The sequence below is a fragment of the Anomaloglossus baeobatrachus genome, chromosome 4 (genome assembly GCF_048569485.1).
Source record: "Anomaloglossus baeobatrachus isolate aAnoBae1 chromosome 4, aAnoBae1.hap1, whole genome shotgun sequence".
NCBI classification, from domain to species: Eukaryota; Metazoa; Chordata; class Amphibia; order Anura; family Aromobatidae; genus Anomaloglossus; species Anomaloglossus baeobatrachus.
Genome location: NC_134356.1, coordinates 34,942,629 through 35,070,821, shown reverse-complemented (window position 1 = coordinate 35,070,821; position 128,193 = coordinate 34,942,629). Strand labels below are relative to the sequence as shown.

The 128,193-nt window shown below is 48.7% G+C and overlaps 2 protein-coding genes across 3 annotated transcripts in view; both read left to right on the top strand.

Moving 5' to 3' along the window:
- LOC142301146 (hepatitis A virus cellular receptor 2 homolog) overlaps positions 1–8,352 on the top strand; it is a 16,333-nt gene extending 7,981 nt beyond the window's left edge. The window contains exons 3-4 of the mRNA XM_075342171.1: positions 4,197–4,308; positions 6,265–8,352. Of these exons, the coding sequence (XP_075198286.1) occupies positions 4,197–4,308; positions 6,265–6,287 (135 nt within the window). The 3' untranslated portion in view covers positions 6,288–8,352. The remainder of the gene's footprint in view (positions 1–4,196; positions 4,309–6,264) is intronic.
- Positions 8,353–36,622: 28,270 nt separating this feature from the next.
- MATR3 (matrin 3) lies at positions 36,623–114,176 on the top strand. Of its 2 annotated transcripts, XM_075344236.1 has the most exons (15): positions 36,640–36,725; positions 48,084–48,969; positions 54,136–54,197; positions 58,033–58,077; positions 58,212–58,351; positions 58,899–58,972; positions 59,377–59,505; positions 79,224–79,349; positions 79,924–80,094; positions 80,609–80,740; positions 101,946–101,995; positions 104,317–104,677; positions 105,223–105,487; positions 108,613–108,734; positions 110,632–114,176. In XM_075344236.1, exons 2-15 carry the CDS (start codon positions 48,199–48,201, stop codon positions 110,674–110,676), a joined length of 2,493 nt encoding a protein of 830 aa, XP_075200351.1. In that variant the 5' UTR covers positions 36,640–36,725; positions 48,084–48,198; the 3' UTR covers positions 110,677–114,176. The 2 variants fall into 2 exon arrangements, with proteins under 2 accessions (XP_075200353.1, XP_075200351.1); XM_075344238.1 differs by lacking the exon at positions 48,084–48,969 and having other exon boundaries at positions 36,623–36,725.
- The last annotated feature ends 14,017 nt before the right edge of the window (positions 114,177–128,193 follow it).

Genomic DNA, 128,193 nt, shown 5'->3' with positions numbered 1-128,193 from the left:
GATGAGTTTAGGAGGAGGAAGTAGAAGAAGGTGAAGTTAAGCTCAGGCAGAGCTTGAGTGAAGGAGTAAAAGTGACAGTTGTAAAGCCTGAAGCTGGTCCGGGTGTGTGCCCCGGACTGAGAGACAGCAAGGTCAGCAGACGGCGGTGATAGTCCGCAGGGGTGACTGCTTGGAGGTTGCTGGAAGGACCGCGGACGGGTGGTGGCCCGGCGGTTTGGAGCGGTATACGAAGAGCAGTCAGCACCAGGGCAGGGGCCTTTCGGATCCCGGCAAGGCTAGGAGTCGCCATAATTTGCCAAATCCGTCAGTGAAGGGGACGACTGTTTCCCAACAACCAAGTCCCGATTGAAGGCAACAGTCCAACCGTAACAGAGAGACACCGCCAGGGCACCAGTTTCTCAGGGCCAGCGCCTGCGGGCAAAGTAGGGCTCCTCCGGCCCATATCCAAGCCGGGGAGCGGGTTACCGGTGGGAACCCATCGCAACCATCATCATCTTAGGTGCAGGAAAAAGGGACCGTCACTGTCAACTACTGGGGAAAGCAAGTGCAGCCGTCCGTGGGAACCGTCTTTCCAGCCGTGTGTTTTACCGAGATCTGTGTCATCGTCTCAGGCTGAGTGAGTACCACAGTGCCGCAAGGCACAGAGCTGCCCTCGCGTCCCTGCACCCCACCAAGCCCTGCATCACCCACCCCATCACTGGGCCCCCGGGACAACCACCCCCCTACCCACGGAGGGGAGAACTCACAACTTTGCTGCTCCCTGTCACCGCTCCCGGGATCCCCATACAGAGCAGCGGTGGTGTCCACACAATCACCACAACCGTGGGTGGCGTCACGGACAATAAACTATCCCAAAAACACCAATTCCCCTTTTCACTCACGGGCGAGGAGCGCCTCTCGAGTCCCCGGGATCCGGCCCATCGCTCGAGCCACCGAGCAGCAGCAGCAGGCCGCAGTGCCAGCCGGACCCGAGCAGTGGGAGAGCGCGGCGTCCCCTCCTCCGCCCGCGACACATGCCCTTGTGTTCGACTAGCCAATTACCCCTGGTGTGGAGTGGAAACTTGGATTTTGGTGCGTGTGGGTGTTGCTGGCACTGGTGTTCCAGGTCCTGGGGGTAGGCCCAGCATCCTGGTGGGGTTGCAGTACCTAATAGTGCCCTGAGTGGTTCAGGGGCGCTACAGTGAGATATTGGGCGGCGATCTCCACAATTGATTCCTGTTCCCCGAGTAGGATGTGGAGTTTCCTCTCCTCATCCATTGACAGGAAGTTCGGGATATGAGTGAAGAGTTTCTGGAATCTCTTTCTCTCTCTTTTGCTCTCTTTCTAGCTTTCTCTTTCTTTCTCTCTATTTCTCTCTCTCTTTCTGTCTCTCTCTCTCTTTCTCTCTCTCCTTCTCTCACTCTCTTCTCTCTATCTCTTTCTCTCTCTTTCTCTCTCTTCTCTCTCTTTCTCTCTCTTTCTCCCTCTCCTTCTCTCTCTCTCCTTCTCTCACTCTCTTCTCTCTCTCTCTTTCTCTCTTTTCTCTCTCTTTCTCTCTCTTCTCTCTCTCTCTTTTCTCTCTCTTTCTCCCTTCTCTCTCTCTTTCTTTCTCTCTTTCTTTCTCTCTCTCTTTCTCTCTCTTCTCTCCCTCTCTTCCTCTCTCTCTCTTTCTCTCTCTTTCTCTCTCTCTTTCTCACGGCGTGTGTGCAGATCAACGCGATGGGCTTCAAGAAAATGGCTGCGGCGTCCTATCTGTGCACGCGCCACCTCTGCAGCTATTTTCTTGAAGTCGAGCTCATCAACTGCGGCAGATTCAAAGCTCACAGTATCACCGACCCTGCGCCACCACTGTCGCTCCGGTAAGCCAGTTTTGGAGGGGAAAAAAGTGTGTCTTACAAACTGGAAGATATGGTATTTTTTTTATTAAAGATTTGTCTGCAAGCCAGATGCAGTCATCAAAAGAACCACATCTGGCTTGCGACCAATAGGTTACCGACCCCTGGTTTATGTCATTCTTCCAGATGCTTTGTGCACCATCTTCTGGATTTCCCCTTTAGTCAGGCCATGTAGCTTGTTGGCTTGGTCAGCCTGGCTTTGGGTGCTTTGTGTTGAAGGGCTTTATTCTCCAGGTTTTTCCTGGTGTAGCCAGGCTTTGTGATGGTAGGAGCTGGGGCTGCTGTTTTGTAGATGAGCCTTGAATGACAGCACTTTCTTTTGGATTGCAAGATGTAGTGGGAATCTGCCCAGGTCTGCTCGGCAGGTGCTGTTTGTTGTGCTCCGATGGACTTGGAGAAGATGCTTGCAGAACTCTAGGTGGAATATTTCTGTTGGCCCAGAGTCCCACTTTGACCAGTTTGGGTATGAGACTTGCCCCAGACTTCACTGTCATACAGAAGGATTGGGGCAATGATGGTGTCAAAGATTCTTAGCCAGACAGTTACGGGTGTCTTGAGATGGTGCAGACGTCTTCTGATGGCATAGAAGGCTTTCCACGCCTTGTCTTTCAGCAGCTCTATGGCTTACTTAAAGCTCCCTGATTAGCTGAGTTCTAGACCCAGGTAGGTGGACTTGTTGGTTTCTGCTTTCTTTTCTGGAACACCATGATGTTAGTTTTCTTCTATTTGTTGTTGCTCTTTCTTTCTCTATCTCTCTCTTTCTCTTTCTTTATCTCTTTCTTTTTCTCTTTCTTTCCCTCTCTTTCTCTTTCTTTCTCTCTCGCTCTTTTTCTTTCTTTCTCCCTCTTTCTCTCTCTTTATCTCTTTTTCTTTTTCTTTCTCTCTCTTTCTTTCTCTCTCTCCCTCTCTCTTTCCCTCTCTCTTTCCCTCTCTCTCTCTCTTTCTCTCTCTTTCTTTCTCTTTCTCTCTCTTTCTTTCTCTTTCTTTCTCTCTTTCTTTTTCTCTCTCTTTCTCTCTCTCTTTCTCTTTCTTTCTCTTTCTCTCTCTTTCTTTCTCTTTCTTTCTCTCTTTCTTTATCTCTCTCTATTTCTCTCTCTCTTTCTCTCTCTCTCTTTCTTTCTCTCTTTCTCTTTCTTTCTCTTTTTCTTTCTTTCTCTCTTTCTCTTTCTTTCTCTCTCTTTCTCTCATTCTCTCTCTCTCTTTTTCTTTCTCTTTCTTTATCTCTTTTTCTTTCTCTCTCTCTTTCTCGCTCTTTCTCTCTCTCTTTCTTTCTCTTTCTCTCTCTTTCTTTCTCTATTTCTCTCTTTCTCAAATTCTAATTCAAAGTCAAATAGGCTTTATTGGCAGGACCAAAATACAATTAGTGTTGCCAAAGCAGGAGAAATACAGTAAGTGTGGTGGGAGGGGATCAGGGTTATGGGGAGTTGGGGGGCACAATTTGGGCTTTGAAAGTCCATTTAGGGGTCTTAGGTTCCCCTCACCTTATGACATGTGGTGACATATTGGGCGGCGATCTCCACCATTGATTCCTCTTCCCCCAGTAGGAAGCGGAGTTTCATGTCCTCGTCCATGGATGGAAAGTCCGGGGTATGGGTGGTAAATTTCTGGAAGTGGGAGGCCCTCACTGCTGAGTATTTGTCACAGTGCAGCAGGAAGTGCGCCTCGTCCTCCAGAGCCCCCTGCTGGCAGTGCTGGCACAGTCTGTTCTCCCGCGGCTTGTATGTCTGTCGCTGTCGCCCTGTTTCCACCTCTAGGCTGTGGGCACTCAGTCTGTACAGGCTCAGGGTCTGCCTGTCTTTGGGGTGGCGTAACCCTTGCAGATATGGGGCCAGAGTGCAGTCCCTCTGCAGTGACCGGTAGATGGTGAGTTTCTGGGCATTCTCTAATTCACTCTTCCAGTCCTCTATGTATTGCATCTTGCAGCTCTCTTTCGCTATCTCTTTCTTTTTCTCTCTCTCTTTTTCTATGTTTCTTTCTCTGTTTATTTCTTTTTCTCTCTCTCTCTTTCTTTCTCTCTCTTTCTCTTGCTCTCTTTCTTTATCTCTCTCTTTCTTTTTCTCTCTCTTTCTCTCTTTTTCTCTCTCACTCTTTCTTTCTCTCTCTTTTTCTCTCTCTCTCTTTCTCTCTCTTTCTTTATCTCTCTCTTTCTCTCTTTCTCTCTCTTTCTTTATCTCTCTCTTTCTCTCTTTCTCTCTCTTTCTTTATCTCTCTCTTTCTCTCTTTCTTCTCCACTATGGACTGTGTTGTTTTGTCATTTTCTTATCATTTTATTCACTCTCCTGATTCTATTTATTGATCATCCTTCATTCTTTCTGAATACAGGGAGTAACAGATTCACTCATTGTCGGAGGACGGAAAACAACTTCAATTGGAAACATAATTCGGGGGATATTAGTTCTTCTTTTTCCCCTAACGTTCCTTCTTATTTTTAAATGTAAGTCTGATTTCCTTTACACCTGGATTATTATTATATTTATTGGTTAGATGTCGCCCCTGGATCTCCTGCCTGAGGATCCCTGTAGCTTGTCTATCACATAAGATAATACCAGTACTGCAGGAGCAGACAATGGTGGTGAGCTGTTACAGGTTTTACATTGGGACCTCAGCGTCACAGTCCCTGTGGTCAAAAAACCCCAACATTACTTTGACTAATTTAACAATTCACTAGCTCAATTTTCAACTTTGGAAAATATATCTTCCCTAACTCTTCATAGTGTCACGCTGCACTAAGGCCCGGAGTAGTACAGCGGAGTCACCACAAGGTGGCAGCAGAGTAATGTCACACTGTACTAAGGCTGCTTTCACGCATCCGGTTTTTGCCGTCACTCAGGCACAATCCGGCACATTGTGGGAAAAACGCATCCGGTGTTTGCTGCCACCGGATGTGTTTTTTTCCTCTTAGACTTGTATTAGTGCCGGATTCTGCCGCATGGCCTTGCGTTTGATCCGTTTTTTGCCGGCGAAATTTGTCAGTCCGGCTGCCGGAAAGGACGCATAGAGGAACTTTTTTTCCAACGGCAAAAAACCGCAGAGCGCCGGATGCGGCACTGTGCGGCATGGTGTATAATGTAAGTCTATGGGCGCCGGATCCAGCGGCATGCGGTTGTGAGGAAAAGCTGGATCCGTCAAAAAATGGATCCGATGTATCCGGTTTAACACAATCTGCACCGGATCCATTGCATCAGGCACACACCGGATTGTGCCTGACGGCAAAAAACGGATGTGTGAAAGTACCCTAAGATGTGACCCGGAGTAGTACATGTAGTACAGCAAAGTCACCACAAGGTGGCAGTAGAGTAGTCAGAGAGCCGAGTCAGCAACAGGAAGTCAAAACAATGTACGAGGTGTGAGCAAACTCAGAGTCAGAAGCAATCAAAAGGGTCAGCAGCCGAACGGTAATAGTGAAAGCCGAAGGGAGAGAAAGAGCGAAGTCAGGGGCAGAGTGTAAGTCAAGTACCGGGAAGTCCAAACTATAAACAAAGGTATGATAAGCAGGATGGGGCCAGGGGAAGGACAGACAGGCACAGGTTATGCGGGAGATGGTGCACAGCAGGACAGTTTGAGTACCTAAACAGAGCCAACTACACACACTGTGAGACAGAGACTGTCACTCGCGCTGAACCAGAGGTGCAGCACCCAAATTTAGGGTTCCAGAAACCAGAACGAGGCAGGGATAAGTTAACCCCTGACATGACCTGGCCAAAGCTGGGAGATACCACAGTGGCAGATATCAGCCAGGATCATGACACATAGCTATTGTAAAACTTTAATGCTTTGCCTGTGTGAGTGAAATACACTCCTTCTATGCCATTGGAACTCCAAATTAGTAACATTTATTTTAAGAGCGCTTGGGAAATCATTGCAGCACACATGCTTTGTTATGTACTGAAAACTTAAGCTTTATTATATTATTATTATTATTTATTATTATAGCGCCATTTATTCCATGGCGCTGTACAAGTGAAAGGGTATACGTACAACAATCATTAACAGACTGGTACAGGAGGAGAGAGGACCCTGCCCGCGAGGGCTTACAGTCTACAGGGAATGGGTGATGGTACAATAGGTATCATGTGTATATCATGTGACCAATTTATATAGTATCCCAAACAAAGAAATAACTCCTCATATCTATGCACCAAAAACAGCCGTAGGGGTGTGTATAGAAATGTGAAACTTCCCCAACCATTAGCTGAGTCCTATGACATCAATCAGTTATAAGACAAGATGGTTTCTATAAAAACAAAATGGATTGTATTCTCTCACACCCACGCCACATGAAAATGCCCCATAGGGCTGAATATATTTATATTATTTATAAGAATGGCAGGATATTTGGATTGAAAGTCAACTTTAATGTTCTTCTTCTTCCTAATTTCTCTTCATACAGATTGTTCCTTGCTGTCCTACTGATCAGAAGAGACTGGAGATGTATAATGCACTGGATGATGATCATTCAGAGAAAAATGTGAAATAAAATGAACATTTACCACATGTCTGCTTAAAAAGAAAATATTTACAGGGAGACTGGAGATTTGGCGCCTCTTGTATATGAATGAGGTTTTTCGTTGAGCATTTCGACAACATAACGATATTGTCATGATCCATGTCTGGCTCAGCCGTCCTTGAGCCATGGCTGGTATTCCTTCTCTGGGTTACAGGTCTTTTAGGGGTTAATTCATTCTGCCTCGCTCTGGAGTCAGGCTTCTATATCCTGGCGCTGCTTCTCCTGAGTGATATTTCCGGCTCAGCTGTGTTATCGTTCCCGTGAGTGACCTTTATTCTGTCCTGACCCGTCCTGACTCCCGTTTTCCCTCTAACCCGACCTGACCTGTTCTCCCCGGCTTGTCCTTGTCTCCACCTTATCCCCTCTGGTCCCGTGTCCTCCTCTGTTCATCCGTCCCGCTTCCTGACTCCCCGACCTCTTACTGCATCCTTGTTCCTGTCCTCCCCTCCGTCTCCCTCCTCTCCTGTATTCTTGGCTTCCTGGCTCCAGACCCTTGGTATTCACTTGACTACATTTTGCTCATTCCTGTACTAAAGACGAGACCTCCTGTTGCAGACCCGGCTTGCTGACTACTCTACTGCCCTCTACTGGGTTGTCTGCTTACTGCTCTATTAGGTTAGCTTCAGTGCTTTCCTTCGGTGCAGTGTAACATTTGACCAGGCTTGCTTACTGCCCTATCGCCCCCTACATCCCTAGCTTGCTGCAGTGCTCCTGTAACGCCCCTGCAGCCGGGACATTACAGGGTATTGAATATTACCCCCATTTTTCCCGGGCAGGAGAAGTGGAGTCCACAAACACACACTGACAGGAAGGAGTTAATAGCTTTTCAGCATGTAGTTTGAGCCTGCGTGACTCATCCTGTCTCCTAAATCAGCAGGTGGCTTCACACGAGCAGGTCCCCATGACAAACTAAGGGGAGGGGGCCCTGAGCAAGGAGTGAGTACAGTGCAGGGCAGACAGGAAGTTGAACAGAATGACAGAGGCTGCGACAGAGTGCAGACCTCAGGAGAACAGCTCCTGCTGAGGTGATGCAACGAGACCAGGGCTTTTAACATATAGAGGAAGGAGATGGAGCCGGGGACTGGGGATCTTTGAGAATGTTGTACCTGGTGGCGGTTAAGGTGTATGCTACCGGGCAAGAGAGAGAGACAGAGAGGCGGCGAGGCTCCAAGATGCTTTATGCCACGGGGACGGCACTAACGCACACGAAAGAGAGAGACCCCCCAGATCTCCTCACCGGACCCTTCCTCCTACCTGCCCGGGACCGACTAGAGGCTAGAGGTGGTGAGGACCAGCACCTGGGTGCGATGTGGAACGGACTGTGAATAAAGAGAAACTGGAACCCACACTCCGTGACTAGTATGAGAAATGCTACCGCCCGGTGTCCCCGGTGTCCCTGAGGACTGCTGCCCTGGGTCTCGCTAACCTCCAGGGGCTCCCATGCTCCACCCGTGGGGAGTGATTCCATCTGGCTGCCTGTAACACCTGCCCTGGAGAAAGACTGCGCAGCGGCGGCTGAACACCTGGCCGCAGACCACGGGTGGCGCTGCTAGTAACCCCGTCCCCGTCCCATACCATTTCTTGGGGGAGAGCTGCGGCAGAGGAGGCCGAGACCTCAGTGGCCGCTGCGACTGATGGCGTGCTCCCCAGGAACCCCATCACCCTCCTTCCTTCCCCCTTGTCACACCGGATTGACTGTCAGACTTTCCCTTTATTGAAACCCGCCGGGGTCATGGAAGCCGGGTCGGGCGACTCACAGCCTGACCCCGAATACCACCGACCCGGTGACCATGCAATCCTTGCAGGCCCCGACGCGGGCGTTTCACTCCCATAGTACAGCGTGACAGATATGAAGAGCTAATGTTTTCCTCCTAATCCCAAGTGTCGATTCACAGGACTAAACATTCAGAAAAGACCTTTTCACATCTACATAATTATTTACAGTATGTTATTTTCTTGTAAAAAAAAACAAAAAAAACCCAGTGTCTAAGCCTTTTCTTTTAATCATCGATGTTCCCACTGCGACCGTCTCCTGAGGTCAACTATTCCATATAATGACAATGGTAAATTGACAAAATGAGAAATGTTAAGTATTATTTTGATCACTTTATACTGCATGATGGGGGGGAGATTGAAAAATAGAAATTTTGGTGTTTTTTTAATTATTCTTATTTTTGGCTAATGATGAACAAATCTGTAGAAATTCGAATTTTTCATAGTCTCATGAAATGTATTTAACATGTATCAATATTGCATTATTATACTCTATTCTATACGCTATTGTCATGCTGTGACTATCGAGGTTCCACCAGGGATACAAGAACCCTCAGCGAGTACTACAACAAACAAGGATACACTGGGAACACTGCACTAGGGAGAGGTGAGCGGGTATCCTCTTGCGTTCACACGAGGCTGTACCCTGCACTGCCTATAACGGTTCTTTCACCCCTATCACCAATTACATGCCCAGGCCCTTGCTTGCCCGAAACTCACCTTAGCTAGTGTGAAGGCTGGCAAGAGCACTAGTCTCACCATTGCAATAATCTAACACAAGGAAATGAAGACAGACAGTGGGATATAACCAAGCTATAAGGCTGCAGCCAGACACCAAGGCTGCAGGCAACACAGCTCAAAAATCAGCAAAGTTCCAACGGCTCCAAAAAGGTTTCCTCTCTTCAAACATGGAAAGAACAGAATGAATTTTCTATTTCCGGAATCAGGTGAAGGTTCATGTGACTATTTAATGGAGATGGGAGTGGTCACAAACTGCCTGCACATGGGGTGAATAAACCAGGAGCTACTAGCAGGAAAAATTACATGAAACCCTGCTGCAGGTTAATGTGGAGCTCAGATCCCAGAACCATCACAAATGTCACCAGGACGGAAGATACTCATGACAGTTATCTTCAGACCGTATGTGGCACCCCTGTGGCTTTAAGCGTCACAGGGTACTGCACCTCGGCCGAGGTGCGGTATTCATCCCGGATACAGAGGAGGTCATCCCCGGTAAACCACCACAATCCAAACAACACACAGTTGCCCTCCACTGGGACTGGGTTAGGGTAGGTGCAGGGGATGGCCATCATGAGGTATGGAACCTCCTTCCCACTTGTTCAGCAACCCGGGAGGCGGGGCAATCTCCAGGCGAAGTGAGGAGCAACATCACACTTAATCAGTCGGTCTGCACCCAGCAGACAGGGAAGTCAAGTTGGGACCACAGTCCAAGCAACAGCAAACAACAGGAGAGGAAGTGTAGCAAGGGACCCGCAGTCTGTAGCTGGAGGCTCAACCCAGCTTCTTCGGAAGAAGGGGGATCCCAGGGTTCACGGAGAGTGCAGCCGGCACTCGTGACCCATACCACGGCCCAGGAGTTGGGGTGGAGGGAACACCAATAGAAAGGACAGACAGAAGAAACACCGGCCTTGACCTCCAAACTATCCGGGATATGCTGGAGCCCATAATGGCGGAGCTCAGCACTCCAACGGTGGTGACATCTCAGTGAGTAAAGACCTTTGACTGTAACCTCTGTGTCATCCAATCCTACCGCCGCCGTCGCTCTCGCTCTTCGGCGCCATCGGCCACTACTACACCCATCATCCTCCCTGGGGCCTAGCTCTACCTGTGGAGAGCTGTGATAACCGAGCTGCGTCATCATCTGCCCCAGAAGAGAGACTTCCCGCAGTGGCAGCTAATAACTGGCCGCACACCACAGGTGGCATCACAAATAACTACTCCCATCATCCCCATCGTTATTGACACTACCAGGGGTCACGAAACCGGGCCTGGCCATTGTGAAATCCCCAACCCTACACCAGCCCGGTGACGACTAACCCCCAAGATGCCGTGGGTGTGTCACATTATAATTGACATACGTAAAAAAATTATACACATCAGTATACATATATACTCACTCGTCTTGTTCATGACTGTCTTCAGTGACAATGATAGATCTGACTAGACCCTATGATGTCCTGACATGTCAAGAAGTCCATTCACTAGGCTACGTTCGATGTTATGATGTGTCATGAAGCTCATACTTTAATATTACAGTATATGGTACAAATAACGATGTAGATATGAATGCCGAGATGGGGGTGTTTAAAGTCCTGATGAAGACGTTGGAGACTTCGAAACGCGTAGACTCAAACTGCCATTTTTAAATCTCATGATTCCATCTTCTTGGCGGCAACGCAGGTATATACACGCCTTTTCCATTAGATTCAAGATGGGGTGTTGGAACGGCATTTACCTGTCAAAGCTAGCTGCTGTTATAGGCGGATGCCGACTGTATAACACAGCCTGCAGCTGCCCTGGAAGTTGCGATCCTGAGCCTGCTCCATGCACCCACACCCTCCTCATGATGAACTGTTACATTAAGGGGGGGTGTCGCCAGGGGTTAAGGGGATACTCAGAACCGGGCCAAGGGGTCACTTCTGGAAAGGGGATCACGGTGTCGTGACCCGGTCTGTGATCCCTGGTTCCACAATAAAAAGAGGGGTTATGTTCGTGATGCCACCCGTGGAATGTGATCAGAGATGACCACCGCTGCTGCAGAACCTCCTGGGGGTGATGGATAGCAGCTTGAGATGAGACGGCTCCCCACGGGTAGAGCCTTCTCCCCGGGGCAGTGTGATAGTCTATGGGGGGGGGGGGAGTGCAAGACACGAGCACAATAAACAAGCAGACTCATGGTTTTGCAGTTTCTTTGTCCTTTACTGATGATGGTATTTAGCAGAGTACTGTCCACGGAGTCTGTGAAGGGTTCAGGGTTTCTCCCACCCAGCCGGGAGGTTTTGGCTTCCTTATCTGCACTATGTGTCTGTGACCTGCTGCTGTATGAACTAGGCAGCCAGCCCTGTTCTGCTCCCAGGTACCGACCTGACAGGCAACTCGAGTCCTTACTTGTAGTGTTCCTGAACTCTGCGCTTGTTGCTGTGTCTGTGGTACAGGTGAAGAATGTGGAATCTTCACTTCAACTGTGCGCTGTGTAATCTGCACAGCCTCGGATCCGGCATCCGTTCTGTGTGCTCCACTGGGGTGAGTTCAGCAATACTCTCTCTCCCAGGTATGTTATCTACTTTATCTGTCTCCTTTCCTCAGACCCTCAGCTTAGGCCTGGAATTGGTCAGCGGATCCTGAGGTGAGCTAAAGCCAGCTCCAACCTGCAGATCCTCAGTCCTCTGCACTCACTGCACTGAATGACTAAACAAAGTGAAACTGAACTGACCACTTCCTCTCCACACCAGAATATACAGGGAAGCAGCTTGGTGTCTCCCCCTTCTGGCCTGGAGGTCTTGGTGTTGTGTGTGGGGAGTTAACCCTTTGTGTTGTTACTGTGGCAACCCTGGGGTGCCACAGGGGCAGACGGTGTTAATGCTATAAAAGCCTTAGAATGGAGGAAGCATTGGATGCTATATTTTTGCTGACCTTATACCATATGTACATAGAATACAATATAGCCACCATATCTGTACCCATGTGGATACGGTGCAAAATACTGGGAACCGTTGTGTGTATTTGCAGGTGGCAGCCATGAGCACATAATGATCAGAAACACCGCCGGCTGACACCATGTGGTTGGGAGGATAGATTTCCATTGGTTTCTTTGTTTTTGGTCATATTCAATCACACAAGGAATGCCAAATAACCAGCATGGCTGACCTATTGGTAGAAGCCTATTTTTCCTGCCGTTAGTAGCCCTAGTGGGAAGAATGCACAGTCACTAACTCACACTGACGATCTGGGAGACTTGTGGAAAAAGGGGAAACCAAGCAAACGCCCTGAAAAGATGGAAAATCTCACTGTACCACTGAAGCCACTCAAGTCCTCCAAGAATGTTGTGCAGTGGGACACCAAAACAGTCACCAGTCTGTATGGCTAAATTGGTTGTTCACCGCTTCAACTAGTGATTGGCTGCAGCGGTCATTCTCGCAAGGGGCTTGGAGACCAGTGAGGAACCCCACCAATGTGTCACATGGAGATCTTTGCAGGCATTGCCAACTGTCAGGACTACATCAGGATCTGTGGAAACTAGCTTCTCTGATGTCTGTCATCAGACGTGGCAGATGTAGGTGTCGACCCACAGACTTAGGCAGGCTAGCAAGAGTTAATCTCTAGTGGGCTGCTTGTTAATCTTCTTTGATCACATGCTGTAGGGGAGCCAATCACATTTGCTCCCCTCCAATGTATGCTGACTGGACTATTCCATTAATGCCAGCTATAGCTTACCTATACTGGTCTGGTGAGCTGTTGAGATCCAGATTTAATGGTGATTGTAGTACTTCATTATTGTGAGGTGTTGTGATATTAACCTTTGTTGTCTTTTTGTTGCTGCCTTTCTGCTCTTGCTTTTCTACTTAGTCTCTTACTGTTTGTTCCTGCGAGTTTGAAGTGTATCTGAGCTTTGGTTTTCCTCAGTCTGTTGTAATCTGTGTTTCCATCACACTCCTGTCTTTTCCTGGGAAGGGTACCAGATTAGATCTGGTAATGAAAGCAGTAAGGCACGGGACTCCAGCATCTCCACCTTCAGGGCTAATCCGGAGATCAGGGATAGCCTAGGGTCCCCTAGTATGAGTTACATGCTGTTGGGGCACCCACCAACAGCGTGTAAGATGCTCTGTTATACCACACTATCACATCTATACAGTACAGCAATCTGATTTATATAGATTTTGATAGTATCACTATCTTAATCCTCAACTTACAGGCCTCATAGTGGCCATATGGTCTGCCACCATTGATGGTACACCACTGCATGATGCCATCAGACTGGATCACTGAGCGATATCACATGTTATCTCTATAAATAAAAAATGTGTAATTTTAACACTTAAAAAATATTTTTTAATCTGGCCTTTGGAGATTTGCTTCCCCTTTTTACCTCTTTTGCTTCCCCTTTTTTGTTTCCTTTATTTTTACCCTTTTGTTTTTCATCCTGTCCACACGGCATTCCTAACGGGCACAGCTTTGAAGATGGATGTTTTACGCTCGCTGAAGATCCCGGTTCTCATTCCCTACTTTATAGGTGAGTGGTCTTCATTTACGACTGATATTTAGGGGTCATTAAAGGTTTTCAGAACTATATTATTAAGACAGTCAGAAATTTGAGTACAGAATTTATGTAGTGATAATAGTTTCATAGTGTTTAAGGTTCAAGGTAGATTTAGGTCCATCAAGTTCAACCCATAGCCTAACGTTGATCCAGAGGAAGGCAAAAAACCCCATGGGGCAGACAGTAACCTCCACATTAGGGGTAAAAATTCCTTCCCGACTCCATATACTGGAATCAGACTAGTTCTATGGATCAACGCCCCATCACAGAATCTAATACACATAACCAGTAATAATATATTTTTCAAGAAAGGCATCCAGGCCTCTCTTAAATTTTCATAGTGAATAAACCATTACAACATTATGTGGCAGAGTGTTCCATAGTCTCACTGCTCTTACAGTAAAGAATCTTTCCTCTAATGCCCCTTTGGATGCCCCTTTGTCCCTGTTGCAGACTTAGGTGTAAATAGATCATTGTCCCCTCATATAGATCGCCTCTAATCCTTTGTTTTTTCAAGCTGAATAACCCCAAGTTTAATAACCTGCCTTGGTGCATTCCCCTCATTCCTTTAATAACCTTGGTGCTCTTCTCTGCACCCGCTCTAGTTCAGCTCTGTCCTGTCCTATATATCGGAGACCAAAATTGGACACAGTATTCTAAATGCAGTATAGAGGCAAAACTATATTCTTCTCATGACAATCTCGGCCTCTTTTAACGCATCCCATTATTTTATTAGCCTTGGCAGCAGCTGCCTGACACTGGTCAGTAAAATTGAGTTTCAGGTCCACCTATACACCCAAGTCTTATTCAGTGACAGTTCTACCCAGTGTTTTATAATTGAGTACATAAGTATACATGTTATTTCCTCTGCCCAAGTGCATGACCTTACATTATCCACCTTGAACTTTAATTGCCATTTCTCAGCTCAAACCTCCAGCTTACACAAATCCCTCTGCAATATTAAATTATCCTCTTCTGTATTGATTACCTTGCATAGATTAGTATCATCTGCAAATATTGAAATTCTACTCTCAATGCCACCTACAAGATCATTAATAAATATGTTAAAAAGAAGAGGACCCAATACTGACCCCTGTGGTAACTGTGACCCAGTCCGAATGTGTTCCATTAATAATCACCCTTTGTTTCCTATCACTGAGCCAATTCTTAACCCAGTTACACATATTTTCCCCTATTCCCATTATTCTCATTTTATGTGTATCAAACTTTTGTGTGGCACCATATCAAACGCCTTTGAAAAATCCATACAGACAATATCCACTGCATTTTCTTGGTCCAGTCTGGAACTTACCTCCTCATAGAAGCTGATCATATTATTTTGACCGGACCGATCCCTTATAAACACATGATAATACTGGGTCATGAGGTTGTTCATCTTAACATACTCCAAGATGATATCTCTTAGGAAACCCTCAAGGATTTTACCCACAGTAGAGGTTAAACTTACTGGCCTATAATTACCAGGCTCAGATTTTGTCCCCTTTTTGAATTTTGGCACCATATTTGCTATGCGCCAGTCCTGCGGTACCGACCCTGTTATTATGGAGTCTGTGGAGATTAAAAATAATGGTCTGTCTATCACTGTACTTAATTCCTGCAGTACTGGGATACAGTGGAAGCCTAATTTACTAGTTCTTAATTAGGTCATAGAGACATGTTAAAATTTTGATCATGGGTGTCCGGTGGCTTGGATCCCTACTGATCAATCAAAGCACTGACAGAAGAGGGCCACTGTGCAAGAACAATATATGGGTCCTTTGGAGTCCAAGAGCTCATCAAAATGCACAATTACACCTGCTTTGGAGGTAGAAATGGGCCCCCCAACCTCTTAGCCCCAAGTTGGAGCAATGATATGTCTGTCCCTGACTCAAAGGGTAGGGCTCAGGTAAATCTCCTTCAAGACAGACGACAAACTCATAGACGTTCTTTTACACTCATCTTTGGTCTCGGATGAGAGCAGAAGTCGGCTGAGATCTTCTGTCCGTTTGCTTCAAAGTTCAGTAGGGGTCATGTTAAAAAAATAGGGGTCTAAAAAATTTAATTAAGGCCATCTAATATATAAAGCTGTGTGTATGTATGTGTGTATGTGTGTGTATGTATGTATATGTGTATGTATGTGTGTATGTGTGTGTATGTATGTATGTGTGTGTATGCGTGTGTGTGTGTGTGTATGTATGTATGTACGTATGTGTGTGTGTGTGTGTACGTATGCATGTATGTGTGTATCTGTGTGTATGTACTGTATGTATTTGTGTATATATGTGTGTATATGTATATGTGTATGTATGTGTGTATGTGTGTGTGTGTATGTACGTATGTGTGTATTTATATGTGTGTGTGTGTGTGTGTGTGTATATGTATGTGTGTGTGTGTCCGCTAAAGGAATCCGCACCATCACATTTACAACCACAAAATTTTGCACAGACGCCTCATTTGACTCAGGCAACATCATAGACTATGTTTTGAGGGGAAAATTTAACCCCTCGCTTTACAGTTGTTCGCCAAAAAACCTGCTTACATTAAACTCAATGGAGTTGGGAGCTACAGGTCATTAATAGGAGCTGTGATTGGTTGCTATAGGCAACTAAAGACATTGTTAGTGTCACGGTTTCCCCTCCCCGTCCACATGGCTAGGGGGTGGAGCCTTCTTCCGGGCCTCACTTCCGGAGCTGGGATGATTTAAATACTGTCATCTCTGGGGAACCAGCGCCGGCTATAAGCTTAGCACTGCTTTACCTTTGAGTGCTGGTCCCTGTAAGTGTGATCCTGATCCCTTCCCTCTCTGTGCCCTAAGCCTCTGTCTGTGTTCTGTCCCCTTGTCGTTCTGCCATTCCTCTATCCCACCTCCTTCCTTCCCACAATAGCCCCAGTTGTTACCCCCTCTCCTACCACCACACTCGGTTGTTTCCTCTGGTACTGACCTCGGCCTGATCTTGACTCCTCCTCTGCTAGTTCCTCCGGTCTTCCTGCTGCCCATACTGTGTATGACCCGGACCCGCCTGACCATCCCCCGCATGCTCCACAGCTTCAGCTGTCCGACTGATGCTGGCAGACACTGCATCAGCACACACTGGGAGTTCCCCTCCTTGCTCATTCAGCTCCGTGTAGTGTCTTTCCCTGCAGGACTCCAGCTCCCCCTGCTAGCAACTGGACAGTTAGTATAAGAAGCTTATGTGTGAGGTAGAGACACACAGAGAGAGAGACATACAGAAACAGACACACACAAAGACAGACACAGACAGACACACACTGAGACACACAGAGGCAGACACACACTGAGACACACAGAGACAGACACACACAGAGACAGACACACACTGAGACACACAGAGACAGACAGAAGGAATCTTCAACGGTGTGGTTCATAGCGCGGCTGGAAAACCCGTCTTCTTTCATGCCCGTTTTTACAGCAACCACTTCTGACGGGGCCGCAGCTGGAACCAGCTCAGCACTCCCATACGCTGTCATAGGAGTTGTGACTATCACAACCAGACCAGGTGAGTGCATCTCTTCTTTTTCTTACACCCTAAATATCGGGTAAGACCCTATTGCGCCCTTGTTTCCCCCACCACAGATAGAGACAGACAGAGACAGACACACAGACACACACAGAGACAGACACACACTGAGACACAGAGAGACAGACACACAGAGACAGACACACAGAGACAGACACACACAGAGACAGACACACACAGAGACAGACACACACTGAGACACAGAGACAGACAAACACAGAGACAGACACAGAGGCACACAAAGAGACAGACAGAGAGGGAGAGTGAGAGATAGAGAGACAGTTACTATCTCGGGCAACGCCAGGTACTACAGCTACTCTTCTATAAATATAACTTTTGTCCCAATTTTCAATTGTTTTTATCTTTTTAAGATGCAGCTATAACCACTATGGATGGAAATGCGTCTGACACAGTGACGCTGCCCTGTATATTTAACGCCGGAAAAGAGGTGACCGAAATATGCTGGAAAAGAGGGGGCTGCTCGAATTTTATCTGTTCTGATGCAATCTTTAGGCTGCGTGGTAGAAAAGTGACCAACAGGACATCAAATAGATATGAGCTACTGGGAAACATCATAGAGGGGGTTGCGTCCCTGACCATCACCAACCCGACTGTAAAAGATGGAGGAAATTACTGCTGCAGAGTCACAATCCTACGATCATCCAGAGACGTGAGAAGAGAAATCAATCTGCGGACTGTGGAAGGTAAGGAGAAAGTATTTTGTATTGTATGTGTAAATTGTAAAAATGCTTCCTCTTTCCCATTGCATTGCTTATATAGCGCTAACATGTTCGGTAGCACTTTACAGTCATCATTATCACTGTCCCCATTGGGGCTCACAATCTAAATTCCCAATCAGTAGGTCTTTAGAGTGTGGGAGGAAACCCACATAAACACATGGAAAACATATAAATTCCTTGCAGATGTTGGATTTGAGCCCAGGATCCCAGCGCTGAAAACCAACAGTGCTAACCACTGAGCCACCATGGTGCCCAAAAAGAGGAATCCTTGCCTGAAGAGTCATGCACAAAGCAGGTCATAATTATGAAGTCAATATGGAGGTCACATTGCTACTGTCACTGTCGTTTCTCTGCTACAAGAGATTACTGACAGGTTCTGGGTCTGAGAGGGTTAATGTCAGTTTGCTTTCCAGCAGCCTCAGACTCCTGGTCAGGTGTTTCCAGTTGGGACCACTCCCAGTCCCTTTATATACCCTCTGCTTCCTGCAGAGGGTGCCGATTATTCTCAGTCATTTGGATGCTTGGCCTGGAGGTGGAAGGAGCTGGTGCAGCCCTCTCTTGAAGTTGCTTGGTGGCTGCAGTCTTGGGTCTGACTGCAGCAGTTTGTGGTTGTTGTTTTTCCCGTCTTCCTTCCTTCCTTGGTATGTTGTTTCAGTGCAGTGGTGGGACTAGTGATCCTTACGTTCCCATTCACTAGCCAGGACTATTGTAGGGTCACTCAGGGCTTCAGGTTACTGCTCGGCGACAGGTGAGGAACCAGTATAGGGACTGGCTAGGAGGGCAGGGTACAGTGACAAGTAAGTGGATTAGGTGTTCATCTTTCCTTTCCCTAGCACTAAGGCTCACTGTTGTTAAAGTGTCCCTGGTGTACCCCTTGTTTGTCATGGTTTTACCCCTGTTAAGTTGTGTGTTTGGCCTTACACTGAACCTTCAACAGTCCACACCATGACAGATACCCTTATTTCCTGCAGTCCTGGCTGCCCCTAATCTAACATTGACATTGGCAATTTTAGAACATTGTAGTTCACATTATTGATCCTACCAGAGGTGAACATATCATTGGTGCAACCTTTGCGTCCGCACATGGGCCCAAGTGATAAGGGCGCCCAGTTCTACTTCCAAAACAGGTGGAATACTTTATTTTGATGAGCTATTTTACTGAGAACGGCAAATATACTGTTTTCGCACAATAGCCCTTTTCTGTCTATGTCCACCATTGGGTCCCACCCAGAGGTTTCCAATTACAGGTGATGTTGGATGAACTTTACCCTTTTTTCAACCCAGCTCCAAATTTGTTTTCCGATAAATTTGGATAGATCTGGAAAATCAGCGACTATGGGCAAGTATGCGTACGATGTCTCCATAATCTGATGTCCTTTCGACCACAGTTTTCATGTAAAATCAGAGACAATGGCTTTACGGAACATGTCCTTACTAGAGATGAGTGAATCGATTCGAAGTAGAACTTCGAATTCCTAAATATTCGGATTCACCAGGAACCTGAAGTTTTTGTGATTAGATTAGATCATTGGTGACCAAAATGGTGCTGTGCCAACGGTGCCAAAGAGTGGAGATGAACATGGAAGAGACCACCAGAGCCAAAGTCAGGGAGCGAACCGAAAGAAAACAAGGCAAGAAGCTAAGGTGCCAAGATAAATTCTTAGTCTTCCTCACCTCTAAGGTGATTTCTATATATCCAGGGTATTGTATACCAAGATGTGTTAAGGTATACTTACAAATTCTGCTGGAACATCCAGGTGGTCCTTCCCGGAATAAGAGGACACTTCCCAGATTTCTTAAAGGTTTAGCAAATCAACTTGAAACCTCCCTAAGCCAGCTATTTCAGAAGTTTCCTTCCTTCATGGAGTCAGCGAATAGGGTATAGAAGATGGAAAAGGAGGGTGAAAAGGAAGGGGATTGGGCTTAGAAGTGTTTCACCTAAAATAGAGAAATGGCTGTCATGGTTCATGCATGGCTCTGCTGCAGCTGAACTGGTGCATACATCCATTCTCCAGGGTTTTAGGTCCCATGGGAGGGGCTTATTCCATCTTGCCTTGTTCCGGAGGGTGTGCCGTCATATCTTGGCGCTGCTGCCTCCGGGACGCCGCCAGAAATAGTTCCTGCTCTGCAGCGTGCGCAACTGGCTCCCGTGAGTCTGACTCTGATCTGTCCCATCTCTCAGCTGCCTCTTCCTGACCTGTGTTCTCTCTGTACCACTTGTCCTTCCCGTCCTCCTGACCCCAGTTCCGTTCTGTGTCTCCTTAGTCCTGTCTGTCTGACCTGCGGTCCCGTCCCGTGTCTCCACCTCCTCTGTACATACTTTTATTTCCTGGCAATTGATCTTGGTTACTATCCCTCACTTCGGCTTTGTTTTGCCCTTCTGCCTCTGACGTTACTTCCTGGCCTACGACCCCTTGCTTCCACCTGTTAATGTCTTGCTTACTCCCCGGTACTGATGAGACATCCTGGTATTAGACTTTGAATAGCTGACTATTCTTTTGTGTGCTCTTCGCGCTCTTGTGGGTTTTTTGCTAACTGCACCTTGGAGCTGCTTCTTCAACTTGCTTCAGTGTTCCCCACAAGCGGAGCGTTACAATGGCGTTATGCATTTGAAATAGGTAGAACTTGCCAATTTTATAAGGCTCCATGAACATTATTTCTTCTGCTGCTTTAGTAGGACGATATCAGACAGTAGTCATATGATATTCTGAAAAACCCATCCACATTGTGCAGTTTAAAGCAATATTTTAACTCGTGTTTTGGTTTTTTTTAGTACTTTTTGGAAACCACCATAAAAAGTCTACTTTTTTTTTTTCTTGGAAAACCATGAAATAAGGAACTATAAGGCCATGTGTCCACGCTGCGGAAAATGCGCGGATTTTGCCGCGGATTTCTCGCGGAAAAGCCGCGGATTTTCCGAAAATCTGCAGCAGCGGCACTTCCAAGCCATTTCAATGGCATTTTGGAAATGCTGTGTCCATGCTGCGGATTTTTCCGCGGTGGATTTGCCGTGGATTTTGATCCGGAAAAATCTGCAGCATGTCAATTATTGTTGCGGATTTTGATCCGGATTTTGGCTTCAGAATTGGGGAAAAAAAAAAAAAAATCCGCATCAAAATCCGCGGCAATTCCGCGGTAAATCCGCGGTAAATCCGCGGCAAAAAAAGGTGCGGATTTGCCGCGAAAGTCGCGGATTTTTATGCAGAAAAATCCGCAGCAACATTCTACCGTGGACACATAGCCTAATTGTTTCAAAACCACAATCACATACTGTATGGCGTAAAGGACAGTTCCTCATTATATGAAATGGCAGGAATTGTCATTGTCTGTAAATAATATTTGATCTGTTGTGGCGGACCAGAAAAACTTTCAGAATAAATTTTGGTAAATATGGAAACTGTATATTGACTTGGGCAAAGGCTTTCAAACCCACTTGGTGTTTATGTCATGGGAAAAGTCTGCGATGACCAATGACTGGAGGACTCAGTGAACAGAATTCGAGCCGTCAAGGATTGTAGTCCTAAAACGTCAACCGGACTGACTAGTATGACGAACCAGATGACAAACTTATTGGAACAGGATGAAGCTGGCAGGTTGGTGTTCAGCGATGAGGCTACTTTTCACCTAAGTGGGAAGGGCAATCACCACAACGTTAGACTTTGAGGTTCAGAAAACTATGTGCTCTTATTGACTCCATGAGGGACTCACCCAAAGTAAACAGATTTCTTTTTGCCAAGGATAATGGCGCTGGCCATTCCTACTTGGACAAGTTGAAGATGTGCCAAACCCAGTCTATTAAGACTTTGGTGCACCATTACATTTCCATGTAGATGTTTGCCGATACCTGAATGAAACTCTGGCTGGCCTGGAGGAAACGATTCACCAAAGTTGCGTTGGCCTCCCCTATTGTCAGATGTACCCTGCGACTTCTATCTGTGGAGTTAAATCAAAGACTCAAGCTATCTGCCTTTATCCCAAAGAAACAGGATCTGAGCAACCTGCGACAACGCATCCCTAATAACAGTGGATTCCATATCCGATGATTTGCTGACACCCGTCTGGACAAAACTGGACTACCACCTAGACATCAGCAGGTCACCAATTGTCTGTCATGCGATGTTCGACTCTGCACACATCTGCTGGCACGCTGTCATCAGACTCTGTTCACACCACAAATTCTGACAAGCAACCTGAGGCTTCTTTAATCTTCAGCCAGAGCCGGGCATTGGCTGGTTCACTGGTCTTCAGTTCTGCAGGATTTAATTCCTGCAGACTGGTGAACAGGACCTAAGAGCTTAGGTTGTTAATTGCCTCTTGCAGCAGTCTCCTCCCTATTTAAAGCATGGCTTCCTTCCTGCATGTTCCGATGATAACTTCAGCATAAGCTCCAGCAATCCCGGTCTTGGTGATTTTCCTGTTTATGGTGATCCATGCTGCGGTTCTGAGTGGTGTGAGTGTTCCCCAGTTGTGCATTACTTTCCCCCCTTTTCCGTTTTTCCCAGTGTGTTTGAAGTGCTGTGTGTATGAGTTTCCATTCTCCCTTGTCCATGGGGTTTTGTCTTGTGTTTTCCGGCCTGCCCCAAGGGTGTGGGAGAGGGGGAGTAAGATCAGGGCTCAGACAGGAGCTAGGGTCATGCTGGGGGCTCGAACCTGGTAACTATCAAACCTACCTTCAAGATAAGGGACAGTGCAAGGACTCTTGTCTGAGGGCTAGCCTTGGGGCACCTGTCCTGGCATTACATACCCCGTGTCACCGCGTAACATTGTCAAGAACATTACTCTCTTAGGAGGTAAAAAAATCATCTGTATTGTCTGTCTTACACCACTAAACTGTTTATATTCTTAAAATATGATAGACTACTCAGATATACTTGTCTATTTCTTATTGGTCAAAATCTATATGCTTATGCAACTTCTTCAGAATTTATTAATTGAAACAAGAAATTTAATAATGGGAACAAGGAATTTAATAATTTGAACTGTTTGTCATGGGGTGTGATGGGAGAACTAGGGACAAGGGAACCTAAACTGGCCCTCAGGCTAAGGGAACCCTAGCTGACCCTGATCCCAAAGGTACGTCTGAAAGTGATAATGTTTGGGCCGCTTTCCTTACCCTAGCTCCTGAACAACCCTGGTCTAGTAGCCCCCTCCCTCCACCCACCCAGAGGGCCAGGACAGAAGTGGTTAATCCCACACAAATTAACTGCCAGGGGGAAAATCAAAACTCAAACTCACAGCAATCACTCACTATGCGTGATCTGAAGGAAACTAAAGGAAAGGAGGAAATAATCAGACAACAAGAGTATTTCCACAGCACACCACACAACACACAGAAGTTCACCAGCAACTGGATAACCAAGCAAAAGGACCGGGATCATATAAAGCTATAATCGGCATGGGAGAACAGGCTCCACCATCTTAAAAAGGGCAGAAGTGACTGTGATAGGTCTCCTGCAACATGTGACTCAAGCAGTAATCCACAGGCAAGCAGAAGTTAACACCTGCAAGCCCAATTACTAACAAGAGCACAGCTGGTTAATGCCCGAGCCTATCTGTGCAACTCAAAAGTAGCATCGTGTGAAGTGTCTGACCCTGCTGTGTGAACAATGTCAGATGTAGTCCTGACATTCGGCGAGTTTTGAGCCAGACACCGCGTGACACTGTTGCCCCTGGATGTATCTGTTTACCTCTATCTAAGCCACAGAGGTAGACAACTACAAGTCTTGTACAAGGTTGTAAGCAACATTATTTTATCCCGCCGAGACCAGGGATAACACACCAATAAATGGATAAAACATGGATAGATCTTGTGTCTTTTCATCTTAATAAGTTGGTGTCACATTCTCTCGGTAATGATTGTTAAGGCTATAATTTTGCCCCATCATTTTTAATCAGTATATATATATATATATATATATATATATATATAGTCTATTCTCTATATAAAGAGGTTCATCAGAAGCTGAGGAACAAATGATCTGAAAAATGGTGCTCCAGCTGCTACCGATCATCCCAAGCTGCTGCCAATCTGGAGATATCCTCCTTTTCATCATTTTTTGCAATTAATCTAATAAAAAGAAAGCTGTTTAGAAAGTATGTGTGTAATATAACGATGCAACAGTCATATATTAATATCACCTTATATGAAAGTATAATACAATTCTTTATTTTTTTGTCTCGCAGATGAAAAATCACAAAGTAAAAGTGTGACTCTTCTCTGTACACATACTACCCATAAAGAAAACTACACCGTGTGCTGGGGACGGGGCGGCTGCTGGGAGTTTACGTGTTCGCATCCAATCCTCTGGAGTAACCGCAGCGTGACCAGGACCACATCTGACAAATATGAGTTACTGGGTAACATAAAAAATGGGAATATGTCAGTGGCCGTCACCAGATTTACTAAGGAAGATGAAGGAAATTACTGCTGCAAAGTGACGTCTCCAGATCCATCCGATGGAGTGACCAAAGAAATCATTCTGAAGACTGTGGAAAGTATGGAACGTGTCTTCATATATTATACTATCTGTAGTACCCGGCGTTACCCGGGATAGTAACTGTCTTTCTTTCTCTCTCTCTGTCTCCCTGTCTGTCTCTCTGTCTCTCTCTCTGTCTGTCTCTCTGTCTGTCTTCCTCTCTGTCTGCCTTTGCATTTGCCTGTCTGTCTCTGTCTGTTGATTTTTTCTCTGTCCTGATGAAGGAGGCTTTTGACTTCTGAAATGTGTAGACCTGTAAAATAAACAAGAATTTATTAAAGTCAACAGTCTATTACTTCGTCAGCAGCACGGCATTAACCCCGTCTCTCCTCTCCAGCGTTGATGTCTGTCTCTGTCTGTCTGTTTGTCTGTCGTCTTTCTGTCTCTGTCTGTCTCTCTCTGTCTGTTTCTCTCTGTCTGTCTGTCTCTCTTTGTGTGTCTCTGTCTCTCTATATCTGTCTGTCTCTATCTGTCTGTCTTTGTCTTTCTGTCTGTCTTTCGCTGTCTGTCTCTCTTTCTCTATGTCTCTGTCTGTCTTTATCTGTCTCTGTCTGTCTCTCTTTGTCTTTCTCCGTCTCTCTGTATCTGTCTGTCTGTCTCTTTCTCTCTGACAGTCTCTCTCTCTGTCTCTTTGTCTGTCTTTGTCTGTCTCTGTCTGTCTCTTTCTCTGTTTCTCTCTGTCTGTCTCTGTCTGCCTGTCTTTCTCTATATATATGTCTGTCTAGCTCTGTCTCTCTCTCTGTCTGTCTCTCTCTCTCTGTCTGTCTCTCTGTCTCTCTATCCGTCTCTCCACAGATATTATATTACCTCACACATAAGCTTCTTATACTAACAAAACAATGTCCTTTGTTCCTATAGCAACCAATCACAGCTCCTATTAATGACCTGTAGCTCCCAGCTCCATTGACTCTAATGGAGGCAGGATTTTTGGAGAGTAACTGTAAAGCGCGGGGTTAAATTTCCCCTTCAAAACATAGTCTATGACGTTCCCTGAGTCACATGAGGTGTCTGTACAAAATTTTCTGATTGCAAATGTGACGGTGCGGATTCCTTTAGCAGACAGACACACACACATATACACACACATACACACATACACACACACACACACATATATATATATACACACACACACACATATATACACATACACACACACATACACTTAGCTTTATATATTAGATAGGAAATTGGTGTATAGACAAATGTCTGTCTAGACCAGAGATATCCAAAAAAATAAGGGCTGAAAGCAACGATAAAAACACAGTTGGCAACTTTTTATTGTGCCTTTTAGGCAAAGCCATTTTTCCATTCACTCCCTATTCATGCCTAAAATTTCCTTGCCCCCTGCATCTGCCTCCTGAAACCTGTTTCCAGGAGGTTTTTAGGTAACCATGAGTGATTGTGGCGAATATCGACTTCAGCTGCTCCAGTCCCGGTCGTCTACCTCTGTCCAGTCTCTTCTATGGCATCTTCAACATCCCCAGTGTGGACTAGAGCTTGCATTTTCACGACATTGTGGGGTCTAGCCCACGCTGGAGACACCAAAGGCGAGAAGCACCGATGATGCCTTTGAAGAAACCATCTCTGTGATAGGACATAAGACTAGAGTGAAATGGATCTGCGTGATGAGAATGGTTAGGTTTGTGTGTGTATAGTTTTTTAACCTGTTCCAAGTACTTTAGAATGCAGTAAAATGAGGGTTATTCACCATTTTCCTGGATTTGCCTGAAGCGAGTCACAAAAAATTTGGATTCGGGCAATTCCACAATTCGCATTCAAACCCATTCATTCTAGGTTTGGGAGGCATCAGCAGGGCATAGCAATATAGCTGAAACATAGCTGTCTTCTATAGCCTCACCCACTGATCTCAGATATTAATTATTATTTATTATTATAGCGCCATTTATTCAATGGCACTTTACAAGTGAAAAGAGTATACACAAAAAACAAGTACAGAGGAGAGAGGACCCTCACAGTCTAAGGGATGGGTGAGGATACAGTAGATGGGGGCAGAGTTGGGTGTGCAGTGGTATAGTGGACTGAGGGTTACTGCAGGTTGTAGGCTTGTCGGAAGTGGTGGGTCTTCAGGTTCCTTCTGACGGTTTCCATGGTAGGTGAGAGTCTGATATGCTGGGGTAGAGCGTTCCAGAGTATGGGGGAGGCACGGGAGAAATCTTGTATGTAATTGTGGGAAGAGGAGATAAGAAGGGAGAAGAGAAGGAGATCTTGTGAGGATTAGAGGTTGCATGCAGGTAGATAATGAGAGACTAGGTCACAGATTTATGGAGGAGACAGGTTGTGGATGAATTTGTAGGTCATGGTTAGTGTTTTAAACTGGAGTCTTTGGGCGATGGGAAGCCAGTGAAGAGATTGGCAGAGTGGCAAGCCCGGAGAATAGCGAGGGGAGAGGTGGATTAATCATGTGGCAGAGTTTAGAATAGATTAGAGAGGTGAAGAGTGTTAGAAGGGAGGCCAGAGACTAGGAGGTTGCAATAGTCGAGGCGGGAAAGGATGAGGGCATGCACGAGTGTTTTTGCTGATTCCTGGTTAAGGAATAGACAATTACGGGAGATATTTTTGAGTTGTAGTCTGCAGTAGGTGAAGTGGGCTTCGATGTGTGGCTTGAAGGATAGAGCAAGTTGTGCAATTACTTCAATCATTGCATATATGTGCTCCTGCTTATCATTTTCTTTGAGGAGTCTCATTTTATAGTTTCTTTAGAAAAAATAACTTATCATTTAGACTGGATCTTTCATATAGCTTTTGCAAATCAATGCAAATACTTTTAGCAGCGTTTTCATTTCTCATGAGGATTATTATTATTATTATTATTATTTATTATAGCGCCATTTATTCCATGGCGCCTTACATGTGAAAAGTGGAGGATGTTACTTTGCTTTATAAGTGGTCGCCTACCAAAGACAGGCATATAGCAACCTACTCCATTAAACATATACCAGAGGTTGCCCATTTTAAAGGAATCTGGACTTAAACAGGGGCCTCTGGGCTAGTGCCACAGAGCCAGCTGCTGGCCGGTGGTGCAGGCTGGCAGGGCTAGTTAGATAGCCGGGACAGAACCAGCACTACAATACAAAATCATTAAGCAAGAGAATGGTCAGAGAGAGGGCCGTGTTTTATCTACAGGAGCTGAGACCATAGAACTAAACCAAATTAGACAAAACTATACCTGGCAGTTTGCATCAGTAAGGTGGGAGTTTTAGTAAGGTGTGGTGCTTTCCAATAAGCCAAAGCAGCAAGCTGATTACGCCAGCTGGACAGCACACATACCCATACTGCCAGTCTATACAGTTCTACGGGTCCTAGTATTCAGTTTGGTCACGATAAGTGTTTTTTTTTTATACAGTACAGACCAAATGTTTGGACACACCTTCTCATTCAAAGAGTTTTCTTTATTTTCATGACTCTGAAAATTGTAGATTCACATTGAAGGCATCAAAACTATGAATTAACACATGTGGAATGAAATACTTAACAAAAAAGTGTGAAACAACTGAAAATATGTCTTATATTCTAGGTTCTTCAAAGTAGCCACCTTTTGCTTTGATTACTGCTTTGCACACTCTTGGCATTCTCTTGATGAGCTTCAAGAGGTCGCCTCGGTCTGTTCACTAAGCTGTGCAATGCCCATCCTGTGCATGACTGTGCCCATAACCGGTTACACAATTTCAGCCTTCAGCAGATTCATTACTAAAACAATATAATTAATAGAGGCCACATAAAATAAAAGTCTTTTATATACCACCAACCACTATCTGCTAAAGAGAGTCCCTTCCCTGCATAAGCCTGCAGTTGTTGTATGAACCAACAGTTTGATCCATGGTGACATATTTGGCTGTCGTGGTCATCAAATGGCTATTGTCGACAAATCGTCACCCCTGAGCTACTGTGACCGATGGAGGCCAGATAAAGCTTTAATATATACTGTAGAATTGACCTAATTGTTGTTTTTTTATCTCTCAATGCTCAATGTGTATAGATGTTGCCAGAAGCCAATGGATCGGAAACACGATAAGAGGAATATTATTCTTACTGTTACCAGTTTTGGTAATTACCCTATATAAATGTAAGTCTGGTTCAAACTCAATACTTCTCTGTATTATCTGTATCCTCATTCTATTTTATACCATCAAAACAATGATATAAAACTGCAGTGTTGTTCAAAACCAAATACATATGTCATGTATATTCGGATGACTTTGCCAAAATTCAGTCCTCTTGCATTGAACAACTTTTTCTTGAAGGAACAATGTCTGTTCACCGATCTATCGCCACCTAAGCGCTTGTGTAGCACCCAGGGATATGGGGTACTCGGTTCTGGGCAGTACAGGTTTTGGGAATGTCACGGTGGTGGCCGTTACCCGGTTCCGTGCCCTGGGCCCTTTTTGTAATGGGGATATTTACAGGGGATCGGTGAATAAAGTTGTGACGCCACTTGCGGTGTTGCAGCTAAGTGTAGGGAGCTGCTGCTGCAAAATGGGACTGATGGTATTAGTGGCTAGTATGGTAGTCCCTCAGCAAGTAGGGTATTGCCCCAGGAGGTGTATGGTGCGGTGGGCATCAGAAGGAGGAGTCCAGACAGGTCTTCAGTGCAACTGGTTTACTCACTTTAGATGTTTACTGGTTGCCCGAGGCCGGCTGGTTTCGCCTCCAGGTCCCCTTCGTCCCAGTGCCAGTCTGGTTCTCTGGTACCTTCTTCCCCTGCACCTGTCTCTGGTAAGTGGGTCCCCGTGGTATGGAACACTGGGGCTCCCCAATCTGTAGTTTGTCCACTTCTGTCCGCCTGACGGTAGCATGAACCCTGTGGGGTTGGAGTCTCTGGTCCTGTCCGCAGTTCTCCCTTTCCTACTGAGTCTTTGGATTCTTTAGGGTCAGCAAGATCCTTGATGGTCCCCTTTGCTGTGCAGATGTTAACAGGTCGGCTTGAAGCTCTTTCCTGTCCTAGGGTCCTGTACCCCGTCGGTGCGCAGTTCTGGGAGTACTCCACCGTACTCCACTGGAAACCACCTCCCCTGGGTACCAGGTAACCGTCAACCAGAGTCAGGACGTTGCTCAGTCACACCTTCACACTTCCACTGTCGACTTTCAACTCCCTACTCTCCACAGTCCGCCCCTCCCACCTGGTCAACTAGTGGACTAGAGTGGCTCCACCTCTAGGCGGCCATCCATTGGTCCCACCCTAGCTGGGTACCATTGTATAGGGGATTGTTGGGAAAAACTGGGATTACCTGAGTTTTTGACGTTACTGGCACTGAGGTTCTGGGTCCCTAAGGGGGTAGGTCCTGCATCCTTGTGGGGATGCAGTACCTTGTAGAACCTTGAGGGCTTCAGGGGCGCTACATTTGTCACATGTAGTTTTGCACAAACTTCGCCGACTGTCATGGCGGCGCCCGGCTCTGTTCAGATTGCAGATTCTGACACTCCGCACGATGGTTTTTCTGGTGTCTGGGTTCATCACAGGCAGACTTGGGTGTCAACCTGTTGTGTGCTGTTTCATAGGCAGGCTAGCAAGTGTTAATCTCTGCTGGCTCCTTTGATCAAATGTTATAGGGAGGCCTATCACACTGCTCCACTGCTATTTATGCTGGTGAATCCTTCCACCTATGCCAGCTATAGTTTGTCTATGTTGGTCTGTGAGGTGTGGTATCTCCAACTATATTGTGAAGCTTGTGCTTATTGCTTGGTGCGGTTGTGGAGTTTAGCCCTGTTGTTTGTAGCTTCATTCCTGCTGTTGTTTTTCCTCCCGAATCTCATTTTCTGTGTGCGTGCAGTGTGACAGAGTTTTTGGTTTCCCTTGTCTGTCTTTATCTATGGGTTTCATGTCACTCCTGCCCTGTCATGTCACTCCTGTCAATCCTTCTACCCATGCCAGCTATAGTTTATTCTATGTTGATCTGTGAGGTGTCCCAGAGTCTCTCTAGTGAAAGTTGTGCTTAGTTGTGGAGTTGTGGAGTTTACCCCTGTTGTTTTGTACTTCCATCCTGCTCTTGTTTTCCTCCTGAATCTCTTATTGTGTTATCCTGTGTGTGCTGTGTGACAGAGGTTTGGTTTTCCCTTTTCTGTCTTTATCTGTGGGTTTCATGTCACACCTGTGCCGTCCCACCCTGGGGGAAGGGGGAATCAGATCAGGACTGGTCAGGAGCAGGGCCAGGAAGGAGACTCAGGCCTCTCCACCATCAGGAGTATCCCTGAGGTTAGGGATACCATAGGGCCCCTTAGCTTGAGGAAAGCTTAGGAGCCCCGGTTCTCCACTATCCCAAAGTCATCTTGACAGTTTCTCTGTATGCCACAAGGGCCACCTTCCCCCAGTGCAAACTCTTTACAGTCATTGTCATGGTGTGGTGTATCAGCTCTCTAGACCTCCATCTGTAAAGTTACCATGTTACCCGGTCCTTGCGGTGGCTAGCGTCTAGCACTTGTAAAAGAATTCAACATTGAATCTTGAGCATTACGGTAGTGACCACAAATGAGCGATTACGCCGAAATTGAAAAATTTTGCTCGAGTTCAATCAGGAAATTTGGTGCAAATTGAATCAGCTGGGAACTTGTTGAAAAAAAAAATGTCTAATCACTTCTGCTCAACCTTCCCAATACCTCTCCTAACACTACGTTTGGTCCTATCTGTCCCTCAGTCTTCTCTGTTCTTTTTTTGGAGGGTTCCATTCCAACATATCGGGTGCTGGTCACTGGCGGCAATAATGTGCGTCCCCCTCCATGTGGCTCAACGCAGTTCATGTATTGAGGCCCATGTGACATTTCGGGGCTTAGCAAAGAACCGAAACGCATTACACCAGAAAGAGCGGAAAAACTGAGGTAAAAGATAGAGAAGCCAATTGGAGGAGTGGAATTGGTGGGAGAGGCACGGGAAGGGCTGAGGAGAAGTGGGCATGGGTTTTTTAATCCCTTCCTGGCCCTCAGAATCCAGCAAAATGATACCATCTCATGCTGGAAAATTCTGATTCTGGCAAATTGGTAATAAACTTAGTCCATTGATTACGAATTGATTGGCTCATCTCTACTCATGACCACCATCAAGTTGCAGTAGGCGCCAAATTATGTTTTTTGAGGGGCTGTCACATCATAGTGCTGTGTTATCTCAGATCCTGGTAAGTTTATGCTAAATCTATACATAGAGGTTATAGAAAGCCATAATACACCTGACATATTTGTAGATTTTGTTTCATAGCCATAATTATTAATATTTGCACCTGTATTATGGTAGTAAAGTAATGTAGAGTGTTATTAATTTTATTGATGATGCTGGAATCACCATCTTGTTTTAACATTCACATTTGCTTCTTTTGTAGGTTGTTCCCTGCAGTCCCAATGACCAAAAGAACCTGGAAAGTATAAGAAGTGATTACTATTCAGAGATTAGGACAAAAGACCAGCCACTAGGACAAGGAAAAGATGAAGTCTTGTTCTTCGGTCACCTGAGATCACTTCGGTCACCTTCTTCGATCACCTCGGTCACCTTTTTCGGTCACCTGAGATCACCTCGGTTACCTTCTTCGGTCACATGAGATCACCTCGGTCACCTTTTTCAGTCACCTGAGATCACCTCGGTCACCTACTTCAGTCGACAGAGATCACCTTGGTTACCTTCTTCGGTCACATGAGATCACCTCGGTCACCTTTTTCAGTCACCTGAGATCACCTCGGTCACCTACTTCAGTCAACAGAGATCACCTTGGTTACCTTCTTCGGTCACATGAGATCACCTCGGTCACCTTTTTCAGTCACCTGAGATCACCTCGGTCACCTACTTCAGTCGACAGAGATCACCTTGGTTACCTTCTTCGGTCATATGAGATCACCTCAGTCACCTCCTTCGGTCACCTGAAATCACCTTGGTCATCCTTTTTGGTCACCTGAGATCACTTTGGTCACCTTTTTCAGTCACCTGAGATCACCTCGGTTACCTTCTTCGATCAACAGAGATCACCTCGGTCACTTTCTTCGGTCACCTGAGATCACCTAGATCACCTTCTTCGGTCACCTGAGATCACCTGTCACCTTCTTTGGTCACCTGAGATCACCTCGGTCACCTTCTTCGGTCAACAGAGATCACCTCGATCACCTTCTCTGGTCACCTGAGGTCACCTCGGTCACCTTCTTTGGTCACCTGAGATCACCTCAGTTACCTTCTTCGGTCACCTGAGATCACCTCGGTCACCTTCTTTGGTCACCTGAGATCGGCTGCAGAGGTTAGGTGAACGGACCGGCGTTTCATCTCTTTCAACCAATAATGTGCTATTACAGTCATCAGACATCTGCAGCCAATCACAGAACTCCACTTTATTATTTTTAAGCTATCTATATCCTTTGGACATATCTGAATATCAAAACATATGAAAACTCAAGTACCCATGTCTCCATACAATAGTTAAGGGACACCACACTACAAGGGCCATGTAAGAAGATGGACATACTGCCAGGTTCCCCCTTGAAGACACGAATATTGCTGTAACGTGTAATGTGTATTGTGACATGCGTTATTATTGACAGATGTTTTTTAGTTGACAGTAGAGAGAGTTAAAGTCAATGTTTGGGAATAGCCCAGAGTGAAGGGATAGAGACAGTTTCCTGTCAGGAGATCAGACAGGACCCAGCATGCAGAAAGAGCAGACCTAAGGTCTGGCTAGTGAGAAGAGCTCCATGACGTGGGTGTCCCTGACATGAGAGGAGACCACCACTGTTCCTGGTTTCTTGCACTGGCTTTAGCGTTGATGTCACTTTGACAGCGTTGCAGCCAAAGTTTACATTGAACCATCAGAAGAGTGGTGAGTCTTTTCCTATTTTTCTGGATGGTGCAGAGTGTGTTTTGTTCTATTTTGCTTGCTATAATCTGGTCAGATGACAGCAAAATTGAATTCTTTCGATGCCATAATAGAAATAACATCTCAATAATCCTCAAAACACCAACAACAGTGAAGCTTGGAGGTGGGAACATCATGGTGTGGGGCTGTTTTTCAGCAGACGGCACTGACGAATGTCATATAATTGAATGAATGATGAATGGACAAATGTACCGAGACATTCTTGATAAAAATCTGCTGCCATCTACCAGGATGATGAAGATGAAACGAGAGTGGACATTTCAGTAAGACAATGACATCAAACACACGGCCAAGGAAACACTCAACTGATTCCAGAGAAAGAAAATAAAGCTCCTAGAATGGCCGAGCCAATCACCGGAGCTGAATCCAATAGAAAATGTCTGGAAGGAACTAAGGGGCACTTTGCACACTACGACATCGCAAGCCGATGCTTGCGATGCCGAGCGCGATAGTCCCCGCCCCCGTCGCAGCTGCGATATCATGGTGATAGCTGCCGTAGCGAACATTATCGCTACGGCAGCTTCACATGCACTCACCTGCCTTCGACGTCGCTCTGGTCGGCGACCCGCCTCCTTATTAAGGGGGCAGGTCGTGCGGCGTCATAGCGACATCACACGGCAGGCGGCCAATAGAAGCGGAGGGGCGGAGATGAGCGGGATGTAAACATCCCGCCCACCTACGTCCTTCCACATAGCCGGCGTGAGCCGCAGGACGCAGGTAAGGAGATGTTCCTCGCTCCTGTGGCTTCATACCTAGCGATGTGTGCTGCCGCAGGAACGAGGAACAACATCGTAACATCGGTCCTTCCTAAATTATGGAAATGACCGACGCTACACTGATGATACGATTTGGACGTTTTTGCGCTCGTAAATCGTATAAAAAAGGATTTACACACTACGATATCGACTGCGACGCTGGATGTGCGCCACTTTCGATTTGACCCCACCGACATCGCAGCTGCGATGTCGTAGTGTGCAAAGTGCCCCTAAAGCTCAGAATTCATAGAAGGAGCCGAGACCTGCAGCATGTGAAGAGTGTTTGTGTGGAAGAATGGACCAAAATCACACCTGAGCAATGCAGGCGACTAGTATCTCCATACAGGAGGCCTCTTGAAGCGTCATCACTAACAAAGGCTTTTATATGATATTAAATACATTTCAGTAAATGTGTTCAATCCTTTTTTCCCTCTGTCATTTCTCATAAACATCATTACATTTATGGACATCTATGGTTTGTTTTGTTTTCCTGTTTGGATTGGATGAGTTGTTACTGACATCTGGTGAGAAATTCATGTCAATAGCAGCTTTAGAAATATATTTACTTAGAAAATTGGTGATGTGTATAACACTTATTTCACCCACTGTTGATGTCCTCCATCCTGGGACCCTTCCTGGTATATATCTCCCTCGTTCTGCTACTGTTCTCTATCGCATGAAAAAACAAACATACTTCTCACCTTCCTCCGCTTCCACAATGTGGGGTGTCCTCTTCTGTAGCCGATGCAGTTGCCAGCAGCTAATATTGGCATGCCAGCTTTGGCGATGCATGACGTCATGGCCATGCGATGCCACTGACTGTTACACCGTGATGTATATACTGTAGCCCCAACCTCCCCTGTGATGTATATACTGTGGCCTCCAGCCTCCTCTGTGAATTATATACTGTGGCATCCCAGCCTCCCCTGTGATGTATATACTGTAGCCCCAGCCACTCCTCTGATGTTTATATTGTCACCCCCAGCCTCCTCTGTAATGTACACACTGTAGCCCCCAGCCCCTCCTGTGATCTATATACTGTTGCCCCCAGCCCCTCCTTGCACACAAAAAAATAAAGGTACAGTGCCGGCCTGGCAGATTCACTGCTAGCAGAGATGGCTGCATAGTGCACTGCGCATGACCATTTCTGATAGTGATGGCCATAAAGCAGCGTGCCTTCAAAAGCCACATGCCCGGAAGGAGGGGGACTGGAGACAAGTAGGGGAGGTGAATGAGGCTGCTGCCGTCTTCTCCATATTAAAAATATGTCTAATGTGTCTGTGTCCATGTATGATGTATCTACTGTATGTCACTGTATATGACTGTGTATAGATTTATGTCTGTTTCTATGTATTTTTGTGAATTTGTCTTTTAATATGTGTTTCTTTGCCTGTATACAGTATGTATGCCTGTATATGGGCAAATGCCTGTATATGTACATATGCCTGTATGTGTGTGTATATATGTGCATATCCCTGTATGTGTGCATATGCCTGTATGTGTGCGTATGCCTGTATATGTGCGTATGCCTGTATATGTGCGTATGCCTGTATGTGTACGTATGCCTGTATGTGTGAATATGCCTGTATGTGTGCGTATGCCTGTATGTGTACGCATGTCTGTATGTGGGCGTTTGCCTGTATGTGTATGTATGCCTGTATGTGTGTGTATGCCTGTGTGTATGTCTGTATATGTACGTATGCTTATATGTGGGCTTATCCCTGAATGTGGGCGTATGCTTGTATATGTACGTATGCCTGTATGTGGGCATATGCCTGTCTATGTACGTATGCCTGTATGTGTATGTATGCCTGTATGTGGGCGTATGCCTGTATATGTACAGTACATATGCCTGTATGTGTATGTATGCCTGTATATGTACAGTACATATGCCTGTATGTGGGCATATGCCTGTCTGTGTACGTATGCCTGTATATGTACGTATGCCTCTATGTGGGCGTATGCCTGTATGTGTATGTATGCCTGTATATGTACAGTACATATGCCTGTATGTGGGCGTATGCCTGTATGTGGGCATAGGCCTGTATGTGTGCGTATGCCTGTATGTGGGCATAAGCATGTATGTGGGCGTATGCCTGTATATGTACATATCATGCCTGTATGTGGGCAGAAGCCTGTATGTGTGCGTATGCCTGTATGTGACAGTGTGCGTATGCCTGTATGTGGGCATAAGCATGTATGTGGGCGTATGCCTGTATATGTACATATCATGCCTGTATGTGGGCAGAAGCCTGTATGTGTGCGTATGCCTGTATGTGACAGTGTGCGTATGCCTGTATGTGTATGTATGCCTGTATATGTACATATCATGCCTGTATGTGTATGTATGCCTGTATATGTACATATGCCTGTATGTGTGCGTATGCCTGTATGTGACAGTGTGCGTATGCCTGTATGTGTATGTATGCCTGTATATGTACATATCATGCCTGTATGTGTATGTATGCCTGTATATGTACATATGCCTGTATGTGTATGTATGCCTGTATATGTACATATGCCTGTATGTGTGCGTATGCCTGGACGTATACCTATATGTGTACGTATGTTTGTGTACGTATCTGTGTATGTGTGTCTGTGAAGCTGATTGTTCTTTGTTGCTGCAGCTTTTCTGCCCTGCTCTTTCCTTCTTTCCACCATCCACGCTACATTTTTATTTTTTTTTACATTATATTCCCTTTTTTTTTCCCGTTGTCACAGTAACGGGTGGTAAAGCTTCACTTCCGGTCTCTGCTGCTTCCTCTCTAGCCAGCCGAAAGTGAACTCTATGATCCGCTAATGCTTTCCCGGCCGGAACCGGAAGTGGAGAAAACAAGGCCATTTCTCGCCGTCTTCGGAGGTGCGCGCGTGTTGGTGACGCCGTCAGCCCCGGTGTGTGCGCGGTGCAGGAACGGGATACCGGTGAGGAAGAGGCGGAAGGGGAGACTGTCGGTTGTTATTCTGCGTTGTTACCTCAGTGGAGACGCAGCTGCTTCTTATGAGCGGGGGGGAAATGCCGTCCTCCATTATGGCGCTCGCGCTCAGTGATGGCGGCCGGGCCTGCGCTTGTCTTTGTGACTCCATGGTGTCTCTCCTCTGTAATTCCTGCTTGTATTCCTTACTCTGTGGTTATTTTACCTTGTGGCCGGTGATCTGACGCCATGTGGCGTAATGTGAGGGCAGCGCCTTATAACAGACAGTAGGCCATGTGCCCACGTGACTTTTTGTTTGCGGTTTTCCTTCTTAGGCCTTGTGCACACAGGGCTTTTTTCATGTTTTTTTTTTTCCTTTTTTTTTAAGCAATAAAAAGCAAGGAAAAATCACCCCAGCAAAGTCTGAGAATTCTGACTTGCTGATGTTGCTGCTTTTTTTGTTTTTTCCCCTGCGTTTCTATAATCCACCGCAATACTTTATCACTACAGTGGATTATATCGCAGCACTTTGCCTTAGGGTACTTTCACACATCGGATTTTTGCTCTGCGGCACAATACGGCGTTCTGCAGAAAAACCGCAACCGGCTTTTGTAACGCCGATTGCGGTTTTTTTTTGCATTGACTTACATTAGTGCCGCATTGTGCCGTAGGGGCTTGCGTTCGGTCCGGTTTTTGCCGCATGCGGCAGATTTAGCCGATGCGGCGGCCGGATCGAACGTACCCTGCAACGTTTTTTGCTCCGGCAAAAAACACCGCATCGCGCCGCATCCGGCCGCTGCGGCGCATTTTTCAATGCATCCCTATGGAGGCCGGATGCGGCGCGATGCGGAAAAAACCGCATCCGGTCGCCGCATGCGGTATTTTCCACTGCGCATGCTCAGTAGCATGCCGCAACCGGAAAAAACCGGACCGGCCGCATGTAAAAACTGATGCAAAGGATGCGGTGTTTTCACCGCATCCGTTGCATAGTTTTCACAGCCGGATTGAGCCGCAGGGCTCAAACCGGATGTGTGAAAGTAGCCTTAGGCTACTTTCACACATCAGTGTTTTGGCATCAGGCACGGATCCGGCGCAGAACATGATAAAACTGATGCGCCTGAGCCTTTTTTTTTTTTTTTTACGGTTCCGGTATAGGCTGCTTTCACACATCCTGTTTTTGCTGAGCGGCACAATATGGTGCTTTGCAGAAAAAACGCAACTGTTTTTTTTTTTTTTTTTAAGCCGCTGGTTGTGTTTTTTTCCGCATAGACTTGCATTAGCGCCGTATTGTGCCGCATGGCCTTGCGTTGTGTCCGTTTTTTGTCGGATGCGGCATATTTAGCCGATGCGGCGGACAGATGGAACGTTGCCTGGCACGTTTTTTTGTGTGGCGAAAAAACCGCATCGCGACGGATCCGGCGCGATGTGGTGCAATTTACAATGGAAGCCTATGGCCGCCAGATGCGCTTTTTCTGTACTGTGCATGCTCAGTATCAAGCCGCATCCGTCAAAAAACAAACGGGCCGCATGGAGAAACTTATGCAACGGTTCAGTTTTTTCGCCGCATCCGTTGCATAGGTTTTTGAGCCGCACTGCAAAATCCGGATGTGTGAAAGCCGCCTTACCTAATCCGTAAAAAAACCCCGGATCTGGCGCATCCATTTTTGCATCCGTTTCGTCCGTTTTCTTGCTGGATCCGTTTTTTCAATACATTAAAGCATGCTCAGTTAACAAAAACTGATCCGACGGCCGCATCCGTTTTTTGCCGCATTATGCTGGATCCGCCGTCCATAGGCTTTCACTGTAGATCGCACCGGATGCGATGCGTTTTTTTTTGTCAGAGACAAAAAACGTTACAAGAGACGTTCCATTCGGCTGCCGCATTAGCCAATTACGACGGATCCGGCAAAAGCCGGATGCAACGCAAGGCCATCAGGCATAATCCGGCGCTAATACAAATCAATGGGGATAAAACTGATCTGGCCCTGGATCAGTTTTATCAGTTTTTTTCTGGATTGTGACTGATGGGGAAAAAAAACTGGTGTGAAAGTAGCCTTACACAGCTTGCATACAGCATGGTGTGCAAGGCACTCCATAGCTCAGTAACTTGGGGTCGTCATTATAACGACCCAGGGTTACCATGACAGCGATCGGGTCCCTGTGATTGCGTTATAGGGACCCGATCGTTAGGGAGAGGTAAGCACTGATCGCAGCATTTGGGGGGTTAAACTGCCAGGAGTGGTGCGGCCACCGCTCCGGGCAGTGAGAGCTTGGTCACGGCTGTACCATCAGCCGGAGACATTGCAACAGTACAGTGCATGAACCCCTGCGAATTACATGACTTAAATAAAAAAAAAAAAATGCTCGTTTTTCCTGCCAAAACATGCTTTATGTGCAAAAAAGCAACGTGGGCACTAAGCCTTATTGCGTTTGAGTGGCTTTTTTTTTTTTTCACTTGCATGCTGTTTTTTTTTGTACTTTTAGTCAAGGCGATCTTGGGGATTCAGGCACTGTACCCCTGCGATCGCAGCCGGGGGGCTGATGTTACAGCTGGGACCCGACTCTCATTGCTCAAGAGTGGTCCCCAAGCCGCTCCCGGTAGTTTAACTCCCTGAATGCTGCAATCGCAGGGAGAGTGGCGATCGGGTCCCTGCAATGCGATCACCATGACGACCCCAGGTTACTGAGCTACGGTGAGCCTCGCACACCATGCTGTGTGCACAGTGTGTGAGGCAAAGTTCTGCAATATAATCCACTGTAATGATAAAGCTCAGCAGGGGATTATAGAAACCCAGGAAATAAACGCACAATCAATTGACACGCTGCTTCTTTTTTTCAGCAACAAAATCTGCAAGGAAAAAAGCAGCGTGTGCCCAGCAAGTCACGATTCTCATAGACTTTGCTGGGATGCATTTTTTCCCAGCAGTATTGATTAAAAGTGCACATGTGCACATAGCCTATAGGATGTATTATCAGGATGTTTTCTGACATTTGATGAATTCGCTAAAAATTTTTTTTCTGATTTACCAAATTCCATATATTGCGATTAAGTGCTGATGTCTGCTTTTTACATGACGAGGATGTCATCGCCAGTGATATCACATACGGCTGTGTAGTCACATGATCGTAAGCAGATGCTGATGTCATTGTTAGTGATGTCACATACGGCCGCGTAGCCGCATGATCGTAAGCGGAGGACGATGTCATCTCCAGTGATGTCGCATACGGCCGCGTAGTCACATGATTGTAAGCAGATGATGTCATCGCTAGTGATGTCACTTGATCGTAAGATTGATGTCACATATGGCTGTGTAGTCACGTGATCAGTAATTACAATTGGACGTAAAAACCCTTCTCACTGGTAAATGCCATACTCTACGGGAGTCATCTATAAATGACTACCAGTTGTGGATTAGATCCAGTTACTAGATGACAACTACGATTTATATTCAATATACACTTTTACTTAAAGGGAACCTGTCACCTAGAATATGCGTTCTCACCTATCAGCAGACGCATGTGTGCCCTAATTACACCTCCCTACCCATCCCTGTGCTGTAAAATTGTATAATATGAAAGTAATAAACGTTTTATTACCTTCATATTTCATATGTAAATAGCAGGGAATGTGGTCATAGGGGCGGCGCCTTGCCCTATTGACGCCTGGATATTTCCCTGGTATCACGCCCCTGTGGGCGTGATACCATGGAGAGACGTCCCCGTCGCTCATTCTATCCTGCGCCTATTGCTGCAGGCTTCTTCTGGGTGTTCAATCGCCGGCTTCAGACGCGTCTGAAACTGACAAGGAGAACCCGGAAGAGAAGCCTGCCGCAATGCTCGCAGGATAGAATGAGCGACGGGGACGTCGCTCCATGGTATCACGCCCACAGGGGCGTGATACCAGGGAAATATGCAGGCGTCAATAGGGCAAGGCGCCGCCCCTATGACCACATTCCCTTCTATTTATATACGAAATATGAAGGTAATAAAACGTTTTTATTACTTTCATAGTATACAATTTTACAGCACAGGGATGGGTAGGGAGGTGTAATTAGGGCACACATGCGTTTGCTGATAGGTCAGAACGCATATTCTAGGTGACAGGTTCCCTTTAATCTTTTTACACACTACTGAAGACACATTAAAACAACCCCATTAAAACCAATTAAAGAAGGTAGTGTGATCAGTTGGCAAAAAGTATACAAGAAAAAAAAACATGATTAGATATAAATAAGCCTAAAACCAGGTTGTTATATGTACAGCATAAGAGGTTGCCCATGCTCAGAACAAAGTCTATAAGACCAATGTTAACCAATATAAGCCAATCAAAAAGTAATACATCAATTATAAAATTATTCTATACTGCAGAGCCCCCTGCTGCCAGGTTAAACATAGTGCAGTTATAACCAATACCCACCAGGATACGCCCTAGTGTATGTGCCAGCATTCGAGACCAGTGCCCAGACTCATGTGTCACCTGCAGCTTCATCAGGAGGCACTAGAGCAGTCTCCTGGTCAGTTTATAATATATAGTGTGCAGATACATTTGGCGCCCACCTGTCATCTCGTCACACGTCCCGCATTGTTTCCCAGACATCACGCTGCACATCTGTGCACAGTATGATGATTGGACGCCAGGCGGGGGGATGAAGGAAGTGATGGTGCGGACTGCGCATGCGCCTCAAGGGGGACCTATTACACCATATTGAAAAATTGGACTCCTAGTAATTAGAAATACCCAATTTATAGAGGACAACTTTGGGACTTTCAGATGATACAAAGAGTGAATTGTACAATAGGTTGATGTGAGTCTTTTAAAGGGAACCTGTCACCAGTTTTTTGCCCTATAAGCTGCGGCCACCACCATTGGGCTGTTTATATACAGCATTCTAACATGCTGTATATAAGAACCCAGGCCGCTGGTATAATATAAAACACGGTTGGATGGGTGGCGCTGTTCTCCGGGACCGGCGCCTTCCCTTTCGGCCATCTTGGTCTTCCTTATTCTGAAGCCGCAGTGTATGATACATCTACGTCATACACATGCGCATTGAGGTCCTGCGCAGGCACACTTTGATCTGCCCTGCTGGACCGCAATGCTGGTGCGTGTGTATGACGTATAGACGTTCAATTCCTGGACTTAGACTGAAGCCTCTTGCCCTCTTGTGGTTAGCAGCATTATTGCAACCTGTATGAAATGCCTTCATAGATGGCACAAAAATGGCAACAGATGTAATAAGTGTGAATAAGGTAATTGCAGTGAGCTAGTGAGATAAAAGAAGGAAATATACCGGTATATGTAAATATGAGATCATGTTGAATTATATACATGCAAAATGCAGTGACATAAATACCAGAGGATATTTGTAAAAAATGTAATAAAAAGAATGTGAAAGTATCCAATGAAATGAAACCATTTAAAAAAAAAAAAGTGTAGATAAAGGATCTGGTGACAGGTTTTTCCAAACTTTGAAAACATATATAAAAAATGATGTTAGCTAAATCATTACTTTTTTCTTATGAATACAATATGTGGAAAAAAAATAACCCATAGTCATCATACTAATAAAAAAAAATATGAAATTATATCTAGAAAGTCCAAAAATATTTAAAAACAAAAAAGGGTCTACTTGTGATGAATACTATTAGTAAAAGGTGTAAGGTAAACTAATAAATTATTTTATATAATAAATATATATATATTATATGAAAATAATGAAATGCATAAAAAAGGTGCTCAACTCCTGTCCCCAGTCAGAGCACTGACCTGGATCAGGGTGGCACAAAGTCATCCGCTCATCTCTAGGCCAACCCTTTAAAGCCTTTAATGATTGGCTGCAGCATGGAGCAGAAGGGTTATCAATCACTGGGTTTTGTGGTATCCGGGCATAAACGCTGAGCTCAATCATTGGCTCCAGAGATGGGGCTGAACTTCAGGTCCTATGTTATTTATTTACAAAGAAGGTGTTATCTGTCATTGTAATTTTGTCTGTGATGATAATGAGACTGCTGAAAAGGGATCTTTATAGTACAGTAAGGGTCAGCCTCATATAGGGTCTAGGTTGGAAATTCAAAGATTTCAGGGGTTGTTTGTCTTTTTTGCAATATAATGATATATTTAAACCAGTCACTGTATGATGCCACGTTCTCTTCAAGGCTTCGGAGCTGAACTCCACCAGTATTCGTTTTTCGCTTGGTGTTTGCACAGAGCTTGTTATAACATAAACTTACATTGCAGGTAAATTGATGCATGTATGGAGCTGATGAGAGGTGAGGCTTTTATACGGCGGGTGAAATGAGCATTAAACACGTCACCAATTTGCTAAGTAAATTTATTTCTAAAGTTGCTGTTGACATGATTTTCTCATGGGAAAACGTGTTGAATGGGGTTAATCTGTTTAATACTTTGTTCAAAAGCCTTTTTTGGTGATGAAGCTTCAAAGACTCCTGCATAGAGAAACTAGTCACTTGCATTGCTCAGGTGTGATTTTGGTCCATTCTTCCGCACAAACACTTCACGTTCTACAGGTCCCGGCTCCTTCTATGAACTCTGAGCTTTAGTTCCTTCCATACATTTTCTACTTGATTCAGCTCTGCTGTTCGGCTCAGCCATTCTAGCAGCTTTATTTCCTTGGGATCATGTTCTTGCTGAAATGACCACCCTCGTTTCATCTTCATCATCCTGGTAGATGGCAGCAGATTTTTATCAGGAATGTCTCAACACATTTGTCCATTCATCCTTCCTTCAATTATGACGTTTGACAGTGCTGTATCCTGACAAACAGCCCCACACCATAATGTCCCTACCTCACTGTTGGTGTTTTTGGGGTGATTTCCCTTTTGAGCTCCAAACATGGTGTGTATTATGGCATCCAAAGAGTTCAGATTCTTTCACCATTGACCATACTATGTTCTCCCAGTATTTCATACTTCTTTAAATGTTGTTGAGCAAACATCAACCACTCTTGAACCTGCTTTTTGTGCAGCAGTGGAATCTTGAGTGGTGATGGTGCATGTAGGCCATGGAGGGGGGGGGGTGCATTACTACCTGTTTTCTAAAGGCCCCGTCACAAACGAGATCGCTAACGAGATCGTCGTTGCTGCGTCACAGTTTTCGTGACGCAGCAGCGATCTCGTTATGTTTGACACCTACCAGCGATCAGGCCCCTGCTGTGAGATCGCTAGTCGTTGCTGAATGGTTGGGGCCATTTTATTCAAAGGCGATGTCCTTCTGGGCAGGACGCATCGCTGTGTTTGACGCCTACCAACGACCTCCTAACACAGTCCCAACGCCAGCCGAGATCGTTATAGAGGTCGCTGATCGTTACTGCATCATTGGTAAGATCTGACTGTGTGACATTTCACCAGCGACTCACCAGCGATCCTTATTAGGTCGCATCGTTTTCGGGATCTCTGGTAAGTCGCTAAATGTGGCGGGGGCTTAGGACACAATTGTACTTACTGATTTCAGGTCTTTGTAGCTCTCCACAGGTGGTCCTTGGGTCTTAAACAACTCTTCTGATAATTCTTTTCACTCCTTTATGAAATCTTGTGGGGAGCACCTAGTTGTGGCCTGTATATGGAAATGTTCTTTCCATTTCTGGAATGTGTCTCCAACAGTACTTGCTGGAGCCTTCAGTAGTTTAATGTTTTTCTGTAACCAGTACCATCATTATGCTTTGCAACAATAAGGCTGTGAAGGTCTTGGGACAGCTCACTAGTTTTACCCATCATGAGATGTTTCTTGTGTGGCACCTTTGTAATGATACACCTTTTTTTAGGCCAGCAGTCGAACCAGCTGATATTATTTTTCACTAAGTGGCAGGATTGCTTTCTAATTAGTGATAGTTAGCAGATGTCAGCCTTTTTTTTCATTTTTTTTTCTGTCATTTCTCATTATTACTAATCACTACATTTCTGGACATTTATGGTTTGATTTTTCTTTGCCTGTGTGGATTGGATGGATTGTTATTGACATCTGGTGAGAAAAGGTCAATAGCACCTTTATCAATATATTTACTTAGAAAATTGGTGACGTGTTCAATACTTCTTCTTTCACCCTCTGCAATGTTTCAATGTGGCCGCGACTTAAAGGGGTGCAATTTCATTAGACTTTGTGTAGACCTTGCACATCCATGCATAAAATGAAATTGTAATTGCTTTGTAAAGCTCTCGTTTCCTTCATTGCCACCGCCTCCGCTTGCCCCCTGGATTGAATACCGGGAGTGTGTAACCAGCATTTTATTCTTTCGGCAGCTGATCAGCTGTGTGGCTCAGACAGCCGTATTTGACGAACCACACGGCCCAGACTGACGTGAACTTATATTCACCGAGGAGTAAAAGAGGCTGTAAGTTCAGGTCAGGAGGCCCGCAGTCAGTCCGGCCACTGCCGTCCGTGTGAAGCCACCAAACCCAACCTCCCTGGTTCATGACCACATTTGTTTGCCAATTATTGGGATATGTGAAAAGGATTAATTGCATATTTTTTTGTGACTTATTTACCTCGCGCCTCTTCCTCAATCTGAAGTTACATTGTGGGTTGAAAATCTGATCGAGGCTAAACGCAAACTAGTTAAGGAACTTGTAAAAGACAGTGTTTTCAGATCTTATATTTCCGTTTCAAGTTTATGTTCCTTTATAACATTGAGGTGTTTTCCCATCTTTCTTAGTCCCGTCACCTTACACTGCTCTACCCCAGTCTCGTCCAGGACTGGTTATGTCCCGGGTTGTTGGTGCTTCTAACTTTTCATCTTTGGTTGTATTTTCCACCAACCTGCTCCTAAAGTCTGCAGTCTCCATCCCTTTCACCCCCATCTAATGATGAGCCCATAGTGGTGTTCTTTGCAAATGTAATCTGTTATTAAACATTATCCAAATCTCTTTAAGGGGTGGACTTCAGACTATCCTAGTTGGTGTCAAGGTACCCCAAGAGGTGCAACCTGTTCATATGACCTCTAAGATGCCTTTCTTGCCCATTTTTGCCTTGCGTAGAATGGTACACCTTGATTTACGAAGCAATATGGCATCTCTTCATACCTGGTTTGGCCATTCAATACCGCTATAATCTATGAGAAAACTGCAGCTTGTTTGTATAAGGAATGATCCGTAGATTACGGACTAAAGTTCTCATGGTATAGGTGCTGTAATCAACGTTGACTCCTTCACTTGCTTTGTGGGCTCCACCACTTTGTACGAGGGGAAGTCAGAAAAAAAACAAGGTTTCCTGCCTTTTGCCAATAGGATATAACTGCGTTATGACCTTGTCTGTTCTTGTGATGGGTTACACCCGGTTAATCACTCCTAATTGAAAGTTACCGTATTTTTTCGGATTATAAGACACACTTTTCCTCCCAAAAATTTGGGAGGAAAATGAGGGGTGCGTCTTAAAATCCGAATATAGCTTCCTGTGGGGCTGTCTGTGCGGCGACCGGCTGCGTCCGGGCAACCGGGTGCCTGTGGCTGCGTGCGGGCAGCCAGGTGCCTGTCTGTGCTGGCTGCCTCTCTATGCGGGCGGCCTGCTGGCTGCCACTCTATGCGTGCTTCGGGCGGGTGGCTGTGCGGCAGGTGTCCCAGTGTGTCCGCGGTCCCAGTTTGAAATGATGGCGCCGGGAGTTAGCGTGTGTGCAGATGGAGATCTTCGATGAGAGCTCCATCTGCGCCCGCGCCACTCAGGGAGTCAGCGCATGCGCAGATCTGATGAGAGCTCCATCTGCGCATGCGCCACTCGGAGTCTGTGCATGCGCAGATGGAGCCCTTGGACAAGAGCTACATCTGCGCCGCTCCAGGCGCCATCATTTGAACCTGAACCGCGGACACACTGGGACATTCACTGCACCGGCCTGCTCCACCACTCACCCGCCCCGACGCGGCTCACGCCAGTGACCCGCCGCGCCTGCCAGCACAACCTCTGCCTCCTGTGACCCCCGCTTCACCACTACTGCTGCCCGCCTCCAGTAAGACAACACCGGATTATATGACTGACTCCATTTTTATTTTTTTTTAACCTTTTTTTTAACTCTAAATTTGGGGTGCGTCTTATAAAACAAAAAATACGGTAACTTCATTTTGTAGCTGTATGTATTTGCTTAGGCTGCTTTCACACATCCGGCTTGAGCTCTGCGGCTCAATCCGGCTGTGCAAGCTATGCAACGGATGCGGTGAAAACACCGCATCCTTTGCATAAGTTTTTCCTTCGCGGCCAGTCCGGTTTTTGCCGCTTGCGGCATGCTACTGAGCATGCGCAATGGCAAAAACCGCATGCGGCGGCCGGATGCGGTTATTGCCGCATCCGGCCGCCATAGGCATGCATTGAAAAATGCGCCGCATCGGCCGAATGCGGCGCGATGCGTTTTTTTTTTTTTGCCGCACGAAAAAACGTTCCAGGCAACGTTCCATCCGGCCGCCGCATCGGCTAAATCTGCCGCATGCGGCAAAGACCGGATGGAACGCAAGGCCTTGCGGCACAATGCGGCACTAATTAAAGTCTATGCAGAAAAAACGCAACCGGCAGCAAAAAAAACCGGTTGCGATTTTCCTGCAAAGTGCCGGATTGTGCCGCATTGCAGAAACCGGAGGTGTGAAAGCAGCCTTATCTGGATTACAAAATCCTTTCCATCTGATGGCTTCATCAGAAAGTTTACTTCCAACTTGTGTAGCTCTTCGCAGACTACTGTATCGGATTAGTTTCTTGCTTTACCATTTAGACTGGACCGGTGCCATTTCATGGAATAAAACCTAGCAGGAAACCTTACTTTCTGACTTCCTCTCATTTCGGAGAAGACCTCTCTGTGTGTCTATGCTTTAAGTCATTCGATACCTTGTAAATGCTGGTGGAGAATAAGTGATCTGAAGATGTGCTATCCAGTACCTCACACTTCCAGTAAGGTATTTCTGTCCATTTGAAAGCCGTTAATCAAGTATCATGTTCACCTTTTATGATTTGCGTTTGTCCCGTTTCACTCACCCGGTCAATCTTGCCTCGGTGTATCCTGTGAGATTTACTTGTTTGTTTTTCCTTCTCGGGTCAATTTATCCTTTTAACCATGAACTGTATAAGAATGTGGACACTTCTAGCGTTAAAATATTATCATCTCCTTGAAGTAATGACTCAACTCAAAAGGTTCTACCATCCCAAATCTGTACCGAATCAAAAACTTATGAGCAGTCTCGCGTAGACCCGTCTCTACGTCCACCTTCCTTGCCCCTTTGTTCACGATCTGCTCAAAAGCACATTCTCCATTGTTGGATCCTTACACTTAATTTTCATTCTTAAAACTGTGTTTAGGAAATGTTAATTTTTTTTATCCTATTTTTGTTCAAATTGTATCCAGATTTGTTGTGTTGACTAAAATTACTTGTTTTTCTACAGAATTGTGTGCCGTCTCTCTACTTAACGAAGATCCTTCAGTCTTCCTCATAGCCACATTCTCAGTCAAAAATATATTCCTTCTTGGGACATTCTCATTTTTGCTCTCCTTCTCGCCATGAACCAGCGCAATAACATGTCGAAGTCCTTTTCTCACTCTTTGGGCAGAGACTTCATGAACGTCGGTCCCGGCCCTTCATTAGGTCCCCAAGGCTCTCGTGGCATGATGTCCGGTCCCTCCAAAAACTTGCCATCGATATTTAGTCTTGGTAATCGAGGTCCTCCACCTATGCCCCCTCAACACAGGGGAGAGTCCAATCAGGCCAATAAGATCTTGGCCAGCTTTGGTCTGTCCTCTAGGGATTTGGATGAATTGAGTCGCTATCCTGAGGAGAAGATTACTCCTGAAAGTTTGCCGCAGCTTATTCAGCAGATTAAGAGGAGGAGGTCTGAAGACATGTCTATGCTAGGTTACAGAGAGAGACTTTCTCGAGACTCTTTGAGAGCATCTGGCAATGACTGGAATGATGACGTAAGATCCTTCAGAAGAGAGAGCTTTGGTGACCGCTCATCTGGTCTCGACAATGTGGTCGATTATGACCACGGGGGCCGCTCTCGAGAGTCCTCTTATCGCGAAAGGCTGGATATAGATGACCGTTTAAGAGAGCGCGAAAGGTTTAGAGATGACAGCTTTGTATCTGACTCTTCCTTCCGTAAGCTTAGTAACGACTACGAGCCCATGGGCTACAGCCATCAGCAAGATCGATCAGCCTTTGAAAAGGCAAGAGGAATGCCGTCCATTAGAAACATTGACGATTTCCACGGACTAATGCCGAAAGATTTTCCCCATCTCTGTTCCCTCTGTGACATACCAATACATACCAAGAAGGTGAGTCCCTACCTCCATAGCTTGTTTTGGCCATAAAACCTTTTACTTCTTCGTAGACCTCATGATAGATCCTTTGGGGGGTCACTCTGACCTTTAAAAACACCTACTCTAATTTTTCCACATCTTAGTTATGGTACCTTCTCAAGTATTCACACTTGGTCTGTATAATACATATGATCATCCGCCAAAAATCCAATTTTGTCCTTCTACTCTTACCTTAATTTTCCTTCATGTGGCATTCCCTTTCGAGTCGTATCTGTATTGGCCTTGTTCCAAAATGTTTTAACTGTATTGGATCCCAATTTCTCCTGGCTTTAATACTGTTGTCAATTAGTGCAGGCTATAAAAAGTCTCAGGAAACTAAAGGGTGGTCCCTAAGTAAATTTCTTGGTTCTTCAGCTCCCATTGACCCTCGATCAATGTAATGTTATCATGGCAAAATGGTAATTGATGACTTTGATGAAGAACCTCGTTGGATAAGCTCCGTTATCAGCCAACGTTGTCACTCTCTCCCTCTAACTCATGCCAAGTAATGTTAGGCGGGTGGGAGGGAGGGGATTATTTGAAGATCCCTTTTGAGTCCTGGCCACTTATTCTGTCAACCCCACCCCGTTACTCCCTTTTAAACCTTATTTTTTCTGACTACACTCAAGAAAACTGATACTTGATGTTGACCCCAAGAATTCCTTCTCTATTCTCACTCGGTTACTAAACCTTAAAAAAAAATTTGAAACCAACTTTTTTGCCTGGATGGCAAATCGGCATCACGTGACGGCTACATTGTTTCCTACAAATGCTACAGCTTTTATTTTTGTGTTTTCTCGATTGGCACCAAAATTTCCAACATCGTGAGCTCAATCTCTTTTTTCTTCATGGCAAACTATAGACCTCAACCAAAAAATGTTTTCTAAGCAACGTTAATAGGAGCAGCGAAGAGCGAAATATTAATTTCGACTATCTTAATTTATTATTACAGAACCGTATTCACCTCACTTAGACTGGTTTCATATCTTTGCAAACACAGACTGCTCGAATCGGACCTGGCCGCTTTGTCTGCCGACCTAATTTGTATAGGATTAGGTGACACTTGGTTGAGATTGGGCTGCATCTTTCAATCCGAGCTTGGTCCGTGCTTGACAGATGTGTAAAACCGGATGTAAAAGAGCGCTAAACCTAGAAATGTATGATTTAGTAAATAAGAATAGCAGAAATGTAGTAAAACAAATTTCTTTATCGCTTCATTGATGGACACAGGAAACCAATCTGTCTTCGATCAGATTTGCCTCAAGTGGGGGGTTCAGGATGTGGATCTCATGTCCTCCAGGTGGAACCACAAGGTACCAATGTTCATATCCACGCCTCGAGACCCCCTGGCGGTCGGAACCAACGCTCTTGCGATCCCTTTGTCTCAGTTCTCTCTACCGTACCTGTTTCACACACAACACCCCCCCCCCCCCCCCACCGCTCCTTCCCAGACTCCTCAAGAAGATCAAGTCGGAAAGAGTACCCGTCATTCTCATAGCTCCAGATTGGCCCCCGACGTCCCTCTTACACGGAACTGGTCCACCTTCTCGTCGACGTCCCATTTAGACTTCCAGACTATCCGGACCTTCTCTGTGAGACCCCCTCTTCCATCAGAATTATCGGACGCTCAATTTAACAGCTTGGCCACTGTTCTAAGATCCTCCGACCTCTTTAATCAGGTCATACAGACTATGAATAAGGCGCAAAAGCCTCCTCCATCTCGTATCATTACCTTGTGGTTCCACCTGGAGGCCATGAGATCCACATCCGGAACCCCCCACACTTGAGGCAAATCTGGTCGAAGACCGATGTATTGTCTCCCAATGAAGGCTTCTAGAAAGAGATTTTACGGTCAGTACCCAAAATCTTCTTTTGGCTGCTGGACGGCTGATACCCCGGGCTCTTAAACAAAGAACACTGCTTAGTGATCTTTTGTCTTAATGCAGAGGGAGGAGGATCCTGCTGCAGCTAATGTTTTACAGCAAAACACAGAACAGTGAGTAGGGGGGTAGGCATTTGCTGAGAACCAAAGATTCTTCATACAGTGCCTAGAAAAAGTATTCATACCTTTGTTTTTTCCATTTTTTTTTTTTTTTTTCACGTTACACGCAACAGCTTTAATGTATTTTATGGGATATACCAACACTAAGGATTTGTGACATGTAAAGGAAATTACATGTTTTTCTACATATGTATATTTTATTTGCATTAGTATTTAGCCCCCTGTAGTGTGATACCCCTAAATAAAATTCTGAATGACCAATTCCCTCCAGAACTCACCTAATTAGTAAATTGTCTCCACCTATGTGTAATTTAATCTCAGTATAACTACAGCTGTTCCCTGAAGGCCTCAGAGGTTTGCTTGAGAACATTTGGAATCAAACAGCATCATGAAAACAAAGTGTCACGATCGGGGGGTAACAAGCGGGAGTCACACCCCTCCTTTATACCTCCCGACCGACAGACAGAGCACATGACGCGCTCTCTAGCGCCCCTCTTATAGTCAGGCCAATTATGGAATTGCCCGACAATAAGCAAGGAGGCCGCTATTCTACTGTGCCGATGCTTGAAGGGCTCCCGGTCAAAGTAGGGTATATATTCCCCTGACCTCCGCGGACGGAATATATAAAAACCTCCCCAAATCTCACTGGCCGCCCCACAATGATCCTTGGCACAAACTCACTGCCACCAACCGATTTACGGTAACTATTAACCGAGCACACAGACATGGGATTCAAGATCGAGAGAACAGAACAGCCCAAGATTAATTATATAACTTAATCGGCCTAAGCCACACTAGAAACTACAATATATACAATAGGGAATCTACAGAATATACAGTTAGGTCAGAGTACATTTACAGGCAAGGTATGGATTAAATACAGACCTACAATTCAAGCAGTTACCTTGTGCGTCTGGCCACAGGAGGGTGCTGTTAGACCAGGTTTCCAGGAACTTTCCCACAGGTGTATCCACACATGACCCCCTGCAAAAGAACAAGCCAAAATGTCTGAACTGTGGTTATCAACCTGGCCGAATCCCTGTCCCCTCTTACCTTTGTGACCTCAGAGGAAAGCACCGCCACTCCCCTGGCTGGAGTCCAACTCCGGACTGGGAGGTCCGATCGGGACGGTTCTGGTGTCATCATATCCGCCCGGGTCCCCTCTGCACTTTGAGTCCAAGTACGACTCATCTACCGGACTCCTAGCAGTTCTCTATATCTCGCCGGCCAGGGTGCAACATAGACTTCGAGGATATGCAGAGATGCGGCTCAAAGTCCCAATTCTAACGATGTAGGGGGTGTATGGCTGAGACGCACGGTAATATCATAACTGTATATGATATTACGGAGCCAGCAATATGCTCTCCTGCTGTGACTAGCTTCCTTTTGGTTTTGCTAAGTCCCTATCCACTCTCTTTGATGAATGGACACAATTCCCCAGGGGGTCTTCCTCTCCCTTTGTTGTAAAGTCCTGACAGGACACCTAATCTCCATATCATAGGTAATTGCTTTTGGATGTGTACTAGGATTTGACACCTTTCTAGATGTTGGGCATCTGAGAAGGATCTCTGTGTGTGAGGGGAGAAGGGAGGGGTGCCACCAGGGAGTGATGAGAGAAATTATGACTGGACATCATTCCTCTGCATATCCCAGGATTTACCTCACACCAAGGAACACACCAGACAGGTCAGGGATAAAGTTATGGAGAAGAGTAAAGTAGGGTTTGGTTATTTAAAAAGGGAAAAAAAAAGCCAAATTCTGGACATCTCATGGAACACTGATCAATCCATCATCCAAAAATGGAAGACGTATGGTACAACTACAAACCTACCAAGACATGGCCGTCCACTGAAATTGACATCCCACGTGAGGAGAGCACTAATTAGGGAAGAAGCTATTAGGGTCACTTAAGTCCACAGCTCAGGAGGGAGAATCTGTCCGCAGGAGTCGTATATTCCACAAATCTGGCACTTATGCAAAAGTGTCAAGAAGAAGAAAGTGATCTTTGAAATTTAGCCATAAGAAGTTCTGTTTGGGGCTTGCAAAAGGCCATGAGGGGATACAGTGAGCATATGGAAGAAGGTGCTCTGGTAAAATGAGACCAAACTTTCTGCCCTAAATGCAAAACCCTCCGTGGCAGAAAACTAACACTGGACATCACCATGAATACACCATCCCCACCGTCACACATGGTGGTGGCCGCCTTATGCTGTGGGGAGGCTTTTCTTCAGCAGTGGCAGGGAAGATGGTCAGAGGTGATGGGAAGATGTATGGATCTAAATACAGGATACGGAGGAAAACCTGTTAGAGGCTGCAGAAGACTTGACACTAGGATGTAGGTTCACCTGCCAGTGCTACAATGAATGGTTTAGATCAGAGCATATTCATGTGTGTGCACGGCCCAGCCACAGTCCAGACCCAATCCCGAGAATCTGTGACAAGACGTGAAGATTACTGATCATAGACGTCTCCATCCAATCTCACTGAGCAAGAACGCAAAGGAAAATGGGAAAAAGTCATCTATAGATGAGCAAAGCTGGAGAGCCATCACCAAAAGACTTCCAGCTAAAGGGGGTCGTACAAAGTATTGACTGAGGGGGGGAGGGCTGAATACAAATGCACATCATAATTTACAGAACCATGTATCATTTCCTTTACACTTCAAGAATACTTCCTACTTTAATCCCAATAAGGTTTGTGGGTGCAAGGTGAATAAATGTGGAAATGTTCACGGGTATGAATACTTTTTCAAGTCACTATCGGTAATGAGATTAAATAGAAGCAAAGAAAAGCAGGCAGGAATTGCGGGGATAGATTACACTTTAAAAAAATAAAAATTAAGAGGCCTTTTTTCCCCCCCCAGATCTAGCACACTTCTAACATATGCACAGATACTTATTAAGGTGGGGGGGTTGGGATAAAGGGATCCAGTTGGGGTGGCAGCTTAGGCTCTGTGGCCGAGACGCTAATATCGTAACCTGTAGATAACAGACTAATGTGAGGAACCTTTTGGTTTCCGGTTTCTTATACGGTTCTGTAATAATGGAGCATTGAAGTAATATATGAAACGTACTCACTTTTTTTGGGAGGGAATTATTGTCTTGTTTTATCCGATGATACTAAATATTTCTCTTCTGTAGGGCTGGCACGAGCACATCAACGGCCCGACCCACAGGAGGCACTGTCTGCTGCTCATCAACGTGTACGTCAAGTATTCCTGGAAAATGTATTGTCGGGCAGATGGGACGGGGGTGCAGGGATCTATTGTCCATTCCTTGCTTCACATTGGAAGGGAATTAATTCTCTGTACAAATAAGCAGAGCCATCACGTTAAGATTAGAATTTGGACTTGTCCATATTTTTTTTATATATATGTATATGTGTGTGTATATATGTATGTGTATATATTTTTTATTTTTTTCCCTTCGATGAGTTGTCATTGTTTACAAGACATTTTAAATGGGACCATGTTGATGGGAAGATTTTATTATTTATTTATTTATTTATATATATATATATATATATATATATATATATATATATATATATATATATATATATATATATATATATATATATATATATATATATATATATATATATATATATATATATATATATATATATATATATATATATATATATGCGCGAAATTTGCCTACCGGATCTGCTCCGCTCCTCTGTGCACTGCTTTCTGTCCCGTCCCAAACAGTCTTCCTGCAGGGGCATCATGTGAGTATGTGATCGGCTGCAGGGGCATCATGTGACATCCTCCCCATACCCTAAGAAACTAGGAGACTGGCGGGGCACAGTCTTCGTAGAACTGGTGTGTGTGTGTGTGGTGCCTGTCCGGTAGGCACATTTTTTGATTTCCTTTTTATATACCCAACACTTTGGGCCAACTCAAAACGTGTTGAGGTGGACGACCACTTAAAACACTAGTATCCACTTCATGAACAGGCCATATTCTCCCTTCCTAACAACTATTCTTTTTATCGTACATGACGCTATTAAAAAAAAAATAGTGCACATATGATATTCAATTTAATAATATTTTTACTTTATTTTATTTATATTTTTTTTTTTTTAGTGCATGGCTCAATTTTTTTTTTTTTCTTCTTTTCCCATATCTATTTTTTTTTTTTTTGTTAGTGGGAGAAAATCTAAAATGACAATAGAAAATGCGTTAAAAATATTTTTGTATGTATGTGTATATATTATATTATATTATGTGTGTGTTGTGTTTTACGGCCACAAAGGACCACTAAAAACATTTTTAATGTTTCCCCTTTCCATGTAAATTTTTACATAGACATAATATTTTTTTTTTTTTCCCAGCGGGGAATGTAGCTTGAAAGAGCAATGCAGACTCAGTCTTTATTTTATTTTTGCTTTTTTTTTTTGTCTACTTCACACATTGTGCTTCTTCTTCTTCTTATTATTATTATTATTATTATTTACTATAATTTGTATTTCTATTGCACCAACATATTCCGCAGCATTTTGCAATTCAGGGGTTAACCTGTACAGACAGTCTTAAGATATAATTTAACACCTATACCAAGAGGCTCACAAATCTTACAATCTATGACCGGCATGAGGTCTTAAAATATCTTTTGGGGGGCATTTTAAAATATTACTACATTCTTTTTATTGCCAATTTCCTCTGTAACTGGGTGTATTATACTTCCCCTCCAGTTACAGGGGAATTTCAGCCTCCCGCCTGCATAGCATACCTGGCTGGGTTCACTCCCTACACTTGGCATCACAGGGCTCAATAAAGGAAACACCCAGTGCTTTTATTTTTATTTTTTTTAATCATAACAAATATAAAACTTGTAGACAAAAAATTGTGAAAAATAAAAAAAATATATAAATAAAAAAATATATATTAATTTATATATAAAAATATATATTTCTAAGTATATCATATTGTGTATGTATGTCTATACATTATATAATATATATATATGTGTGTGTGTGTGTGTGTGTATATATATATATATATATATATATATATATATATATATATATATATATATATATATATATATATATATATATATATATATATATATATATATATATATATATATATATATATATATATATATATATATATATATATATATATATTATAGTGTGTGTGTACACACCGTATTTTTCGGACTATAAGACGCACCGGACCATAAGACGCACCCTGGTTTTAGAGGAGGAAAATGGGAAAATAAAATTTTAAGCAAAAAATGTGGTCATGACACACTGTTATGGGGCGAGGATCTGCTGCTGACACTGTTATGGGGGTAATGTCCCCAAATTTTCTGCTAAGGTGCCGCATCCTGGTAATGATCCTCCTGCCTTGTATATACAGTATATGTCCCTCATCCTGCTATATACGGTCATCCTGCCATATGGCCGCATCCTGCTATATACTGGCATATGGCCGCATCCTGCTCCTATCCTGCTATATACCCCCATCCTGCTCATAGGCCCCCATCCTGCTCATAGGCCCCCATCCTGCTCATAGGCCCCCATCCTGCTCATAGGCCCCCATCCTGCTCATAGGCCCCCATCCTGCTCATAGGCCCCCATCCTGCTCATAGGCCCCCATCCTGCTCATAGGCCCCCATCCTGCTCATAGGCCCCCATCCTGCTCATAGGCCCCCATCCTGCTCATAGGCCCCCATCCTGCTCATAGGCCCCCATCCTGCTCATAGGCCCCCATCCTGCTCATAGGCCCCCATCCTGCTCATAGGCCCCCATCCTGCTCATAGGCCCCCATCCTGCTCATAGGCCCCCATCCTGCTCATAGGCCCCCATCCTGCTCATAGGCCCCCATCCTGCTCATAGGCCCCCATCCTGCTCATAGGCCCCCATCCTGCTCATAGGCCCCCATCCTGCTCATAGGCCCCCATCCTGCTCATAGGCCCCCATCCTGCTCATAGGCCCCCATCCTGCTCATAGGCCCCCATCCTGCTCATAGGCCCCCATCCTGCTCATAGGCCCCCATCCTGCTCATAGGCCCCCATCCTGCTCATAGGCCCCCATCCTGCTCATAGGCCCCCATCCTGCTCATAGGCCCCCATCCTGCTCATAGGCCCCCATCCTGCTCATAGGCCCCCATCCTGCTCATAGGCCCCCATCCTGCTCATAGGCCCCCATCCTGCTGATATGGCCCCCATCCTGCTGATATGGCCCCCATCCTGCTGATATGGCCCCCATCCTGCTGATATGGCCCCCATCCTGCTCATAATACACTCCCATCCTGGTGTATGGCCGCATCCTGTGGCACATAAAAAAAATAAACGTTCATTCATACCTCACCTCACTCCCTGCAGCATCGCTCGTCCTCCTGTCTGTGTCAGCGCCGCTGAGTGGAGCCGTCCCCCTTACCCTGCTGCATCGCGATCATCTCCTGCCTCTGTGCCGGCGGCTGCGTGTGGAAACGTGCGCACAGCGATTACGTCATGGCTGTGCGCCGCTAGTCTCCACCCAGCCGCCGGCACAGACACAGGAGATGATCGCGATGCTGCAGGGTAACGGGGACGGCTCCACTCAGCGGCGCTGACACAGACGGGAGGACGAGCGATGCTGCAGGGGGACGGTGAGTACTGTACACTGATTCACTGCTCCCCGTGCTGATGATGATGCGCAGGGGGGCAGTGAATACAGCCGCACATGATCACTCCAGGCCGTAGTTGCCAGGGGTGATCATGCGGGCTGGCTGTTTATCCCCCGCCCATCATCCCGTCCACCTGTCAGTGCCGGCTTCAGCGCCGAGGGATGATGGGCGGGGGATAGGCGTGCATATTAAATGAGCGGGGCCACGTGGTCACGGCAGGCTGCTACAGCCTGCTCGTGCCCCACGATGACCCGCTCCACCGCAGCACCCTCATTCCCCGCAGCCACATTCAGACCATAAGACGCGTCTTATGGTCCGAAAAATACGGTATATATTATAAAATTTATTTTATAAAAATTACACCAGAACTATGGAATGTAATTATTTTTTGTATTCTTTTCTCTACAAAATCTAGATATCCAGAGTGGAAAGGACATGGACAAGGCCATGGCCATGGCGGGTAAGTGTCCGCTCCCCCGGGTTATTGTGGAGGGTGGCAGTCAGTCCTATATCTGCTAGTGGAGACTAGTTTATTTTGTCTTTTCTAATCCTCTTTCAGAAGCTACATAATGATAAAAATGATTTGTTTTGCAGTGGCGGGGATCAGATCATGCTCCGTCAGTCTACAAACCATGCACCTGGCCTTTTGGGACCAGCACCACCACCGTCACAAAACTTTATGCCAATGGGAGGTGGACCTGACGGTAGACGAGGAAACCAGAGGGGTCACTTCGGTGAGCGAGAGTTGTCCGATTCTTAAATCCCATACCCCTCACAGACGAGCCCTCGGGGTGATACAGGGATTCCTGACCTTTACCAATCTGCTGTATACACTGTCCCCACCGGTTAGGTTGATTCCAGATGCCACAATAAATCAGCCATCACGTGCAGGGAATGAGCTGGGCTCGGCATGTGAGCCCGCATCAAAGGCAGGGGGGACTACCTTTGACATCAATGTACGCTAAAGGTCGTGAAGAGTTTAAAATCCCACCACATAAGGCCAGCCTTATAGGGGTTCTCCAGTGAAGGGGCGCCCTCTTCGGGATCCTGAAAAAGGCATCATTCACACACTAACCCATCCATAGACGTCTCCGAACCACTCGTATGCGAACAATGTCATTGTCCTTTTGTTTTGCTGATAAGACTCCTCATTGGGAAGGCGTCCCTTCCCTTCTGTAGCACTGCATGCACCACACATGGTGTGAACAGCGCCTCACTGACACTTTAGGTCCAAGCACAAAAGTGAAATGTTTTGTGCAATTGTGCATTCTTGTATTTCAGGAATGGATGATCGTGGGCCTGGGCCAAGAATGGATGATCGTGGGCCTGGGCCAAGACGTATGCAGAACAGACCAGTATGTATAGCTTCACTTAGACAAGTGCGCACAGATCATAGCAGTGGCCATTCATGTGTCATTGTAATAAGCATGGGACGTGTCTCTGCGGCTGTCCTGCACGGCGCACGCTCTCCTGCTCGGCGCAGTGTGGCGCACGCTCTCCTGCTCGGCGCAGTGTGGCGCACGCTCTCCTGCTCGGCGCAGTGTGGCGCACGCTCTCCTGCTCGGCGCAGTGTGGCGCACGCTCTCCTGCTCGGCGCAGTGTGGCGCACGCTCTCCTGCTCGGCGCAGTGTGGCGCACGCTCTCCTGCTCGGCGCAGTGTGGCGCACGCTCGCGGCTATTCTCATCCTATGCCAGAGATAGAAAACATATCAGGATATGCTGACTGTCAGTATTAATTGTTACCTATTTCCGCTTCCAGCCGATGACCGGGAGAGTTGTTCATATCATAAACTTTGAGCGAGGAAGGAATCTGAAGAATCAGCTGATCAGACTGATCGAGCCGTTCGGAGTCATTACCAACCATCTCATATTAAACAAAATGAACGAGGTATGTATATTATGGGGGATGAAAATTAAATTGCGTCTCTTCATGTGGGTTTCCTCCTACGCTCCAAAGATGGGGAACCCCAATGGAGTCAGTGATAATGTATGAAAAGCGCTGTGGAATTTGCTAGCACTATATAAGCAAATCATAATACCTTACAAGACTTGTGTATGTGTAGAATAAATATATACCGTATTTTTCAGGTTTATAAGATGCACCCCAAAATTAGAGGGAAAAAAATGGGGTCAGTCTCACAATCTTGTGGTGTGCTGGCCAAAAGTATTGGCACCCTGCAATTCTGTCAGATAATACTCAGTTTCTTCCTGAAAATGATTGCAATCACAAATTCTTTGGTATTATCTTCATTTAATTTGTCTTCAATGGAAAAAAAAAAGCCAAATTGGATATAATTCCACCCCAAACATAAAAAAGGGGGTGGACAAAAGTATTGGCACTGTTTGAAAAATCCTGTGATGCTTCTGTAATTTGTGTAATAACAGCACCTGTAACTTACCTGTGGCACCTAACAGATGTTGGCAATAAGTAAATCACACTTGCAGCCAGTTGACATGGATTAAAGTTGACTCGACCTCTGTCCTGTGTCCTTGTGTGTACCACATTGAGCATGGAGAAAAGAAAGAAGACCGAAGAACTGTCTGAGGACTTGAGACTCCAAATTGTGAGGAAGCATGAGCAATCTCAAGGCTACAAGTCCATCTCCAAAGACCTGAAAGTTCCTGTGTCTACGGTGCGCAGTGTCATCAAGAAGTGTAAAGCCCATGGCACTGTGGCTAACCTCCCTAGATGTGGAAGGAAAAGAAAAATTGACGAGACATTTCAACACAAGATTGTGCGGATGGTGGATAAAGAACCTCGACTAACATCCAAACAAGTTCAAGCTGCTCTGCAGTCCGAGGGTACAACAGTGTCAACCCGTACTATCCGTCGGCATCTGAATGAAAAGGGACTGTATAGTAGGATACCCAGGAAGACCCCACTTCTTACCCCGAGACATAAAAAAGCCAGGCTGGAGTTTGCCAAAACTTACCTGAGAAAGCCTAAAATGTTTTGGAAGAATGTTCTCTGGTCAGATGAGACAAAAGTAGAGCTTTTTGGGAAAAGCCATCAACATAGAGTTTACAATGAAAAAAAAAGAGGCATTCAAAGAAAAGAACACGGTCCCTACAGTCAAACATGGCGGAGGTTCCCTGATGTTTTGGGGTTGCTCTGCTGCCTCTTGCACTGGACTGCTTGACCATGTGCATGGCATTATGAAGTGTGAAGACTACCAACAGATTTTGCAGCATAATGTAGGGCCCAGTGTGAGAAAGCTGGGTCTCCCTCAGAGGTCATGGGTCTTCCAGCAGGACAATGACCTAAAACACACTTCAAAAAGCACTAGAAAATGGTTTGAGAGAAAGCACTGGAGACTACTAAAGTGGCCAGCAATGAGTCCAGACCTGAACCCCATAGAACACCTGTGGAGAGATCTCACAATGGCAGTTTGGAGAAGGCCCCCTTCAAATCTCAGGGACCTGGAGCAGTTTGCCAAAGAAGAATGGTCTAAAATTCCTGCAGAGCATTGGAAGAAACTCATTGATGGTTACCGGAAGCGGTTGTGCGCAGTTATTTTGACTAAAGGTTGTGCAACCAAGTATTAGGCTAAGGGTGCCAATACTTTTGTCTGGCCTATTTTTGGAGTTTTGTGTGAAATAATCAATGATTAGATTTTTGCTTCATTCTCTCTTGTGTTTTTCTTTGTCGCTCCTTATTGGGAGACCCAGACAATTGGGTGTATAGCTTATGCCTCCGGAGGCCACACAAAGTATTACACTAAAAGTGTAAAGCCCCTCCCCTTCAGCCTATACACCCCCCGTACTGCTACGGGCTCATCAGTTTTTATGCTTTGTGCGAAGGAGGTCAGACATGCACGCATAGCTCCACAGCTTAGTCAGCAGCAGCTGCTGACTATGTCGGATGGAAGAAAAGAGGGCCCATAACAGGGCCCCCAGCATGCTCCCTTCTCACCCCACTCTTGTCGGCGGTGTTGTTAAGGTTGAGGTATCCATTGCGGGTACGGAGGCTGGAGCCCACATGCTGCTTTCCTTCCCCATCCCTCAATTAGGGCTCTGGGTGAAGTGGGATCCTTTCGGTCTCCAGGCACAGGAGACCGTGCTCCATCCACAGCTCCTAAGGACCATGCTGGATAGGAGCCGAGTATCGTTCAGGGACATGGCCCTGCTACTTTGAGGTACTCTGTGTCCCCGTGGGGACCGCGCACAGCAACACTCCAGCATTGCTGGGTGTGCTAGTGCACCGGGGACAGCAGCACTGACTGCGTTTGTGCCATTACACACTTCAGCGTCGCTGAGTGTGTTCGTGTAGGGGGACTGCCGCGCTGACCGCCGCTGCCATGGTTATCACTGCGGCGCGGCTGGGACTGTTAGTGCGCCGGGGACTTCCGCGCCGACCGCGCTTATACGGCGGCCGCGCTTATAACTCGAGTCCCCGGCTTTTGCGGCCTAGTATCGTTTTCTTCCCGCCCCCAGCCCTGCCAGTCAGGGGAAGGGCGGGACGCTGTACAGGTCGGCAGCACTGAGGGCTGGAGCATGCTTTGCATACTCCACCCCCCTCACTCTGCACAGTGGGGCACCAGTTCCCGCACTTTTCTGGGTCACGCCCACGGCTCCCTCCTCTCCTCAGGACGCCGGCAGCCATTCCTCTCAGCTCTGCTAACGCTGGAGAGGAGAGACAAGCTCAGGGAGACCCAGGCAGGAATTCTGGTGACCACACAACCGCATTGCGCGGGCGGTAAGCAGCACCTAGGTGCTGGCCCCACTAGTGCAGAAGTGTACTTATAGATTACATGATTATAGACTATATACACTGTATGGTGCACTGTTCATTTTTGTCTATATACCCTCCTGTATTGCTCAGAGGAGACAACAGCATGTCGTCCACAAATAGCAAGGGTGCCAAAGCACAGACTTACTATGCTGCCTGTGCAGCATGTACGGCTATACTGCCGGCAGGTTCCACTGACCCTCATTGTGTGCAATGCTCGGCCCCTGTGGCACTTTCTCAGCCGGAGCCTCTGCTAAGGGCGGCCCAGGGAGATCCACCTGTTAACACTGTCCAGGTGACAGGGATGGAGTTTGCAGTTTTTACTGAAAGACTTTCTGAGACTATGGCTAAGATATTAGAAGCCTTGCAGTCCAGGCCGGCATCTCAAGCCAGGGGCACTGTGGAATCATTGCCCCCTGGTCCCCCTCAGTTGGAACAGCAATGTCCTCCCGGGGTGTCTCATGGATCCCAGGGTGAGGTCTCTGACACGGACCGCAGCCCCAGACCGATTAAGCGAGCTCGCTATGAAATCCCCTCGACATCATCACAATGTTCAGGGTCTCAGCGAGAGGACTCTCTGTATGATGAAGCGGAGGTAGCTGATCAGGATTCTGATCCTGAAGCCGCTCTCAACCTTGATACTCCTGATGGGGACGCCATAGTGAATGATCTTATTGCGTCCATCAATGAAATGTTGGATATTTCTCCCTCAGCCCCTCCAGTGGAGGAGTCAGCTTCTCAGCAGGAGAAATTCCGTTTCGGGTTTCCCAAGCGTACAAAGAGTATGTTTCTGGACCACTCTGACTTCAGAGAGGCAGTCCAGAAACACCGAGCTTGTCCAGATAAGCGTTTTTCCAAGCGCCTTAAGGATACACGTTACCCTTTCCCCCCTGACGTGGTCAAGGGCTGGACTCAGTGTCCCAAGGTGGATCCTCCAATCTCCAGACTGGCGGCTAGATCCATAGTTGCAGTGGAAGATGGAGCTTCACTCAAGGATGCCACTGACAGACAGATGGAGCTCTGGTTGAAATCCATCTATGAAGCTATCGGCGCGTCTTTTGCTCCAGCATTCGCAGCCGTATGGGCACTCCAAGCTATCTCAGCTGGTCAGGCGCAAATTGACGCACTCACACGTACGTCTGCGCCGCAGGTGGCGTCTATAACCTCTCAAACGTCGGCATTTGCGTCCTACGCTATTAATGCTGTCCTGGACTCTGCGAGCCGTACGGCGGTTGCAGCCGACAATTCGGTGGCAATACGCAGGGCCTTGTGGCTGCGGGAATGGAAGGCAGATTCGGCTTCCAAAAAGTGCTTAACTGGATTGCCATTTTCTGGCGACCGTTTGTTTGGTGAGAGATTGGATGAAATCATCAAACAATCCAAGGGAAAGGAAACATCCTTACCCCAGGCCAAACCAAAAACACCCCAACAGAGGAGGGGACAGTCGAGGTTTCGGTCCTTTCGGGGTGCGGGCAGGTCCCAATTCTCCTCGTCCAAAAGGCCTCAGAAGGATCAGAGGAACTCCGACGCATGGCGGTCTAAATCACGCCCTAAAAAGACCGCCGGAGGTGCCGCTACTAAGGCGGCTTCCTCATGACTTACGGCCTCCTCACACCGCATCCTCGGTCGGTGGCAGGCTCTCCCGCTTTTGCGACACCTGGCTGCCACAAGTAAAAGACCGTTGGGTGAGAGACATTTTGTCTCTCGGTTACAGGATAGAGTTCAACTCTCGTCCTCCGACTCGATTCTTCAGAACATCTCCGCCTCCCGAGCGAGCCGAGGCTCTTCTGCAGGCGGTGGGCATTCTGAAGGCAGAAGGAGTGGTGGTCCCGGTTCCTCTTCAGCAACAGGGCCACGGTTTCTACTCCAACCTGTTTGTGGTTCCAAAGAAGGACGGGTCCTTCCGTCCTGTTTTGGACCTAAAACTGCTCAACAAACACGTAAGGACCAGGCGGTTCCGGATGGAATCCCTCCGCTCCGTCATCGCCTCAATGTCCCAAGGAGATTTCCTAGCATCGATCGATATCAAGGATGCTTATCTCCACGTACCAATTGCTCCAGAGCATCAGCGCTTCTTGCGCTTCGCCATAGGAGACGAACACCTTCAGTTCGCGGCACTGCCGTTCGGCCTGGCGACAGCCCCAAGTGTTTTTCACCAAGGTCATGGCTACAGTAGTTGCGGTCCTCCACTCTCCGGGTCACTCAGTGATACCTTACTTAGACGATCTGCTGGTCAAGGCACCCTCTCAAGAGGCATGCCAACACAGCCTCAACGTTACTCTGGAGATTCTCCAGAGTTTCGGGTGGATCATCAATTTTCCAAAGTCAAATCTGACACCGGTCCAATCTCTGACATATCTTGGCATGGAGTTTCATACTCTTCCAGCGATAGTGAAGCTTCCGCTGGACAAACAGCGTTCACTACAGACAGGGGTGCAATCTCTCCTTCAAGGCCAGTCACACCCCTTGAGGCGCCTCATGCACTTCCTGGGGAAGATGGTGGCAGCAATGGAAGCAGTCCCTTTCGCGCAGTTTCACCTGCGTCCACTTCAAGGGACATCCTACGCAAGTGGGACAGGATGCCGACGTCCCTAGACAAGACCGTTTCCCTCTCTCAGGCAACCAAAGCTTCCCTTCGGTGGTGGCTTCTTCCCACTTCATTATCGAAGGGGAAATCCTTCCTTTCTTCAGCGCTCTATTGGGAGACCCAGACGATTGGGGTATAGCTACTGCCCTCTGGAGGCCACACAAAGCACTACATTAAAAGTGCAAGGCCCCTCCCCCTCTGGCTATACCCCCCCGTGGTATCACGGGTTCTCCAGTTTTAGCTTTGTGTGCGAAGGAGGTCAGACATTCCATGCATAGCTCCACAGATTTTAGTCAGCAGTAGCTGCTGACGGTTTCGGATGGAAGAAAAGAGGACACATATAGTGTCCCCAGCATGCTCCCTTCTCACCCCTGGATGGTGTTGTAAGGTTGAGGTACCTATTGCTGGTACAGGGCTGGAGCCTGACATGCTGTTTTCCTTCCACATCCCCTGGTAGGGCTCTGTGGAAGTGGGATCCTGCCGGCCTCTCAGCTCTGATGCCGGGCTCCATCCACAGACCCATTAGAACCTGATGGATTCGGAGCAGGAGTACGATCAGGGACAGGGCCCTGCATCTTACAGGTACTCTGTGTCCCCGGCAGGCACAGACACACTCCGGGCTGGCTGGGTGTTGTAGTGCGCCGGGGACCGCAATGTTGGAGTTAGTGTCCCTACAGATTACTGGGGGATGTTTTGTGTATGGGAACGCAGCGCCGACCCCCTCTGGACCGGGCGGCGCTGCTGTGACTTGTGGTGCGCCGGGGATCCGCCGTCCGCGCTTTTACGGCGGCGGCGGTTATAACTTTAGTCCCCGGCTTTTTGGGCCTAGGACGCCGGCAGCTCCGTTTCGTTCCCGCCCCCACCCTGTCATTCAGGGTAGGGGAGAGACGCTGTTCGCAAGCAGCGACGAGGGCTGGAGCCTGATTTACATGCTCCAGCCCTCACACTAGGCACAGAGGGAAGCAGGCTTCCCGCTCTTGGCCAGGAACGCCCAGGGCCCGCCCCCCTTCCTCTCTCGAGACGCCGGCAGCCATTACATGCATGCCTGGCTGGAGGAAGGACGCAAGGCTCTGGGAGACCTGGACTAGGGGCTATCTGGCGACCACACACCCGCTTTTTAAGCGGGCGGTAAGCGTTTTTTCTGTGCTGGTCCCTCTAGTGCCTCACTGTGTATCAGTGTACTGGGTACAGATATATAGTTATTGTATTACTTGCACTGTGAGGTGCGCTTCTGGCTGCATATCCCAGATCGCTCTGTGGAAGCAGCAACATGTCATCCTCAAAACGCAAGGCGGCCAAGGCAAAAAGGGCTGTGTATACTGCGTGTGCTGCATGTGGGGCTAATCTACCAGCAGGCTCTGATGACCCCCATTGTGTGCAATGCTCCGACCCGGTGCTGCTTCGCCAGCCGGAGTCAGGAGAGGTAGCGACCCAGGCTGAGACGCTTGTAAGTTCTGCCCCGGTGACAGGGACGGACTTTGCAGTTTTTGCAGATAATATGTCTGTATCTATGGCAAAAATCCTTGAGACCTTGCAATCTATGCATGGGGCTCAGTCTCTGGGCACGGCGAGGCCTCTGTCCTCAGGTCCCCCTTACTTGGAATGTATCCAGCCCACAGGGGGGTCCCCGGCTTCACAGGCCGAGGATTATGACTCAGATGATGGCCCCAGCCACCCTAAGCGAGCTCGCTGGGAAAGACCCTCGACGTCTTCACACTGCTCAGGGTCTCAGCGCAATCAGTCTCCCTGTGATGTGTCTGATGAGAGTGATCAGGAATCCACTCCTGGAACCCCTCTCAACCTGGATACCCCGGATGGGGATGCCATGGTAGACGACCTTATCTCAGCCATCAATAGGCTGTTGGATATTTCTCCCCCAGCCCCTTCAGCAGAAGAGGCGGCTGCGGAGCAGGAAAAGTTTCGTTTCCTTTATCCCAAGCGTAAATTGAGTGCTTTGTTAGATCACTCTGACTTCAGAGAATCAATCCAGAAGCACGACGCTCACCCGGAAAGGCGTTTCTCTAAACGATCTAAAGATACGCGTTTCCCTTTCCCCCCTGAGGTGGTCAAGCGCTGGACACAGTGTCCAAAGGTGGACCCCCCGATTTCCAAACTTGCAGCTAGATCCATAGTTGCAGTGGAGGATGGCGCTTCACTTAAAGATGCCAATGACAGACAGATGGACCTTTGGTTAAAATCTGTCTATGAAGCTATAGGCGCGTCGTTTGCTCCGGCATTCGCAGCCGTCTGGGCACTCCAGGCTATTTCAGCTGGCTTAGCAAAAGTGGATGCTATCATGCATCCAGCAGTGCCGCAAGTGGCGCACCTTACCACGCAGATGTCGGCGTTTGCGTCTTACGCTATCAATGCGGTCCTAGAATCTACCAGTCGCACCTCAATGGCGTCCGCCAATTCGGTAGTTTTGCGCAGAGCCTTGTGGTTAAAGGACTGGAAAGCGGATGCTGGTTCCAAAAAATGTTTAACCAGTTTGCCTTTGTCTAGAGAGAGACTGTTTGGCGAGCCATTGGCTGACATCATTAAGCAGTCCAAGGGTAAAGACTCCTCTTTACCACAACCCAGAACACCCAAACCTCAGCAGAAAAAGTGGCAGCAGAGGTTTCAGTCCTTTCGAGGTTCGGGCAAGACACCATTTACCTCGTCCAAAGGGACTCAGAGGACGCAAAGAAACTCAGATTCGTGGCGGACTCACACACGCCCCAAGAAAGCAAATGGAGGTACCGCTTCCAAAGCGGCTACCTCATGACTTCCAGCCTCCCCCCTCCGCATCGCCGGTCGGGGGCAGGCTCTCCCGCTTTTCCGGCATTTGGATGTCACAGGTCAAAGACCGGTGGGTGACGGACATTTTGTCTCGCGGGTACAGAATCGAGTTCAATTCTCGTCCTCCAGCTCGGTTCTTCAGAACCTCCCCACGGCCAGACCGAGCAGATGCTCTGCTGCAGGCAGTGGATTCCCTAAAAGCGGAAGGAGTGGTTATCCCAGTCCCTCCTCAGGAACAAGGGCAAGGGTTTTACTCCAATCTCTTTGTGGTTCCAAAAAAGGACGGCTCGTTCCGTCCTGTTCTGGACCTAAAACGGCTCAACAAGCATGTGCACGCCAGGAGGTTCCGGATGGAAACCCTCCGCTCTGTCATTGCCTCAATGTCCAGAGGAGACTTCCTTGCCTCAATAGACATCAGAGATGCTTATCTCCACGTGCCAATTGCTACAGAACATCAACGTTTTCTACGTTTTGTGATAGGAGACGACCATTTTCAGTTCGTAGCTCTTCCATTTGGTCTGGCGACAGCCCCACGGGTCTTCACCAAGGTCATGGCGGCGGTGGTAGCAGTCTTGCACTCTCAGGGACACTCGGTGATCCCTTACCTAGACGATTTATTGGTCAAAGCTCCCTCTCAGGAGGCATGCCAACTCAGCCTGAATGCTACGCTGGAGACTCTACAGTCTTTCGGATGGATCATCAACTTTCCAAAGTCGATCCTATCACCGACTCAGTCACTAACGTATCTTGGCATGGAGTTTCATACTCTAGCAGCGATAGTGAAGCTTCCGCTGGACAAGCAGCGGTCACTACAGACAGGGGTGCAATCTCTCCTGCAGGGCCAGTTGCATCCCTTGCGGCGCCTCATGCATTTCCTAGGGAAGATGGTGGCAGCCATGGAAGCAGTTCCCTTTGCGCAGTTTCATCTGCGCCCACTTCAATGGGACATTCTCCGCCAATGGGACGGGAAGTCAACGTCCCTGGACAGGAAAGTCTCGCTTTCCCAGACGGCCAAAGACTCTCTACAATGGTGGCTCCTTCCCACATCATTGTCTCAGGGAAGATCCTTCCTGCCCCCATCCTGGGCAGTAGTCACGACAGATGCGAGTCTGTCAGGGTGGGGAGCAGTATTTCTCCACCACAGGGCTCAGGGGACGTGGACTCCGCAGGAGTCCACCCTTCAGATCAATGTTCTGGAGATCAGAGCAGTGTATCTTGCTCTACTGGCCTTCCAACAGTGGCTGGAAGGAAAGCAGATCCGAATCCAATCGGACAACTCCACAGCGGTGGCATACATCAACCACCAAGGAGGGACGCGCAGTCGGCAAGCCTTCCAAGAAGTCCGGCGCATTCTAATGTGGGTGGAGGACAGAGCATCCACCATATCCGCGGTTCACATCCCAGGCGTAGAAAACTGGGAAGCAGACTTCCTCAGTCGCCAGGGCATGGACGCAGGGGAATGGTCCCTTCACCCGGACGTGTTTCAGGAAATCTGTCGCCGCTGGGGAGTGCCGGACGTCGACCTAATGGCGTCCCGGCACAACAACAAGGTCCCGGCATTCATGGCGAGGTCGCGCGATCAAAGAGCTCTGGCGGCAGACGCCTTGGTTCAAGATTGGTCGCAGTTTCAGCTCCCATACGTGTTTCCACCTCTGGCGCTCTTGCCCAGAGTGCTACGCAAGATCAGATCCGAGTGCAGCCGCGTCATACTCGTCGCTCCAGACTGGCCGAGGAGGTCGTGGTATCCGGATCTGTGGCATCTCACGATCGGTCGACCGTGGTCACTGCCAGACCGACCAGACTTACTGTCCCAAGGGCCGTTTTTCCATCAGAATTCTGCGGCCCTGAACCTGACTGTGTGGCCATTGAGTCCTGGATCCTAGCATCTGCTGGATTATCTCAGGGAGTCATTGCCACAATGAGACAAGCTAGAAAGTCGAATTCGGCTAAGATCTACCACAGAACGTGGAAGATTTTCTTGTCCTGGTGCTCTGCTCAGGGAGTGTCTCCCTGGCCATTTGCATTGCCCAAGTTTCTTTCCTTCCTGCAATCGGGGTTAGAAAAGGGCTTGTCGCTCAGCTCCCTTAAAGGGCAAGTTTCGGCACTATCCGTGTTTTTTCAGAAGCGTCTAGCACGTCTTCCTAAGGTGCGCACGTTCCTGCAGGGGGTCTGTCATATTGTGCCCCCGTACAAGCGACCGTTAGATCCATGGGATCTGAACAGGGTACTAGTTGCTCTCCAGAAGCCGCCCTTCGAGCCTCTGAAGGAAGTTTCCTTTTCTCGGCTGTCGCAGAAAGTGGCGTTTCTTGTTGCAATCACATCGCTTCGGCGAGTGTCTGAGCTGGCAGCTCTGTCATCTAAGGCTCCCTTCCTGGTGTTCCACCAGGACAAGGTTGTGCTGCGCCCCATTCCGGAGTTTCTCCCTAAGGTCGTATCCTCTTTTCATCTTAATCAGGATATTTCCTTGCCTTCTTTTTGCCCTCATCCGGTTCACCGGTATGAAAAGGCCTTACGTTTGCTAGATCTGGTGAGAGCACTCAGAATCTACATTTCCCGCACGGCGCCCATACGCCGTGCCGATGCACTTTTCGTCCTTGTCGCTGGTCCGCGCAAGGGGTTGCAGGCTTCTAAAGCCACCCTGGCTCGATGGATCAAAGAACCAATTCTAGAGGCCTACCGTTCTGCGGGGCTTCCGGTTCCTTCAGGGCTAAAAGCCCACTCCACCAGAGCCGTGGGTGCGTCCTGGGCATTACGTCACCAGGCTTCGGCTCAACAGGTGTGCCAGGCAGCTACCTGGTCCAGTCTGCACACTTTCACCAAGCATTATCAGGTGCATACCTATGCTTCGGCGGATGCCAGCTTAGGTAGAAGAGTCCTGCAGGCGGCAGTGACACCCCCATAGGGGAGGGCTGTTTTGCAGCTCTAACATGAGGTATTTATTTACCCACCCAGGGACAGCTTTTGGACGTCCCAATCGTCTGGGTCTCCCAATAGAGCGCTGAAGAAGAAGGGAATTTTGTTACTTACCGTAAATTCCTTTTCTTCTAGCTCTTATTGGGAGACCCAGCACCCGCCCTGTTGTCCTTCGGGATGTTTTTTTGTTGTTTGCGGGTACACATGTTGTTCATGTTGAACGGTTTTTCAGTTCTCCGATGTTATTCGGAGTTAATTTGTTTAAACCAGTTATTGGCTTCCTCCTTCTTGCTTTGGCACTAAAACTGGAGAACCCGTGATACCACGGGGGGGTATAGCCAGAGGGGGAGGGGCCTTGCACTTTTAATGTAGTGCTTTGTGTGGCCTCCAGAGGGCAGTAGCTATACCCCAATCGTCTGGGTCTCCCAATAAGAGCTAGAAGAAAAGGAATTTACGGTAAGTAACAAAATTCCCTTCACCCCCATCCTGGGTGGTGGTCACGACGGACGTGAGTCTGTCAGGGTGGGGAGCAGTTTTTCTCCACCACAGGGCTCAGGGTACGTGGACTCAGCAAGAGTCCTCACTTCAGATCAATGTTCTGGAGATCAGGGCAGTGTATCTTGCCCTAAAAGCGTTCCAGCAGTGGCTGGAAGGCAAGCAGATCCGAATTCAGTCGGACAACTCCACAGCGGTGGCTTACATCAACCACCAAGGTGGGACACGCAGTCGGCAAGCCTTCCAGGAAGTCCGGCGGATTCTGCTGTGGGTGGAAGCCACAGCATCCACCATATCCGCAGTTCACATCCCGGGCGTAGAAAACTGGGAAGCAGACTTTCTCAGTCGCCAGGGCATGGACGCAGGGGAATGGTCCCTCTCCCGGACGTGTTTCAGGAGATCTGTTGCCGCTGGGGGATGCCGGACGTCGACCTAATGGCGTCACGGCACAACAACAAGGTCCCAACATTCATGGCTCGATCTCAAGATCACAGAGCTCTGGCGGCAGACGCCTTAGTTCAGGATTGGTCGCAGTTTCGGCTTCCTTATGTGTTTCCTCCTCTGGCACTGTTGCCCAGAGTGTTACGCAAGATCAGGGCCGACTGCCGCCGCGTCATCCTCGTCGCGCCAGACTGGCCGAGGAGGTCGTGGTACCCGGATCTGTGGCATCTCACGGTCGGCCAACCGTGGGCACTGCCAGACCGACCAGATTTGCTGTCTCAAGGGCCGTTTTTCCATCTGAATTCTGCGGCCCTCAACCTGACTGTGTGGCCATTGAGTCCTGGATCCTAGCGTCTTCAGGATTATCTCAAGAGGTCATTGCCACTATGAGACAGGCTAGGAAACCTACGTCCGCCAAGATCTACATTTCTCGAACGGCGCCCCTGCGCCGCTCGGATGCACTCTTTGTCCTTGTCGCTGGTCAGCGTAAAGGGACACAAGCTTCCAAGTCAACCCTGGCTCGGTGGATCAAGGAACCAATTCTCGAAGCTTACCGTTCCTCGGGGCTTCCGGTTCCCTCAGGACTGAAGGCCCATTCTACCAGGGCCGTGGGAGCGTCCTGGGCCTTGCGACACCAGGCTACGGCTCAGCAGGTGTGTCAGGCAGCTACCTGGTCGAGCCTGCACACTTTCACGAAGCACTATCAGGTGCATACCTATGCTTCGGCAGATGCCAGCCTAGGTAGGCGAGTCCTTCAGGCGGCAGTTGCCCACCTGTAGGACGGAGCCGTTACGGCTCTATTATGAGGTATTATTTACCCACCCAGGGACTGCTTTTGGACGTCCCAATTGTCTGGGTCTCCCAATAAGGAGCGACAAAGAAGAAGGGAATTTTGTTTACTTACCGTAAATTCCTTTTCTTCTAGCTCCAATTGGGAGACCCAGCACCCGCCCCTGTTTTTGTATACACATGTTGTTCATGTTAAATGGTTTCAGTTCTCCGATATTCCTTCGGATTGAATTTACTTTAAACCAGTTTATAATTTTTTCCTCCTTCGGGCTTTTGCACCAAAACTGATGAGCCCGTAGCAGTACGGGGGGTGTATAGGCTGAAGGGGAGGGGCTTTACACTTTTAGTGTAATACTTTGTGTGGCCTCCGGAGGCATAAGCTATACACCCAATTGTCTGGGTCTCCCAATTGGAGCTAGAAGAAAAGGAATTTACGGTAAGTAAACAAAATTCCCTTCTTTCATTGCAAGCAAAATAAATGAAGATAATAATACCAAAGAATCTGTGATTGCAATAATTTTCAAGAAGAAACTGAGCATTATCTGACCGAATTGCAGGGGTGCCAATACTTTTGGCCAGCTGTGTGTGTATATATTATATTATAATATTATATTATTATACTTTAATATATTATACTATAATATATTATATAATAATATTATATTATAATATTATATTACATTATATTATATTTAAATTTAATATTTATATTTCTCCTCATTAACATCAGCTGATGTCTGCAAGTGCGGAGATATCTTTACTATACCTGAATGTTTAACTAAACCCCAAAGCTAAAAGTTTGGGGGGGGGTTCCTTTTTTTTTTTTTTTTCTTTGTCGCTCCATTGGGAGACCCAGACAATTGGGTGTATAGCTTCTGCCTCCGGAGGCCACACAAAGTATTACACTTAAAAGTGTAAAGCCCCTCCCCTTCTGCCTATACACCCCCCGTGCCTCACGGGCTCCTCAGTTTTTATGCTTTGTGCGAAGGAGGCTGACATCCACGCATAGCTCCACATCTTAGTCAGCAGCAGCTGCTGACTATGTCGGATGGAAGAAAAGAGGGCCCATAACAGGGCCCCCAGCATGCTCCCTTCTCACCCCACTCTGGTCGGCGGTGCTGTTAAGGTTGAGGTACCCATTGCGGGTACATAGGCAGGAGCCACATGCTGTTTTCCTTCCCCATCCCTTAATGGGCTCTGGGTGAAGTGGGATCCTAATCGGTCTCGAGGCACTGGGACCGTGCTCCCTCCGCAGCCCCTGGGGAATCTGCTGGACAGGAGCCGGGTATCGTCAGGGACAAGGCCCTGCTACTGTGAGGTACTCTGTGTCCCCCTGGGGGACCGCGCATGGAGCGCTTGTGCCATACACACTGCAGCACTGCTGGGTGTGTTAGTGCGCCGGGGACTACCGCGCCGGCCGCGCTTATTTGCCGGCCGCGCTTATAACTTTAGTCCCCGGCTTTTGCGGCCTAGTATCTCATATTCCCGCCCCCAGGCATGCCAGTCAGGGGAAGGGCGGGACGCTGCACAGGACGTCAGCGCTGAGGGCTGGAGCATACTTTGTATCCTCCTCCCCCCTCACTCAGCACAGTGGGGCATCAGATTCCCGCACTTTCTAGGGCACGCCCACGGCCCCCTCCTCCCCACAGAACGCCGGCAGCCATTCCTGTCAGCACTTCTGACGCTGGAGAGGAGAGACAACACGGCTCTGGGAGGCCCAGGCAGGGAATCTGGTGATCACACAACCGCTTTGAGCGGTCGGTAAGCAGCACCTGGGTGCTGGCCCCACTGAGTGCCGAAGTGTACATATATATATATATATATATATGCTTATATGCTATACATTTACACTGTACGGTCGCACTGTTGACTTTCGGCTATATACCCTCCTGGATTGTACTCAGAGGAGACAACAGCATGTCGTCCGCAAAAAGCAAGGGTGCCAAAGCACAGGCTTACATTGCAACCTGTACCTTATGTGCGGCTATACTACCGGCAGGTTCCACCGATCCTCATTGTGTGCATTGCTCGGCCCCTGTGGCACTTACTCAGCCGGAGCCTCTGCTACTGGTGGCCCAGGTGGAACCACCTGCTACCACTGTCCAGGTGACAGGGACAGAGTTTGCAGTATTTGCTGACAAACTGTCTGAGAGTATGGATAAATGGTCTGCTAAGATACTAGAAGCCTTACAGTCCAGACCGGTGACTCAGGCCACGGGCACTGTTGAATCATTGACCCCAGGCCCCCCTCAGTTGGAGCAGCAAAGTGCTCCTGGGGTGACCCATAGGTCCCAGGGTGAGGTCTCTGACACGGACCGCAGTCCCAGGCCGCCTAAGCGGGGTCGCTGGGAAATTCCCTCGACTTCATCACAGTGTTCAGGGTCTCAGCAGGAGGACTCTCCGGATGATGAAGCGGAGGTAGCAGATCAGGATTCTGATCCTGAGGCCGCTCTCAACCTAGATACACCTGAAGGTGACGCCATAGTGAATGACCTTATAGCGACCATCAATCAGGTGTTGGATATTTCTCCCCCAGCTCCTACAATTGAGGAGTCAGCTTCTCAGCAGGAGAAATTCCGTTTCAGGTTTCCCAAGCGTACATTGAGTACGTTTCTGGATCACTCTGACTTCAGAGAGGCAGTCCAGAAACGCCGAGCTTGTCCAGATAAGCGTTTTTCCAAGCGCCTTAAGGATACACGTTATCCCTTCCCCCCTGACGTTGTCAAGGGCTGGGCTCAGTGTCCCAAGGTGGATCCTCCAGTCTCCAGACTGGCGGCTAGATCCATAGTTGCAGTGGAAGATGGGGCTTCACTCAAAGATGCCACTGACAGACAGATGGAGCTCTGGTTGAAATCCATCTATGAAGCTATCGGCGCGTCTTTTGCTCCAGCATTCGCAGCCGTATGGGCACTCCAAGCTATCTCAGCTTGTCATGCGCAGATTAATGCAGTCACACGTACGTCTGCTCCGCAAGTGGTGTCCTTAACCTCTCAGGCGTCGGCGTTTGCGTCCTACGCCATTAATGCTGTCCTGGACTCTGCGAGCCGTACGGCGGTAGCATCCGCCAATTCGGTGGCAGTCCGCAGGGCCATGTGGCTACGTGAATGGAAGGCAGACTCTGCTTCCAAAAAGTTCTTAACCGGTTTGCCATTTTCTGGCGACCGTCTGTTTGGTGAGCGATTGGATGAAATCATTAAACAATCCAAGGGAAAGGACTCATCCTTACCCCAGTCCAAACCAAACAGACCTCAACCACGGAAGGTACAATCGAGGTTTCGGTCCTTTCGGTCCGCGGGCAGGTCTCAATTCTCCTCGTCCAAAAGGCCTCAGAAGGATCAGAGGAACTCCGATTCATGGCGGTCTAAGTCACGTCCTAAAAAGACCGCCGGGGGAACCGCTCCCAAAGCGGCCTCCTCATGACTTTCGGCCTCCCCAAACCGCATCCTCGGTCGGTGGCAGGCTTTCCCGCTTTTGCGACGCCTGGCTGCCACAGGTAAAAGACCGTTGGGTGAGAGACATTCTGTCTCACGGTTACAGGATAGAGTTCAACTCTCGTCCTCCGACTCGGTTCTTCAGAACATCTCTGCCCCCCGAGCGAGCCGAGGCTCTTCTTCAGGCGGTGTGCACTCTGAAGGCAGAAGGAGTGGTGATCCCTGTTCCTTTTCAGCAACAGGGTCACGGTTTTTACTCCAACTTGTTCGTGGTGCCGAAAAAGGACGGATCCTTCCGTCCTGTTCTGGACCTAAAACTGCTCAACAAACATGTAAAAACCAGGCGGTTCCGGATGGAATCGCTCTGCTCCGTCATCGCCTCAATGTCCCAAGGAGATTTCCTAGCATCAATCGACATCAAAGATGCTTATCTCCACGTACCGATTGCTCCAGAGCATCAGCGCTTCCTGCGTTTCGCCATAGGGGACGAACACCTTCAGTTCGTGGCACTGCCTTTCGGCTTGGCGACAGCCCCACGGGTCTTCACCAAGGTCATGGCAACAGTAGTAGCAGTTCTGCACTCTCAGGGACACTCGGTGATCCCTTACTTAGACGATCTGCTTGTCAAGGCACCCTCTCAAGTGGCATGCCAACACAGCCTGAGCATTGCTCGAGAGACTCTCCAGAGTTTCGGGTGGATCATCAATTTTCCAAAGTCAAATCTGTCACCGGCCCAATCACTGACATATCTTGGCATGGAGTTTCATACTCTCTCAGCGATAGTGAAGCTTCCGCTGGACAAACAGCGTTCACTACAGACAGGGGTGCAATCTCTCCTTCAAGGCCAGTCACACCCCTTGCGGCGCCTCATGCACTTCCTAGGGAAGATGGTAGCAGAAATGGAGGCAGTTCCTTTTGCGCAGTTTCATCTGCGTCCACTTCAATGGGACATTCTCCGCAAATGGGACAGGAAGTCGACGTCCCTCGACAGGAACGTCTCCCTTTCTCGGGCAGCCAAGGCTTCCCTTCAGTGGTGGCTTCTTCCCACTTCTCTGTCGAAGGGGAAATCCTTCCTGCCCCCATCCTGGGCTGTGGTCACGACGGACGCGAGCCTGTCAGGGTGGGGAGCGGTTTTTCTCCACCACAGGGCTCAGGGTACATGGACTCAGCCAGAGTCCTCCCTTCAGATCAATGTTCTGGAGATAAGGGCAGTGTATCTTGCCCTAAAGGCGTTCCAGCCGTGGCTGGAAGGCAAGCAGATCCGAATTCAGTCGGACAACTCCACAGCGGTGGCATACATCAACCACCAAGGCGGAACACGCAGTCGGCAAGCCTTCCAGGAAGTCCGGCGGATTCTGCTATGGGTGGAAGCCACAGCCTCCACCATATCCGCAGTTCACATCCCGGGCGTAGAAAACTGGGAAGCAGACTTTCTCAGTCGCCAGGGCATGGACGCAGGGGAATGGTCCCTTCACCCGGATGTGTTTCAGGAGATCTGTTGCCGCTGGGGGATGCCGGACGTTGACCTAATGGCGTCCCGGCACAACAACAAGGTCCCGACATTCATGGCACGGTCTCAAGATCACAGAGCTCTGGCGGCAGACGCTTTAGTTCAGGATTGGTCGCAGTTTCAACTCCCTTATGTGTTTCCTCCTCTGGCACTGTTGCCCAGAGTGTTACGCAAGATCAGGTCCGACTGCCGCCGCGCCATCCTCGTCGCTCCAGACTGGCCGAGGAGGTCGTGGTACCCGGATCTGTGGCATCTCACGGTGGGCCAACCGTGGGCACTACCAGACCGACCAGACTTGCTGTCTCAAGGACCGTTTTTCCATCTGAATTCTGCGGCCCTCAACCTGACTGTGTGGCCATTGAGTCCTGGATCCTAGCGTCTTCAGGGTTATCTCAAGAGGTCATTGCCACTATGAGACAGGCTAGGAAACCAACGTACGCCAAAATCTACCACAGGACGTGGAGGATATTCTTATCTTGGTGCTCTGATCAGGGTTTTTCTCCCTGGCCATTTGCCTTGCCCACTTTTCTTTCCTTCCTTCAATCCGGATTGGAAAAAGGTTTGTCGCTCGGCTCCCTTAAGGGACAAGTCTCAGCGCTCTGTGTTCTTTCAGAAGCGCCTAGCCAGACTTCCACAGGTACGCACGTTCCTGCAGGGGGTTTGTCACATCGTCCCTCCTTACAAGCGGCCGTTAGAACCCTGGGATCTGAACAGGGTGCTGATGGCTCTTCAGAAACCACCTTTCGAGCCAATGAGGGATATTCCTCTCTCACGCCTTTCGCAGAAAGTGGCCTTCCTAGTAGCAGTCACATCACTTCGGAGAGTGTCTGAGCTAGCAGCGCTGTCATGCAAAGCCCCTTTCCTGGTGTTTCACCAGGACAAGGTGGTTCTGCGTCCGGTTCCGGAATTTCTCCCTAAGGTGGTATCCCCTTTCATCTCAATCAGGATATCTCCTTACCCTCTTTTTGTCCTCATCCAGTTCACCAATGTGAAAGGGATTTGCACTTGTTAGATCTGGTGAGAGCACTCAGACTCTACATTTCTCGTACGGCGCCCCTGCGCCGCTCGGATGCACTCTTTGTCCTTGTCGCTGGCCAGCGTAAAGGGTCACAGGCTGCCAAATCAACCCTGGCTCGGTGGATCAAGGAACCTATTCTCGAAGCTTACCGATCTTCTGGGCTTCCGGTTCCCTCAGGGCTAAGGGCCCATTCTACCAGAGCCGTGGGTGCGTCCTGGGCTTTGCGGCACCGGGCTACGGCTCAGCAGGTGTGTCAGGCGGCTACCTGGTCGAGCCTGCACACTTTCACGAAACACTATCAGGTGCATACCTATGCTTCGGCAGATGCCAGCCTAGGAAGGCAGGTCCTTCAGGCGGCGGTTGCCCACCTGTAGGAAGGGGCCGTTTTACGGCTCTATTTCGAGGTTTTACTTTACCCACCCAGGGACTGCTTTTGGACGTCCCAATTGTCTGGGTCTCCCAATGGAGCGACAAAGAAGAAGGGAATTTTGTTTACTTACCGTAAATTCCTTTTCTTCTAGCTCCAATTGGGAGACCCAGCACCCGCCCCTGTTCCCTTCGGGCTGTTGTTCTTTGGGTACACATGTTGTTCATGTTCAATGGTTTCAGTTCTCCGAAATTTCTTCGGACTGAATTTACTTTAAACCAATTTATAACTTTCCTCCTTCTTGCTTTTGCACCAAAACTGAGGAGCCCGTGATGCACGGGGGTGTATAGGCAGAAGGGGAGGGGCTTTACACTTTTAAGTGTAATACTTTGTGTGGCCTCCGGAGGCAGAAGCTATACACCCAATTGTCTGGGTCTCCCAATTGGAGCTAGAAGAAAAGGAATTTACGGTAAGTAAACAAAATTCCCTTCTTTTTGCACATTTATAATAAAATGTTATGTTTTTGTTTTTCTTTTTACCCCTGAAAGGCATTTATTGAAATGTCCAATCCAGAAGATGCGATGGCGGCAGTTGACTATTACAGCACGAATCAAGCTCTGATCCTGGGGAAGCCGGTCCGCGTCCACTTGTCTCAGAAATATAAACGTATTAAGGTGAGTTCTCAACTATTTTTGAATCCATTTTTTTTATATATTTTTTTTGGGTCGTGTATATGCAAGAAAGTACCTTTTATGATAGACTTGAAGGGGTTAACCCTCACTTAAATACTGTTTTGTTTTTTTTTTCTACTGTAAAATAAAAAACACATCTCCCCCAATCGGTGCCTCATCGGTTCAGTGTCTCCCAGTGGTTGCGTGACCTTGGCTGGATCACTCACATGTCCTAGTAATCAGCGGCCAAGGCAAATTGATACGACACATGAGGGCTGCAGCCAATGTCACACGAGCGCTCGAAAGACCTGGAGCCCACGTTGCTGGAACGGTGCCGGTACAAAAATTGAAAGGGGTTGTCCAGGTTTTGATACAAAGCAGTCACTCTTGTCTGCATCCACACACAGTGTGGAAGTCATTGCCCACAACCTCCTGTTACCAGTTTATTCATACGTTTCCACTATTTATTCATGTGTTTTTGCAGGAAGATTAATTGAGGAACAAAACAGTGCCAGGGACCTAAAGTAGAAACTTGCAACCTAGAATTCCAATCTTGAGCTTTTATATTTCTTTTTAGAAAATTGATACGCAGCCTGACGCAAGAGATGAACCCAAAAAATCAGAACCGGGCAAAGTCGTGCACCTGAGTAAGCTACCCAGTGTCGGCTACACGGACGCTGCACTTGTAAAGCTCGCCGAGGACTTTGGCAAAGTGAAAACCTATATTCTGATGAGAGTAAGGAATCAGGTAAGGTTACAGCAGGCGGCTGTCGTGGACATGTTAGATATTAGTGTTGTGATTTTTTTTTTTCTTCTTTCTAATAATAAATACGTGTGTGTATGTAGGTGTATGTATGTATGTACAGTATGCATGTGTATATATGTATGTAATGTGTATCTATGTGTGTATATATGTATGTGTATGTAATGTGTAGGTATGTGTGTGTATATATGTATGTATTGTATGTATGAATGTGTATGTATGCATGTGTACGTATGTCTGTATGTAATGTGTGTGTATATGTATGTGTTTATATGTAAGTTTGTGTAATATAATTATATATGGACGTGTATGTATATGTATGTATGTATGTGTGTATATATTATATAAAATGTATGTATATATATATATATGTATATGTGTGTGTGTGTGTGTGTATATGTATGTATGTGTGTATATATAATATATATATATGTGTAATATTGTATGTTACAACATATGTGCATACATACATAATGTAGTGTATATATTTTCATTTTAGGCCTTCATTGAAATGGAGAAACTGGAAGACGCTCAGGACATGGTAAAGCGCTGCGAGATCGTCCCTCTAGTCTTTCATGGAAAAACCTTGAAGGTAGACCTGTCTGAAAGATACAAGAGGCTTGTGCTAAGGGTAAGCATGGCTTTGTTCCTGAGAGGGTCATTTATTGTGTTTATATGATAGGTCATTAGTCTAATATATAAAGCTCAGTGTGTGTGTGTGTGTGTGTGTGTGTGTGTGTGTGTGTGTGTGTCCGCTAAAGGAATTTGCACCGTCGCATTTACAATCACGAAATTTTGCACAGACGCCCCATGTGACTCAGGGAACATCATAGACTTTTCTTCAGCGCTCTATTGGGAGACCCAGACGATTGGGGTATAGCTACTGCCCTCTGGAGGCCACACAAAGCACTACATTAAAAGTGCAAGGCCCCTCCCCCTCTGGCTATACCCCCCCGTGGTATCACGGGTTCTCCAGTTTTAGCTTTGTGTGCGAAGGAGGTCAGACATTACATGCATAGCTCCACAGATTTTAGTCAGCAGTAGCTGCTGACTGTTTCGGATGGAAGAAAAGAGGACACATATAGTGTCCCCAGCATGCTCCCTTCTCACCCCTGGATGGTGTTGTAAGGTTGAGGTACCTATTGCTGGTACAGGGCTGGAGCCTGACATGCTGTTTTCCTTCCACATCCCCTTGTAGGGCTCTGTGGAAGTGGGATCCTGCCGGCCTCTCAGCTCTGATGCCGGGCTCCATCCACAGACCCATTAGAACCTGATGGAGACGGAGCAGGAGTACGATCAGGGACAGGCCCTGCATCATACAGGTACTCTGTGTCCCCGGCAGGCACAGACACACTCCGGGCTGGCTGGGTGTTGTAGTGCGCCGGGGACCGCAACGTGGAGTTGGTGTCCCTACAGATTACTGGGGGATTGTTTGTGTTTGGGAACGCAGCGCCGACCCCCTCTGGACCGGGCGGCGCTGCTGTGACTTGTGGTGCGCCGGGGATCCGCCGTCCGCGCTTTTACGGCGGCGGCGGTTATAAATTTAGTCCCCGGCTTTTTGGGCCTAGGACGCCGGCAGCTCCGTTTCGTTCCCGCCCCCACCCTGTCATTCAGGGTAGGGGAGAGACGCTGTTCGCTAGCAGCGACGAGGGCTGGAGCCTGATTTACATGCTCCAGCCCTCTCACTTGGCACAGAGGGAAGCAGGCTTCCCGCTCTTGGCCAGGAACGCCCAGGGCCCGCCCCCCTTCCTCTCTCGAGACGCCGGCAGCCATTACATGCATGCCTGGCTGGAGGAAGGACGCAAGGCTCTGGGAGACCTGGACTAGGGGCTATCTGGCGACCACACACCCGCTTTTTAAGCGGGCGGTAAGCGATTTTTCTGTGCTGGTCCCTCTAGTGCCTCACTGTGTATCAGTGTACTGGGTACAGATATATAGTTATTGTATTACTTGCACTGTGAGGTGCGCTTCTGGCTGCATATCCCAGATCGCTCTGTGGAAGCAGCAACATGTCATCCTCAAAACGCAAGGCGGCCAAGGCAAAAAGGGCTGTGTATACTGCGTGTGCTGCATGTGGGGCTAATCTACCAGCAGGCTCCGATGACCCCCATTGTGTGCAATGCTCCGACCCGGTGCTGCTTCGCCAGCCGGAGTCAGGAGAGGTAGCGACCCAGGCTGAGACGCTTGTAAGTTCTGCCCCGGTGACAGGGACAGACTTTGCAGTTTTTGCAGATAATATGTCTGTATCTATGGCAAAAATCCTTGAGACCTTGCAATCTATGCATGGGGCTCAGTCTCTGGGCACGGCGAGGCCTCTGTCCTCAGGTCCCCCTTACTTGGAATGTATCCAGCCCACAGGGGGGTCCCCGGCTTCACAGGCCGAGGATTATGACTCAGATGATGGCCCCAGCCACCCTAAGCGAGCTCGCTGGGAAAGACCCTCGACGTCTTCACACTGCTCAGGGTCTCAGCGCAATCAGTCTCCCTGTGATGTGTCTGATGAGAGTGATCAGGAATCCACTCCTGGAACCCCTCTCAACCTGGATACCCCGGATGGGGATGCCATGGTAAACGACCTTATCTCAGCCATCAATAGGCTGTTGGATATTTCTCCCCCAGCCCCTTCAGCAGAAGAGGCGGCTGCGGAGCAGGAAAAGTTTCGTTTCCTTTATCCCAAGCGTAAATTGAGTGCTTTGTTAGATCACTCTGACTTCAGAGAATCAATCCAGAAGCACGACGCTCACCCAGAAAGGCGTTTCTCTAAACGATCTAAAGATACGCGTTTCCCTTTCCCCCCTGAGGTGGTCAAGCGCTGGACACAGTGTCCAAAGGTAGACCCCCCGATTTCCAAACTTGCAGCTAGATCCATAGTTGCAGTGGAGGATGGCGCTTCACTTAAAGATGCCAATGACAGACAGATGGACCTTTGGTTAAAATCTGTCTATGAAGCTATAGGCGCGTCGTTTGCTCCGGCATTCGCAGCCGTATGGGCACTCCAGGCTATTTCAGCTGGCTTAGCAAAAGTGGATGCTATCATGCATCCAGCAGTGCCGCAAGTGGCGCACCTTACCACGCAGATGTCGGCGTTTGCGTCTTACGCTATCAATGCGGTCCTAGAATCTACCAGTCGCACCTCAATGGCGTCCGCCAATTCGGTAGTTTTGCGCAGAGCCTTGTGGTTAAAGGACTGGAAAGCAGATGCTGGTTCCAAAAAATGTTTAACCAGTTTGCCTTTGTCTAGAGAGAGACTGTTTGGCGAGCCATTGGCTGACATCATTAAGCAGTCCAAGGGTAAAGACTCCTCTTTACCACAACCCAGAACATCCAAACCTCAGCAGAAAAAGTGGCAGCAGAGGTTTCAGTCCTTTCGAGGTTCGGGCAAGACACCATTTACCTCGTCCAAAGGGACTCAGAGGACGCAAAGAAACTCAGATTCGTGGCGGACTCACACACGCCCCAAGAAAGCAAATGGAGGTACCGCTTCCAAAGCGGCTACCTCATGACTTCCAGCCCCCCCCCTCCGCATCGCCGGTCGGGGGCAGGCTCTCCCGCTTTTCCGGCATTTGGATGTCACAGGTCAAAGACCGGTGGGTGACGGACATTTTGTCTCGCGGGTACAGAATCGAGTTCAATTCTCGTCCTCCAGCTCGGTTCTTCAGAACCTCCCCACATCCAGACCGAGCAGATGCTCTGCTGCAGGCGGTGGATTCCCTAAAAGCGGAAGGAGTGGTTATCCCAGTCCCTCCTCAGGAACAAGGGCAAGGGTTTTACTCCAATCTCTTTGTGGTTCCAAAAAAGGACGGCTCGTTCCGTCCTGTTCTGGACCTAAAACGGCTCAACAAACATGTGCACGCCAGGAGGTTCCGGATGGAAACCCTCCGCTCTGTCATTGCCTCAATGTCCAGAGGAGACTTCCTTGCCTCAATAGACATCAAAGATGCTTATCTCCACGTGCCAATTGCTACAGAACATCAACGTTTTCTACGTTTTGTGATAGGAGACGACCATTTTCAGTTCGTAGCTCTTCCATTTGGTCTGGCGACAGCCCCACGGGTCTTCACCAAGGTCATGGCGGCGGTGGTAGCAGTCTTGCACTCTCAGGGACACTCGGTGATCCCTTACCTAGACGACTTATTGGTCAAAGCTCCCTCTCAGGAGGCATGTCAGCACAGCCTGAATGCTACGCTGGAGACTCTACAGTCTTTCGGATGGATCATCAACTTTCCAAAGTCGATCCTATCACCGACTCAGTCACTAACGTATCTTGGCATGGAGTTTCATACTCTAGCAGCGATAGTGAAGCTTCCGCTGGACAAGCAGCGGTCACTACAGACAGGGGTGCAATCTCTTCTGCAGGGCCAGTTGCATCCCTTGCGGCGCCTCATGCATTTCCTAGGGAAGATGGTGGCAGCCATGGAAGCAGTTCCCTTTGCGCAGTTTCATCTGCGCCCACTTCAATGGGACATTCTCCGCCAATGGGACGGGAAGTCAACGTCCCTGGACAGGAAAGTCTCGCTTTCCCAGACGGCCAAGGACTCTCTACAATGGTGGCTCCTTCCCACCTCATTATCTCAGGGAAGATCCTTCCTGCCCCCATCCTGGGCAGTAGTTACGACAGATGCGAGTCTGTCGGGGTGGGGAGCAGTGTTTCTCCACCACAGGGCTCAGGGGACGTGGACTCCGCAGGAGTCCACCCTTCAGATCAATGTTCTGGAAATCAGAGCAGTGTATCTTGCCCTACTGGCCTTCCAGCAGTGGCTGGAAGGAAAGCAGATCCGAATCCAATCGGACAACTCCACAGCGGTGGCATACATCAACCACCAAGGAGGGACGCGCAGTCGGCAAGCCTTCCAAGAAGTCCGGCGCATTCTAATGTGGGTGGAGGACAGAGCATCCACCATATCCGCGGTTCACATCCCAGGCGTAGAAAACTGGGAAGCAGACTTCCTCAGTCGCCAGGGCATGGACGCAGGGGAATGGTCCCTTCACCCGGACGTGTTTCAGGAAATCTGTCGCCGCTGGGGAGTGCCGGACGTCGACCTAATGGCATCCCGGCACAACAACAAGGTCCCGGCATTCATGGCGAGGTCGCGCGATCAAAGAGCTCTGGCGGCAGACGCCTTGGTTCAAGATTGGTCGCAGTTTCAGCTCCCTTACGTGTTTCCGCCTCTGGCGCTCTTGCCCAGAGTGCTACGCAAGATCAGATCCGAGTGCAGCCGCATCATACTCGTCGCTCCAAACTGGCCGAGGAGGTCGTGGTATCCGGATCTGTGGCATCTCACGATCGGTCGACCGTGGTCACTGCCAGACCGACCAGACTTACTGTCCCAAGGGCCGTTTTTCCATCAGAATTCTGCGGCCCTGAACCTGACTGTGTGGCCATTGAGTCCTGGATCCTAGCATCTGCAGGATTATCTCAAGGAGTGATTGCCACAATGAGACAAGCTAGAAAGTCGAATTCTGCTAAGATCTACCACAGAACGTGGAAGATTTTCTTATCCTGGTGCTCGGCCCAGGGAGTGTCTCCCTGGCCATTTGCATTACCCAAGTTTCTTTCTTTCCTGCAATCGGGGTTAGAAAAGGGCTTGTCGCTCAGCTCCCTTAAAGGGCAAGTTTCGGCACTATCCGTGTTTTTTCAGAAGCGTCTAGCACGTCTTCCTAAGGTGCGCACGTTCCTGCAGGGGGTCTGTCATATTGTGCCCCCGTACAAGCGACCGTTAGATCCATGGGATCTGAACAGGGTACTAGTTGCTCTCCAGAAGCCGCCCTTCGAGCCTCTGAAGGAAGTTTCCTTTTCTCGGCTGTCGCAGAAAGTGGCGTTTCTTGTTGCCATCACATCGCTTCGGCGAGTGTCTGAGCTGGCAGCTCTGTCATCCAAGGCTCCCTTCCTGGTGTTCCACCAGGACAAGGTTGTGCTGCGCCCCATTCCGGAGTTTCTTCCTAAGGTCGTATCCTCTTTTCATCTTAATCAGGATATTTCCTTGCCTTCTTTTTGCCCTCATCCGGTTCACCGGTATGAAAAGGACTTACGTTTGCTAGATCTGGTGAGAGCACTCAGAATCTACATTTCCCGCACGGCGCCCATACGCCGTTCCGATGCACTTTTTGTCCTTGTCGCTGGTCCGCGCAAGGGGTTGCAGGCTTCTAAAGCCACCCTGGCTCGATGGATCAAAGAACCAATTCTTGAAGCCTACCGTTCTGCGGGGCTTCCGGTTCCTTCAGGGCTAAAAGCCCACTCAACCAGAGCCGTGGGTGCGTCCTGGGCATTACGTCACCAGGCTTCGGCTCAACAGGTGTGCCAGGCAGCTACCTGGTCCAGTCTGCACACTTTCACCAAGCATTATCAGGTGCATACCTATGCTTCGGCGGATGCCAGCTTAGGTAGAAGAGTCCTGCAGGCGGCAGTGACACCCCCATAGGGGAGGGCTGTTTTGCAGCTCTAACATGAGGTATTTATTTACCCACCCAGGGACAGCTTTTGGACGTCCCAATCGTCTGGGTCTCCCAATAGAGCGCTGAAGAAGAAGGGAATTTTGTTACTTACCGTAAATTCCTTTTCTTCTAGCTCTTATTGGGAGACCCAGCACCCGCCCTGTTGTCCTTCGGGATGTTTTTTTGTTGTTTGCGGGTACACATGTTGTTCATGTTGAACGGTTTTTCAGTTCTCCGATGTTATTCGGAGTTAATTTGTTTAAACCAGTTATTGGCTTCCTCCTTCTTGCTTTGGCACTAAAACTGGAGAACCCGTGATACCACGGGGGGGTATAGCCAGAGGGGGAGGGGCCTTGCACTTTTAATGTAGTGCTTTGTGTGGCCTCCAGAGGGCAGTAGCTATACCCCAATCGTCTGGGTCTCCCAATAAGAGCTAGAAGAAAAGGAATTTACGGTAAGTAACAAAATTCCCTTCTTTTGACGGAAAAATTTAACCCTGCACTTTACAGTTACACTCCAAAATCCTGCCTCCATTAAACTGAATGGAGGTGGGAGCTACAAGCTATTAATTGCAACGGTCAGTGGTTGCTATAGGAACAAAATAAGCTCTTAGTATAAGAAGCTTATGTGTGAGGTAATATGATGTGGGTGGGGAGACTAATAGAGAGACACGGACAGGGAGATAGAGACAGACCGGGGCAAAGAGACAGTTACTTTCCCGGGCAACGCCCGGGTACTACAGCTAGTCCCTAATAAAGGTAGGTATCTAGTCCCAGACCCCCTATTGATGCTGCCCTGTCACAGGCAGACTCCGTGGAAAGACTAGTCTGGTAAACCACTTCTTGCAGTTCAGCATCCAGGGGAGTGATATTTAGATGGCTTTCATGATTTTTCAGTTTGCTTTTTGTTTTGTTTTGGTTTTTTTTTTTAATATGGGGAAAAAATATTCCAAAATTTCCTGAGCCTTAAAGGAAATCTGAGATCAGCGAGATGTAGGGGCAGAAACATTGATTCCAGCAATGTGTCACTTACTGGTCTGCATACTGTCATTGTAATACAATTACTGTGCTCGCTATAACCCCGCCCCAACACTGATTGGCAGCTTTCTGCATACACTAGCAATCAGTGATGGAGGCGGGGTTACACAGCAGCAGGACTAGGAGGCCAAGACACCTAGTCCTTTAGTGATCAGTGTTTTATCAACAGAAGATATAATTGTATGTGTGTATATAATATAGAATATATACGTGTGTGTGTGTGTGTGTGTGTGTGTGTGTGCCCCTGCCTCCTGTGACCTTGCTTCACTACCAACAACCCCCTTCCTCCCCACCGGTAAGACACCAGGCTCTGGCAAAAATTAAGAGGCCACTGCAAAATTTTCCCTTTTTCTGATTTTTCTCTTTATATTTTTGAGTGAAATGTGAATTGTTCTTTTCTTTGTCGCTCCATTGGGAGACCCAGACAATTGGGTGTATAGCTTCTGCCTCCGGAGGCCACACAAAGTATTACACTTTAAAAAGTGTAACCCCTCCCCTCTGCTATACACCCTCCCGTGCATCACGGGCTCCTCAGTTTTTATGCTTTGTGCGAAGGAGGCACACATGCACACATAGCTCCACAATTTAGTCAGCAGCAGCTGCTGACTATATCGGATGGAAGAAAAGTGGGCAAATATAGGGCCCCCGGCATGCTCCCTTCTCACCCCACTCTGGTCGGCGGTGCTGTTAAGGTTGAGGTACCCATTGCGGGTACATAGGCAGGAGCCAACATGCTGTTTTCCTTCCCCATCCCTGCAGGGCTCTGGGTGAAGTGGGATCCATAATCGGTCTCCAGACACTGGGACCGTGCTCCCTCCGCAGCCCCTGGGGAATCTGCTGGACAGGAGCTGGGTATCGTCAGGGACATGGCCCTGCTACTGTGAGGTACTCTGTGTCCCCTTGGGGACGGCGCATGGAGCACTTGTGTCAGAACACGCTGCAGCACTGCTGGGCGTGTTAGTGCGCCGGGACTACAGCGCTGACCGCGCTTGTTTGCCGGCCGCGCTTATAACTCTAGTCCCCGGCTTCTGCGGCCTAGTACCGCATATTGCCACCCCCGGGCCTGCCAGTCAGGGGAAGGGAGGGACGCTGCACTGGAAGATTCCCGCACTTTCTAGGGCAAGGTGCTCTGTGTCCCCGTTGGGACGGCGCATAAAGCACCTTGGGCCCAGACGCTGCAGCGACTGCGGCGTGCGTATGGGTCCGGGACTACCGCGCCGACCGTGCACTGCCGGCCGGCCGCGATTTTAACTTTAGTCCCCGGCTTTTGCGGCCTAGTATGGGATTCTCCCGCCCCCAGGCCTGCCAGTCAGGGAAAAGGGCGGGACGGTCGGTATGACGCCGACAGTGAGGGCTGGAGTACACGGAGCTGTCCTCCGCCCCCCTCACTACCCACGCTGGGGCACCAGATTCCCGCACTTTTTATGACTACGCCCACGCCTCCCTCCTCCTCAGAGAACGCCGTCAGCCATGTTTTCAGCAACTTCTGGCTGCAGCTGAGGGAGACCCGGGGCAGAGAATCTGGTGGCCACAAGCCACATCCGCAGCCCCTGGGGGAATCTGCCGGACAGGAGACTGAGTATCGTCAGGGACATGGCCCTGCATCTGAAATTATTAAGGAAGCTACTGGCGGGAAGAGTACTTCCATGCCACAAACCAAAACCAGGAAACCTGCCCAGGGTAGGATTCAGTCGAGGTTTCGTTCCTTTCGTTCCTCCAACTGGTCGTCCTCTAAGCCCTAGGCCTCGTCCACTAACTCAGCCAAGGACCAGAAATCCAACTGGCGCCCAAAAGCGCGTCCACAAAAGACCGCAGGAGGTGCTGCCGCCAAGGCAGCCTCCTCGTGACTATCTGTCAGCGCCAGCAACGTCCTTAGTCGGTGGCAGGCTCTCCCACTTTGGCGACGCGTGGTTTCAACATGTCTCCGATCAGTGGGTGAGGGACATCATCTCCCACGGCTACAGGATAGAATTCTCTTCCAGCCCGCCAAACAGATTTTTTCTGTCAACTCCCCCCTGCTCCAAGGCCGCCGCCTTCTCACAGGCCGTGGCACCCTTGCAGGCCAACGGAGTAATTGTACCGGTTCCCGCCCGGGAACGGTTCAGAGGTTTCTACTCAAATCTCTTCCTAGTCCCCAAAAAGGACGGTTCCTTCCGGCCCATCCTGGATCTCAAGCTTCTCAACAAGCATGTTCAGATGCGGCATTTTCGCATGGAGTCTCTGCGATCAGTCATTGCCTCAATGACCCAAGGGGATTTCCTGGCATCCATCGACATCAGAGATGCCTATCTGCATGTGCCAATTGCAGTTTCACACCAGCGTTGGCTACGTTTTGCAATCGGAGAGGAACATTTCCAATTCGTGGCTCTCCCCTTCGGGTTGGCCACAGCTCCTCGGGTATTCACCAAGGTCATGGCAGCAGTGATTGCGGTCCTGCACCTACAGGGGTTGGCAGTGATCCCTTACCTGGACGACCTTCTAGTCAAGGCTTCCTCCAGCGTGGACTGTCAGCGGAGTGTCTCGCTCACTCTCGCCACTCTAGCCCAATTCGGGTGGCTTGTCAATCTTCCCAAATCCACTCTGACTCCGACCCAGAGTCTCACGTACCTAGGGATGCAGTTCGAGACACTGCCGGCACTTGTGAAGTTGCCCTTAGTCAAACAGCAGTCCCTCCAACTGGCGGTGCGCTCTCTGCTGAGGCCCTGCCGTTATTCCCTCAGGCGCCTGATGCAGGTGCTGGGTCAGATGGTGGCGTCAATGGAGGCTGTTCCCTTTGCCCAGTTCCATCTGCGTCCCCTGCAGCTGGACATTCTCCGCTGTTGGGACAAGCGGCCTTCCTCCTTGCACAGTTTAGTGGCTCTGTCGCCACAGACCAGGAGCTCTCTTCAGTGGTGGCTTCGGCCCCTCTCTCTGTCTCAGGGGCGCTCCTTTCTGGCCCCGTCCTGGGTGATCCTCACCACGGATGCCAGTCTGTCCGGCTGGGGAGCGGTATGTCTCCACCACCGAGCGCAGGGCACTTGGACTCCGTCCGAGTCAGCCCTTTCGATCAATGTGCTGGAAACCAGAGCCGTGCTTCTGGCTCTCCTAGCTTTTCACCATCTGCTGGTGGGCAGGCACATCCGAGTCCAGTCAGACAACGCGACAGCGGTTGCCTACATCAATCACCAAGGCGGGACACGCAGCCGCCTGGCAATGTTGGAGGTACAACGCATCCTTCAATGGGCGGAGGAGTCCAAGTCCACCATATCCGCAGTCCACATCCCAGGCGTGGAAAACTGGGAGGCAGATTATCTCAGCCGTCAAACCGTGGACAGTGGCGAGTGGTCCCTGCACCCGGCAGTTTTTCAGTCAATCTGCCGCAAATGGGGCACTCCGGACGTGGACCTAATGGCATCCCGCCACAACAACAAAGTTCCTGTTTACGTGGCTCGCTCCCACGATCCTCAGGCCTTCGCAGCGGACGCTCTGGTTCCAAACTGGTCCCAGTTTCGTCTGTCCTACGTGTTTCCCCCTCTAGCCCTCTTGCCCAGAGTCCTGCGCAAGATCAGAATGGAGGGCCGTCGAGTCATCCTCATTGCTCCGGACTGGCCCAGGCGAGCTTGGTACCCAGACCTGCTCCATCTGTCCGTAGAGGTGCCGTGGCATGTTCCGGACCGTCCAGATCTTCTCTCACAAGGTCCGTTTTTCCGCCTGAATTCTGCGGCTCTCAGATTGACGGTGTGGCTCTTGAGTCCTGGATCTTGACGGCTTCTGGTATCCCTCCTGAAGTCATCTCCACTATGACTCGGGCCCGTAAGTCTTCCTCCGCCAAGATCTATCACAGGACTTGGAAAATTTTCCTGTCCTGGTGTCGCTCTTCCGGCCATCCTCCTTGGCCATTCTCGTTGCCGACCCTTCTGTCCTTTCTACAGTCCGGTCTGCAGCTGGGACTGTCCCTCAACTCTCTGAAGGGACAAGTCTCAGCTCTGTCAGTGCTGTTCCAGCGACGTCTCGCCCGGCTGGCTCAGGTCCGCACCTTCATGCAGGGCGCGTCTCACATCATTCCGCCTTACCGGCGACCCTTGGACCTCAATTTGGTTCTCACGGTTTTGCAGAAACCCCCCTTTGAGCCTCTTAGGGAGGTTTCTTTGTTTCGTCTTTCACAGAAAGTGGTCTTTCTAGTGGCCATAACTTCCCTCAGGAGAGTCTCCGATTTGGCTGCGCTCTCTTCGGAGTCACCTTTTTTGGTTTTTCATCAAGACAAGGTGGTTCTCCGTACGACTCCGGACTTTCTTCCTAAGATGGTCTCTCCTTTCCACCTTAACCAGGACATTACCCTACCTTCCTTTTGTCCGGCTCCTGTTCATCGCTTTGAAAAAGCGTTGCATACTCTGGATCTGGTGCGTGATCTCCGGATCTATGTGTCTCGCACCGCTGCTCTTAGGCGGTGCACTTCTCTTTTTGTACTAACCACAGGTCGGCGCAAGGGCCTCTCTGCTTCTAAGCCGACCTTAGCCCGTTGGATTAGGTCGACCATTTCGGACGCCTACCAGTGTTCTCAGGTGCCTCCCCCGCCGGGGATCAAGGCACACTCAACCAGAGCTGTCGGTGCCTCTTGGGCTTTCAGGCACCAGGCTACGGCTCAACAAGTCTGTCAGGCTGCCACTTGGACTAGCCTGCATACCTTTTTAAAGCACTACCAAGTGCATGCTCATGCTTTGGCAGATGCGAGCTTGGGCAGACGCATCCTTCAGGTGGCTGTCGCCCATTTGTGAAGTTAGGCTCCGCCTACTTCTTAGTTTTTCTGTTTATTCCCACCCATGGACTGCTTTGAGACGTCCCATGGTCTGGGTCTCCCATAGGAACGATAAAGAAAAAGAGAATTTTGTTTACTTACCGTAAATTCTTTTTCTTATAGTTCCGTATTGGGAGACCCAGCTCCCTCCCTGTTGCCTGTTGGCAATTTCTTGTTCTGCGTGTTATCACCGGCTGTTGTCGTGGACAGAGTCTCCGGTTGTTCCGGTTCTTGCGCTGTTTTTACTTGTGGGTGGCTATTCTCCTTCAGCTTTTGCACTAAACTGGCTAGATCTGGTTCTCCAGGGGGTGTATAAGCTCAGAGGGAGGAGCTACACTTTTAAGTGTAGTACTTTGTGTGTCCTCCGGAGGCAGAAGCTAAACACCCATGGTCTGGGTCTCCCAATACGGAACTATAAGAAAAAGAATTTACGGTAAGTAAACAAAATTCTCTTTTTCCAGGATAACCTTGTATGCGGCTTGATTTATACATCCTTCACAAAGTTTAATCTGCCCAATTCCAGCCTTGCTGAAGCATCCCCAGATCATCACCGATCCTCCACCAAATTTCACAGTGGGTGAAAGACGTGTGCGCCTCTCCAGGTCTCCGTCTAACCATTAGACGACCAGGTGTTGACTCTAATTTTCAGCTTTGCCCATCTGAGAAGATTACCTTACTCCAGTCCTCTATGGTCCAATCCTTATGGTCTTTGGCAAACTGCAGCCTGGCTCTCCTTTACTTCTGATTGATGAAAGGCTTTTTTCTAGCTTTACATGACTTGAGCCCTGCCTCTAGGAGGAGCCTATTACGAACTTTTCTTGCCGTGCACTTCACCCCAGAGGCCATTTGCCAATCCTTTTGTAGGTCACTTGATCTTATCCTGCAGTTGCTGAGTGACATTTGAGTATGATGACGGTCATCCCGGTCAGTGGAGAGTCGCTTTCGCCCTCTGCCGGTCTGTAGCTTTGCTGTCCCCAATGCCTGCTGCTTGACCTTGTAATGGACTGCCGTCTTAGACATTTTAAGGATGGAGGCAACAAGACGCTCCCTGTATCCCTCTGCTAGTAAAGCCAGAATTGAGCCATTCTTTTCCTTACTCAACATTTTTCTTTTCTTCGGCGCTCCATTGGGAGACCCAGACGATTGGGTGTATAGCTACTGCCTCCGGAGGCCACACAAAGCATTACACTAAAAAGTGTAAGGCCCCTCCCCTTCTGGGTATACACCCCCCGTGGGATCACGGGCTGCTCAGTTTTCAAGCTTTGTGCGAAGGAGGTCAGACATCCACGCATAGCTCCACTGTTTAGTCAGCAGCAGCTGCTGACTGTCGGATGGAAGAAAAGAGGGCCCATACTAGGGCCCCCAGCATGCTCCCTTCTCACCCCACTCTGTGTCGGCGGTGTTTGTTAAGGTTGAGGTACCCATTGCGGGTACGGAGGCTGGAGCCCACATGCTGCTTTCCTTCCCCATCCCCCTGAAGGGCTCTGGGGAAGTGGGATCTTACCGGCCTCCAGACTCTGAGGCCGGGCTCCATCCACAGACCCGGAGATCCTGCTGGATACGGAGCTGAGTGCCGTCAGGGACAAGGCCCTGCAACATTCAGGTACTCTGTGTCCCCGTACAGACAGGCACAGACACACGCCAGAGTTGCTGGGTGTGCTAGTGCGCCGGGGACAGTAGCGCTGCGCGCCTGGGTCTTATTCACTACAGCTTAGCTGAGTGACTTTCTGTGTTGGGAACTACCGCGCCGACCGCCCCTGGAGCGGCGGCGCGGCTGAGACTTGTAGTGCGCCGGGGACTCGCGCTGACCGTGCCTTTACGACGGCAGCGCTCATAAATCTAGTACCCGGCTTTTGCGGCCTAGCTCCGTTTCGTTCCCGCCCCCAACCCTGTCAATCACGGAAGGGGAGAGACGCTGTACAATCAGTCAGCGCCGAGGGCTGGAGTCTTATTTACATACTCCAGCCCTCTCACTCGGCACAGTGGGACGCCAGTTTCCCGCTCTTGTCTGCAGCACGCCCACGGCCCGCCCCTCTTCACAGGACGCTGGCAGCCATTTCTGCATGCAGTCTGAGCTGGAGAACGGACAGAGCCCTGGGAGACCCAGACAAGGGATTCTGGCGACCACACACCCGCTGTTAAGCGGGCGGTAAGCAGCACAAAAGTGCTGACCCCACTAGTGCCACAGTGTTATTTAGTGTACTTTTTGTCTGTAACTATATATTGCACTGTACGGTCGCTTCTTGGCTTATACCCCATTGCTCTGAGGAGACAACAGCATGTCATCCGCAAAAAGCAAGGGTGCCAAGGCACAGGCTTTATATGCTGCTTGTACCGCATGTGGGGCTGATCTACCGGCAGGTTCCACTGACCCCCATTGTGTGCAATGTTCGGTCCCTGTGCCACTTCGTCAGCCGAAGTCTATGCTAGTAGTGGCCCAGGCAGAGACGCCTGTGAACCCTGCCCCGGTAACGGGGACAGAGTTTGCAGTTTTTGCTGATAAGATGTCTGTGACTATGACAAAAATTCTTGAAACTTTGCAGTCCAGGCCGGTCACTCAGACCATGGACACTGTTGATGCAATGTTCCCCGGTCCCCCTCAGTTGGAACTAGTCCAGGCTACAAGGGGGTCTCAGGCATCACAGGCTGAAGGCTCTGACTCGGACGACAGTCCCAGGCAGCCTAAGCGAGCTCGCTGGGAAAGACCCTCGACGTCATCACACTGGTCAGGGTCTCAGCCAGAGGCTTCTCTGTATGATGAGGCAGAGGTAGCTGATCAGGAGTCTAATCCTGAGACCGCTCTCAATCTGGATACTCCTGATGGTGACGCTATGGTAAATGATCTTATAGCGGCCATCAATAGACTGTTGGATATTTCTCCCCCAGCCCCTTCAGCAGAGGAGGCAGCTGCACAGCAGGAGAAATTCCATTTCAGGTATCCCAAGCGTAAATTGAGTACTTTTCTGGACCACTCTGACTTCAGAGAAGCAGTCCAGAAACACCATACTTATCCAGACAAGCGTTTCTCCAAACGTCTTAAGGATACACGTTATCCCTTTCCCCCTGACGTGGTCAAACGCTGGACCCAGTGTCCAAAAGTGGACCCCCCAATCTCCAGGCTTGCGGCTAGGTCCATAGTTGCAGTGGAAGATGGGGCTTCACTAAAAGATGCCAATGACAGACAGATGGACCTTTGGTTGAAATCTGTCTATGAAGCTATCGGCGCGTCGTTTGCTCCAGCATTCGCGGCCGTGTGGGCACTCCAAGCTATTTCAGCTAGTCTGGAGCAGGTGGACTCTCTCATACGTCCATCAGTGCCGCAAGTGGCGTCCTTAACCTCGCAAATGTCTGCGTTTGCGACTTACGCTATCAATGCGGTCCTAGACTCCACGAGCCGTACCTCAATGGCGTCCGCCAACTCTGTGGTTTTGCGCAGAGCCTTGTGGTTAAAGGAATGGAAAGCAGATTCTGCTTCCAAAAAATGCTTAACCAGTTTGCCATTATCTGGTGACAGACTGTTTGGTGAGCAATTGGCTGAAATCATTAAACAGTCCAAGGGTAAGGATTCTTCCTTACCCCAGTCCAGATCAAGCAAACCTCAACAGAGGAGAGGACAGTCGAGGTTTCGGTCCTTTCGAGGCTCGGGCAGGGCCCAATTCTCCTCGTCCAAGGGGACTCAGAAGGAGCAGAGGAGCTCAGATTCCTGGCGGGCTCACTCACGCCCAAAGAAAGCAACAGGAGGAACCGCTTCCAAGGCGGCTGCCTCATGACTTTCGGCCTCCTCCCTCCGCATCATCGGTCGGTGGCAGACTCTCCCGCTTTTGCGACATTTGGCTGCCACAGGTCAAGGACCGGTGGGTAACAGACGTTTTGACTCACGGGTACAGGATAGAGTTCAGTTCTCGTCCTCCGCCTCGGTTCTTCAGAACTTCCCCACATCCCGACCGAACCGATGCCCTTCTGCAGGCGGTATGCTCTCTAAGGGCAGAAGGAGTGGTGATCCCTGTTCCTCTTCAGGAACGAGGTCAAGGTTTTTACTCCAATCTGTTTGTGGTGCCAAAAAAGGACGGCTCGTTCCGTCCTGTTCTGGACCTAAAACTGCTCAACAAGCACGTAAAAACCAGGCGGTTCCGGATGGAATCCCTCCGCTCCGTCATTGCCTCAATGTCTCAAGGAGATTTTCTAGCATCAATAGACATCAAAGATGCTTATCTCCACGTGCCGATTGCTCCAGAGCACCAGCGTTTTCTACGCTTCGTGATAGAAGACGACCATCTTCAGTTCGTAGCCCTGCCCTTCGGTCTGCCGACAGCCCCACGGGTTTTCACCAAGATCATGGCAGCAGTGGTAGCAGTCTTGCACTCTCAGGGACACTCGGTGATCCCTTACTTAGACGATCTGCTTGTCAAGGCACCCTCTCAAGAGGCATGCCAACACAGCCTAAACGTTGCGCTGGAGACTCTCCAGACTTTTGGGTGGATCATCAACTTTTCAAAGTCAAACCTGTCACCGACCCAATCACTGACATACCTTGGCATGGAGTTTCATACTCTCTCAGCGGTAGTGAAGCTTCCGCTGGACAAGCAGCGGTCACTACAGACAGGGGTGCAGTTTCTCCTTCAAGGTCAATCGCACCCCTTAAGACGCCTCATGCACTTCCTGGGGAAGATGGTGGCAGCAATGGAAGCAGTCCCGTTTGCCCAGTTTCATCTGCGCCCACTTCAATGGGACATTCTCCGCCAATGGGACGGGAGGTCGACTTCCTTAGACAAGAAAGTCCTCCTCTCCCAGACGGACAAGGACTCGCTTCAGTGGTGGCTTCTTCCCACCTCATTATCACAGGGAAGGTCCTTCCTACCCCCTTCCTGGGAGGTGGTCACGACAGACACGAGTCTGTCAGGGTGGGGAGCAGTTTTTCTCCACCACAGGGCTCAGGGTACGTGGACTCAGCAGGAGTCCACTCTTCAGATCAATGTTCTGGAAATCAGGGCAGTGTATCTGGCCCTACTGGCCTTCCAACAGTGGCTGGAAGGAAAGCAGATCCGAATTCAGTCGGACAACTCAACAGCGGTGGCATACATCAACCACCAAGGCGGGACACGCAGTCGGCAAGCCTTCCAGGAAGTCCGGCGGATTCTGCTGTGGGTGGAAGCCACGGCCTCCACCATATCCGCAGTTCACATCCCGGGCGTAGAAAACTGGGAAGCAGACTTTCTCAGTCGCCAGGGTATGGATGCAGGGGAATGGTTCCTTCACCCGGACGTGTTTCAGGAAATCTGTCGCCGCTGGGGAATGCCGGACGTCGACCTAATGGCGTCTCGGCACAACAACAAGGTTCCGGCCTTCATGGCGCGGTCTCGCGATCAAAGAGCTCTGGCGGCAGACGCCTTAGTGCAGGATTGGTCGCAGTTCCAGCTGCCCTATGTGTTTCCACCTCTGGCACTCTTGCCCAGAGTGCTACGCAAGATCAGGTCCGATTGCCGCCGCGTCATACTCGTCGCCCCAGACTGGCCGAGAAGGTCGTGGTACCCGGATCTGTGGCATCTCACGGTCGGACAACCGTGGGCGCTGCCAGATCGACCAGACTTGCTGTCACAAGGGCCGTTTTTCCATCTGAATTCTTCGGCCCTGAACCTGACTGTGTGGCCATTGAGTCCTGGATCCTAGCGTCTTCAGGATTATCTCAAGGTGTTGTTGCCACCATGAGACAAGCTAGGAAGCCCACGTCTGCTAAGATCTACCACAGAACGTGGAAGATATTCTTATCCTGGTGCTCTGCTCAGGGAGTGTCCCCCTGGCCATTTGCATTGCCTACGTTTCTTTCCTTCCTGCAGTCTGGGTTGGAAAAAGGTTTGTCGCTCGGCTCCCTTAAAGGGCAAGTCTCAGCGCTATCTGTATTTTTTCAAAAGCGTCTAGCACGACTTTCTCAGGTACGCACGTTCCTGCAGGGGGTTCGTCACATCGTCCCTCCGTACAAACGGCCGTTAGACCCATGGGATCTGAACAGGGTACTAGTTGCTCTCCAGAAGCCGCCCTTCGAGCCTCTGAGGGAGGTTTCACTTGCTCGACTCTCACAGAAAGTGGCCTTTCTAGTAGCGGTCACGTCTCTTCGGAGGGTGTCCGAACTGGCAGCGCTGTCATCTAAAGCTCCCTTCCTGGTGTTTCACCAGGACAAGGTAGTGCTGCGCCCGATCCCGGAGTTTCTCCCTAAGGTGGTATCCTCCTTTCATCTCAATCAGGATATCTCCTTACCTTCTCTTTGTACTCATCCAGTTCATCGGTATGAAAAGGATTTACATTTGTTAGATCTGGTGAGAGCACTCAGAATCTACATTTCCCGCACGGCGCCCCTGCGCCGCTCGGACGCACTCTTTGTCATTGTCGCTGGTCAGCGCAAAGGGTCGCAGGCTTCCAAATCCACCCTGGCTCGATGGATCAAGGAACCAATCCTTGAAGCCTACCGTTCTGCCGGGCTTCCGGTTCCTTCAGGGCTGAAGGCCCATTCTACCAGAGCCGTGGGTGCGTCCTGGGCATTACGACACCAGGCTACGGCTCAACAGGTGTGCCAGGCAGCTACCTGGTCGAGTCTGCACACTTTCACCAAACATTATCAGGTGCATACCTATGCTTCGGCGGACGCCAGCCTAGGTAGAAGAGTCCTGCAGGCGGCGGTTGCCTCCTCGTAGGGAAGGGCTGTTTTTGCAGCTCTAACATGAGGTATTAATTTACCCACCCAGGGACTGCTTTTGGACGTCCCAATCGTCTGGGTCTCCCAATGGAGCGCCGAAGAAGAAGGGAATTTTGTTACTTACCGTAAATTCCTTTTCTTCTAGCTCCAATTGGGAGACCCAGCACCCGCCCTGTTTCCTTCGGGATTTTTGGTTTTTTCGGGTACACGTTGTTCATGTTGAACGGTTTTCAGTTCTCCGATGTTCTTCGGATTGAATTTGTTTAAACCAGTTATTGGCTTTCCTCCTTCTTGCTTTGGCACTAAAACTGAGCAGCCCGTGATCCCACGGGGGGTGTATACCCAGAAGGGGAGGGGCCTTACACTTTTTAGTGTACTGCTTAGTGTGGCCTCCGGAGGCAGTAGCTATACACCCAATCGTCTGGGTCTCCCAATTGGAGCTAGAAGAAAAGGAATTTACGGTAAGTAACAAAATTCCCTTCTTAATCTCCTTTGGCGAGGTTACAAGTTATTTTTTCATTCCTATTACTTTCGGGATATCACTAGCACTTGTTTTGCCTCCAGCTTGTCCAATGCAAGAGGATTGTGAAGACCACAGCAGTGTTTTACACTTTCCCTCATTACTTAAGACTTGGTTCAGGTGATCACCTCATCAGAAGCGCATTAAGTGGAATTCATCTGACACTGAAATGGAAGTCAGACATGTAGAGAAGATGATTTTTATAACAATGAGCAGTTCTCTCTTAATTTTTGCCAGAGCTGTGGGACACTGCAAATGACACATCCCTGCACCTGGATCTCAGCCCCTACATTATGCTGCTCTCGGATTACATAATAAAAACCTATTAATATATCTAATATATAAAGCTGAATGTGTGTGTGTGTATGTGTGTATGTCCGGGATTGGCATCTGCACCGTCGCAGCTACAGCCACACAATTTTGCACACTCACACTTCTGGACCCCGAGAGCGTCATAGGCTACGTTTTGAGGGGAAATCTTAACCCCACTCTTTACAGTTAATCGCCAAAAAACCTGCCTCCATTAAAGCGAACGGAGCTGGGAGCCACAGTGCAGCCAGAACTTCAGAAGAATGCGCAGCCACGCCCTTATATAGAATGTTGGCGTGTCACAATGCAGCCAGGGAAAGAGGCAGACACAGACAGGGAAAGAAACAGACATAGACAGGGTAAGAGACAGACTGGGTGAAAGAGACAGACGGGGGGGGTGAAAGAGACAGACGGGGGGGTGAAAGAGACAGACGGGGGGGGGGGTGAAAGAGACAGACGGGGGGGGGGGGGGGTGAAAGAGACAGACGGGGGGGTGAAAGACAGACGGGGGGGTGAAAGAGACAGACGGGGGGGTGAAAGAGACAGACGGGGGGGTGAAAGAGACAGACGGGGGGGGTGAAAGAGACAGACGGGGGGGGGGGTGAAAGAGACAGACGGGGGGGGGGTGAAAGAGACAGACGGGGGGGGGGGTGAAAGAGACAGACGGGGGGGGGGTGAAAGACAGACGGGGGGGGGGGTGAAAGACAGACGGGGGGGGGTGAAAGAGACAGACGGGGGGGGGTGAAAGAGACAGACGGGGGGGGGTGAAAGAGACAGACGGGGGGGGGTGAAAGAGACAGACGGGGGGGGGTGAAAGAGACAGACGGGGGGGGGGTGAAAGAGACAGACGGGGGGGGTGAAAGAGACAGACGGGGGGGGTGAAAGACAGACGGGGGGGGTGAAAGACAGACGGGGGGGGTGAAAGAGACAGACGGGGGGGGTGAAAGAGACAGACGGGGGGGGTGAAAGAGACAGACGGGGGGGGTGAAAGAGACAGACGGGGGGGTGAAAGAGACAGACGGGGGGGGGTGAAAGAGACAGACGGGGGGGGTGAAAGACAGACGGGGGGGGTGAAAGACAGACGGGGGGGGTGAAAGACAGACGGGGGGGGTGAAAGACAGACGGGGGGGGTGAAAGAGACAGACGGGGGGGGTGAAAGAGACAGACGGGGGGGGTGAAAGAGACAGACGGGGGGGGTGAAAGAGACAGACGGGGGGGGTGAAAGAGACAGACGGGGGGGGGGTGAAAGAGACAGGCGGGGGGGGTGAAAGAGACAGACGGGGGGGGTGAAAGAGACAGACGGGGGGGGTGAAAGAGACAGACGGGGGGGGTGAAAGAGACAGACGGGGGGGGTGAAAGAGACAGACGGGGGGGGTGAAAGAGACAGACGGGGGGGGTGAAAGAGACAGACGGGGGGGGGTGAAAGAGACAGACGGGGGGGGGTGAAAGAGACAGACGGGGGGGGTGAAAGAGACAGACGGGGGGGGGTGAAAGAGACAGACGGGGGGGGTGAAAGAGACAGACGGGGGGGGTGAAAGAGACAGACAGACGGGGGGGGGTGAAAGAGACAGACAGACGGGGGGGGGTGAAAGAGACAGACAGACGGGGGGGGGGTGAAAGAGACAGACAGACGGGGGGGGGTGAAAGAGACAGACAGACGGGGGGGGGGTGAAAAAGACAGACAGACGGGGGGGGGGTGAAAGAGACAGACAGACGGGGGGGGGGGTGAAAGAGACAGACGGGGGGGGGGTGAAAGAGACAGACGGGGGGGGGGGGTGAAAGAGACAGACGGGGGGGGGGGGTGAAAGAGACAGACAAAGTGACAGACTTTATAATTACATTTCTATCTATTTGTTTTGTGGTTTTTGTGTGCACAATACATTTTTGTTAATAAATTCTATTTTGTTAACCGCAGTTATTAACCCGGGCGAAGCCGGGTAGTACAGCTAGTCTAACATAAATTTTATGTAAATCTCCCCGATATGACTCTAGAGAGATGGGCCTTTTTATTTTGTGCTGGTTTTTGTTTTGTTTTTTTTTTAATGGTCTTTTACTTATTCTCCCCCCCCCTTTCAGATCCCAAACAAACTTATTGAACAAAGGGAGAAGGAAAAAGAAAAGGGCCGGTAAGTATTTTTTTCACTGTGTGTGTGATTTATGTACAATGTGAATCTGCTTCGATGACCGTCTTTCCGGCTTCAGATTCTGATGTTTTGATGGGATTTCTGAAAAGTTCAGGGGAAGACATGGGTCAGCTCGCCCTCCCTCGGTGTCAGATTTACAGTTTTCGGGTGGGGTTTGAAGGATGGAAATCTTGTGTAAAGAAAGCTCGAGTCAAGTTTACCAAATTATTTTTTGTCACAATTGGGAAATTGGTGTGAAAACATCTGTAATTGCTCGACTCCGCCAACAAAGACTCTAAAAGAGTGTAAATAAAATAAAGAATTGGGGACAAACAAAAAGGCACAAAACTAGACAAAAGGCGCAGAGGCAACAATGAATCAAAGCCATAGCGCGAGTCAGAGTATTGCTGTTAATGGGAAGAACCGAAAGTCTAATTCTAATTAGTTTTTAGTGTGAAAGTTACAAGATTTTTATTTTTTCATAGTGAGATGGAGATTATGTACCGTATTTTTCCGCTTTATAAGACGCACTGGATTATAAGACTCACCCCAAATTTAGACATTAAAAAAAGATGAAAAATGGGGTCCGTCTTATACTTCGGTGTTTGTTTTACCGGAGGGGGGCAGCAGTGGTGGTGAAGCGGGGTCACAGGAGGCAGAGATTGTGGTGGCAGGTGCAGCGGGTCAGGTGCGGTGGGTCAGTAGTGGCGGCAGGAGCAGCGGCAGGTGAGTGGTGCAGCAGGCCGGTGCGGTGAGTGTCCCAGTGTCCGCGGTCCCGGTTCAAATGATGGCGTGGAGTGGTGCATGTGCAGATGGAGCTCTCATCCAAGGGCTCCATATGCGTCCGCTTCATTTTGAAACTGGGACCGCGGACACACTGGGTAATTTGCTGCACAGCCGCCTGCACGCACAGAGTGGCAGCCAGCAGGCTACCCGCACAGAGGCACCTGGCTGCCGCCCGCGCGCAGGTGCAAGCACCCGACTGCCGCCCGCACAGGCATCCGACTGCTGCCTGCATGCAGCCACAGGTACCCGGCCACCACACGCATGAAAGTACAGGAACTCGGCCGCTTGCACGCAGCCACAAGGGCACCCGATCGCTGCAAAGACAGGACCCCCAGGTAAAGCTATATTCGGATTTTAAGACTCATCCCTCATTTTCCTCCCAAATTTTTGGGAGGAAAAGTGCGTCTTATAATCCGAAAGATACGGTATATGCAGCATCCCCCTACTTTCTCCTTCACTGCATTGCGCCACAAGCAGTAGAGATGCTGCGGTGTGACGCTGGGCTGTGATGAGCGGTGAAACACAGCCCAGTCACTCAGGAAGACTGGAGCCGCAACGGCGATGTCTGGTCAACTGGAGGTTGACGTGACCTCACCGGATCCCAGAGGTCATGGAGCCTGAGGGATTAGGGGGGTCACGTCATGGAGATGAGCGGGCCGTGATGAAAAAGCCTTCCCTATCCATTTTACAGCGACGTGGTCACTAATGCAGAGTCGTGAACCACCCCTTTAATCTTCTAATTGTTTCTACGACATGCTGTGGGTCTAAGGTTGCACTCACATGAACATATGACTCGCACGATTATCGGATCGCATCACCTGACGCAGCCTTTCTTCTCTCCTGACAGGAGCTGGTCTGCTGCATGTATTTCTATGCAGCTGAAGTGCTCCTGTCCAGAGAGTGTGCGGCCATACCGGGTGATGCCAATGCGAGACTCAGAGTCACTCGCGAGTGTGACTCTGGCCTAAGAGGGAACATTTCTCCATGTTGGGAGCGACAAGCCGGTGAAAGGAGACTTATAGGCCATGCAGTGCTCCTCTGGGAATGTAAGGGCATTACATGGCCCATAAGTCTCCTTACACAGGCACTTCACTCTTCACAAGGCTCAATGTTGGCTCTTAGACAATCAGGCACAGGCCTCTCATCTAGCCAAATCAGGTCTCCTGCTTTGCACTGAGCAGGGGGGCTACACCCCAAAACATGTGTGCAAATGGAGTTTATAGTTTGCCGCCTTATCATATGTCATGTGGCAAAGCTGGTTAAAGGGTTAATATTGACTTTTTAGGATTATTGTATCCAATAACACCAAAGATCAAATCCTCTTCCTTCTGAAGAGGCAACGTGCATATTTAATTTCCCAGAGGATCATTGCATGGCCAATAAGTCTCCTTACACGTCCATGTTACTCTCCACAAGGAGTAATGTTTCCCGCTTAGCTCCTCCTAGTGACGGGATGTTCAGTCCTCTATCCGCTCCGCCATAGGAGGGCTCTAGTTGTTGTAATGTTATTGAATTTTTTATTTTTTTTTCTTCTGTAGTAAGAGAGCTCATTCTCCAGACAAAAAAGCGGGTGTCAAAGAGAAGCAAGCAAAGACAGAGTCTGACACTGGAGATGCGTCTAAAGACGCTGATGACACCATTCACACCTCGGAGGAGGCAGACGAGAAGGACATAGTGACGGATTCTTGTGAACCTGAACTACTGGAAGACGACGAAGAGGCGGAAGAGGATGAGGGGGTGGAAGAGGAAGAAGCCGCTGCGCTCCTGGAAACCGGCAGCTCCGTGGCTGACGACGAAGAACAAAATGCAAGTGACGTCGAAGAGAATGATCCAGAAAACCAAAGTGAAGCGCAGGAGCCGGACTCTTCAGATGCTGCTGCAAGTGGCACCGGTAAAAAGGTGTGTATGACGTGAGTCACGTAGCATGACACGTGCCACCACCGCTTAGGCAAACAATGGTGTCAGTCGCCATCATTTGCCCCCGCTCTGTGTTCTGGCGACCGCGGCCCCCCTCTCTGTATTCTGGCCGCCGGTGCCCCCGCTCTGTATTGTGGCCGCCGGTGCCCCCGCTCTGCGTTCTGGCGACCGCGGGCCCCCCCGCTCTGCGTTCTGGCGACCGCGGGCCCCCCCGCTCTGCGTTCTGGCGACCGAGGGCCCCCCCGCTCTGCGTTCTGGCGACCGCGGGCCCCCCCGCTCTGTGTTCTGGCGACCGCGGGCCTCCCCGCTCTGCGTTCTGGCGACCACGGGCCCCCCGCTCTATATTCTGGTGCTGGAATAAAGCTCCAGAGGAGATGAGTTGTCTGTAAAATACCAAAGCTGTACCCATACATTTCGCATTTGCCATTTAGATGACTTGTGGGTCCGAGTAGAAACTCCCATTTTCAATAATGGCCTAGTATAAGCTTTTATTGAATTGACATCATTGACCTGTCTTTGTTTCTCAGGGCGCATCCAAGACTTCTGAGAACGCAGACGATTTTGTTACTCTTGATGAGGTCGGCAACGAAGGGAAATCGGAGAAGAAGAAAAAGAAGAAATCCACAAAAGTGAAGGGCGAGGCGAAGCTTAACACAAGCGAGGAGAAATCTGAGCAAGAAACCGAAACAGAGATGGCCGACCTGGAGACCGGCAAAACCACCCCAGCCTCCATATCCAGCGGAGTATCTACGGAGTACGAGCTGGGCCCGTACGAGGCCAACAATCCCGTCGGTGAGTCTATATGAAACGTGCACACACGTAGTCCCTGCAGGTCTGTGCCGTGGCCGCTTCTTGCGCCGCATTAATCCCTTCATGACCGGGCTAGTTTTCGTTTTAGATTTTTTTTCATTTTTTCCTCCCCTTCCAAGAGCCATAACTTTTTTTTTTTTTTTTTTTTTTTCTCTGACCACATAACCAATAATATGAGGGCTTCTTTTCACAGGCCGACTTGTACTTTTGAATGATGCCATTCATTTTACCTTGTGGTGCACTGGAAAGAAAAATTCCAAGTGTTGAAATTTCAAAAAAAAAAAAAATGCTTTCACTTTTTTTTTTTTTTTTTTTGAGGGGGGGGGGGGTGTTCTATTTGTTGTATTTATTATATCAGGACTCGGGAACCCTTTTGGCTGAGAGCCATGAACGCCACATATTTTAAAATGTAATTTTGTGCGAGCCATACTCGCCAGGGGGGGAGCGGCAGTGATGGAGCAGCTCAGAAGGTCCCAGGAGGCAGGGTAGACGATGCTGCGGGCACGGAGGAGGGGGTGTCGTGGCTCAAGAGGGTTAGTGTATGGAGGGACGGCGATAATGCTGCGGGCTCGTAGTGTATGGAGGGACGATGATACTGCTGCGGGCTCGTAGTGTATGGAGGGACGACGATACTGCTGCGGGCTCGTAATGTATGGAGGGACGACTATACTGCTGCGGGCTCGTAATGTATGGAGGGACGACTATACTGCTGCGGGCTCGTAATGTATGGAGGGACGACGATACTGCTGCGGGCTCGTAGTGTATGGAGGGACGACGATACTGCTGCGGGCTCGTAGTGTATGGAGGGACGGCGATACTGCTGCGGGCTCGTAGTGTATGGAGGGACGGCGATACTGCTGCGGGCTCGTAGTGTATGGAGGGACGGCGATACTGCTGCGGGCTCGTAGTGTATGGAGGGACGGCGATACTGCTGCGGGCTCGTGAGGTGTCACGGTGGCGTGCGGCTGCTTTCGATCAGCCACAGTTGACGAGATTGACTAAGAAAATGCCTACAGCGCGTGTGCAGATCAACGCAATGGACTTCAAGAAAATGGCCACGAAGTCCTATTTGCGCATGCACCGCCTCCACGGCCACTTTCTTGAAGTCGATTTCGTCAACTGCGGGAGATTCAAAGAAGCCGCGGTACTCCACAAGCCCGCAGTCTCGCCGATTCTGCACCACCACTGCCGCCCTGGTAAACCATATGCAGTTTGTAAGATGCACCCCCATTTTTTACCTCAGTTTTGGAGGGAAATAAAGTGCTTCTTACAAAACCGGAAAATATGGTAATTTTTTTTTTTATTTTTTTTTATTAAACATTTGTCTGTGAGTCCTATCTGGCTCGCGAGCCATAAGTTCCAAACCCCTATACTATATGGTAACACTGGCAATTTGATTCTCCAGGTTAGTACAATTACACACTTACTAAATGTGTAAGTTTTGAGGTTTTTTTTTATAATTTTTGGTGAAAAAAAAAAAATTAATTTTTTTTTTTTTTTAAATATGCTTGTCGCCATTTTTCGAGATCCATAACTTATTTTTAAGGATATGAGTGTGTTTTGTTTTGTGGTGTGTTTTTTTTGCACTACCTGAGTTGATGTTTACCTTTTTGGCGTAGATACGATGTTTTGATCCCCCCCCCCCTTAATACATTTTATTGCAATGTTGCGGAGGCCAATAAAAAAAAACACCTAATTCTGGCATTTTTCTGTTATGCCATTTCCGATCAGATTAATTTCTGTTTTTATAGATTGGACTTTACGAACGCAGCGATACCAAATGTGTTTTGTTTGTTTTTTTTTATTAGGGAAAAATTGAACTTTTTTTTTTTTTTCTGTTCATATTTTTTTAAGTCACTATTTGTTAGTCTGCATGTGGAACTTGAACCTGCAAACATCTGATTGCTTGTGCTATACATAGCAGTGCATGAGCACTGCGCTGTATAGTGAAAATAATGCTCTGTGAATGATTATTGTACTTGTCCCTATTATGTTTACCCCTTTTCACATGTAGAGCACCATGGACTAAATGGTGCTATAATAATAAATAATGAATGCCAGCTAAACGCTGGTTTTCACCGAATTAGTGTAATGACCAGCACCAGGGTACCCCATCAGTGACTTCCATTATACTCGCTACATGAGTTGGGCCCGCCCGGGCGTCTTAACTGCTGAAATGGAATAACAATCACTCAAGCCCTTCTGTGCTTGCTCGATCATTAGTTTTCCTTCCTTTTTAATTGTATTTTTGATCGCGACACTGGCGCAGGTTACCAGCCATGGGCGCAGCTCCGCTCCATCCACAGCTGTCAGAGGCAGATGGCTGAATATTTCAGCCATCATCTGCCGGGAAAAATGCGGGCTCAGCATATATATATATACTTCATATGTTCTGAAGGTGTTAAGAGTTCATGTTCCTTTGTTAAGGTTAACTCTTAACCAGAGATCACTAGTTGCCTACTGCCTGGTCTAATTGGTGTGGGTCGAGTGCATGCTTGAAAAATGAGATCAGACACAGTCGGATATTCATCTTTCCTCGACAGAAGTCAGCCCATGCTCTGCTTTATTACAACTGAGCTTGCTCTGATATAACCTTGCAAAGGGGCATGTCCGGATGTGTTATTGGTCAGTGGGTCGAACAATGTGTTAGTCCATGAGCTGATTGGTAGGCGTCATTGTAGGCGGGTCTATGACATCATTGGATGGATCCATGGTGATGGTGATGGGAGGGACGTCATCTGGTGGATCCATGCTGGATGGTTTGGTCTGTAATGTCATCTGATCTTTGGGTTGGTCTTCTCTTATATGGTATCTTCTTACACCTGGACATTCCTTGCATTCCAGGCAAGGTGTGGAGAAACAGGCAATGACAGCCACCTTTATATCTGTCATGTATATGATCTGAAACCTGAATTATGTAAGGCAAATCGACATATTTCCCACAATCCCTTGTCAAGAGGTTAATTAAGTATTTCATCTTATGGCTCTCCTCAACACCTTATCAACTTCCCGCCATTTGGTGAATGTGGTCAGCTGCAGGAAAACAACCGCACTTTCCTTCTCTAAGATTTTTCATGTCTTGACTTCTCATTTTTGTTTTCTCCAAGGGGTGGAATTTGTGATTCCCAAGACTGGTTTCTACTGCAAGCTGTGCTCCTTGTTCTACACCAACGAGAACGTGGCCAAGGTCACCCACTGCAGCACCTTGCCCCACTACCAGAAACTGAAGGTGAGAGTTTGGCTCTTTCACAATCTTTCCCTATCACTATCAGTATGGTCTTTGGAGTGTGGGCGGAAAACTCGCCCAAGTCGGGTAGAGCAGAGAGAGATTGAGAGAGATTGAGAGAGATTGAGAGAGATTGAGAGAGATTGAGAGAGATTGAGAGAGATTGAGAGAGATTGAGAGAGATTGAGAGAGATTGAGAGAGATTGAGAGAGATTGAGAGAGATTGAGAGAGATTGAGAGAGATTGAGAGAGATTGAGAGAGATTGAGAGAGATTGAGAGAGATTGAGAGAGATTGAGAGAGATTGAGAGAGATTGAGAGAGATTGAGAGAGATTGAGAGAGATTGAGAGAGATTGAGAGAGATTGAGAGAGATTGAGAGAGATTGAGAGAGATTGAGAGAGATTGAGAGAGATTGAGAGAGATTGAGAGAGATTGAGAGAGATTGAGAGAGATTGAGAGAGATTGAGAGAGATTGAGAGAGATTGAGAGAGATTGAGAGAGATTGAGAGAGATTGAGAGAGATTGAGAGAGATTGAGAGAGATTGAGAGAGATTGAGAGAGATTGAGAGAGATAGATTGATTGAGAGAGATTGATTGAGAGAGATTGATTGAGAGAGATTGATTGAGAGAGATTGATTGATTGAGATTGATTGAGAGATTGATTGAGAGAGATTGATTGATTGAGAGATTGATTGATTGAGAGATTGATTGATTGAGAGATTGATTGATTGAGAGATTGATTGATTGAGAGATTGATTGATTGAGAGATTGATTGATTGATTGAGAGATTGATTGATTGAGAGATTGATTGATTGAGAGATTGATTGATTGAGAGATTGATTGATTGAGAGATTGATTGATTGAGAGATTGATTGATTGAGAGATTGATTGATTGAGAGATTGATTGATTGAGAGATTGATTGATTGAGAGATTGATTGATTGAGAGATTGATTGATTGAGAGATTGATTGATTGAGAGATTGATTGATTGAGAGATTGATTGATTGAGAGATTGATTGATTGAGAGATTGATTGATTGAGAGATTGATTGATTGAGAGAGATTGATTGATTGAGAGAGATTGATTGATTGAGAGAGATTGATTGATTGAGAGAGATTGATTGATTGAGAGAGATTGATTGATTGAGAGAGATTGATTGATTGAGAGAGATTGATTGAGAGAGATTGATTGAGAGAGCGAGAGAGAGATTGATTGAGAGAGCGAGAGAGCGAGAGAGAGCGAGAGAGCGAGAGAGCGAGAGAGCGAGCGAGAGAGCGAGAGAGCGAGAGAGCGAGAGAGCGAGAGAGCGAGCGAGAGAGCGAGAGAGCGAGAGAGCGAGCGATATATCTTCCGGGGGAGGCTGTTGGGGGCGATGGTGGTGAAGCAGGGTCGATGGTGCTGATGGTGTCCCAGATGCTCACTGCAGGCCCTGTGAGGTAGAAACATCCAGAAACTGTCAGCGGTGGTGGCTTCCAAAAAAACGGCATCTGGAGTCGGCGCATGCGTAGATTGAGCGATTATCCTTAAGTCCACTGCTGGGTGATCAGTGGGCCGGAGGCAGCGTTCTGCGCAGATCAGGTCTTGAGCATAGAGTTGCAGCTGCGCACGCGCCAACTCCGGGCGCCATTTATTGAAGCCTGCACCGCCGACGTTTTCAGGATGGCCGCTGCCTTACCGCCCGTAGCACAGGGCACCTCCCGCAACTTTGCCCTCTGCCTCCTGTCACCATTCTCCATCACCCCCTGGTAAGCTACGTTGTGCTCATAAGACGCACCCCACATTTCTCCCAAATTTTTGGGAGGAGAAATGCATCTTATAATCTCAAAAAAAAAATATATATATATATTCTGAGAATTGTACATATTTTCATCTTTTTTTTATTTTTTTTTTGTCTTTCAGAAACTTGTCGGTAAGATGGGAAAGACTCAAGAGAAGACGGAGTAGAAGCCTGAAGAATAAAAAAAAAAGTTGTTTAATTTGTTCTGTTTAGTTTGCAACATGAGAAGCTAATGCTTTATGGCGATGTGCCGGGTAAATGGCGTCGGCATCAATATCCTTCTGAGCTTTGTTCTGCTCTGCGTTTACACGTCCCAGAAGGGTTGGTATCTGATGCGGGATGACCCTTTGCGATTTCCCACATCTGACTACTATATCCAAGGCAGAGCCAATGAACTGCTGCTTGTCGTGTCATTGATATCGATGCCCACCTTCTTGTGAAGCCTCAGCATATTTGACATACTGCACTAGCTAAATGTCTGTCATTTTAATCTGCTTTAACTGCGTTCGGTGTGACTTGTTTTTTTGTTTTTTAATTTTTATTTCTTTACATTCTGTTTTACAGGAGTGGTCTGAAAGCAAAAGTAAATTTCCTTTTAAACCCCTCTGTTGCTATAATTTTTCAATATTATTAAAAAGTCCCTATTGTGTTATTTATATATATATAATATATATATATATATATATATATATATATATATATATATATATATATATATATATATTTATTATAAATAATAATCATTTTTTCCTATAGCGCCAACATATTGTGCAGCGCTTTGCAATTCAGATCTTCATATACAAATAGTCATAAGAGAAGATAAAATAATTAGAGCCAAATTCATGATAACCCTGCACAAAAGAGCTTACAATCAACAATGAGGAGGTGGGTGACAAGGTACAGCAGGTGTTTATTTACAGCAACGGTCCAGCCATCTCGAAGAAATAAGGGATAGGTAAAGGCTGCACTATTCTATTTATTTATTTTTTTCTATCTGTTAAGAATCCTTTGGAAATCCTAGTGCAGTAATTCAGCCGGTAACAGAGTGGTGTCTATAACTGGCATGCAGGAGACCAGTGACGTCACCAGCAAGGGCAGTGCTGGCCTCCTGCATGCTGGTTATAGACACCGTTACAAGCTGAATTATTACTGTTATAAGCCTATAATAGAGCGTTGTCTATACCCGGCATGCAATAGACCAGTGATGTCACCAGCAAGGGTGGTGCTAAGTCTCCTGAATGCCGGTTATAGACACTGCTCTGTTACCGGCTGAATTCTTAGTGTTCTGAGCCGATAACAGAGCAGTGTCTATACCTGGCATGCAGGAGACGACCAGTGACGTCACCAGGAAGGGCGGTGCTAGTCTCTTGTATGCCGGTTATAGACACTAGTGTTACAAGCTGAATTATTACTGTTATAAGCCTATAATAGAGTGCCGGTTATAGACACCGCTCTGTTACCGGCTGAATTATTACTGTTCCGAACCGATAAGAGTGGTGTCTATACCCGGCATGCAATAGACCAGTGATGTCACCAGCAAGGGTGGTGCTAAGTCTCCTGCATGCCGGTTATAGACACCGCTCTGTTACCGGCTGAATTATTATTCTGTGCCGATAACAGGACGCTTTAACCGTGCAGATCACAGGGAGGGACAGGCTAGCCCCTGAAACGAACATCATGATGATGCTTCTATTCAGGCAAGGGACAGAGGCTGCGGTCACTGCCAAAGACTCTGCCCCCTGATGGTACTTTGTTTGAGTGCTCAAACTAATCGTCATCAGATAGGAGCTAGAAAAAAAATGTAATTAGGGAATTTTTAATACAAGTATATTGGAAAATAATTTAATTTATAGCATCAAATAGATAGGGATTTAAAATGAACTTTGCTTTTGCCTTCAGTCCACCCCTTTAAAGACAAATAGATCACATTAAATCTATCACAATAAACACAACTGTAAACCTGATTTGCTGCAGGAGAATAAAGAGGGTTTATCCATTGTGTGACCCCCTGTAAAATGTCCCAAATTGCATGTAACCAATATGAGACCCCACTGTTGGCTTCACCCGATCAACTTTTTGGTTTTTAAGCAGAACTTTTTTTTTTTTTTTTTTTTTTTTTTTTTGCATTATTTGAGGGAATTAAAAAAATAGTGGATTTTTGTCAGTCTGCTGATGACTCTATTGACTATTGCTGTATTCTAGCACTTTTCAGTGTTCCATTTTAGTTACTCGAGGTGTCGTCTTTGCCGCCATTCTGATTTTTACTCCGAACAAACCATGTTCTCTGGATTCTGACTAGTTGGTTGATCTTAGGGAAGACTTTTTTTAAAGGGATTCCCCCCCCCCCCCCCCCCCACCCACTATTATCATCCTTAGGATTGGTCAATACCAGATTGGTGGGGGTCCTATATACAGCACCCCCAACGATCAGCCACTACTGTAAGAGTTGCCAGGATTGGTTAGTATCAATTAGTGGGGGTCCTATATACAGCACCCCCGACGATCAGCCGCTACTGTAAGAGTTGCCAGATCAGCTCTGGGAAACCTAGAAACAGTGTGACGGAGCGGCGTTTCTCCACTCTGCGCGCTGCTCATTTTCTGGTCGGGGGTTGTACCCCCATCGCCCCATTGATCAGATATTGAGGACCTATTCTGATTTGGTTATCAATATCATAGCAATGGAAAAACCCTTTAAATGTCATTATGCAGAAAGACAATTAAGCTATAATATTTTTTTTTTTTTCTTGCCCATTATATCCATTTTATTGGGCTGCAATGGGAGATGCATCCCATTGCCAAGGTTGGTTTCATTTCGAGAAATTTTGTTTCTTTTGTTCTTTTTATTTTCTGTATTAAATCTGTTTTTTTATGACTATTTTTGTCGACTATTCTGGTAGTTTTTTTTCTGCCATAATGTTTTTTGTTTTTTTTTTGTTCCTGATGCTTCACATACGACCGATTTTTGACTTCTGAGGGTTGTTTCTACAGCGGTGCATACATTTTTGCAAACCCCCCCCCCCCCTTTTTTTTTTTTTTTTTTTTTTTTTTAAATAAAAATGACTGATATTTTGACTATACCCCCTGAACAAGCGACCATATTTTGGTATATTCTGCAGATCTTTAACCTGCACCTATAAGGATTGCAGTAAACCAGGCACCTTCAGCGCTGATCAGTATTCACTTGGCAATGAATTGTAGTTGTTTTGTCTCCTCCTCCAAAAAAAAGCTGGGTTAGTTGTTATAGAGCAAAAGATTAGGGTTACCGAGTAAGGGGGTTTTACAACAATTGAAAAATCTGCTTGCGTTCTTATTAAAATAGTGCCACCCCTGTTAATAGGTAGTCCGGTACAGAAGGTGGGCTCTATTGAAGACAAAAATGCAAGGCTGTAGTACCAGACACCACCTATAGATAGAGGGAGGCGCTGTTCTTGTAAGCAGACAGCCACATTTTTTTTTTCTTCCAATATTGGAGAACACCTTTAAGATTAGCCAAAACTTATACATTTGTCTTATGCCTTTATGCCAATTCTCAAGATTTCTGTAAACAGTGTTGCCCTTACTGTGGAGCTGTAGAAAACAAGCGAACTCCTCCATAGCATTCCAGTCGTCATTACATGAACCTTCATGTATTTGTTTAGAAGTGTTTGAAATAAAACCTTGTATTTTACCAATGCTTTTTGTGTTTTTTTTTGTTGTCTGTTGTAGTCATTCTTGGCTACTTGAAAGGCGGCCTATTGTGTGTCTTCTGTCCCTCCTTTTGGTGCTGATCGCAGTCCTCCTTTGATGATTTACATGGCTGACACCTCTGACGTCATCCACGTAACCAAGCAAAATCTCGCGCATGCGCAGTGATACTGCCGGCTCGCGCAGGTGCACTTGAGCAAGCCGGTGAGTTCTGACATTTTTGACCAGCGATGGTGATGTCACCTATGTCATCCACGCAGCCTGCGCAGAGACATTGCTGGCTCGCGCATGCGCACTTTGCTCTGCCCTACTACAGGCAGAGCCAAAACATAAATGTAATGGCCACGGTTTTCCTGCTTCTCATTACCGGAAGTGAGATTTTGATGACGCAGGACACATCATCCAAATCACTGAGCAAAATATTGCGCCTGCGCGGAGAACTCGACAGCTCGTGCATACGCTTCAATGTTTTCAGCTCTACTCGCAATAGGGCAGAGGGAAGAGTGCCTGCGCGAGCCGACAATATCTCTACGCAGGCACAAGATTTTGCCTGGCTACATTTTTTTTGGCTCTGCCGACAATAGAGCAGAGCTTGCCAGTGCGGCAATGTCTCTGCGTAGGCGGAAGATCCGTCATCAAGGGAGGACTGTGATTATTGCCAAAAGGAGGGAGAGGAGCCACAATATAGGGCGCCCATCGGACTGGACCCAAGGATTAGCATACATAGCGGGAGATTTTATAAAGGTATTTTTCGGGTCTGCAGGGGGAGTCGGCGCACAAGATGCACCTTTATAGAATGCAGCACCGACACTGCTGAAGGTGCTAGATTTAGTTAGTAACTCAAAGGGAACTGGTCACCAGATTTTTAAATCCTGTCTTTTTAACAATTACTTGTAACCAGCTTGTTGAATTGAGGAAGGTGAAAGGAACGTCTCCAGTCATACATGTAGATTAAAAAAAAAAAAAGCATAGAAAAAAAATCCATGCAACTTGAGAAGTGAAAAAGTTCCCGAGAATCAGTAACTGGCCGTGCAAAAAAAATGTAGGACCGTGGTTCACGGAGTATATCTGACTGCCGGGACCAGAGACCTGTGAACCACCTATTGCAGAATCCCCAGCACTTCTGATTGTTAGGACCAACAATGCCGTTAATTTGTGGTGTGACATGTCTGACGTGGAGAAGCGGCCTACTAATCAGAAGATGTATGTGCCCGGGAGTAGGACGTTCCCAGGGCTCTGATCCACCAGCAACGAGTACCAACAAATCTTTTTGTTCCAATCCTATAATAAAAGGACAACCAATCTGAAACAGTCCATTAAACATCCCTCATAGGAACATGCCTATATTTATGTAGCAAATGACTTTCTTCGGCGCTCCATTGGGAGACCCAGACGATTGGGTGTATAGCTACTGCCTCCGGAGGCCACACAAAGCATTACACTAAAAAGTGTAAGGCCCCTCCCCTTCTGGCTATACACCCCCAGTGGGATCACTGGCTCACCAGTTTTCAAGCTTTGTGCGAAGGAGGCACACATCCATGCAATAGCTCCACTGTTTAGTCAGCAGTAGCTGCTGACTATATCGGATGGAAGAAAAGAGGGCCCGTATGGGGCCCCCAGCATGCTCCCTTCTCACCCCACTTGTGGTTTGTAAGGTTGAGGTACCTATTGCTGGTACGGAGGCTGGAGCCCACATGCTGTTTTCCTTCCCCATCCCCCTGAGGGGCTCTGAGGAAGTGGGATCTTACCGGCCCCAAAGCCCTGAGGCCGGGCTCCATCCACAGACCCATTGAACCTGCTGGATACGGAGCTGGGTACCGTTCAGGGACATGGCCCTGCACCATTCAGGTACTCTGTGTCCCCGTACACACAGGCACAGCACACTCCAGACTTGCTGGGAGTGCTAGTGCGCCGGGGACAGTAAAGGGTTACAGTCACTGCAGCCTAGCTGAGTGACTTTATGTATTGGGAACTACCGCGCCGGACGCTCCGGGAGCGGCGGCGCGGCTGGGACTTGTAGTGCGCCGGGGACTTGGCGCCGACCGAGCTTTTACGGCGGCGGCGCTTATAAATCCAGTCCCCGGCTTTTGCGGCCTAGCTCCGCTTCGTTCCCGCCCCCACCCTGTCAATCAGGGTAGGGGAGAGACGCTGTACAATCGGCAGCGCCGAGGGCTGGAGCCTTATTTACATGCTCCAGCCCTCTCACTGGACACTGTGGGACGCTGGTTTCCCGCTCTGACTTGGGGCACGCCCACAGCCCGCCCCTACTCACACGAGCTGGAGAAGGACGCCGGCAGCCATTCCTGCAGGCCGAGCTGAGAGAACGGACTCTGGGCAACCAGGCACAGGACTGGGGCGACCACACACCCGCTTATAGGCGGGCGGTAAGCGGCACCTGAAGTGCTGACCGCACTAAATACCGCAGTTGTCCATTTGTATTTTATGCTTACACTGCATAGGTCGCTATTTTCTTCAGCGCTCTATTGGGAGACCCAGACGATTGGGTATAGCTACTGCCTCCGGAGGCCACACAAAGCACTACACTAAAAAGTGCAAGGCCCCTCCCCTTCTGGCTATACCCCCCCCGTGGTATCACGGGTTCTCCAGTTTTCAAGCTTTGTGCGAAGGAGGTCAGACATCCATGCATAGCTCCACAGATTTTAGTCAGCAGTAGCTGCTGACTATTTCGGATGGAAGAAAAGAGGGCCCATATAGGGCCCCCAGCATGCTCCCTTCTCACCCGTTGATGGTGTTGTAAGGTTGAGGTACCTATTGCTGGTACGGAGGCTGGAGCCCACATGCTGCTTTCCTTCCACATCCCCCTGGGGGGCTCTGAGGAAGTGGGATCCTGCCGGCCTCAAAGCTCTGACGCCGGGCTCCATCCACAGACCCATTTGAACCTGCTGGATACGGAGCTGGGTACCGTTCAGGGACATGGCCCTGCACCATTACAGGTACTCTGTGTCCCCGTACACACAGGCACAGCACACTCCAGACTTGCTGGGTGTGCTAGTGCGCTGGGGACAGTAAAGGGTTACAGTCACTGCAGCTTTGCTGAGTGACTTTGTGTATTGGGAACTACCGCGCCGGACGCTCCGGGAGCGGCGGCGCGGCTGGGACTTGTAGTTCGCCGGGGACTGGGCGCCGACCGCGCTTTTACGGCGGCGGCGCTTATAAATCCAGTTCCCGGCTTCTGCGGCCTAGTGCCGCTTCGTTCCCGCCCCCTCCCTGTCACTCAGGGAAGGGGACAGACGCTGTACAATCGGCAGCGCCGAGGGCTGGAGCCTTATTTACATGCTCCAGCCCTCTCACTGCACACTGTCGGACGCCGGATTCCCGCTCTGACTTGGGGCACGCCCACGGCCCGCCCCTCCTCACACGAGCTGGGGAAGACGCCGGCAGCCATTACTGCAGTCCGAGCTCGGACTTTCGGCAACCAGGCAGGACGGTGGCGACCATACACCCGCTTATAGGCGGGCGGTAAGCGGCACACATAGTGCTGACCCCAATATATACTGCAGTGTGTACATGTGTATTTTAACTGCATAGGTCGCTATATGCTCGCTTGGAGAGCGACACATCAGCAGCAGGAAAGCAGGTGTGCTAAGGCACAGGCTTTCTAGGCTGCTTGTATTGCACGTACTGAAGTGTTCATTTGTGTTTATGCTTGTATGCTATACATTGCACTGTACAGTCGCTAGTCTTAGCTATATTCTCCTGGAATGGCTAGACTACAGCAGCAGAAAACCAAGGGTGCTGGGGCACAGGTTTTTTTCTATGCTGCTTGTATTGCATGGGCTGCAGTGTGCATTTGTACTTGTGCTTGTATGCTATACATCGCACTGTATGGTCACTCTTCTGGGCTATATTCCCCTAGATGACTAGTCTACAGCAGCAGAAGAGCAGGGGTGCCAGGGCACAGGCTTCTATGCTGCTTGTATTGCCTGTGCTGCAGTGTTCATTTGTACTTTATGCTTGTATGCTATACATTGCACTGTACGGTCACCAATCTTGGCTATATACTTCTAGATGGCTAGTCGGCAGCGGCAAAAAAGCAACACAGATTTTCAGTGCTGTTTTTACTACATGGGATGCTGTTCATGACACCGTCCCATTGTGTGCATGCTCCCCTGTAGCACTTCGTCTGCCGGGGTCTCTAGCACTTCGTCTGCCGGGGTCTCTACTAGTCGTGGCCAAAGAAACCACCTGTCATCCCTGTCCAAGGACAGGGACGGAGTTGCAGTTTCGGCAGATATATTGTCATAAGATAGAGACTTGCAGTCCAGACAGGCCATGGGCAATCTTCCTGACCAACCTCATTTGGAACGGGGGGGTCCCAGGAGGACTCTCTGTATGATAAGGCAGCTCTCCAGGACTTTGATCCTGACATCGCTATCAATCCGGATACACCGGATGGTAACGCCATACGGAATGATCCTATAGCGTCCATCAATGGAAGGTTGGATCTTTCTCCCTCAGCTCCCCCAGTGGAGGAGTCAGCTTCACAGCAGGAGAAGTCCCTTTTCAGTATCTCAAACGGATATTGAGTATTTTTCTGGCCACGCTGACTTCAGAGAAGCAGTCCAGAAACACCACGCTTACCAGATAAGCGTCTTCTCCAAACGTTTTTAAGATACACGTTATCCCTTTTCCCCTGACGTGGTCAAGCGCTGGACCCAGGGTCCAAAGGTGGATTCTCCAATCTCCAGGCTTGCGTCTAGAGCCATAGTTGCACTGGAGATGGGGCTTCACTTAAAGATGCCATTCACAGACAGATGGACTCTGGTTGAAATCTGTCTAGGAGGCTATCGGCGTGTCGGTTGCTCCGGCATTCACAGCCGTATAGGCAACCTAACCTTTTCAGCTGTTCTTGCGCAGCTGGCCTTGAGCACATGTACATCTGTACCGCAGAGGCGTCCGTAACTCCGCAATGTCTGCACTGCGACTTACCCTATTAATGCTGTCCTAAAAGTACAGTCGAGGTTTCGGTCCTTCCCAAGCTCGGGCAGGTCCCAATTGTCCTCGTGCAAAAGGGCTACAAAACCTCAGACGGGCTCAGATTCCGGCCGGGCTCAATCACGCCCAAGGAAGGCAGCCGGAGGAACCGCTACCAAGGCGGTCTCCTCATGACTCTCAGCTCTCTCTCTCTCTCCGCATCCGCGGTTGATGGCAGACTCCCCCGCCTTTGGCGACATTTAGCTGCCACAGGTCACAGACCGGTGGGTGACGGACATTGTGCTCACGTGCACAGGACAGTGTTCTGTTCTCGTCCTCCGACTCCATTCTTCAGAACGGCCCCACCTCCCCACCGAGCAGATGCCCTGCTGCAGGCGGTGGACGCTCTAAGAGCAGAAGGAGTGGTGATCCCTGTCCCCCCTCAGGAACGAGGGCGAGGGTTTGTACTCCAATCTCTTTGTGGCTCCAAAAAAGGACGGCTCATTCCGTCCTGTTCTGGACCTAAAACTGCTCAATAAGCATGCAAACGCCAGGCGGTTCCGGATGGAATCCCTCCGATCCGTCATTACCTCAATGTCTCGAGGAGACTTCCTTGCCTCAACAGACATCAAAGATGCCTATCTCCACGTGCCAATTGCTACGGAGCACCAACGTTTTCTAAATTTTGTGATAGGAGACGACCATCTTCAGTTCGTAGCTCTGCCATTCGGTCTGGCGACAGCCCCACGGGTGTTCACCAAGGTCATGGCAGCAGTGGTAGCAGTCTTGCACTCTCAGGGACACCCGGTGATCCCTTACTTGGACGATCTACTCGTCAAAGCACCCTCCCTCGAGGCATGACAACGCAGCCTGAATGTTGCGCTGGAGACTCTCCAGACTTTCGGGTGGATCATCAATTTGGCAAGGTCAAATCGGTCACCGACTCAATCACTAACGTATCTCGGCATGGAGTTCACACTCTATCAGCGATAGTGAAGCTTCCGCTGAACAAGCAGCGTTCACTGCAAACAGAGGTGCAGTCTCTCCTTCAAGGCCAGTCGCACCCCTTAAGGCGCCTCATGCACTTCCTAGGGAAGATGGTGGCAGCCATGGAGGCAGTTCCCTTTGCGCAGTTTCATCTGCGCCAACTGCAAGGGGACATTCTCCGCCAATGGGACGGGCAGTCAACCTCCCTGGACAGGAAAGTCTCCCTTTCCCAGACGGCCAAGGACTCTCTGCAATGGTGGCTTATTCCCACCTCATTGTCACAGTGAAGATCCTTCCTACCCCCATCCTGGGCAGTGGTCACGACAGATACGAGTCTGTCAGGGTGGGGAGCAGTTTGTCTCCGCCACAGGGCTCAGGGGACGTGGACTCAGCAGGAGTCCACCTTTCAGATCAATGTTCTGGAAATCGGGGCAGGGTATCTTACCCTACTAGCTTTCCAGCAGTGGCTAGAAAGAGAGCAGATCCGAATCCAGTCGGACAACTCCACAGCGGTGGCATACATCAACCACCAAGGAGGGACGCGCAGTCGGCAAGCCTTCCAGGAAGTCCGGCGAATCCTCATGTGGGTGGAGGACACAGCATCCACCATATCCGCAGTTCACATCCCGGGCGTAGAAAACTGGGAAGCAGACTTCCTCAGTCGCCAGGGTATGGACGCAGGGGAATGGTCCCTTCACCCGGACGTGTTTCAGGAAATCTGTCGCCGCTGGGGGGTGCCGGACGTCGACCTAATGGCGTCTCGGCACAACAACAAGGTCCCGGCATTTATGGCACGATCGCGCGATCACAGAGCTCTGGCGGCAGACGCCTTAGTGCAAGATTGGTCGCAGTTCCGGCTCACATGTGTTTCCACCTCTGGCACTCTTGCCCAGAGTACTGCGCAAAAAATCAGATCCGATTGCAGCCGCGTCATACTCGTCGCCCCAGACTGGCCGAGGAGATCGTGGTACCCGGATCTGTGGCATCTCACGGTCGGCCGACCGTGGTCACTACCAGGCTGGCCAGACTTACTGTCCCAAGGGCCGTTTTTCCATCGGAATTCTGCGGCCCTGAACCTGACTGTGTGGCCATTGAGTCCTGGATCCTAGCGTCTTCAGGATTATCCCAAGGGGTCGTTGCCACCATGAAACAGGCTAGGAAGTCCACCTCTGCTAAGATCTACCACAGAACGTGGAAGATTTTCTTAACCTGGTGCTCGGCTCAGGGAGTGTCTCCCTGGCCATTTGCATTGCCTACTTTTCTTTCCTTCCTGCAATCGGGGTTAGAAAAGGGCTTGTCGCTCGGCTTCCTTAAGGGGGAAGTCTCGGCACTATCCGTGTTTTTTTCAGAAGCGTCTAGCACGTCTTTCTAAGGTGCGCACGTTCCTACAGGGGGTCTGTCATATCGTACCCCCGTACAAGCGGCCGTTAGATCCATGGGATCTCAACAGGGTATTAGTTGCTCTCCAGAAGCCGCCTTTCGAGCCTCTGAAGGAAGTTTCCTTTCTCGCCTGTCACAGAAGGTGGCGTTTCTCGTTGCGATCACATCGCTTCGGCGAGTGTCTGAGCTGGCAGCTCTGTCATCCAAGGCTCCCTTCCTGGTGTTCCACCAGGACAAGGTAGTGCTGCGCCCCATTCCGGAGTTTCTCCCTAAGGTCGTATCCTCATTTCATCTTAATCAGGATATATCCTTGCCTTCCTTTTGTCCTCATCCGGTTCACCGGTATGAAAAGGACTTACGTTTGTTAGATCTGGTGAGAGCACTCAGACTCTACATTTCCCGCACGGCGCCCATGCGCCGTTCCGATGCACTTTTTGTCCTTGTCGCTGGTCCGCGCAAGGGGTTGCAGGCTTCTAAAGCCACCCTGGCTCGATGGATCAAAGAACCAATTCTAGAGGCCTACCGTTCTGCGGGGCTTCCGGTTCCTTCAGGGCTAAAAGCCCACTCAACCAGAGCCGTGGGTGCGTCCTGGGCATTACGACACCAGGCTTCGGCTCAACAAGTGTACCAGGCAGCTACCTGGTCCAGTCTGCACACTTTCACCAAGCATTATCAGGTGCATACCTATGCTTCGGCGGATGCCAGCTTAGGTAGAAGAGTCCTGCAGGCGGCAGTGACACCCCCGTAGGGGAGGGCTGTTTTGCAGCCCTAACATGAGGTATTTCTTTACCCACCCAGGGACAGCTTTTGGACGTCCCAATCGTCTGGGTCTCCCAATAGAGCGCTGAAGAAGAAGGGAATTTTGTTACTTACCGTAAATTCCTTTTCTTCTAGCTCTTATTGGGAGACCCAGCACCCGCCCTGTTGTCCTTCGTGGGATGTTTTTGTTGTTTGCGGGTACACATGTTGTTCATGTTGAACGGTTTTTCAGTTCTCCGATGTTACTCGGAGTTAATTTGTTTAAACCAGTTATTGGCTTTCCTCCTTCTTGCTTTGGCACTAAAACTGGAGAACCCGTGATACCACGGGGGGGGTATAGCCAGAAGGGGAGGGGCCTTGCACTTTTTAGTGTAGTGCTTTGTGTGGCCTCCGGAGGCAGTAGCTATACCCAATCGTCTGGGTCTCCCAATAAGAGCTAGAAGAAAAGGAATTTACGGTAAGTAACAAAATTCCCTTCTTTGGCTATATGCCCTCTTAGATGGCGACACATCAGCAGCAGGAAAGCAGGGGTGCTAAGGCACAGGCTTTCTATGCTGCTTGTATCTGAGGCACAAAAAAGCCTCAGAGCAGGTTTTTTCAGTGCTGCAGTGTTAATTTGTACTTATGCTTGTATGCTATACATTGCACTGTATGATCGCTATTCTGGGCTATATTCCCCTAGATGGCTAGTCTACAGCAGCAGAAAAGCAGGGGTGCCATGGCACAGGCTTTCTATGCTGCTTGTATTGCATGTGCGGCAGTGTTCATTTGTACTTTATGCTTGTATGCTATACATTGCACTGTACGGTCGCCATTCTTGGCTCTATACTCCTAGATGGCTAGTCGGCAGCAGCATATAAGCAACACAGGCTTTCGATGCTGTTTTTACTGCATGTGATACTGTTCCACGGCACTGACCCCCATTGTGTGCAATGCTCCCCTGTAGCACTTGGTCAGCCGGGGTCTCTACTAGACGTGGCCAAAGGAACCACCTGTCAACCCTGTCCAAGGACAGGGACGGAGTTGCAGTTTCGGCTGATATATTGTCATGGGATAGAGACTTGCAGTCCAGACAGGCCATGCGCAATCTGGTTCATTGCTCCCTGGCCACCCTCATTTGGAATAAAATCGGTGCTCCGGGGGGGGTCCCAGGAGGACTCTCTGTATGAGGAGGCAGACGTAGCTCATCAGGACTTTGATCCTGACACCGCTCTCAATCCGGATACACCGGATGGTGACACCATAGGGAATGATCCTATAGCGTCCATCAATGGAATGTTGGATCTTTCTCCCTCAGCTCCCCCAGCGAGGAGTCAGCCTCACAGCAGGAGAAGTCCCATTTCAGTAGCTCAAACGTATATTGAGTATTTTTCTGGCCACGCTGACTTCAGAGAAGCAGTCCAGGAACACCACGCTTACCAGATAAGCGTTTTCTCCAAACGTATTAAGGATACACGTTATCCCTTTCCCTCTGACGTGGTCAAGCGCTGGACCCAGGGTCCAAAGGTGGATTCTCCAATCTCCAGGCTTCCGGCTAGAGCCATAGTTGCAGTGGAGATGGGACTTCACTTAAAGATGCCATTGACAGACAGATGGACTCTGGTTGAATTCTGTCTATGAGGCTATCGGCGTGTCGGTTGCTCCGGCATTCACAGCCGTATGGGCACCCTAAGCTTTTCAGCTGTTCTTGCGCAGCTGGTCTTGAGCACATGTACATCTGTGTCGCAGGGGCGTCCGTAACCTCGCAATGTCTGCATTGCGACTTACCCTATTAATGCTGTCCTGGAAGGATAGTCGAGGTTTCGGTCCTTCCCAAGCTCGGGCAGGTCCCAATTGTCCTCGTCCAAAAGGGCAAAAAAGCCTCAGAGGGGCTCAGATTCCGGCCGGGCTCAATCACGCCCAAGGAAGCCAGCTGGAGGAACCGCTACCAAGGCGGTCTCCTCATGACTCTCAGCTCTCTCTCTCTCCGCATCCGCGGTTGATGGCAGACTCTCCCGCCTTTGGCGACATTTAGCTGCCACAGGTCACAGACCGGTGGGTGAGGGACATTGTGCTCACGTGCACAGGACAGAGTTCTGTTCTCGTCCTCCGACTCGATTCTTCAAAACCTCCCCACCGAGCCGATGCTCTTCTGCAGGCAGGAGGAGGGTAATCCCTGTTCCTCTTCAGGAACAAGACACGGTTTTACTCCAATCTAGTTGTGGTGCCAAAAAAGGATGGCTTTTTCCTTTCCGTTCTGGACCTAAACCTGCTCAACAAGCACGTGGAGGCCAGGCGGTTCCGGATGAAACCCTCCGCTCCGTCATTGCCTCAATGTCTCAAGGAAATTTCCTAGAATCAATAGACATCAGGATGCGTATCTCCACGTGCCGATTGCTCCAGAGCACCAGCGTTTGCTGCGTTTCGTTATTGAAGACGAGCATCTTCAGTTCGTAGCCCTGCCCTTCGGTCTGGCGACAGCCCCACGGGTTTTCACCAAGGTCATGGCGGCAGTGGTAGCAGTCTTGCACTCTCAGGGACACTCGGTGATCCCTTACTTGGAGGATCTACTTTTCAAGGCACCCTCTCTCGAGGCATGCCAACTCAGCCTGAATGTTACGCTGGAGACTCTCCAGACTTTCGGGTAGATCATCAATTTTGCAAAGTCAAATCTGTCACCGACGCAATCACTAACGTATCTTGGCATGGAGTTTCATACTCTATCAGCGATAGTGAAGCTTCCGCTGAACAAGCAGCGTTCACTACAGACAGGGGTGCAGTCTCTCCTTCAAGGCCAGTCGCACCCCTTAAGGTGCCTCATGCACTTCCTAGGGAAGATGGTGGCAGCCATGGAGGCAGTTCCCTTTGCGCAGTTTCATCTGCGCCCACTTCAATGGGACATTCTCCGCCAATGGGACGGGAAGTCAACGTCCCTAGACAGGAAAGTCTCCCTTTCCCAGGCGGCCAAGGACTCTCTGCAATGGTGGCTTCTTCCCACCTCTTTGTCTCAGGGAAGATCCTTCCTACCCCCATCCTGGGCAGTGGTCACGACAGATGCGAGTCTGTCAGGGTGGGGAGCAGTTTTTTCTCCACCACAGGGCTCAGGGGACGTGGACTCAGCAGGAGTCCACCCTTCAGCTCAATGTTCTGGAAATCAGGGCAGTATATCTTGCCCTCCTAGCCTTTCAGCAGTGGCTGGAAGGAAGGTAGATCCGAGTCCAGTCGGACAACTCCACAGCGGTGGCATACATCAACCACCAAGGAGGGACACGCAGTCGGCAAGCCTTCCAGGAAGTCCGGCGGATTCTGATGTGGGTGGAGGACAGAGCATCCACCATATCCGCAGTTCACATCCCGGGCGTAGAAAACTGGGAAGCAGACTTCCTCAGTCGCCAGGGCATGGACGCAGGGGAATGGTCCCTTCACCCGGACGTGTTTCAGGAAATCTGTCGCCGCTGGGGGGTGCCGGACGTCGATCTAATGGCGTCTCGGCACAACAACAAAGTTCCGGCCTTCATGGCGCGGTCTCGCGATCAAAGAGCTCTAGCGGCAGACGCCCTAGTACAAGATTGGTCGCAGTTCCGGCTCCCTTATGTGTTTCCACCTCTGGCACTCTTACCCAGAGTGCTACGCAAGCTCAGGTCCGATTGCAGCCGCGTCATACTCGTCGCCCCAGACTGGCCGAGGAGGGCGTGGTATCCGGATCTGTGGCATCTCACGGTCGGCAAACCGTGGGCACTACCAGACCGACCAGACTTACTGTCCCAAGGGCCGTTTTTCCATCGGAATTCTGCGGCCCTGAACCTGACTGTGTGGCCATTGAATCCTGGATCCTAGCGTCTTCCGGATTATCCCAAGGGGTTGTGGCCACCATGAGGCAGGCTAGGAAGTCCACGTCTGCTAAGATCTACCATAGAACGTGGAAGATTTTCTTATCCTGGTGCTCTGCACAAGGAGTATCCCCCTGGCCATTCCAGTTACCTAATCTTCTTTCCTTCCTGCAAGCCGGGTTGGAAAAGGGCTTGTCGCTCGGCTCCCTTAAGGGACAAGTCTCAGCACTATCCGGGTTTGTTCAGAAGCGTCTAGCACGATTGTCTAAAGTGCGTACGTTCCTGCAGGGCGTTTGTCATATCGTCCCTCCGTACAGGCGGCCATTAGATCCATGGGCTCTAAACAGAGTACTAGTTGCTCTCCAGAAGCCGCCCTTCGAACCTCTGAAGGAGGTTTCCCTTTCACGACTATCACAGAAAGTGGCCTTTCTGGTAGCGATCACGTCTCTTCGGAGAGTGTCCGAGCTAGCAGCGCTGTCATCCAAAGCTCCCTTCCTGGTGTTCCACCAGGACAAGGTAGTGCTGCGCCCCATTCAGGAGTTTCTCCCTAGGGTGGTATCCTCTTTTCATCTTAATCAGGATATCTCCTTGCCTTCCTTTTATCCGTACCCAGTTCATCGGTATGAAAAGGATTTGCATTTGTTAGATCTGGTGAGAGCACTCAGAATCTACATTTCCCGCACGGCACCCATGCGCCGCTCGGATGCACTCTTTGTCCTTGTCGCTGGTAAGCGCAAAGGGTCGCAGGCTTCCAAAGCCACCCTGGCTCGATGGATCAGAGAACCAATTCTTGAAGCCTACCGTTCTGCTGGGCTTCCGGTTCCATCAGGGCTGAAGGCCCATTCTACCAGAGCCGTGGGGGCGTCCTGGGCATTGCGACACCAGGCTACGGCTCAACAGGTGTGCCAGGCAGCTACCTGGTCGAGTCTGCACACTTTCACCAAACATTATCAGGTGCATACCTATGCTTCGGCGGACGCCAGCCTAGGTAGAAGAGTCCTGCAGGCGGCAGTGACCTCCCCGTAGGGGAGGGCTGTCTTCGCAGCTCTAACATGAGGTATTCTTTACCCACCCAGGGACAGCTTTTGGACGTCCCAATCGTCTGGGTCTCCCAATGGAGCGCCGAAGAAGAAGGGAATTTTGTTACTTACCGTAAATTCCTTTTCTTCTAGCTCCTATTGGGAGACCCAGCACCCGCCCTGTTGTCCTTCGGGATTTTTGGTTGTTTTTCGGGTACACATGTTGTTCATGTTGAACGGTTTTCAGTTCTCCGACGTTACTTCGGAGTGAATTTGTTTAAACCAGTTCTTGGCTTTCCTCCTTCTTGCTTTTGCACTAAAACTGGTGAGCCAGTGATCCCACTGGGGGTGTATAGCCAGAAGGGGAGGGGCCTTACACTTTTTAGTGTAATGCTTTGTGTGGCCTCCGGAGGCAGTAGCTATACACCCAATCGTCTGGGTCTCCCAATAGGAGCTAGAAGAAAAGGAATTTACGGTAAGTAACAAAATTCCCTTCTTTGGACAGGAAAAATTTTGGTAAATTCTCCTTCGGTAGCACAGAAAATTACAGAAACTGAGAGATATTGGTTAGACCCAATTTGAAGCACTTTTCTGCCCAAATCGGATTCCTTGTTAGCCTGGACATTGTATTATTGTGCCTCATGAATGTGAATGGAAACCACCTCGTGTGGCTCCTCTACATTTCTGACCAAAAGAAAACTCGTCAGGAACGCTACATCTACTGTACTTCAACTTGACGTGGTTGTTGTGCTTCATAAATGGGAAAGGAGACTTCTCGCGTGGCTCCTCTGCAATTCTGGCCAAAAGAAAACTGGTCAGGAACCGTTACATCTACTTCAGGTTCAAAAGAAGAAAGTAAAGCTTCAGACAAGGACGAAGGGAAGAAAATGATGGGGTCTTCCAGAATCTTGTTGAAGAAAGAGAGAAAATAGGTAAAAAAAAAAAAAAAAAAATCTGTACCTCCACAAGAAATTAACATGTCTGGATGGTTCCCTTTGAAAAGAGAATAAAATCTGGACACCGTAACCTTCAGTTCCGCGTGATAATCAAAAGGAATATTTCTGAATGAAGATTTGCTGACTTGGATTCCAGAAGTTTCTGCCGAGACAAT

Bases quoted from the DNA above. Each gene is read 5' to 3' on its own strand.
- MATR3 (XM_075344236.1), top strand. From the start codon at position 48,199: ATGAACCAGCGCAATAACATGTCGAAGTCCTTTTCTCACTCTTTGGGC. The intron at 58,973-59,376 runs GTATGTATAGCT...TTCCGCTTCCAG, and splicing joins GACGTATGCAGAACAGACCA to CCGATGACCGGGAGAGTTGT. The intron at 80,741-101,945 runs GTAAGCATGGCT...CCCCCCTTTCAG, and splicing joins ACAAGAGGCTTGTGCTAAGG to ATCCCAAACAAACTTATTGA.